General features: G+C 45.4%; 3 protein-coding genes across 3 annotated transcripts; 2 read left to right on the top strand and 1 right to left on the bottom strand.

The window, feature by feature from the left end:
- The first annotated feature begins 271 nt into the window (after positions 1-271).
- VPS53 (VPS53 subunit of GARP complex) lies at positions 272-70,680 on the top strand. Its single transcript, XM_070944956.1, has 22 exons — positions 272-382; positions 5,341-5,421; positions 13,551-13,600; positions 16,722-16,788; positions 19,900-19,986; positions 21,189-21,304; positions 23,257-23,376; positions 27,207-27,285; positions 28,557-28,703; positions 30,533-30,675; positions 34,533-34,674; positions 39,007-39,108; positions 42,394-42,488; positions 43,805-44,047; positions 45,254-45,404; positions 48,789-48,871; positions 50,663-50,741; positions 57,979-58,127; positions 58,480-58,545; positions 63,147-63,288; positions 67,640-67,744; positions 69,938-70,680. The coding sequence occupies exons 1-22, from the start codon at positions 299-301 to the stop codon at positions 70,106-70,108; spliced, it is 2,502 nt and encodes an 833-aa protein (XP_070801057.1). The 5' UTR covers positions 272-298; the 3' UTR covers positions 70,109-70,680.
- A 13,598-nt stretch (positions 70,681-84,278) lies between these two features.
- Positions 84,279-99,812, top strand: RFLNB (refilin B). The gene is made up of 3 exons (XM_070944970.1): positions 84,279-84,452; positions 96,555-96,646; positions 99,276-99,812. The coding sequence occupies exons 1-3, from the start codon at positions 84,279-84,281 to the stop codon at positions 99,595-99,597; spliced, it is 588 nt and encodes a 195-aa protein (XP_070801071.1). The 3' UTR covers positions 99,598-99,812.
- Positions 99,813-107,712: 7,900 nt separating this feature from the next.
- Positions 107,713-113,139, bottom strand: LIAT1 (ligand of ATE1). The gene is made up of 3 exons (XM_070931360.1): positions 112,966-113,139; positions 110,853-111,021; positions 107,713-108,332 (listed from the first exon to the last, which is right to left on the bottom strand). The coding sequence occupies exons 1-3, from the start codon at positions 113,137-113,139 to the stop codon at positions 107,815-107,817; spliced, it is 861 nt and encodes a 286-aa protein (XP_070787461.1). The 3' UTR covers positions 107,713-107,814.
- Positions 113,140-133,745: the final 20,606 nt, after the last annotated feature.

Consider the following 133,745-nt stretch of genomic DNA (forward strand, 5'->3'; position numbering starts at 1 on the left):
TCAGAGGCACTGGGGCCAGAGACTTTAAAAGCTTTAATTAGTTTTTTTTAAAAAAACTCAAAACTCAATAACAAAACCAGAACGCGGCGCCAGCGCCACCTAGCGGCTCCCACTTTCTCCAGACAGGAACCTTGCGCGGCGCTCATTGGCTGCGCTCCGTTCCGCGAGCCGCGCGTGCGCCGTGGGCCGGGTCCTCCAGCATCCCAGAATGCCGCTCTACCCGGAAGCCGCACCTCCTCCTTCTCCTTCTCCGCCGCCGCCGCCGGCCGCCGCCGCTGTGAGGGGAAGGGAAGCCGGGATGGAGGACGAGGAGCTGGATTTGGCCGACGAGTTGGAAGCCGCCTTGCAGCTGGCTCCGGAGGTGCAGCTGGCCATCGAGCAGGTGAAAGGGGGCGAGGGGCGTGGCCGGGAGGGCGAGAGGGGCGTGGCTTGGGTGAGGGCGGAGCCTTAATATGCTAATTTAAACCGTTGGGAGAGGGAAGGGTGGGGGGGTGACTGAGGGGGGTCGGGGGGCTGCTTAGAGGGTCCATATTTAAGGGGGGGGCTTGTTGGGGGGCATTCTCTTTAGGCAAGGGACCCATAATAAGGGGACAGGGACCCCTTGGGATTTGGGGGCTGCTCAGGAGCTTTGAACTCCAGGTCCCAGCAGCCACAACCAGATGGAGTTGGGTTAGGGGGTCCCTTTGGAGGTGGGGTTGTATCAGGAGTCCAGGGGAAGGCTGGGGTATCCATAGGGGTCCTCCAGACGGGATAAAATGGGTGGGTGGGTGGTCTGGATGCCTGTAGGAGGCAAAATGGGGGGGGCAACACCCCAAAAAGTTTAATGGATTAGGTATCATTTTCCATCCCTATTGAGCAAGGTATATATATATATATATATATATATTTGTTTTCTGAGGTTTTCGCGGGTGTTTGTATGTAGGTCTTTGGTTATTCGGGTTTTCTCCCGCGTAAAATTGGAGGTTTCTTGGCAACATTTCGACGAAGTCTCATTCGTCATCTTCAGGCTGGTGTTCTCGCCTTCGTGCTTCTAGGAGCAATGTGTGTGATCGCAGCTGTTTCTGCTCACACACTGTTTCTGCTCACAGATCGCAGCTGTTTCTGATCACACACAAAACTGGCAGTTAAAAGGAAGAAACAGCTGCGATCACACACATTGCTCCTAGAAGCACGAAGGCGAGAACACGAGCCTGAAGATGATGAATGAGACGAATGAGACTTCGTTGAAACGTTGCCAAGACACCTCCAATTTTACGTGGGAGAAAACCCAAATAACCAAAGACCTACATACATACATACATACATACATACATACATACATATATATATATATAGAGAGAGTTTTCTTCTCTTTTCGTAGGTTTTTTTTTTGGTATGTATTTTTCTTCAACCGGGTTTTTCCTACGTTAAACCACGTTTCTCAAATTGCAGCCATAGCTCAGTGAAATCACATCCACTATCCTAGGCTTCTTCAGACAGCAAGCATGCATTTTGCTGCCCATTGGGAGACTAATATAGATCTATTTCGGACTGATTGGTCCTCATCAAAAGAGGAAAGCAAATACTTCGCCTCTACGGGGAGGGAACATACGGTAAGGGTGTGGCTAACTGATGAGGACCAATCAGTCCGAAATATTTTATTTATTTATTTATTGCGTGTATTTATATGCCGCCCTTCTCCAGAAGGACTCAGGGCGGCGAACACAAGTTAAAAACATGGACAACAAAATCCCATTTTTAAACCAAATTAACTAATAAATAATAAATAATAAAACCCAGAATCAGAGTCAGCCTATTTGCTTGAACAGCCAAGTCTTCAGGTCCCGACGGAAGGAAATAGATCTATATTAGTCTCCCAATAGGCAGGAAAATGCATGCTTGCTGTCTGAAGAAGCCTAGGATAGTGGATGTGATTTCACTGAGCTATGGCTGCAATTTGAGAAACGTGGTTTACGTAGGAAAAACCTGGTTGAAGAAAAATACATACATACATACATACATACATACATACATACATATATATATATATATGTAGATATCTCAATCAGAATAGAGCTGGAAGGGACCTTTGAGGTCTTCTAGTCCAGACCTCTGCTCCAGCAGGAGACTCTATCATTTCAGACGAATGGCAATCCAGTCTCTTCTTAAAAACGTCCATGGATGAAGCACCCATGACTTCTGGTGGCAAGCAGTTCCACTGGCTAATTGTTCTCACTGTTAGGAAGTTTCTCCTTAATTCCAGGTTGCTTCTCTCCTTGATTAGTTTCCATCCTTGGTTTCTTGTCCTGCCCTCAGGTGCTTTGGAGAATAGCTTGACTCCCTCTTCTTTGCGGCAGCCCCTGAGATATTGGGACACTGCTATCATGTCTCCCCTAGTCCTTCTTTTCTCTAGGCTGGCCAAATTCAAATCCTGCAACTGTTCTTCATCTGTCTTAGTCTCCAGGCCTTTAATCGTCTTAGTTGCTGCTCTTTGCACTTTTTCCAAAGTCTCAACATCTTTGTGGTAATGTGGTGACCAAAACTGGCTGCAGTACTCCAGGTGTGGCCTTACTGGCTTTATAAAGCGGTGCTAATACTTCAGATGATTTTGATTCTGTGCTTCTGTTTATAGGATTGTATTAGCTGATCGATCGATATAATAATAACAATAATAATAATAACTTTATTGTCATTGTACGTGTATACACAGTATACCCATACAACGAAATTCACTTAACACCCAAAGACCAGGTCCAACACACATAACAATCCCCAAACACACTCCCACCCACAATTCCCCACCCCTAAACCACCCAAACATCCACACAACAGACCAAGTAATGCTGTCCAACAGCTCACTGACAGTGGCCCTTTAGTTCATTGTTCAGTGCAATTATAGCTCTGGGATAAAAACCATTCAGAAAACGTGTGGTCCGAGTTTTAATCATTCCGTATCTTCTGCCAGAAGGCAACTGTTATGGAATGAAAGACTGAAAAACATTCCTGGGTCAGCCAGATACAGTTTATTGCGCAGGTTCAGAGCCAGATTTGTACCTGAAATTCTGAACAAAGGAAGAGTTCTGATACAACTGTTTTTATACATATCCAAGACAAAGGATTCGGTGAGCTCATGCATTTTTCCATATATGATTAACATACACTTGTTATATGATAATTGACACTTCCTAATTACCAAACCATTAGTTTTTAGTTTATAAGATTATCTTTAGCTAAACATCCTTCCTTAGTTCTGTATTTACTAATACGGGAGTTTTATTGCTGTCCTTAGGCAATAAGTAACTCTTTGTAACATATATGTCTTTGTGCCTTTGACAGTGAGGCCCCTCAGATGTTTTCCATATGGCTGTCTTTCCGTGACAGCTAGGCCTCATCAGAAGATATATTACCAATAATGGGATTTAGCTGATTTTTAATATAATCTCCAAACAAGCACATTTCTCCCTTATAATAATGTGAATAGAGAGGGTCCTTTAGTGTTCATGTAGCTGACCCTGTATGATTCCTACTTTATTCACATTACAACAGTCCAAAAAGATTGTAAGGAGGATGGAAAGAGTCTCTGAGAATGTTGTGCAACTTCCTCAAACGGCGAGATGCGAAGATGTCGTCCAGGGCTGGTAGCTGGAGTCCGATGATATTCTGGGCAGTTTTAATGATTCTCTGTAGAGCTTTTTTGTCTGCTACAGAGCTGCTGCCATACCATGCAAGAATGCCGTATGTCAGGACACTCTCAATGGTGCTGTGATAGTAGCGCAGAAGTAGATGCTGAGATAGATTTATCTTCCTGAGCATTCTCAGGAAGTACAGCCTCTTCTGTGCCTTCTTCACAAGCATGTTAGCATTCATCATCCATGAGAGGTCCTTCGAGATATAAATGCCCCGAAATTTAAAACTACCCACCTCCTCACCATTTATTTACAATGGTAAATGTACATCCCTCTTCCTCCTGAAGTCAATTATAAGTTCTTTAGTTTTTGTAGATAGATAGAGATGATAGATAGATGATAGATAGATGATAATGATAACGTTAGTTCAATTCACACCGTTCCATTTTTATGGAAAACAGGTTGCGGGTTCAGGAACTCGAAGGAACTTAGGCAAGGAAACTTTGAAATGTAAAATGTTGATATGTTTGTCAAATATAGCAGTAAACAATTTAAAAAACACAGTGACAACTTAAATTTACTTTTAACCAAGTCACAGAGGAGTTATATAAAGCAAAAAAAAAAAAAAAAAATCCGTATGTGATCTCTTTATCAGTCTTATGTACGTGTTTCTTAACCTTGGCCATTTGAAATCATGTGGACTACAACTCCCAGAATTCCCCAACCAGGCATGCTGTCTCTTTGTATACTAGTAGCTTGCCTTGTCAGCCCCCTCTAGCATTGATGATGTTAGTTAGTTGGGTCATGAAAGGTCTGCAAGAAAACAATGAAACTCAGAGAGCACAAAGCGCCCCCATATCAATGGTGGGTTGTTCCCGGTTCGCAAGAACCGGTAGTAAAAATTTGTAGTAGTTCCAAGAACTGGTAATAACATTGGCTGGCCACGCCTCTGAACCGGTCCCCGGCCCAGTCGCCGCTCGCTTACTCCGCCCACCTCATCAGAGGCTTTTTTTTTCTTTTTTTTAAACTTTTAAAAGCATTTTTTTCTGCAACTTCTTCGGCCGAAAAAATGCTTTTAAAAGTAAAAAAAAAAAAAAAAGCCTCTGATGATCCCGCGGCTCAGCTGGGATCGTCAGAGGCTTTTCAAAGCATTGTTTTCTGCAACCTCTTCAGCCAAAGAGGTGGTAAAAAAAAATGCTTTGAAAAGCCTCTGACGATCCTAGCTGAGTTGCCTGATCGGCAGAGGCTTTTCAAAGCATTTTTTTCTGCAAGCTCTTAAGGTTGTAGAAAAAATGCTTTTAAAAGTAAAAATAAAAGCCTCTGATGATCCCGCAGGTCAGCTGGGATCGTCAGAGGCTTTTCAAAGCATTTTTTTCTGCAACCTCTTAAGGTTGTAGAAAAAATGCTTTTAAAAGTAAAAAAAAAAAAAAGTTGGCCACGCCCACCCAGTCACATTACCCCCCCCCACCAAGCCATGCCCACAAAATAAGCCACGCCCACAGAAGCGGTAGTAAAAAAATTTAGAACCCACCCCTGCCCCATATTTATTAGATTTTAACAAACAATACCAAGTAACTACATTAACATAAATCCAAGATACATGCACGAAAAAATTACAATATTCAAAATGTAATGATGCTAAACGTCTTAAATTGTAGAACCTGTGTGATTTAATGTTTGCAATGGCGGTGCCCGCCATTCATTTAGTAACTTTTCTTCTTTCCTTGATTGTTAGGTATTTCCCAGCCAAGATCCGCTGGACAGGGCTGATTTCAACGCAGTGGAATACATCAATACTCTTTTTCCAACCGAGCAAGTGAGTTGAATCTACGCTGCTGTATGATATTCATGTGATTTTGATTTATTTTCATATTTATTTATTTATTTATTTATTATATTTCTATACCGCCTTTCTCCCGTAGGACTCAAGGCGGTGTACAGTCAAGAAAGATATAGATACACAAACATCATAAAATTGCTAATTAAAATTATTATTATAACATAGTTTGGCCCAATTAAATAGAACCTAAAATTAGATAACATTTTAAAATCATTCACATGTTCATATGTTTAGCCCCGCCTGTTGGAACATCAGGGTCTTGAGGGCACGGCGGAAAGCACGGAGATCAGGGATATTCCGTATCTCCGGGGGCAGTTCATTCCAAAGGGTTGGAGCCCCCACAGAGAAGGCCCTCCCCCTGGGAGTCGCCAGTCGGCATAATTTGACTGACGGTACCCTGAGTAGTCCCTCCCTGTGAGAACGAACTGGTCGGTGGGAGGCTATTGGTGGCAAAAGACGGTCTCGTAGGTACCCAGGTCCTAAGCCATGGAGCGCTTTAAAGGTGATAACTAACACCTTGAATCGCACCCGGAAGACCACCGGGAGCCAGTGCAGCTCACATAGGAGAGGTGTTACATGGGCGCAACGAGCTGCACCCATAATCACCCGCGCGGCTACATTCTGGACCAGTTGGAGCCTCTGGGTGCTTTTCAAGGGGAGCCCCATGTAGAGCCCCATATTCTTTTGTCTATGGAGATTCTCAGTCACCCAGGACATTGTTGTCCCAAAGGTGCTTTTCTCAAGAGGCAACTGGACTTTTTGGTTTTTCTTTGAAGACGTTTCGCTTCTCATCCAAGCAGCTTCTTCAGCTCTGACCGGATGGTGGGGAATGGAAGGATTTATACTCCTTGCAGACAGCTGGTCATTTGCATCCTTTTAGCAAGTCATGAAGGCTAATGTAGGAGAACAAACCCATCAGGACAATATTCAGCACTCCGCTTAAAAGACAAAGGCCACTCTTTTGAAGACAGCAAAGTCCACATTTTGGACAGAGAGTGTTGAGGATATTCTTGGCTCATAACCGATGTTGTGGGTTATTGAGCAGAGTATCCTTTGAGTATACGCATGAAAGCGACTAGGAGTGGTTGTGAACAATCACAGTTAACATACAAACACACTGAGTTGCGGTAGTCTTTTACTTTTAGGAAAAAGTAAAGCAAAGTCCAAAAACAATCCAAGTCATACACAGATAAGACAAGAGTTAAAAGATCAATCCATGGATATTTAAAGTACAAAGTCTTCTTACCAGTTGTAGTCCTACACAATAAAAACAGTTCTTCTTGAGTTTCAAAACAGGAACAAGTTCAATATCAAAACATTCAGTAAATAGTAGAAAGCAACATGTAGCTATGATCAAACAGTGATCATGCAGAGAGATGAGGTAGAGAGTTACAGCAAAAAAGCAGGTAAAATGGTGTAGTGTCCACACAAGCCATGATTCAGACTTCCCTTAAGTACATTGGCTACAGAGCTTAGCCAATCAGAATACAGGATGATGCAATACAGTCTTAAAGCAATATAATACCTTTTGGACTACAAAGATACATTGTTGGTTGGTTTATATATTGCCTGACCAACTAGTTAGACAAATAGCCATTTCCTAACAGAGAGGACTGCTGGTTTGAAAGAGGAGTCAAAGAGGCCATCTATGTCCAAATTGAACAGCCCTCTTTCAACAAAAGGGGAGGGATACCACATCATCTATCTCCAGTCTACAACACAATCCTTTCAGCACTTCCAAGAAGGCTCCACACCTGTTTGCACCACTCAGGTGTCCCTGAAGACACAGACAAACTTCCAAGTGTCCTCAACGACTCTCTAAAAGGATGCAAATGACCAGCTGCCTGCAAGGAGTATAAACCCTTCATTTCCTCTCCAGCCAGTCAGAGCTGAAGAAGCTTCTCGGATGAGAAGCTAAACGTTGTCAAAGAAAAACCAGAAAGTTGGGTTGCCTTCATTAGTGCAATTCGGAGACTGCAAATGACGCCCATCAGAAAGTACAAATAGTCTTTGGCTAATTTAATTTAATTTAATTTAATTTCGAATTTATATACCGCCCTTCTCCCTGAGGACTCAGGGCGGTGTACAGCCAAGATAAGAAACATAGAATACAAATATTAAAACATTTAAAAATATATATAAAATTTGGCCCAAAAAATTAAAAATCGCAGACTAATTAAAAGGATTTAAAAATCTTAAAAATTTCTTCTTAAGCCAACCCGGCTTGCTGAAAAAGATAGGTTTTCAGGGAACGACGGAAGGCATTGAGGTCCTGGATTCTTCTTATCTCCGGGGGCAACTGATTCCAGAGGGTGGGAGCCCCCACAGAGAAAGCCCTCCCCCTGGGGGCCACCAGCCTACATTGTTTAGTGTTTGTTTAGTAGCAATAGCACTTACTTTTATTTTACTTTTACTTTTATTTAATTTGTATACCGCCCTTCTCCCGAAGGACTCAGGGCGGTGAACAGCCAACAATAAAATACATACATACCAAATTTAAAAAACAGAACTAAAATCGAATTAAATAATTTGGCCCAGACAGATTAAAACCACAATCAATTTAACACAGATTTAAACTTTGAAAATTAAAAGATATTGAAAATATTAAAATACTAAAATTGTTTAAAAATTGTTTAAAAAGAGGGAGAAAGTTAGGCCAGGCCCGCCTGGTGAAATAAAAAGGTCTTTAGAGCGCGGCAGAAGGTGCGCAGATCCGGGATCCTCCGTATCTCCAGGGGGAGCTTGTTCCAGATAGTAGGTGCCCCCACAGAGAAGGCCCTCCCCCTGGGGGCTGCCAGTCGACATTGTTTGGCCGATGGCACCCGGAGGAGCCCCTTTCTATGAGAGTGTACCGGCCGGTGGGAGGCTATTGGTGGTAGTAGGCGGTCCTGCAAGTACCCAGGTCCTGAGCCATGGAGCGCTTTAAAGGTGGTAACCAAAACCTTGAAGCACACCCGGAAGACCACCGGGAGCCAGTGCAGGTCGCGCAAGAGGGGTGTTACATGGGAGCGCCATGTCGCTCCCATTACCACCCGTGTGGCTGCACTCTGCGCCAGTTGGAGCCTCCGGATGCTCTTCAAGGGGAGCTCCATGTAGAGAGCAATACAATAGTCCAGGCGGGAGGTGACGAGGGCATGAGTGACCGTGCGTAAGGAGTCCCGATCCAGAAAGGGACGCAACTGGCGAATCAGGCGAACCTGATGAAAAATCCTCCCGGTCACTTAAACTCACATATTGCCCCATAGTGCTTTACAGCACTCACTGAGTAAATTAAAGTATCAGTCTCTTTCCCCCAACAAACTAGGTCCTTATTTTACCGACCTCAGAAGGATGGAAGGCTGAGTGAACCAGTCAGGATCGAACTGCTGGCAGTGGGCAGAGTTAGCCTGCAAAGCTGCATTTCAACCACCAGGGCACCTAAAGGCACAATACTGGAACTGTCTCTTCTTGTAAAAGGAGCGGAGTCAAGAAAGGGATTAGCCTGGAGTTGTTACGTTCCCACAAATGGTCCAAGTTCAACCCCTCTTCAACTCTGTTGACCCAATTTGGTGCTGATCGTTAGTTGACTAGATTCCTGTGTGGAGATAGTCCATGACCTACAACCATTTATTGATCATTCGAACCAGTGGTGGGTTCCTCCCGGTTTGGCCCGGTTCCGCTGAGCCGGTAGCGGTGACGATATGATGTCACCGAACCGGTTCTCTTTGTTTGGGAGCTGGGCCTGCCCCGCCCCCTTATGTTATTCTTACCTTTTATTTGCCCCCCCCCAATCTATTGCTGCCTCCCGAGTCCCAGCTGATCGACTAGAAGGAAAAAAAACTGTTTAAACTCTTGCCGCGGGGCTTCAAAGAGCCGCCGTACAGCTGATCAGTGGTAAAAGGCAGTTTGGTGGTAGACGGGTGCCTGCAAAAACAAATGGGTAGACCGGTACAGCTCTGCAAGCAGTTAAAAGCCTGGTAGACCAGTACCTCTGCTAAATCCTAAAGAATTGTCACATGACCATCAAGTCACACCCACAAAATAAGCCACACCCACAGAACCGGTGGTAAAATAATTTAGAACCCACCCCTGATTCGAACAGCATTTAGACTTATATACCGCTTCACAGTGCTTTTACAGCCCTCTCTAATCAGTTTACAGAGTCAGCCCCTTGCCCCCCCAACAATCTGGCTCCTCATTTTACCCACTTCGGAAGGACGGAAGGCTGAATCAAAACTGAGCCGGTCAGGATCGAACTTCCAGGCTGTGGGCAGAGTTTAGCCTGCAATACTGCATTCTAACCATTGCACCACCACAGCTTCATTCTTTCCTTCTCCTTCCTTCCTTCCTTCCCTCCCTCCCTCCTTCCTTCCTTCCTTCCTTCCTTCCCTCCCTCCCTCCTTCCTTCCTTCCTTCCTTCCCTCCCTCCTTTCTTCCTTCCTTCCTTCTTTCCTTCCTTCCTTCCTTCCCTCCCTCCTTCCTTCCCTCCCTCCTTCCTTCTTTCCTTCCTTCCCTCCCTCCCTCCTTCCTTCCTTCCTTCCCTCCCTCCCTCCTTCCTTCCTTCCTTCCTTCCCTCCCTCCCTTCCTCCTTTCTTCCTTCCTTCCTTCCCTCCCTCCTTCCTTCTTTCCTTCCTTCCTTCCTTCCCTCCCTCCTTTCTTCCCTCCCTCCCTCCTTCCTTCTTTCCTTCCTTCCTTCCCTCCCTCCCTCCCTCCTTCCTTCCCTCCCTCCCTCCTTCCTTCTTTCCTTCCTTCCTTCCTTCCCTCCCTCCCTCCTTTCTTCTTTCCTTCCTTCCTTCCCTCCCTCCCTCCCTCCCTTCCTTCCTTCCCTCCCTCCCTCCCTCCCTCCCGCCTTCCTTCCTTCCCTCCCTCCCACCTTCCTTCCCTCCTTCCTTCCTTCCTTCCTTCCTTCCTTCCTTCCTTCCTTCCTTCCTTTCCCTTCCCTTCCCTTCCCTTCCCTTCCCTTCCAAGCAATAGCACTTATACCTGTAAAGTCAACCGGGAAGCCAGATTCATTGAATAACCCTGTGGCTAACTGCAGTGATTCACTTTACAACTGTGGCAAGAAAGGTTGTAAAATGGGGCAAAATTCACTTGTCTTGCTTAGCAACAGAAATGTTGGGCTAACCGCCAATAAAGAAAGCAAAAGTTATTTTTAAAAGCCCAGCTGGCTTATACAGGCAATCCTTGACTTTGTGACCATTTGAACTTACAACAGCCTTGAAAAAACAACAACTTATGACCGGTTCTCGCACCTATGACCATTGCACATAATCATGTGATCAATGTTCAGACACTTGGCAACTGACTCGTTTTTATGACGGTTGCAGTGTCCCTGGGGTCACGTGATCCTCTTTTGCGACCTTCTGACAAGCCAAGTCAGTGTGGAAATCAGATTCACTTAACAGCCTGGTTACTGACATAGCAATTGCAGTGATTCCCTTAACAACGGTGGCAAGAAGGGTCGTAGAATGGGGCAAAACTTGCTTAGCAACCGAAATTTGAGCCTAAATTGGGGTTGTAAGTCAAGGACTACCTTACTTTTCTGAGAATTTTTTTTTTATTTTAAAACAAAAACAAAACATAAAATCATCATTCCAAACAATTACAGACAGTGAGTCGAACGGTTCATATTCTCTTGTGCATAAATCCATTTCTAAAATAACCAAGTTTATATCTTTTATAGAAAAAAAAAAACATCAGATGTTTTATCTTTACATCAACCCCATAATTTCATACTTCAATTCCATGATTTATTATCTATCCATTGATAAAACAAATCCCATATCAAATAATATGGTTTATCTTCCTGTTCTCTAATTTCAAATGTCAATTTACTCATTTCAGCACATTCCATAATTTTCTTAATAATCTCATCCTCAGTAGGTAACTCCTCTCCTTTCCAATTTTTAGCAAATACGATTCTAGTCGCCGTTAAAATGTTCACAATTAAATATTGCACTTCTCTGTTAAATGTTTCTGGTAAAATCCCCAATAAAAATATCCTACCTTACTTTTCATTGTTTATCTAGTTTTGAACCCAAGAATGGTTTGAGGGAGAGAAGGCTGCTTGGAGTTGGTTAATTGGAGCTGCTTCCAAGCTCTGTAAGAATAGAATAGAATAACAGATTGGAAGGGACCTTGGAGGTCTTCTAGTCCAACCCCCTGCTTAGGCAGGAAACCCTATATCAGATATTATCCAACATCATCTTAAAAACTTCCAGTTTTGGAGCATTTATAACTTCTAGAGGCAAGTAGTTCCACTGATGAATTGTTCTCACTGTCAGGAAATTTCTCCTTAGTTCTAAGTTGCTTCTCTCTTTGATTAGTTTCCACCTGTTGCTTCTTGTCCTGCCCTGTAAAATGTTAGTAAATATTAGTAAATATTTCAGAGTAACAGAATAACAGAGTTGGAAGGGACCTTGGAGGTCTTCTAGTCCAACCCCCTGCTTCGGCAGGAAACCCTACACCACTTCAGACAAATGGCTATCCAATCTCCTCTTAAAAACTTCCAGTGATGGTACACCTACAATTTCTGGTGGCAAGCTGTTCCACTGGTTAATTGTCCTCACTGTCAGGAAATTTCTCCTTAATTCTAGGTTGCTTCTCTTCTTGATCAGTTTCCATCCGTTGCTTCTTGGAAAATAATCAAGGAGAGAAGCAACCTAGAAGTAAGGTGAAATTTTCTGTCAGAACAATTAACAATTTATGATGAATATTTATTTATTTTTATATATTTTATTAGGCTTATATGCCGCCCTATCTCCAACGGACTCAGGGCGGCTCACAACAATAAAAACCACAATAATCCATAATACAAATTAAAATGCCTAATTAAATCAGATACAATTAAAAACCTGTAAAAACCCCATCAGTCCAGACCAGGGGAACTCGAATAACCAAGTTTTTAATTCGCGGTGAAAGGTGCAGAGGTCAGGGGCCAACCGGAGCCCCAAGGGGAGTTGATTCCAGAGGGTGGGCGCGCCCACAGAGAAGGCTCTACCCCTGGGGGCCGCCAGCCGACATTGTCTCGCCGACGGCACCCTGAGCAGGCCCTCCCTATGGGCGCGAACCGGTCGATGGGATGTTGTTGCTGGCTGCAGGTGGTCCGCCAAATATCCTGGGCCTAAGCCATGTAGGGCTTTATAGGTCATCACCAGCACCTTGAATCTCACCCGGAGGGCAACTGGTAACCAATGCAGGTCGCGCAGGAGAGGTGTTACATGGGAGTATCGGGATTCTCCCATCACAACCCGCGCGGCTGCATTTTGCACCAACTGAAGCCTCCGAGTGGTCCTCAAGGGCAGCCCCATGTAGAGAGTGTTACAGTAGTCAATACGGGAGGTGACTAGCGCATGAGTAACTGCGTAGGGCATCTCGGTCCAAGTAGGGGCACAACTGGCGCACCAGACAGATCTGGGCGTATGCCCCCCTGGTCATGGTCGTTATATGGTCTTCCAAACTCAACCGTGAGTCCAGGAGGACACCCAAGTTGCGTGCTCTGTCTACAGGGGGTAAAACTTCACCCCCTATAGCCAGTGCTGGAACCTCTCCTATGGACCGAGATGCTGGTATCCACAGCCACTCGGTCTTGGCAGGGTTGAGTTGAAGTCTGTTCCTTCCCATCCAGACCCGTACCGCTTCCAGGCACCGGGCCATCACGTCGAGGGCATCACTGGGCTGGTTCGGGGTGGATATAAAAAGCTGAGTATCGTCAGCGTATTGGTGGTACCTCACCCCGAAACCACGGATGATTTCTCCCAGCGGTTTCATATAGATGTTGAACAGGAGGGGCGAGAGAACCGACCCCTGGGGCACTCCACAAGTGAGGGGCCTCAAGGTCGATCTCTGCCCCCCTGCCAACACCGCTTGCGTTCGACCCGAGAGGTAGGAGGAGAACCACCATAAAACGGTACCTCCCATTCCCAACCCCCCGAGGCGACGCAGCAAGAGACAGTGGTCGATGGTATCAAAAGCCGCCGAAAGATCTAATAGGACCAGAACAGAGGAATAACCTCTGTCCCGAGCCCTCCAGAGATCATGAATATGCCTGAGGAATGTCGATTGGGGATCTGATTCAGCCGATGGTGCATAATGAAAAGATGACGTCCTGATTTTTCTCTTAACAGTCTTTGGCCAACATTGATGACGTAGTGAACAAAATCAGATTGAAAATAAGGTAAGCGAAGGTGGCTTTGCTTTCTCTTCTAAGAGAGATGACAACAATTTTTTTTATTCCCTTAAAATGGAATATTTGTACAAGGGATTCTCAACCTTGGCAACATGCAGATGTATGGACTTCAATTCCCAGCATTCCCTAGCCAGCTGCTTGCCTAGGGAATTCTGGGATTTGAATTCCAGCCACCTTAAAACATGCTAGCTATGGAATTCTGGTAGTAGAAGTCTACTCATATTTAAAGAATACTGGCTGGGGAATTATGGGTGTTGAAACCTTCAAGCAGGCTGACTGGGGGATTCCGGGATTGGAAATCCTTCGAACCTAAAGCATGCTGACAAGGGAATTCTGGGAATCAGAATTCACCCCTCCGCATGCTGGCTGGGAAATTATGGGCATAGAAGTCCACCCATTTTAATGCAGGCTGGCTGGGGAATTATGGGAGTGGAAGTCCACCCCTCAAAGCATGCTGGATGGGGGATTCTGGGAGTGGAAGTCCACCCCTCAAAGCATGCTGGATGGGGAATTCTGGGAGTGGAAGTCCACCCCTCTTAAAGCATGCTGGCTGGGGGATTCTGGGAGTGGAAGGCCACCCCTCTTAAAGCATGCTGGCTGGGGAATTCTGGGAGTGGAAGTCCTCCCAATCTTTATGCTGGCTGGGGAATTCTGGGAGTGGAAGTCCACCCATCTTAAAGCATGCAGGCTGGGGAATTCAGGGAGTGGAAGTCCACCCATCTTAAAGCATGCAGGCTGGGGAATTCAGGGAGTGGAAGTCCACCCCTCTTAAAGCATGCTGGATGGGGGATTCTGGGAGTGGAAGTCCACCCCTCTTAAAGCATGCTGGATGGGGGATTCTGGGAGTGGAAGTCCTCCCAATCTTTATGCTGGCTGGGGAATTCTGGGAGTGGAAGTCCACCCATCTTAAAGCATGCAGGCTGGGGAATTCAGGGAGTGGAAGTCCACCCCTCTTAAAGCATGCTGGATGGGGGATTCTGGGAGTGGAAGTCCACCCCTCTTAAAGCATGCTGGATGGGGGATTCTGGGAGTGGAAGTCCACCCCTCTTAAAGCATTGCTGGATGGGGGATTCTGGGAGTGGAAGTCCACCCTTCTTAAAGCATGCTGGATGGGGGATTCTGGGAGTGGAAGTCCACCCTTCTTAAAGCATGCTGGATGGGGAATTCTGGGAGTGGAAGTCCTCCCAATCTTTATGCTGGCTGGGGAATTCTGGGAGTGGAAGTCCACCCCTCTTAAAGCATGCAGGCTGGGGAATTCAGGGAGTGGAAGTCCACCCATCTTAAAGCATGCAGGCTGGGGAATTCAGGGAGTGGAAGTCCACCCCTCTTAAAGCATGCTGGATGGGGGATTCTGGGAGTGGAAGTCCACCCCTCTTAAAGCATGCTGGATGGGGGATTCTGGGAGTGGAAGTCCTCCCAATCTTTATGCTGGCTGGGGAATTCTGGGAGTGGAAGTCCACCCATCTTAAAGCATGCAGGCTGGGGAATTCAGGGAGTGGAAGTCCACCCCTCTTAAAGCATGCTGGATGGGGGATTCTGGGAGTGGAAGTCCACCCCTCTTAAAGCATGCTGGATGGGGGATTCTGGGAGTGGAAGTCCACCCCTCTTAAAGCATTGCTGGATGGGGGATTCTGGGAGTGGAAGTCCACCCTTCTTAAAGCATGCTGGCTGGGGAATTCTGGGAGTGGAAGTCCTCCCAATCTTTATGCTGGCTGGGGAATTCTGGGAGTGGAAGTCCACCCATCTTAAAGCATGCAGGCTGGGGAATTCAGGGAGTGGAAGTCCACCCCTCTTAAAGCATGCTGGATGGGGGATTCTGGGAGTGGAAGGCCACCCCTCTTAAAGCATGCTGGCTGGGGAATTCTGGGAGTGGAAGTCCTCCCAATCTTTATGCTGGCTGGGGAATTCTGGGAGTGGAAGTCCACCCATCTTAAAGCATGCAGGCTGGGGAATTCAGGGAGTGGAAGTCCACCCATCTTAAAGCATGCAGGCTGGGGAATTCAGGGAGTGGAAGTCCACCCCTCTTAAAGCATGCTGGATGGGGGATTCTGGGAGTGGAAGTCCACCCCTCTTAAAGCATGCTGGATGGGGGATTCTGGGAGTGGAAGTCCTCCCAATCTTTATGCTGGCTGGGGAATTCTGGGAGTGGAAGTCCACCCATCTTAAAGCATGCAGGCTGGGGAATTCAGGGAGTGGAAGTCCACCCCTCTTAAAGCATGCTGGATGGGGGATTCTGGGAGTGGAAGTCCACCCCTCTTAAAGCATGCTGGATGGGGGATTCTGGGAGTGGAAGTCCACCCCTCTTAAAGCATTGCTGGATGGGGGATTCTGGGAGTGGAAGTCCACCCTTCTTAAAGCATGCTGGATGGGGGATTCTGGGAGTGGAAGTCCACCCTTCTTAAAGCATGCTGGATGGGGAATTCTGGGAGTGGAAGTCCACCCCTCTTAAAGCATGCTGACTGGGGAATTCTGGGAGTGGAAGTCCTCCCAATCTTTATGCTGGCTGGGGAATTCTGGGAGTGGAAGTCCACCCCTCTTAAAGCATGCTGGCTGGGGGATTCTGGGAGTGGAAGTCCACCCCTCTTAAAGCATTGCTGGATGGGGGATTCTGGGAGTGGAAGTCCACCCATCTTAAAGCATGCTGGATGGGGGATTCTGGGAGTGGAAGTCCACCCCTCTTAAAGCATTGCTGGCTGGGGAATTCTGGGAGTGGAAGTCCTCCCAATCTTTATGCTGGCTGGGGAATTCTGGGAGTGGAAGTCCACCCAACTTAAAGCAGGCTGGCTGGGGAATTCTGGGTGTTGGTCCACACATTTTAAAGTTGACAAACACTGGTTTATTGCCTCTGGTGATTTCACCAACGGAGTATGATTACTTGACATCGTCAAGAGATTATTCCAATTTTCCTTTTCTAATTAACTCAGGCTTCTGGAAGTAAACTTCCAATCATAGAAGTGGATTGCCAAGGACAATATTTATCTCAAAGCTTGAAATGTCTCGGCGTCTTTATTAGATTTGAGAATATCTCAGCAATCTCTTTTGCAAAAAAAAAAAATTGATTTGTTTGAATTATTTTTAGTCTTTATATATATATTTTTTCCCCTTCCAGACGATTGGATGATAATATTCGGACAGTGGTGAGAGCCCAGACCAACGTGGGGCAAGATGGCCGTGAGGTACGCTCCCATCTCTGCGTGAAATAAAAGATATAATGATGATTTGTTTCTTTTGATCTACTCTGCCCACAATCCTTAGTCACAGCAAGGTCTTCGGGTATATCTTTCCTGTACATCATCTCTGAACCCTCAAATTGTAGTTGAAGCAGATAAAATATTACTTAATAAGAAAATGTGACAGTGCAATTCAGAGTTCCACCCACCATGTACAGTTAGTCCTCGACTTACGCCCACAACCGAGCCCAAATTCTTTGTTGCCAAGCGAGACAGTTGTTAAGTGAATTTTGCCCCCATTTTACGACCTTTCTTGCCACAGCTGTTAAGTGGACCACCAGGGTTGTTAACAACACAATTGTTATGTGAATCCGGCTTCCCCATTGATTTTGCTTGTCAGAAGGTCGCAAAAGGGGATCACGTGACCCCGGGGCAGTGTCTGCAACCGTCATAAATACGAGTCAGTTGCCAAGCATCTGACTTTTGATCATGTGACCACCGGGGATGCTGCAAAAGGTTTTCAGCGTGAAAAACTTTTTTCCAATACCGTTGAAACTTCAAATTCACTCTTTTCAGTGCTGTTATCATTTAGAACGGTCGCTAAATGAATTGTTATAAGTTGAGGACTACCTGTAAGTCCGAATAGTTTCTCCTTCTTGCTGCTTTCAATATGTTTCTTTTTCCCCCTTTTTTTTTTTTGCATTCGCTATTTTATTCCGGGACGCGGTGGTTCAGCAGCTAAGACGCTAAGCTTGTCGATCGAAAGGTCGGCAGTTCAGCGGTTCGAATCCCTAGTGCCGCATAACGGGGTGAGCTCCCGTTCCTTGTCCCAACTTCTGCCAACCTAGAGGTTCGAAAGCACGGAAAAAAATGCAAGTAGGAAAATAGGGACCACCTTTAGTGGGAAGGGAAGAGCGTTCCGTGCGCCTTTGGCGTTGAGTCATGCCGGCCACATGACCATGGAGACGTCTTCGGACAGCGCTGGCTCTTCGGCTTTGAAACGGAGATGAGCACCGCCCCCTAGAGTCGGGAACGGCTAGCACATATGTGCGAGGGGAACCTTTACCTATTATTTTATTCTGTTTTTGGGGCGTCAGGGCGGACTCTGTCTCAGCTTGCACAAAATTTGCAGACGACACTGGGAGAGGGGGAAAAAAAAAAAAGAGAATTTCCCCAACCTGCGTGTCTCATGGCCCCTTCCCAGCGAGGAGATATTAGCGGAATAGCATTCCAGAACGGGGCGTCATGTCGGCTTTCCTCCGCCGTTCCAGACGGCGGCCGCGTCTGACGCCTTGGCAGGAGCTGGGGAAACGGATCCCCTTACAGCTGCGGTTGGCTGGGCCAGCATTTGTAGCTCGTGCAGCTGAGGGTGTTTCTCCCCCCCTTCAAAAAAACCCTCCCCGGTTAGCATTTCACTTCCATTCAGATGGAAAATTATCCAGAGGGAAAATTATCCCTCCGTGCGTTGTGATGGCATGCTGGCAGCTGGTTCCAAGCCCTGGCCTCTTTATCTCCCACGATACCCTGCAGCTGTGATGGAGTGGAGGAATTCTGGGAAAGGGATCCGGGGTGGGGGTGGGGGGGGCACTCGGATTTATGTTGACAGCGCCTTGAGGGAATTGAGCGAGAAGTACCAGTTTTTTTGCTCGGAATATAGGTTGACTCTCGGTTTCTCGGTGAATTACTTGAATACCGTAATCCGGTGTTTCTCAAAACCTGGGCTGTTTTAAGAGGGTTGGACTTCAACTCCCAGAATTCCCAGGCCAGCATGCTTTAAGCTGGGTGGACTTCCACATTCCTTAAAGCAGGCTGGCTGGGGGATTTTGGGAGTTGGAGTCCACCCATCTTAAAGAATGCTGGCTGGGGAATTCTGGGAGTTGAAGGCCACTTATCTTAAAGCATGTTGGCTGGGGAATTCTGGGAGTTGGAGTCCACCCATCTTAAAGCAGACTGGCTGGGGAATTCTGGGAGTTGAAGGCCACTTAAAGCATGCTGGCTGGGGAATTCTGGGAGTGGACATCCTTCCCTCTTAAAGCATCCTGAATGGGGAATTCTGGGAATTGAAGTCCACTCATGTTTAATGCCTGCTAGCTAGGGAATTCTGGGAGTTGAAGTCCACAAATCATAAAAGGGCCCAGATTTTCCACTCCTGTGATAAAGGAAGAATGCAGAGATGCAAACACGCCCCCCCTCCTAAATTCCCATTCCTTGACTCAGGAAATTCCTTGCATGGCCTATCCTGAGTGACGCACAGTCACTCAAGCCCTCGTCATTTCCCGACTTGACTACTGCAATGCTCTCTACATGGGGCTCCCCTTGAAGTGTACCCGGAAGCTCCAACTGGTCCAGAATGCGGCCGCACGAGTAATTATGGGAGCAACATGGCGCTCACATGTAACACCTCTTCTACGCGAGCTGCACTGGCTTCTGGTGGCCTTCCGAGTGCGCTTCAAGGTGTTGGTTCTTACCTTTAAAGTGCTCAATGGCTTAGTACCTGAGTACTTACGAGACCACCTGCTGCAACTGATAACCTCCCACGCTCTCACAGAGCAGGCCTACTCATAGTACCATCATTAAAACAACGTCACCTATTAGTTCCAAGGGAGAGAGCCTTCTCTGTGGGGGCACCTACTCTTTGGAACAAAATACCCCCTGGAATACGAATAATCCCAGATCTTCACACTTTCCGATGTGCCCTGAAGACCTTTCTGTTTCAACAAGCAGGGCTAGCATAAACATCTAAATTCTATGCCAGGTTCGAATCTCCCCAGGCTCAAGGTTGACTCAGCCTTCCATCCTTTCTAAGGTAGGTGAAATGAGGACCCAGTTTGTGGGGGCAATAAACTGACTTTGTATAAAAGGCTGTTGCTTAACGCATTGTAAGCCACCCTGAGTCTCTGGAGAAGGGCGGCATATAAATCAAAATAATAATAATAATAATAATAATAATAATAATAATAATAATAATAATAATAATAATAATAATCCTGGCCTGAACCACCTTGAATTCTTGGTTACCCATCAAGAGGATGAGATGGTCGTGTGGATTGAATTGGTGGGGTCCTTGGTGTTTCAATATGTTTCTCTCCTCTTCCCCCCCCCCCCATCTTTCTCCAGGCTCTTGAGGAGGCCCAAAAAGCCATCCAGCAGCTCTTTGGCAAGATTAAAGACATTAAGGATAAAGCAGAAAAATCAGAGCAGATGGTGAGTCCTTTATTGTTTCTCCTTGATACTTACAGAGTGAGACTGATAACTCTTGGCTGCTGTATGAACGTTGTTTGTTGCTTAGGAATCTGTGCAAGCAAGTGAGTGAGTGAAGGAAGGAAGGAAAGAGGGAAAGAAGGAAGGAAGGGAAGGAAGGAAATGATAGAAAGAAGGAAGGTAGAATGGTGAAAGGAGGGAAGGATAGAAGGAAAGAGAATGGAGGGAGGAGAGAAGGAAAAGAAAGGAGGAAGGGATAGGAAAAGGAAAAGAGAAAATTGAGAGGCAGGAAGTGAGGGAAGGAGAGGGAGGGAGGGGAAGGAAGGAAGAGGAAGGAAGAAAGGGAAAAAGAAGGGAGGAAGGAAGGAAGGAAGGAGATGAGAAGGGAAGAAGGGAGAATGGTGAAAACAGGAGGGAAAGAGGGAAGGATAGGAGAAGGAAGGAAGGGGTAACAGAATGGAGGGAGGGAAGGAGGAAGGAAGGAAAAAAGAGGAAAGGAGGAAGGGGCAGGAGAAGAAAGGAAGAGAAAATTGAGAGCGGCAAGGAGGGAGCGGAAAGAAGAGAAGAAGAGAAGGGAGGAAGGAAAAGAAGGGAGGAAGGAAAGAAGGAGATGAGAGAAAGGAGGAAGGGAGAATGGTGAAAACAGGAGGGAAGGAGGCAGGGATAGGAGAATGGAGGGAGGGCGGGAGGAAGGAAGGAAGGAACAGAAGGGAAGGATGAAGGGTTAAGAGAAGGAAGGAAAATTGAGAGAAAGGAAGGAAGGAAAAAATGAAGGGAGAGGGAAGGATAGGACAAGGAATGAAGGGAGAGGGAGTTGGGGAAGGGTAGGGAAAGAAAGAGGAAAAAAGGAAGGAAGGAAAGGAGGAAGATGAGATAAAGGAAAAAAGGGATAATGGAGGGGAGGGAGGGAGGGAGGAAAGAAGGAGTAAAGGAATAACAAACCGTAGGCAGTGTTTCATGCTTATATGATTTATTTCACTGAAGCCCAGGGTGAGTTTGATGGCGCTCAAATTTGTCGGAACATCAACACTTCTGAGAAAACAGGATCTAAAAGCCTGCCTCTTCTACTGTACTTCCACCCCAGCATATAACTTGGGGAGGGGGTGGGGGCTAGCTAGATGATCTCTGAAGTCCCCTTCCCTTATTTTGTGGATTGCCAGAGGCTGTTCCTGTCTCTTGAATCCTCTGCTTCCATCTTCTCCTAGGTTAAAGAGATCACCCGGGACATCAAGCAGCTGGACCACGCCAAACGCCACCTGACCACCTCCATCACAACGCTGAATCACCTCCACATGTTAGCCGGGGGAGTGGATTCCCTGGAGTAAGTGGATCTGGGATCCGTCGTAACTTTTTAAGGGTGGCGAAGTGATCCGTCGTAAGTCGAGGACTACCTGTAGAATAGTCTTGCTGCACTTAACCATACACGAAAAAGCAATCGTCCACAAGTCTTTTCTAATAGTCGGTCCATTATCCCAGCAAAGAAAACCCCCCCAGTTTCAATTGAATATTGTACAGCTAGTCCTCGATTTACAACGGTTCATTTAGTGACCGTTCAAAGTTACAACGGCACTGGGGAAAAAGGGAGCCGCGACCATTTTTTTTTCACACTTAACAACCTTTGCAGCATCCCCAAGGTCATGTGATTTACTTACAAATGTTTGACAGCTGATTCATATTTATGACGGTTGGCGTGTCCCGGGATCACGTGATCCCCTTTTTACGACCTTCTGATTAGCAAAGTCCCAATGGGGAAGCCGGATTCACTTAACAACCAGGATACTAACTTAACAACGGCAGTGATTCTCTTAAAAAAAATGTGGCAAAAAAAAAGTCTTAAAATGGGGCAAAACTCACTTAATGTAGCAACATAAATTCTGGGCTCGGTTGTGGTCGTAGGTCGAGGACTACCTGAATTTTAAAATTCTTTATATCCCCATGTATAAAAGTGGTCCTTGACTTACAACCTTTCAAAGATACCACAGCACTGGAAAAAAGTGACTTATGACCATTTTTCACACTTACGACCATTGCAGTATCCCCATGGTCACGGGATCAAAATTCTGACGCTGGGGAACTGACTCATATTTATGACGGATGCTTTGATCCCGGAATCAGATTATTGCTTTTTTGCAACGTCCTGGCAAACAAAGTCAGTGGGAAAGCCAGATTTATTTAACAACGGTGGTAAGCAATGTCACCAAGATAGATATGGGGTAAAGTTCACTTAACAACTGTCTCGCTTAGCAGCAACTTCAGGCTTAGTTGTGGTTATAAGTCGAAGACTACTTGCATTTGAACCCAGATTTTTTAAGGGTTTTTTTTTTACAAAGTCTATCAAGTATGATAAAATGGCCCTCATTTTCCGTATTTCCAAAATAAATTTCAAAATAATTTCACACAGGTATTCTTTGACTTGCAACCATTCATTTAGTGACTGTCGAAAGTTACAATAAAACAATGCTTATGATGGGAGCAAAAATCAGATGTTTGACAACTGGTATGCACAGTAGTTATGACAGTTGCAGTGTCCCGGGATCATTTGATCACCTTTTGTGACTTTCCCAGCTGGCTTCCGACAAGCAAAATCAATGGGGGAAGCCAGATTCGCTTAGTGACCTCAGGGTTCACTTAACGACGGGAGTTGATTTGCTAAACAACTGTGGCCAAAAAAGATCCTTAAAGTAGGGCAAAACTCAAGTCAAAAACCCACTTCTGCCTTGCTTAGCAAGATCATAGAATCCTAGGACAGGAAGGAACCTTGGAGGTCATCTAGTCCAGCCCCCTAACCAAAGCAGGAATCCTTATACCATTGTATAGGAAGAGTTCAAACGGAGTGGTGCGGTGGCCTAGTGGTGGAGCTCTCACCTCACAACGTGGAGGTTCTGAGTTCGATCCTAGGTAGAGGCAGATAATTCTCTCTCTGGGCACAATGACAATATATCTGCTGAACAAAACTCCGCATTGGCAACAGGGAAGGGCATCCGGCCATGAAAACACACTGCCGGCTCCATTCAGTTGCCCAGACTCCACCCTGCAAGGGATTATGGAGTCGTTAAATGAAGATGTTAGGAAGAGTTCAAATAACAAGAAATTTTGAGGAGTATATTTTTTTGAAAGTTTTCTTGGGAGTCATACCGACGGTACAGGACTCCGGAATTTCACGGGGTTAGGTTGTTAGTGATTTTGTCTCTTGCGGGGACCCTGTGCATGATTTGAGCACAGTGAAAGAACGAAGCTCCATGGGAAAATCATCTTCTTTTTCTGCCATCTTAGGGCTATGACCAGGAGAAGGCAGTATGGAGAGCTTGCTAACCTTCTACAAGGTGTTGTCAACGTGCTGGAACATTTCAACAAATATATGGGGATCCCGCAGATCCGTCAGCTTTCCGAAAGGTAAGTACAGTCTCCCAGGTGCAGCCAGGGGAGTAAGGTGGACTCTTGCACAAGTTGAATTTTATGGTGGGCTCCTTGGTGCTCTTGGAGCTTGGTTGTTTTCTTCCTCCTCCTCCTCCTCCTCTTCTTCCTCCTCCTCCTCCTCCCTTTTCATTCCACAAGCTCTACTCCTTTCCAGACGTGATGATGTTACCTAGTTGGGTCACGAAACAACCAAGCTCGGAGAGCACCAAGGACCTCTCAGTCCTTCTCTTTAGATCTAAAGTGTTCTGTCCCCAACCCCACGCACACACACCAACAGACGTTCAGGAGTTAAAGACCAAACCAGCCGGCAGAATCCTTTTCTTTAAGATAACGGAACTTGGCAACAACCTCATGGCTGCCTGCCAAGAGTTTATTATTTACGAAGAGGAGAGATAACTTCTTCCCACTTCTGATACATCCAAAGAAACAGCTCAATAATTACGGAGGTAATCAAGTCCAGGGATAATCCAGCAAAGTATAGCAAAAAGTCCGGCAATGCAGAATGGCGTGGAAGCTTTCAGCTTTGTTCGTCACAAGGTTTGACTGGCCACCACGTTCCCTTTTATACCCTGTGGGGTGTGGTCCAGTGACTCAGCCTAATCTCGGGCACACCTTTTCTTCTGTTGCGCGCGCTTATCTCTGCGACGCTGGCGTGGATCCAGCCAAGACTCATTACCCTCATCACTGTCCATCTGTGGCTGCGTGGACATGCTTGGCTCCAGCCTTATCTCTTGCCCTTTGGCGGACACCGAAGGCATTGCCAAGAGGAGGGTCCTGCAGAGGGAGGCCTTGCCAACTCCTCTCCTTCACTCTTGGAATCCTCTCCTGCCGATGACACAGGCTCAGGTAACGGAGCCACAACATAAAGTTCTACTGCTTGAGCTTTCTTCAATACTTCGTCAAGACCTAGCATTGATATCTATAGTATGGTGACAGGGCATGGTGGTATCTGCTAATGGTTATGGTTTGGAAAGGAAATTGGAAGAAGTTATGGAGGACAGATCTATTAAGGGCTGCGTCTTTGAAGTGTTGGGGTTGTTACCTGGCTCAGGAATAGCAACTGTTAAAAAGGGAGCGGTGCCGGGGTGGGGGAGTAAGTCTGTATCTCAAGCACGGGACCCTCCCAAGAGCATCTGGTGAACCACAAGACAATAGACCAAGATAGACCTTGGCAGGGCTGTCCTGACATGCTTCCATAAAGACAATTATCAAATGCGTGGAGAAAGGCAGGGAGCTACGTCAATGGTATTTAATTAACCGACTTAAATTTCAGTGGAGTTAAATTTAGCGTTTGTCCCAGCTCCAGTAATTGTTTGGTGTTTTTTTTGAGTGCAACGGGACAAAAAACAGCCCTTCTTAGTCTAACAGCCAGTTTCTTTAGTTTTTTATGCATACAGGTAGTCCTCCACTTACAGCCATTCATTGAGAGATCGTTAGAAGTTATGATGGCGCTGAAAAAGGTGACGTCCAATTGGTTCTCACCCTTATGGCGCCGGGGCACTGCAACCGTCGTAAAGGTGAATCAGTTGTCAAGCATCCAAATGTAAATCACGTGACCATGGGGATGCTGCAACGGTCGTAAATGTGAAAAATGGTTATAAGTCACTTTTTTCAGTGCCGTTGTAACTTCAAATGGTCGCTGACTAAACTGTTGTAAGTAGGGGACTACCAGTGTACACCAAACTAAATAGTCAAGTGTTTAGTGCAGGGGTCAGCAACCCGTGGCTCTGGAGCCACATGTGGCTCTTTCATCCCTCTGCTGTGGCTCCCTGTTGCTGGTCGGCTCCACAATTGATAGGGCTTTTGGTTAGGACAGGTAGAGGAAAAAGACGTCGCACTAGGAGGAGACTCTATGGTGGGGGAACCGGATTTCTGGTCGGCTCCAAATTGAATGGGGGCTTCCGGTTAGGACCTTTGTGACTCTTTGAGTGTTTAAGGTTGCCGACCCCTGTTTAGTGGATAGTCAGGTGTTTACCTCAGGATGCTCCTGTTGTCTGGATTTATCTCAGGATGCTCCTGCCTTATTGATTTTAAATAGTCAGGCAAGCATCCTGAGGTAAATCCACACAGCAGGAGCATCCTGAGATAAATCCACACAGCAGGAGCATCCTGATGTAAATCCACACAGCAGGAGCATCCTGATGTAAATCCACACAGCAGGAGCATCCTGAGGTAAAACACACAGCAGGAGCATTCTGAGGTAAATCCACACAGCAGGAGCATCCTGAGGTAAATCCAGACAGCAGGAGCATCCTGAGGTAAATCCACACAGCAGGAGCATCCTGAGGTAAAACACACAGCAGGAGCATCCTGATGTAAATCCACATAGCAGGAGCATCCTGAGGTAAATCCACACAGCAGAAGCATCCTGAGGTAAAACACACAGCAGGAGCATCCTGAGGTAAATCCACACAGCAGGAGCATCCTGATGTAAATCCACACAGCAGGAGCATCCTGATATAAATCCACACAGCAGGAGCATCCTGAGGTAAATCCACATAGCAGGAGCATCCTGAGGTAAATCCACACAGCAGGAGCATCCTGAGGTAAATCACAGAGCAAACAGGTGTCACACAGAAGAAAAAGGTAGGGAGAAGGGAAACGCCCCCTCCACACCCACAGCAACCAATCACAGCACAGATTGCCTCACGCAGGAGCCAGCGCTCTTCAATCAGTCAGCTATAATTGTGTGTTCTGACTCATTGTACAACCCCACTGCTCCAGGTAGTCCTTGACTTACAACAATTCGTTCAGTGACTGTTCAAAATTACAACAGCACAGAAAAAAGTGACTTAACATTTTTCACACGACCGTTGCAATATCCCTATGATCACGTGATAAAAATTCGGGTGCTTGGCAACTGGTTCATATTTATGACTGTTGCTGTGTCCTAAGGTCATGTGATCTCCTTTTGCGACATTCCCACAAGCAAAGTCAATGGGGAATCCAGATTCACTTAACAAACATGTTACTAACATCAATTGCAGTGATTCACTTAACAACTTGGGCAAGAAAGTTCACAAAATGGGGCAAATCTCACTTAACAAATAACTTGCTTAACAGCACAAATTTGGGGCTCAAATGTGGTCGTAAATCGAGGATTAACTGTACTAAATTTAAATATGTTAACAGATGAGAACACCTCCAAGTGGTCTTTCAGCTCTATGATTCTAAGTAATTTTGGGTTTAATGTAAAATATAGCATAAATGGTATTACAGGTAGTCCTCGACTTATAACAGTTCATTTAGTGACCATTCAAAGTAACTACAGCACTGAAAAATGTGACTTATGACCATTCTTCACACTTACGACTGTTGGCACATCCCTGTGATCATGTGATCAAAATTCAGGCGCTTTCCAACTGACTCACATTTATGACAGTTGCAGTGTTTCGGGGGTCGTGTGATCCCCTTTTACACCTTTCTGATAAGCAAAATCAATGGAGAAGCCAGATTCACTGAACAGCCATGCAACTCATTTAACAACTGCAGCGATTCACTTAACAGCCGTGGCAAGAAAGGGTGTAAAAAAATAGGCAATTTAAAGCTCATTTAATCACTGTCTTGCTTAGCAACAGACATTTTGGGCTCCCTTGTGGTCGTAAGTCGAGGACTCTCTGTACTCCCTGTTTGCAAACAGGTCTCTGATATTCTTTTAGCTTTCAGTTATCGCTCTGGATGAAAGGACATCAGATCCGCGCCGTGATTCCTCGCTTGTCAAGCACCATCTTTTGGCTGAAGGCCAGTCCCATATTTTCTTCCGCAGCCCAAGGTTAACAGGAGTTTTCATGTTTTCTCCTTGACAGGGTGAAAGCAGCCCAGAACGAGCTGGGACAACAGATCTTGGCTGATTTTGAAGAGGCCTTTCCTTCCCAAGGCACAAAGGTGTATATTTTTTTTTTTAAAAAATACCTTGATCTTTTCTGTTTGCAAAATTATTGCTAATGGCAGGAAGCTGCTTGCAAGGAAATCTGAGGTGCTGCAAAGGTTTAATGACCAAGGTCTAGACGAGGCATCTCCAAATTGGCAACTTGGCAGTAAGGAGCCTTGGTGGCGCAGCGGACTAAAGTGCTGTTAAGTAGCACTTAGCTGCCAGCTGCCTGCAATTACTGCGAGTTCAAATCTCACCAGGCTCAAGGTTGACTCAGCCTTCCATCCTTCCGAGGTAGGTAAAATGAGGACCGGGATTGTGGGGGCAATAAGCTGACTTTGTATATAAAAAAGAACACCGCTTGGGGGGGGGGGGGGGCGAAAGCCCTACTAAGCAGGTATATACAAAAGTATGAAGGCTATTGCTTAACGCATTGTAAGCCACCCTGAGTCTCTCGAGAAGGGTGGCATATAAATCGAATAAATAAATAAATAAATAAATAAACAAACAAACAAACAAACAAACAAACTTTAAGAATGGTGGACTTGAACTCCCAGAATTCCCCCAGCCAACATGGCTGCCTAGGGAATTCTGGGAATTGAAGTCCACCCATTTTAAAGTTATTGAGGTTAAGAAACAGTGCAGTAGATTCTCCAATGGAAAAGAGGCCTGCAGCTTTTGAGCACTACCCAGGTTTTTATCCCACCCATTTATTTCCTAAATAACTCAAGGCATACCTAATACTCCTTCCTGTAAGGTGGGGTTTGAGAGAGAGTGACTGGCCCAAAGTCTCCCAGGTAACTTTTGTGCCTAAAGAGGGACTAGAACTCACAGTCTCCTGGTGATTGGCCCAAAGACACCCAGCTGGCTTTCCTACCTACCGTGTTTCTCCGAAAATAAGACCCTGTCTTATATTTTTTTTGAACCCTGAAATAAGCGCTTGGCCTTATTGCCATGCACTCAAAAGCCTGATTGGGCTTATTATCAGGGGGTGTCTTATTTTGGGGGAAACAGGGTAAGGCAGGACTAGAATTCACCATCTCCTGGCGATTGGCCCAAAGTCACCCAGCCATTTTCATACCTAAGGCAGGACTAGAACTCACCATATTCTGGTGTTTCGCCCAAAGTGACCCAGCCACCTTCATATCTAAGGACTAGAACTCACCGTCTCCTAGTTTTTTTGCCAAAGTCAGCTGAGCTGGCTTTCATGCTTAAGGCAGAACTAGAACTCCGATGGCAGCAAAAGACCTGGCCAGCTTAACCCGCTGGGTTTCTTCGTTCTCAGCAGAGATCAGCTGGTCCCAGCAACGTTCTCCGTGATGCCTGTTTGGTCGCCAACGTCTTAGATCCCCGGATCAAGCAGGAAATCATCAAGAAGTTTATTAAGCAGCACCTCTCGGAGTATCTGGTGCTTTTTCAGGAAAACCAAGACGTGAGTTGGGCTCTTACAATCCTTCAAGCCTGGACAAACATTTTGAAAAAAATCCTTTGGGTCTTGCAGAAGCCCTGTGTTTTTCCGCTGTCTACGAAATCTCATTTTGATTGATGCCAGTGGTGGCATTTAGCCAGTTCGGATTGGTTCAGGCGAACCGGTAGTGGTGACCTGCGGGTGGGCCCCCCCTTGCCCTGGCGCTATGCCATCCTATTTAGCCATGTTTTCTAAGCCATGTGCACAGGGGTTGGCTTCAAAAATTTTAGCAAAGGCTTCTCTGCACTTTTGCTGGGTGGGTGTGGCCATGGTGGGCGTGGCCATGGTGGGCGTGGCTAGTTGGTCTCCTGCACCATGGTGGTGGGTGGGTGTCTTTATTCTCCCCGGGCTCCAGAGGCTTTACTTGAGCCTCCGGGAGGGCGAAAACGGCCTCCCCAGGCTCCGGAGGCCCTTCCTGAACTTCCAGTAGGCCCGTTTTTCGCCCTCCCCGAACCTCCGCGCACCCCCTGCACTTACCTGCATCCAAACTGGGCCATGTGGGGACTCCGGGGAGGGGAGGGGAGGGGTGGGGGGGGCCAGCCACAAGTGGGATTTGGGACAGGGGTGAAATTCTTCTGGTTCGGTCCAGTTTGCCCGAACTGGCAATAATAAATGTGACTGGTTTGCCGAACCGGTAGTAAAAATGCTTTAAAAAGTTAAAAAAAAAAGTTCCGAAGATGGTGCGGTACAGCTGATCGTCTGAACTTTTTTTTTTTTTTTTTTACTTTTTTAAAACATTTTTTTTGCTACCCATTCGGGCAATAGGTAGTAAAAAAAATGCTTTAAAAAGTAAAAAAAAAAAAAGATTCCAACAATCAGTTGTGCCGCACAATCCTCAGAACTTTTTATTTTACTTTTAAAAGCATTTTTTACTACCTATTGGGGGGTCTGTGTTTGCTCCCAGGAGGCTTCCCTGAGGCCTGCTAGGCCAAAAACGGGGGGCGGGAGGGTGCTGTGAAAGAAAGAAAGAAAGAAAGAAAGAAAGAAAGAAAGAAAGAAAGAAAGAAAGAAAGAAAGAAAGAAAGAAAGAAAGAAAGAAAGAAAGAAAGAAAGAAAGAAATTTAAAACTTGTGGACTTCAGCTCCCAGAATTCCCCAGCCAGCACTTGGCAAATTTAAGACTCGTGGACTTCAACTCCCAGAATTCCCCAGCCGGCTGGCTGGGGAATTCTGGGAGTTGAAGTCCACAAACCTTAAAGATCCCTGCAATTCTGGGAGTTGAAGTCCACAAACCTTAAAGATCCCTGCAATAGAGCTACAGAGGTAGTCCTCAGCTTACAACCACAGTCGGGAGCCAAATTTATATCCTTTTTTTCCTCATGGTTCTTAAGTGAATCATGCAGTTGTTAAATGAATTTGGCTTCCCCCTTTGACTCCTCAGAAACTGGATTGGGATTTTTATATCTATGGAAATGATGTTCCTTCAGTTATGGAGATTTTCAGTCATCCAAGTTATGGTTGTCCCGAAGGTGCTTTTTCAAGAGACAACTGAATTTTCTTTGTTTTTCTTTGAAGACTTTTCGCTTCTCATCCAAGAAGCTTCTTCAGTTCTTCAGTCAGAAGCTTCCTCAGTCAGAACTGAAGAATCTTATTGGATGAGAAGCAAAACGTCTTCAAGAAAAAAAAAGCCCAAGAAAGTCCAGCTGCATTTTGAAAAAGCACCCTTGGGATGTGTTCCTTCAGGGATTTGAGTGATTCACATCCCTTTAATAAACACTTCACGGTGTGCATTGTACATCTTGGTATCAACACGGAGGAGAAAAGATGGCCGGGCTCTCTTGTGTTCTCCCTCAGGTGGCTTGGCTAGACAAGATCGACCGCCGTTACGCCTGGATCAAACGTCAGCTGGTAGACTACGAGGAAAAATACGGCCGGATGTTCCCAGGAGAGTGGTGCATGACGGAACGGATCGCGGTGGATTTCTGTCATATTACAAGGTGGGATTTTAAAACGCTTTGCTTGCTCAATTATAGTAACCGTGAAATGGATCTTGGGAGTCCTAGTGGACAACCATTTAGATATGAGCCAGCTGTGTGCAGCAGCTGCCAAAAAAGCCAACACAATCCTAGACTGCATCAACAGAGGGATGGAATCAAGATCACGTGAAGTGTTAAAACCACTTTATAATGCCTTGGTAAAACCACACTTGGAATCCTGCATCCAGTTTTGGTCGCCACGATGTGAAAAAGATGTTGAGACTCTAGAAAGAGTGCAGAGAAGAGCAACAAAGATAGAGTGGAGTGGAGTAGAGTGAATAGAATAGAATAGAATAGAATAGAATAGAATAGAATAGAATAGAATAGAATAGAATAGAATAGAATTTTTTATTGGCCAAGTGTAATTGGACACACAAGGAATTTGTCTTGGTGCCTATGCTCTCAGTGTACATAAAAGAAAAGATACATTCATCAAGAATCATAAGTACAACACTTAATGATAGTCATAGGGTACAAATAAGCAATCGAAGAATAGAATAGAATAGAATAGAATAGAATAGAATAGAATAGAATAGAATAGAATAGAATAGAATAGAATAGAATAGAATTCTTTATTGGCCAAGTGTGATTGGACACACAAGGAATTTGTCTTTGGTGCCTATGCTCTCAGTGTACATAAAAGAAAAGATACATTCATCAAGAATCATAAGGTACAACACTTAATGATAGTCATAGGGTACAAATAAGCAATCGAAGCATAGAATAGAATAGAATAGAATAGAATAGAATAGAATAGAATAGAATAGAATAGAATAGAATAGAATAGAATAGAATAGAATAGAATAGAATAGAATTTTTTATTGGCCAAGTTTGATTGGACACACAAGGAATTTGTCTTTGGTGCATACGCTCTCAGTGTACATAAAAAGAAAAGATACGTTCGTCAAGAATCATAAGGTACAACACTTAATGATAGTCATAGGGTACAAATAAGCAATCGAAGCATAGAATAGAATAGAATAGAATAGAATAGAATAGAATAGAATAGAATAGAATAGAATAGAATAGAATAGAATAGAATAGAATTTTTTATTGGCCAAGTGTGATTGGACACACAAGGAATTTGTCTTTGGTGCATACGCTCTCAGTGTACATAAAAAGAAAAGATACGTTCGTCAAGAATCATAAGGTACAACACTTAATGATAGTCATAGGGTACAAATAAGCAATCGAAGCATAGAATAGAATAGAATAGAATAGAATAGAATAGAATAGAATAGAATAGAATAGAATAGAATAGAATAGAATAGAATAGAATAGAATTTTTTATTGGCCAAGTGTGATTGGACACACAAAGAATTTGTCTTTGGTGCATACGCTCTCAGTGTACATAAAAAGAAAAGATACGTTCGTCAAGAATCATAAGGTACAACACTTAATGACAGTCATAGGGAACAAATAAGCAATCAAATCATATTAGGAAACAGTCAATATAAATCGTAAGGATACCAGCAACAAGGTTACAGTCATACAGTCATAAGTGGGAGGAGATGGGTGATAGGAATGTGAGAAGATTAATAGTAATAGAAATGCAGACTTAGTAAATAGTTTGACAGTGTTGAGGGAATTATTTGTTTAGCAGAGTGATGGCGTTCGGGAAAAAACTGTCCTTGTGTCTAGTTGTTCTGGTGTGCGGTGCTCTTTAGCGTCGTTTTGAGGGTAGGAGCTGAAACAGTTTATGTCCAGGATGCGAGGGGTCTGTAAATATTTTCATAGCCCTCTTTTTGACTCGTGCAGCAGACAGGTCCTCAATGGAAGGCAGGTTGGTAGTAATTGATTAGTAATTGATGATTAGGGGACTGGAGGTTAAAACATGAATGATTGCAGAAAGTGGGTATGTCTAGTTTAATGAAAAGGAGGACTAGGGGAGACATGATAGCAGTCTTCCAGTATCTCAGGGGTTGCCCCAAAGAAGAGGGAGTCAAGCTCTTCTCCAAAGCACCGGAAGGCAGGAGAAGAAGCAACGGATGGAAACTAATCAAGAAGAGAAGCAACTTAGAACTAAGGAGGAATTTCCTGACAGAACAATTAACCAGATTGTTAACCAGATTCATTTAATGTCTTTGCTTGTCAGACAGTTGCAAATCACTTTATGACCTTTCTTGCCGCAGTTGTTAAATGAATCACAGCAGTTGTTCAGTTAGTTGCATTGTTAATTCGAGGACTACCTATACTCCATCACCCTGCAAAAAAAAAATGACGCTGGGAACCATTTTCTGTGCTTGAATTTCCTGCAGCCATGCCGCGCGACTCCGGCATAAAAACTACTGACGGCTGAAATAATCACGAGAGAAATAAGTTGGCTTTGGGGCATGCCAGCAGATCAGCCACGAAAAAGAGTGGCTCGTGATTGTGCCCGTCGCAGCCAGCGGGGAGAAATTCCTGCCAGCGTTCCTGGGGAAGCAACAATTAACATTTGGCGTCTGGAAGGAACACGCCCCGAAAGTTAAAATTACCCTAAAAGAAATAACATAAATGCCAAAGTGCAGGGCGAGTGGCTGCGAAAATGGGAATAATCTAGGCAGTCCTCGACATATGACCACAATTGAGCCCAACATTTCTGTTGCTAAGTGAGATATTTGTTAAGTGAGTCTCACGGTTGTTAAGCGAATCTGGCTTCCCCGTTGACTTTGCTTATCTGAAGGTCGCAAAAGGGGATCACATGACTCCGGGACATGGCGACCGTCATAAATACAGGTAGTCCTCGATTTACAACGGTTCATTTAGTGACCGTTCAAAGTTACAACGACACTGGAAAAAGTGACTTAACGACCATTTTTCACACTTACAACTGTTGCAGCCTCCCCGTGGTCACACGATCAAACTTCAGACACTTGGCAACTGATTCATATTTATGACGGTTGCAGGATTCCGGGGTCATTCGATCCCCTTTTGTGTCCTTCTGACAAGGAAAGCCAATAGAGAAACCTGATTCCCTTAACAACCATGTGACTCACTTAACAAATGCAATGATTCACTTAACAACTGTGGCAAAAAAAAAGTCGTAAAATGAGGCCAAACTCACTTAACAAATGTTTCATTGAGCAACATACATTTCGGGCTCAATTGTGGTTGTAATTCGAGGACTACCTGTATGAGCCAGTTGCCAAGCATCCAAATTTTGATCACGTGACTGTGGGGATGCTGCAACGGTCGTAAGTGTAAAAAATGATCATACGTCGCTTTTTTCAGTGCCGTCGTAACTTTGAACAGTCACTAAATGAACTGTTGTAAGTTGAGGACTACCTGTAAAACCCAAGCAATGGGATGATTTAAAAAAAGGCTATGGGGTTTTGCATCATTTCGGTTGCAGATGCCACATGTTGGAACGAGTACAGGTAGTCCTCGATTTACAACAGTTCATTTAGTGACCATTCCAAGATACAAAAGCACCGAAAAAAATGACTTTTGACGATTTTCACACTTACGACCATTGCAGCATCCCTGTGTTCATGTGATTTACATTCAGATCCCTGACAACAGACTCACATTTATGACGGTTGCGGCATCGTGGTGTTACGTAATCCCCTTTTGCGACCTTATTCCAAAGCAAAGTCAAGAGGGAAGCCCGATTCACTTAACAACCATGTGACTAATTTAGCAACTGCAATGATTTGTTTAACAGCCATGTGACTAATTTAGCAATTGCAATGATTCGCTTAACAACTGGGGCAAGAAAGGTCGTAAAATGGGACAAAACTCACTTAACAAATTTCTCACTTAGCAACATAAATTGTGGTTGTAATTCGAGGACTACCTGTCCTGATGTGAGAGATTTTGCCTCCTTCTCCTTGCAGGACAGAGCTGGGGAAAATCATGCGCACCCGGGCAAGAGAGATTGAAGTCAAGCTTCTGCTTTTTGCCATCCAGAGGACTACCAACTTCGAAGGACTGCTGGCCAAACGCTTCTCAGGCTCCACGTTGTCAGAGACAGTGACGGTAAAAAAAGGACCCCACGTTTTTATAGGTTCCCCCCTCCTGCGGCTAGAGAGGGAGATCGCTGCGTACCTTGCCCCCCATTTGCCAGTTTGTGCCCTCCAGTCCCGGAGCCAAGCGGGCCTCCGGGAAAAAGGATTTTCTTCTCTCGACCGCTCGTTCTTCACGTCTGATCGACATTAACGCGATCTGCACTGGCTCCCGGTGATCTTCCGGGTGCGCTTCAAGGTTTTGGTTACCACCTTTAAAGCGCTCCATGGCTTAGGACCCGGGTACTTGCGGGACCGCCTACTACCACCAATAGCCTCCCACCGGCCGGTACGCTCCCATAGAGAGGGGCTCCTCCGGGTGCCGTCAGCCAAACAATGCCGACTGGCGGCCCCCAGGGGGAGAGCCTTCTCTGTGGGGGCACCTACTATCTGGAACGAGCTCCCCCCAGAGATACGGAGGATCCCGGATCTGCGCACCTTCCGCCGCGCCTTAAAGACCTTACTATTTCACCAGGCCGGCCTGGCCTAATTTTCCCCCTCTTTTATAAAAGATTTTAAAATTTTAAATATCTTTTAGTATTTATATATTCAATTTTAAATTGGTTTTAAAAGTTTGGGGTTTTAAATTTGTCAGGGCCAAAATTATTTAATTTGATTTTATTCTATTTTTTAAATTTTGTATTGCATGTGTTTTTATTGTTTGGCTGTGCACCGCCCTGAGTCCTTCGGGAGTAGGGCGGTATAGAAATCTAATAAATAAATAAATAAATAAATAAATAAATTAACGATGGAGCCCCCAAAAGTTCAGCGTGCGACAACTCGCCGCAGTACCACGGCAATTTGCCGCGGCCAACTTGACATGGCCACCTTGCGGCGGGACAATTCAGCAATTCAGTTTAAATACCGTGTTTCTCCAAAAATAAGACCCTGTCTTATATTTTTATGAACCCCCAAATAAGCGCTTGGTCTTATTATTTTGGGGCGCATGGAGCGAAACGGGGCTCCTCTTGCCATCTTACCTGATTTCCAGCTCTGTCTCCCTAACCCTAACCAGAGGAAATGGCGGGAACCGGCTGCGCATGAGGTTAAATATTTTCAGGTGAAGGCTTATTTTCAGGGGAGGGCTTCTTTTCGGGGAAACACGGTATTTAAAAATAATTTTAAAATGATTTTAATTTGTGTCATGCACATTTCAGTTTGTCTCTCCTTTGGCATCCTTTCTTTACTAATTCTGCTCCACTATTTCTTCGATATTAGTGTAATTCTTCTTCCGTGGCAAGTTGGCCGTGTCGAGTTGTCATGGATCCCCAAGAGTTACTTATGACCCTGTTTCAAAGTTATGACATATGTCTGCCTGCCCCCACCTGCGATCCGTAGGGCTATTTGCAGCATCTCCTGATCACATGACCACAATTTACATTTCCTCCCCCCCCCCCAAACTAGCATTTACTTCCGGCTTTTGGAAGAAAATGCCGTGTAGGAACGATGGGTTCGCTTAATGACTGTGGGGTCTGCTTAATGACTGCTGTAAAAAAGGTCATAGCATCGACTCTGTCCTGCATTACAATTGTCACAACTTATGACTATAACAGCCTGGCTCTATTGGGGTTTTATTTATTTATTTATTTATTTATTTATTTATTATATTTCTATACCGCCTTTCTCCCGTAGGACTCAAGGCGGTGTACAGTCAAGAAAAATATAGACACACAAACATCATAAAATTGCTACTTAAAATTATTACTTAGTTTGGTCAATCAAATAAAACCCAGAATTAGATAACATTTAAAAAATCATTCACATGTTCGTATGTTTAGCCCCGCCTGTTGGAACATCAGGGTCTTGAGGGCACGGCGGAAAGCACGGAGATCAGGGATATTCCGTATCTCCGGGGGCAGTTCATTCCAAAGGGTTGGAGCCCCCACAGAGAAGGCCCTCCCCCTGGGAGTCTCCAGTCGGCATAATTTGACTGACGGTACCCTGAGTAGTCCCTCCCTGTGAGAACGAACTGGTCGGTGGGAGGCTATTGGTGGCAAAAGACGGTCTCGTAGGTACCCAGGTCCTAAGCCATGGAGCGCTTTAAAGGTGATAACTAACACCTTGAATCGCACCCGGAAGACCACTGGGAGCCAGTGCAGCTCGCGTAGGAGAGGTGTTACATGGGCGTAACGAGCTGCGCCCATAATCACCCGCGCAGCTACGTTCTGGACCAGTTGGAGCCTCCGGGTGCTTTTCAAGGGGAGCCCCATGTAGAGAGCATTACAGTAGTCCATACGGGAGGTAACTAGGTTTTAAAGTCTACTTATAGGTAGTCCTTGACTTACGACCACAGTTGAGCCTCAAGTATCTGTTGCTAAGCAAGGCAGTTCTTAAGTGGGTTTTGCCCCCGTTTTACAACCTTTTTTGCCTCAGTTGTTAAGTGAATCGCTGCAGTTAAGTTGGTAACATGGTTGTTAAGTGAATCTGACTTCCTCGTTGACTTTGCTCGTCGGAAGGTCGCAAAACGGGATCACACGATCACGGGACTCTGCAACCGTCATAAGTACATGCCAGTTGCCAAGCGTCCGAATTTTGATCACATGATCATGGGGGTGCGGCAATGGGGGTAAAAACGGTCATAACTCCCTTTTTTCAGTGCCGTAGTAACTTTGAGCAGTCACTAAACGAATGGTTGTAAGTTGTACGTGGATGCAATAATCCTGGGCTAGTTTATGCACAAATTCGAGTTAAGGACAGACTTTGGGAACTGAACTTGTTCTTAAACTGGGGATTACCTGTGCTTCTTATCCAAGAGGAACCAGAAACAGAATAGACCTGGAGGGAACCTTAGAGGTCTTCTAGTCCAACCCCCTACTCATAGGAGACACTATAAAATTTCAGACAAGTAGTTGTCCAATCTCTTCTTAAAAACCTCCAGGGATGAAGCACCCACAACTTCTGGTGGCAAGCGGTTCCACCAGTGGTGGGTTCCTCCCGGTTCGGCCCGATTCTCCCGAGCCGGTAGCAGTGACGATATGACGTCACCGAACCGGTTCTGCCCCCCCCGCCCCACCCCCCGCGTTATTCTTACCTTTTATTTGGCCCCACCCCCAATCTATTGCTGCCTCCTGAGTCCCAGCTGATGGCTAGAGGGAAAAAAACTGTTTAGACTCTTGCCCAGGGGCTTCAAAGGGCCACCCTACAGATGATCAGTGTTAAAAGAAAACAAATGAGTAGACCAGTGCCTGCAAAAATACATGAGTAGATAGTGCCTGCAAAAATAAATGGGTAGACCAGTGCCTGCAAAAATACATGAGTAGATCAGTGCCTGCAAAAAATAAATGGGTAGATCGGTACAGCTCTGCAAGCAGTTAAAAGCCTGGTAGACCAGTACCTCTGCTAAATCCTAAATAATTGTCACATGACCATCAAGCCATGCCCACAAAAAAGCCACGCCCACAGAACCGGTAGTAAAAAAAATTAGAACCCACCCCTGGGTTCCACTGGTTAACTGTCCTCTGTGAAGTTTCCGAAAGATGCCCTAATTAATTCATGAGCCATGATCCAAACTTCAAAGGAAATATATTCATTTATTAGGAGCAACATTCTGGCAATACTCGGATGCAGTTAGGACTGATCCTACGTAGATTTACGTTCCCCTCTGACCCTGTCTCTCCCCTCCTCCCTGGCCATGTCATAAATCACATTCTCCAATTAACCACTTTGGCTGGCTGTGAAACCCAACACCCTCCGACTGATTGCGGTCAGAAAGCATCTATGGAATGCAGCTTCAGTTAGAGAAATCAATCAGCTCTATCAGTTCTCCCTCCCTCCTGCTCCTGGCGACTTGAAAGCTTTGCAAGTTGACATCCTCACTGTTAGGAAGTTCCACCTTAATTCCAGGTTGCATCTCTCCTTGATTGGTTTCCATCCATTGTTCCTTGTCCTGCCCTCAGGTGCTTTGGAGAGTAGGTTGACCCCCACTTCTTTGTGGCAGCCCCTTAAGTACTGGAATACTGCTATTATGTACCCCCTAGTCCTTCTTTTCTGCAGACTACCCATACCCAGTTCCTGCAACCGTTCTTCATATGTTTTAGTCTCCAGCCCTTTAATCAACTTAGTTGCTCTTCTCTGCACTCTTTCTAGAGTCTCAACATCTTTTTTTGTAATGTGGGGACCGAAACTGGATGCAATCCAGGTGTAGCCTTACTAAGATTTTATAAATTGGGACTAATACTTTGTGTGATTTTGATTCTGTGCCTCTGTTTATACAACCAAGGATTGTATTAGCTTTTTTGGCTGCCGCCGCACCTGGCTGGCTCATGTTTAAGTGATTCCCATAAAACTTCCCATCTTTTTCCGACAGAAAAAGCCGGATCCTCCCCCAGTCTCCACCAACCCTTTTCTCGAGGAAGAATCTGTGACGGATGAGGATGAAAGTCCATCAGAAAAGATTGACATTGACAAGGTAAATGTCTTTGTTTTCGAGATTTCACGTCTCTTCCCCCACAAACAGGTGGGCCTTTTCCCTTCTCTCTTCCTTACATTGATACGCATTTGGACTACAATCCCCATCGTTCCCAGCTGGGCTGGAGACCCTTCGGTGGAGGGTGCTACAACTCTCTCCTTTCCCTTTCCGGCTGTAGTCTTTTTTTTTTTTTATTGCAATTTTCTTAGCTAGTGCAGGATATACCGTATTTTTCAGAGTATAAGACGCACCTTAGTTTTTGGGGAGGAAAACAAGAAAAAGAAAAATTCTGCCTCTGCCTACCAGCATCCATCGGTATTTCATCTGGCTAGCGTCCTTGCAGCAAATAGCAAACAGCCTGGTCAGCTTCAGTACATTATCACAGCCTGATTCAGCACCAGCAGCTGATTGGAATACCCCCAATCAGCTGTTCCAGGCTGCAGGGATTGCCACAGACCATCGACGCCTATGTGCCTCACATTTTTGGCCTCCACACGTCCCATTTTTGGCTTCCACGCGTCATGTTTTTGGGTGGTTCCAGGCGGCAGGGGTCGGCAGCGGCGGGGATCCCCGCTGCCTGGAACCGTCTGAAAACGTGACGTGCGGAGGCCAAAAACGCAGCCTGGAACAGGTCTAAAATGGAGTGTTCGGAGGCCGAAAGCGTGAGGCACGGAGGCGGCAATGTGCTGTGACGATCCCTGCAGCCTGGAACAGGTCTAAAACAGCGTGCAGAGGCCAAAAACGCCACGCGTGGAGGCCGAAAACAGCTGATGGGTGGGGGCTGGCGGGTGGGCAGGGCTACATTAGATGTTTAAGACGCAGCCAAATTTTCACCCTCTTTTGGGGGGGGGAAGTCCATCTTATACTCTGAAAAAGGTGCTTACAAGTAAGGTGCTTACTGTCAGACTGCGGTGCTATCTCAAAATTAAATGAATTTCCAAACTGCCAATCTTTAAGGAAATCTTTCTTTAATTGAGCTCAGCCACCGGATCATGACTCCGCGCGGACAAGACTGACCTTTTGCCTCCCAATCCCTCCCTTTCCGATCCCTAACTCTCTGCTTCTCATTGGCTGTCTTCCAAGTCATTCTTCAGACTTCTCTTCCTCGTCATTTCTCAGGAATGTGCCCCCTCCCCTGATTTCCACGACAACCAAGCTTCAAAGGGATTTTGCAGGCAAAAGTTTCAGAGTTTATCTTTCGCTCTCCTCTGCTCTCTCTATGTCAGCGTTGCAACGCTGACACTTACCTTACTTGTAAGCACCTTCGATGTTTTCTTCAGGTAAGTCCTCAGTTTATAACCGTTTTTTTAAGCGACCAGTTATAAACATCTTGAATATTATCTTCAGTTAGCCCTCGACTTATAACCATTTGTTTAGCGGCTAGTTATAACTACCTTCAGTGCTTATATGGTCCTCGATTTATATCCATTCGTTTAGCGACCGTTCGAAGTTAAAACGGTGCTGAAAAAAGCGACCACCGGTCCTCGCATTTAAGACCCTCACAGCATCTCCATGGTCGTGTGATCATTACACACCCATTAAGACTGCATGTTAATATTGCATGTCTTAACAGCAGCAAGAATTGTATTTGCACGGCACTGGAAAAATGAGGAAATACCTGCAGAAGAGAGTATAATACTAGAATGTGCAGAAATGGATAGGTTGACATTAAGGATAAAGAAGATACAGAATACTTTTTAACATGGGATTTGTTTAATCAATGGTTAGACAATAGAGGTAGAAATTAGAAATTGAAAATTATGCTTATGTACCGTTTCCCCAAAAATAAGACATCCCCTGATAATAAGCCCAATCAGGCTTTTGAGCGCATGTGCTAAAATAAGCCTCCCCCCCAAAAAAAATAAGCCCTCCCCAAAAATATTTAAACACAGAGCTGGAAATCAGGTAAGACAACAAGAGGAGCCCCATCTTGGTCCACGCACCCCAGAATAATAAGACCTCCCCGAAAATAAGGCCAAGCGTTTATTTCGGGGCTCAAAAAAACATAAGACAGGGTCTTATTTTTGGGGAAACACGGTATAAGTAAATGCATCCAGATAATACATTGTTTACTAAGCACTTATGTATATAAAAGAAAAATGGATAAATACTATTATGTGTAAATAAATTGACCCAGAAAAAAGTATAAACTATAAAAAAAAAAAAAAAGAAATGAGAGACTGCAAAAATAACTCATATGTAGGAGAAAATCCGTTAGGAACTGCAAATACAATTTCAAAGCCAAAGCCTAGGAGAGAAAGAAAATAAAATTCCTTTAGAACTATTCAATAGTGTTTAATGCTGGTTTTATTGGGTCGCCCCCCCACAATCAAGCACACACAAAGAACAAAATTCTTTAGTATTTCATTAAAATGCACTGAGTTGCTCAAAAACAGTAGGCACTAACTCTTAGCCAGACCCTAACTCTTTATGAAATTACAGAATAAGTATAGCTAGTTTTATATAAATGATTAGCCCAGGAGGGAACTAATAAAATAAAAAGCAAGATACAGGTAAGCCTCGACTTACGACCACAATGGACCCCAGAATTTATGTTGCTAAGTGAGAAAACTGTTCAGTGAGTTTTGCCTCATTTTATGACCTTTCTGGCCGCAGTTATTAAGTGAATCTGGCTTCCCCCATCGGCTTTGCTTGTCAGAAGGTTGCAAAAGGGGATCCCATGGCCCTGGGAACTCTGCAAACTGTCATAAATATGAACCAGTTGTCAAACATCTGAATTGTGATCATGTGACCATGGGGGAATGCTGTAACGGTCGTAAGTGTGAAAAACGGTCATAACTCCCCTTTTTAGTAACTTCGAATGGTCACTAAATGAGCTGTTGTAAGTCGAGGACTACCTGTAGTGGCATTCTTTTCCTTGGGACTCTGTAAAGGTAAAGGTTTATGTGCTAGTTGTTCCCGACTCTAGGGGGCGGTGCTCATCTCCGTTTCAAAGCCGAAGAGCCAGCACTGTCCGAAGACCCCTCCGTGGTCATGTGGCCGGCATGACTCAACGCCAAAGGCGCATGGAACCCTGTTCCCTTCCCACCAAAGGGGGCCCCTATTTGTCTACTTGCATTTTTTACGTGGTTTCGAACTGCTAGGTTGGCAGAAGCTGGGACAAGTCACGGGAGCTCACCCCGTTACGCGGCACTAGGGATTCGAACCGCTGAACTGCCAACCTTTCGATCGACAAGCTCAGCGTCTTAGCCACTGAGCCACCGCGTCCCGTTTGAGACTCTGTACTGGGTTTTATAATCTCTCTCTCTCTTTTATTTTCCTTAGCCACAAAAGCCCAAAATTCCAAATAATCCGTTCCATGGAATTGTTTCTAAGTGCTTTGAACCCCATCTGTATGTCTACATTGAATCTCAGGACAGGTGAGTGACAAGCAGGGGGGGGACGGACGGACACAGAGAGCGGGATAGGAAAGCATGGCTCACTTACAAAAGAAAAAAATAAATCTAGACCTAGAGTTCAAGAAGTAGTGATAAAATACTTCAGGTAGTCCTCTACTTACAACAGTTCATTTAGGGACCATTCAGCAGCACTGAAAGAAAGTGACTCATGACCATTTTCACACTTAACGACCATTGCAGCATCCATCCCCCTGGTCATGTGATCAAAATTCAGACCCTCGGCAACTGGCTCATAGTTATGACCGTTGCAGTGTCCCAGGGTCATATGATCCCCTTTTGCGACCTTCCGACGAGCCGGATTCACTTTACAACTGTGTTACTAAACGAACAACTGCACTGGTTCGCTTAACAACGGTGACAAGGTAGGTCGTAAAATGGGGCAAAACTCACTTAACAAATGTCTCGCTTAGCGACAGACTTCCCTCCAGAAGGTGTGGGCGTTGTACCACTGGAGTTTTTAAGAAAAGATTGGACAACCGTTTGTCTGAAATGGTACAGGGTCTCCTGCTTGAGCAGGGGGTTGGACTAAATGATCTCTAAGGCCCCTTCCAACTCTGTTATTGTTACTGATTACCTATAACTGAACCATAACATATAATTAGAGTTAAGAATGCAATTGACATAATATTACATATCATTTATCTGTGTCTTATGTATCTATCATCTATTAAATTTATAAGCTGCCCATGTCACTGTCAAGCCACTTTGGGTAGCGTATGACTTTATAGAAGCACAATATAAAACAATCAGAATATTAAAAACATTGGGCAGTCAAACATTAAAAGTTAACAAAAATAACAAGGATAAAAAGAGACTAATAGGTAAATGGGATAGGGGTGGGATTTTTCTCCTAACCATATATTGTGTCGGTTCCGATGGATGCCCTCATTAAATCATGAGCCTCCAGCTGAGCTTCAAAAGAAATCCAGTCATTTATTAGGAGCTTCATGTCCACACGTTCCAAGTGAAGCCAGCTCTTCCCCCATGTAATTTACGACCCAATCTTGATCCTATTTCCCTCCTTCCCCCCCAGGGTGTGTCATCAGTCACATTCGCCAACGGAGCAATTTTGCTGGTTGTAGAGATCACTCCCCTCCGGCTGCTGTGGGTAACCCTGGGAGACAGCCTTGAGAGAGATATGTCTGGAATGTGCTGCTTCGCTGTTTTCCCATTCCCCCTTGCCTATGGCAACTCGAGAGCAGGCCAGGGATGCTTTGCGAATTGACATATTGTATATTTCTTAAACAAATTGTGTTTCTGCTTTCGTGGGTCATCAGAAACCTCGGAGAGCTCATTGACCGCTTCATGGGGGACTTCAAAGCCCAGGGACCTCCCAAGCCGAACATGGATGAGGGCGGGGCCGTTCTGCCCAGCTGTGCCGACCTCTTTGTCTATTACAAGAAGTGCATGGTCCAATGCTCACAGCTCAGCACCGGGGAGCCCATGATCGCCTTAACTACCATATTCCAGAAATATCTGCGGGAATACGCCTTGAAGATCCTCTCCGGAAATTTACCCAAGTGAGTTTTGAATTGAATTGAATTGAATACAAGTAGTCCTTGACTTACAACAGTTCATTTAGTGGCTTTTCGAAGTTACAACAGTACTGAAAAGGGTGACTTAAGACCTATTTTTTATACTTACGACTGTTGTAGCCTCACCATCCCCATCTAATTTACATTCGGATGCTTGACTGGTTCATATTTATGACGGTCACAGTGTCCCAGGGAGGGGGGGTGGTCAGGTGATCCCCTTTTGCGACCCTCTAACAAGCAAAGTCAATGGAGAAGCCAGATTCATTTAAGAGCCGCGTTCTTAACTGAACAACTGCTGTGATTCACTTAACAACCATGGCAAGAAAGGTTGTAAAAGGGGGTAAAATTCATTTCCAAAATTTCTCACTTAGCAACAGAAATGTTGGGCTCAATTGTGGTTGTAAATCGAGGACTACCTGTACTTTATTTGGCCAAATGTAATTAGACACACAAGGAATTTGTTCCCGATGTAGAAGCTCTCAGGGTACACGTAAAGTGACACAATAAAATAATAATAATAATACCAATAAAAGGGGGAATAAAGAAGATAAATAAGAAGGATAAATAATATCACTTCAGCCACACTACCTGGGTAACTACACATAGCCATTAGGCAGCACTGTGAGAAGTAGGTGTTCAACAGAGTGTTAAGCGAATACGACCGTCGTAAGATCGTAATTCGAAGACAATGTTTTTGATGTTGTGACTCCCATCCAGAGTGATCGGGAGTCGTGCGGCTGTCAAGGTTCCAAGTAATACATCCATTGCAAGCAAGACTCCGAGGCAATTGAATTCCTCAAAGGTTACTTTTATTGGAAATATCATATTGGCACATATCTGGTGAAAAAACCGACTCTGAAAACTCCCGCAGTTTTCACCATATTCAAAGTAAAAAAGATTTTCCACTTTCTCAAAACAATCAGTCGCATGATCCAATCACCGTGCTGTCCGTCAACCGGGTGGCATCACTCCGCCTTCTTTCGACCATGTGTGAGAATGTCCTTGGTTCTCAAGAGAAAATATTTTGTTTTGGCTACAAAAATCCTTCTATCTCAAATCCCCCCTCCCTATCCCTCAGCTCCAGTGTGGCAGCACTGAAGCGGACCAAAATGGCTTCGGTCAGGTCAGCTTCAGGGTTGACAGCGGCATGGAAGTTGGATAAATCATTATTCTCGTTTGCGACCACAACAGGACCACGAACACCAGCGGCGGTGGCCTGACTATTACCAGCTTACTAAAAGAGAAGGACGGTTCGGAGGTGGCCAAATTCACCTTAGAGGAGCTTTGCCTGATCTGTAGCATTCTGAGCACGGCCGAATATTGTTTGGCGACCACCCAGCAGGTAAGGGGACCTCAGCCGTCCTCCGAGCAGATCTCTGAGGCTTCGCGACATGCAAATTGGCGGGAAAACGGGGATACCATACCACCTTTGAGGCTGGTATCACAGCTTTGTATAAGAGCTTTGGTGGCGCAGTGGTTAGAGTGCAGTACTGCAGGCTACTTCTGCTGACTGCCGGCTGCCTGCAATTTGGCAGTTCAAATCCCACCAGGCTCAAGGTTGACTCAGCCTTCCATCCTTCCGAGGTGGGTAAAATGAGGACCTAAATTGTTGGGGGCAATAGGCTGACTCTGTAAACTGCTTAGAGAAGGCTGTAAAGCACTGTGAAGCAGTATATACCATATTTTTCGGTGTATAAGATGCATTTCCCCCTCCCCCCCCACTAAAGTGGGTGGAAATGTCTGTGCGTCTTATACAGTGAATGTTGCCGAAGCCCCGCCCACCCGCCAGCCCACAACCTTTGGCCTCTGCCTCCCAGCAATTTACCTCCTTGCAGCAAACAGCAAATGGTCTGGTCAACTTCAGCACAGCCTGATTTAGCACAAGCAGCTGATTGTCAGTTGGATCGGCCTCCCGGAATCAGCTGTTCCGGGCTGCAGGGATTGCTGCTGCCGTCGCTGCCCATCGCTGCTGCCGCCTCCGCGCACCCCATTTTCGGCCTCTGCGCGTCCTGTTTTTGGCCCGTTCCAAGCAGCAAGGATAGGCAGCAGCAGCGATGGGGGTGATGGGCGGTGGCAATCCCCACAGCCTGGAACAGCTGATAGGCAGAATTCTGGGAGGCCGATCCAACCGCCAATCAGCTGCTTGTTCTAAATCAGGCTGTGCTGAAGCTGACCAGGCTGTTTGCTGTTTGCTGCAAGAAGGCAAATTGCTGGGAGGCAGAGGCAGATTTTTTCCCCTTGTTTTCCTCCCCAAAAGCTAGGTGCATCTTATACTTCGGAGCGTCTTATACTCTGAAAAATATGGTAAGTCTCAGTGCTATTGCTATTGTTATCCAGTCTTGTTCCAGGCCTCACTTCCTAAAGTCAAAAAGAGTGCTGAAATACCATCTCATCTGCAAAAGGAAACCATTGAGTTTCAAGCACTTTTTTTTAAAATTGCTTTTAGATAATAACAGAAAACGGAAAGAAACAAAAGAGAAAAATAACTGGAATGGAAATACATACGTTCCTGAAAGAAAAAAATGCATAACGTGCTTAAAAAGTGAAAAAATTATATCATTGATAATTAATAGTTAAAATTCTATATATAAAATAGTAAAAATAATATGAATATTCAAGTAAGTATATGTAAATTAGACAAGGAGACAGTGTTGGGGAAAGTAACAAGGCTACTGCTAAACAGAATATTTTATCATTGATTCCTAATGTTTTACAACATTTCCAACACTGTTTTAAAGTTTTTACTCATTTTTGTACATTTTAATATACATTGTTAACATTTGGCAGAGCATATGACGGCCGTGGCCAGGGGGGCCTTTTATCAGGTTCGCCTGATCCGCCAGTTGCAGCCCTTTCTGGACCGGGATGCCTTGCGCACGGTCACTCATGCCCTTGTCACCTCCCGGCTGGACTATTGTAATGCTCTCTACATGGGGCTCCCCTTGAAGAGCACTCGGAGGTTCCAACTGGTCCAGAATGCGGCCGCGCGGGTGGTTATGGGCGCAACTCGTTGTGCCCGTGTGACGCCCCTCCTGCGCGAGCTGCACTGGCTCCCGGTGGTCTTCCGGGTGTGATTCAAGGTGCTGGTTACCACCTTTAAAGCGCTCCATGGCATAGGACCCGGGTATCTTCGAGACCGTCTTCTGCCACCAGTAGCCTCCCACCGGCCAGTTCGCTCCCACAGAGAGGGTCTCCTCAGGGTGCCATCGGCCAAGTTATGTCAGCTGGCGACACCCAGGGGGAGGGCCTTCTCTGTGGGAGCCCCAGCCCTGTGGAATGAACTGCCCTCGGAAATACGTAAGATCTCCGACCTCTGGGTGTTCCGCTGCGCATTGAAGACCTTGTTGTTCCGCCAGGCAGGGCTATCCATATAATAATTTTAAATTGGGGTATTTTAAATTTCTGGGGTTTTAAATTGAGCCAAATCTATTTAATTATTATTTTAAATTTTAATCATTGTTGTGTCTTGTGTTTTAAATTGGCTGTACACCGCCCTGAGTCCTTCGGGAGAAGGGCGGTATAGAAATAAAATTATTATTATTATTATTATTATTATTATTATTTTATCTTGTTACAGCTAGTGGTCAAAGAAATAAATAAATTGATGGATTGATACATATTAATTTTTAATACACGTATCGTAACATTATTTTTATAATTTATATAAGTTTCTAGCCCTCGTGGCTCTTGAGAAGCCTGACCTTCAGTCAGGATGCTTAACAGCCAAAGGAGGACAGTTGCAAATTTGGGGGAAGGAATTTTAATACGAATTGAGGATCAGGAGGGGGTGGTTATTCCTAGTTTCTTATTTGTCTTTTTGACATAGTTTTATAGTAGTAATCTGCAAGGACACCCATACAGGTAGTCCTCGACATACGACCACAATTGAGCCCACAATTTCTGTTGTTAAGTGAGGTATCTGTTAAGCGCGTTTTGCCTCATTTTATGACCTGTCTTGCCACCGTTGGGAGGTGAATCACTGCAGTTGATAAGTTAGTAACCAAGTTGTTAAATGAATCAGTGGGTCTCCCATTGACTTTGCTTGTCAGAAGGTCGCAAAAGGGGTTCACGGTCGCAAAACCGTCATAAGTACATGCCAGTTGCCAAGCGTCTGAATTTTGATCACATGACCATGGGGAAGCTACAACGGTCGTAACTGTGAAAAATGATCCTAAGTCACTTTTTCCAGCGCCGTTGTAACTTTGAACGGTCACTAAACGAACGGTTGTTAAGTCGAGGACTGTATTTGCCTTTCTGCTATTTTCTGGCTAGCGATACAGGTAGTCCTCAAGTTACGGCCATTCGTTTAACAGCTGTTCAGAATTCCAACAGGGCTGAAAAAAATGACTTATGACCAATCCTCACACTTATTGTAGTGTCTCTGCTGTCACATGATCATGAATCAGGTGATTGGCAGCCAATAGTGGTTGCAGCATCCCAGGGTCATGTGATCGCTTCTTTCGACCTCGCCAGCTGGATTCCGACAAGCCAAAGTCAACGGGGGAAGCCAGATTCACTTAATGACCTTGTGGTTCACCCAACTAGGTAACATCGTCAGTGCTAGAAGAGAGGGGGGTTTGTTGAGAGGAGGAGGAGGAGGACTGTGAAATCCTTGTGGCTCTCTGAGCTTGCCTGTTTTCTTGTAGACGTTTCATAACCCAAATAGGTAACATCATCAGTGTTTAGGGCCTGGGGTTCTGGAATAATTCCTTCTCTGTTCCTCCAGCTTGAAGAAAAGCTCAAGGAGAAAGTGGACGACAGCTTGGTTGAAAGAATCACCCTGATGGGAGAGATGGATACCTTCAGCACGTAAGTCCCCAGCGGCAGGACAATTAATTTAATTTATTTCTTTGCTTTCTATCCCTTATGGTTGTTTATAAAAACCTCAAGGTGCCGAACACACTTTAATACTCCTTCCTCCTCCTGTTTTCCCCACAACAATTTTGTGAGGTGGGTTGAGCTGAGAGAAAGTGACTGACTGGCCCGAAGTCAGCCAGCTGGCTTTCGTGCCTAAAGCTGTACTAGAACTCACTGTCTCCTGGTGATTGGCCCAAAGTCTCCTAGCTGGCTTTCATGCCTCAAGCTGAACTAGAACTCACTGTCTCCTGGTGACTGGCTCAAAGTCACCCAGCTGGCTTTCATGCCTCAAGCTGAACTAGAACTCACTGTCTCCTGGTGATTGGCCCATAGTCTCCCAATTGACTTTCATGCCTGAGGTGGTACTAGAACTCACTATCTCCTGGTGATTGGGCCAAAGTCTCCTAGCTGGCTTTCATGACTAAAGCTGAACTAGAACTCACCGTCTCCTGGTGACTGGCTCAAATTCTCCGAGCTGGCTTTCATGCCTAAAGCTGAACTAGAACTCACCGTCTCCTGGTGATTGGCTCAAATTCTCCCAACTGGCTTTCATGCCTGAAATGGTACTAGAACTCACAGTCTCCTGGTGATTGGCCCAGAATCTCCCAATTGACTTTCATGCCTGAGGTGGTACTAGAACTCACCATCTCCTGGTGATTAGCCCGAAGTCTCCCAGCTGGCTTTCATGACGAAGGCAGGACTAGGACTCACAGTCACCCACAAGGGAGGAAGAAGAGAAAGAGGAGAAGGACTGTAGGCCCTAGGTGTTCTCCGAGCTTCTTCTTCTTTTTTTTTTAATTTGATTTATATGCCGCCCTTCTCCGAAGACTCAGGGCGGCTTACAATGTGCTCAGCAATAGCCTTCATCCTTTTGTATATTTATACAAAGTCAGCTTATTGCCCCCACAATCTGGGTCTTCAATTTACCTACCTTAGAAAGGATGGAAGGCTGAGTCAACCTTGAGCCTTGGCGAGATTCGAACCTGCAGTAATTGCAGGCAGCTGGTCTTAATAACCAGCTTAATAACAGGGTGCCTTAAACCCCTGTACTACCAAGGTTCTTTGTTTTCTTATAGACATTTCATGACCCAAGTAGGTAACATCATCAGTGCTAGACGGGTGCAGGATTTCCTCTCTGTTCATATACTTCTGTAGTGGCTTGTCCTGTCATTGTTTGTGGGTGCGTGTTTTCCTCCTTGATAATTTCTTTTTTTTTTTTAATTTTAAAAAACAAACTTTATTGAATTTAAAAATATTAACAAGAAAAAAAAGAGAAAATATTCAGATTTTCTCACTCAAAATTTACATTTTCAATCCACAGTTACACTAACATACTAAATACATGTGATTATATAAACACATATATACAAATATACAAACAGTGACTTATTTACCTATTCTATCTATCTGACAGTGCTTTTTTTTTTTATTACTTGCATTTCCCCTAATTCTTATCTTTACCCTTTTTTCCTTTGGTTTATCCACTTATACCATCTATTCCATACTATAAAATATTTTGAGTCTTCCTTGTCTTTTAATTTCAGAGTTAATTTATCCATTTCTGCGCATGTGTAGATTCTTTGAATTACTTCCTGATCTGTTGGCATACATAATTTCTTGATTAGGTTGTTGTCTGATTGTTCGTCTGAATTTGTGGTACCTTAACAAAGGTATCGTTTATCAGGTCATTGTTGCTCTGGACCTAAAACCTAAAATCGATGCCTTTTTCTTCGTCTCTTGCAGAGTGATTTCCAGCAGCATCCAGCTTCTGGTACAGGATTTGGACGGCGCTTGTGATCCAGCCCTCACCGCCATGAGCAAAGTAAAATCTTTAAGGAATTTCAGAAGGATTTGGGGGGGTCTTTATAGCCAGCCCCCTCCATGCTCCGTGCAGAAATTTAACCAATTCTGCACAGTGGTGAAATCTAAAATTTGTTACTACCGGTTCTGTGGGCGTGGCTTGGTGGGAGGTGAGTAATGTGACAGGGTAGGCGTGGCCAACTTTGGTTTTTTTTTTTACTTTTAAAACAATTTTTTCTTCGGCGAAAAGGTTGTAAAAAAATGCTTTCAAAAGGCTCTGACGATCCCAGCTGAGTTGCCTGATCGTCAGAGGCTTTTTTTCTTTTAAATGCCTCTGACGATCAGGCAACTCAGCTGGGATCGTCAGAGGCATTTAAAAAAAGGGGGGGGTTTCTTTTAAAAGCCTCTGCCGATCAGGCAACTCAGCTGGGATCGTCAGAGGCATTTAAAAAAAAAAAACCCTTTTTTTCTTTTAAAAGCCTTTGACGATCCCAGCTGAGCCGCGCGATCATCAGAGGCTTTTTTTTTTTTTTTTTACTTTTAAAAGCATTTTTTCCGCGGAAGAGGTTGTAGAAAAAATGCTTTTAAAAGTAAAAAAAAAAGCCTCTGATGATTGTGCGGCTCAGCTGGGCATGGGATTTTTGCTACCGGTTCTCCGAACCACCCGCCTCCATCGCTTACCGGATCAGGCGATCCGGTCCAAACCGGGAGCATTTAACCCCTGATTCTGCACCTCCTTGGCTTAGAGAACGTATTTATTATTTTGGAAGTATTTTCTTCTCCCTTATCTTTTAGGGACTATTTTTATGTTTAAAAAGGGCCCCGTCTTATTGAGGGTGCGGGAGAAATGCTCAATTCCTTTCTTGTTTCAAACCCTTCCCTTTTCGGCTCCTGGGAGGCTGTCGCAGTTGCTGAGAAAACCTGAAACTTGAGAATTGGGGTTTGGAGCTGCGGGAATGATTGTCACGTTCAAACCAACAAAAGGCAATTTAAAAAGGGTGTAACATTTGCTAGATTGAAACTCACCCCCAAGGGAATTTTATCTGCCTGAAAGTTTTTTTTTTTAAAAAAAAAATTGTGTTGTGGGTGGTGCGAACACGGGTTTGTCTGCCAAAAGGAAGGGAGAGAAATACGGAAGGTTTCGAGTGAATTTAGCCTGGGTTTGTAAAGCTTAAGTTTTCTCTTTTTTTAAACTATTATTATTATTATTATTATTATTATTATTATTATTATTATTAATTTAATTTGTATACCGCCCTTCTCCCAGAAAGGACTCAGGGCGGTGAACAGCCAAAATTAAAAAACATACAAATGCAAAAGTTAAGATAATTAAAAGAATTAAATCATTGGCTACCCAAATTTAAAACCCCAAATCCCTAAAATTTAAAATCCCAATTTAAAAACCATTTAGGCTAGGCCGGCTTGATGAAATAAAAACGTCTTCAGGGCTTTACGGAAGGTCCGGAGGTCCGGGATCAATCGTATTCCAGGAGGCAGCTCATTCCACAGGGCGGGTGCCCCCACAGAGAAGGCTCGCCCCCTGGGGGCCGCCAGCCGACATTGCCTGACCGACGGCACCCTGAGGAGGCCCTCTCTGTGAGAGCGTATTGGCCGGTGGGAGGTTATCGGTAGCAGCAGGCGGTCTCGCAAATACCCTGGCCCTAAGCCATGGAGCGCTTTAAAGATGAGAACCAACACCTTAAAGCGCACCCGGAAGACCACCGGGAGCCAATGCAGCTCGCGCAGGAGAGGTGTTACGTGGGAGCGCCATGTCGCTCCCATAATCACCCGCGCGGCCGCTTTCTGCACCAGCTGGAGCCTCCGGGTGCTCCTCAGGGGGAGCCCCATGTAGAGAGCGTTACAGTAGTCCAGGCATGACGTAACCAAGGCATGAGTGACTGTGCACAAGGAGTCCCGATCCAGAAAGGGGCGCAACTGGCGTATCAGGCGAACCTGATAAAAAGCCCCCCTGGCCACGGCCGTCATATGCTCTTCTAAAGACAGCCGTGTATCCAGGAGGACGCCCAAGTTGCGAGCCCCCTCTGTGGGGGTCAGTGACTCGCCCCCAATAGCCAGCGATGGCACCAGCTGGCTATACCGGGACGCCGGCATCCACAGCCACTCGGTCTTGGAATGGTTAAGCCGAAGCCTGTTCCTCCCCATCCAGACCCGCACGGCCTCCAGACACTGGGACATCACTTCGAGGGCATCATTGGGGTGGTCTGGGGTGGAAATGTACAGCTGAGTATCATCAGCGTACAGATGGCATCGCACCCCAAAACCACGGATGATCTCACCCAGCGGCTTCACATAAATGTTGAACAGGAGCGGCGAGAGGACCGACCCTTGCGGCACCCCGCAAGCAAGGCGCCTCGAGGTCGACCTCTGCCCCCCTGCCAACACAGACTGCGACCGGTCAGAGAGATAGGAGGAGAACCACCGCAACACGGTGCCTCCCACCCCCAGTCCCTCCAGCCAGCGCAGCATGATACCATGGTCGATGGTATCAAAAGCCGCTGAGAGGTCTAACAGGACCAGAACAGAGGAACAACCCCTGTCCCGAGCCCTCCAGAGATCATCCACTTGATCATCTATTGTATTCAAGTTGATCATAGGAATAGAAACAAAAATAGGGAAATACGAATAGGAGCAAAAATAGAGAAAGTTAAAGAAGAAAGTTAAAAAAAGAAGGAAAAAACTGCAGAAAGAGGAAAAATCGGTAAATGAGATGGGCAGCACATAAACCTAATAAATAAAAATACAATAATGTTATATTAATATAATATAATATAATATAATATAATATAATATAATATAATATAATATAATATAATATAATATAATATAATAATATAATATAATATAATATAATATAATATAATATAATTAATATAATATAATATAATAATATAATAATATAATAATGTAATGTAATGTAATGTAATATAGTATAATATGGTGGTGGCGCAGCTGGCTAATAGCCTGTTATTAACATTCAGCTGCCTGCAATTACTGCAAGTTCGAATCTCTCCAAGGCTCAAGGTTGACTCAGCCTTCCATCCTTTTCGAAGGTAGGTAAAATGAGGACCCAGATTATGGGGACAATAAACTGACTTTGTATAAATATACAAAAGTATGAAGGCTATTGCTTAACGCATTGTAAGCCGCCCTGAGTCTCCGGAGAAGGGCGGCATATAAATCAAATAAAAAAAATATATTATAATATAATATAATATAATATAATATAATATAATATAATATAATATAATATAATATAATATAATATAATATAATATAATATAATAATAGACTTCCAACTTTTTTTCATGCAATAAAATAAGTTACAGCCTCAACCTTTGGCTTTATATTGCTAAAGATTTCAAGCCGTTTCTATAACAACAAAATTTTGGGCCTAGTAGGCCTCCCTGCACTTACAACCCATAATGCAATGCGCATGCATCTCCCCATGCAAAATCAGCTGGCCAGCGGGAGGCGCACGCACATACACGGTGGAACTGAGCCGGGGCAACCGCTCACATGCCCGCAGAGAGGGCTCTGCATGCCACCTTTGGCACGCGTGTGCCATAGGTTCGCCATCACGGAACTAGATATTTCCTTCTCTTTAATTGGAACAATCAGTTTTCCCATCTCAGCAGGGGCGAAACGCACAACCCCATGCTGGCAAGGGAATTCTGGGAGTTGAAGTCCGCCTGTCTTTCGAGTTCTCAAGGTTGAGAAACAATGGAAGAGACTTAATATATTTCTAGCTGTGCCCTTTTTTTTTTTTTCTTTTTTTTTTTAACTTTTGTTCTTTCATCGCCTCTGGTTGTCCTGGCTCGGTGAGTGCGCCCGAACCCGCACGTAGTTGGGTGAAAACCTGATTCACGCCGAATACATATTTTAAAGATAAGATTTGGTTTTTATTTACTTTTCCCAGCCCGTCGCCCTTGGGCTCTTTCACCTGCTTTTTTTTTTTTGTCGACACGCAGAGGTGAATATCGCACGCTTCAATAAGTTTAGCAGGGCAGTTTGATTTCGAAGAGGAATCAAGGAGTTTTTGGATGTGGGAATTCCCACGCAGCCCGGTTGAAACCCCTTACGCTAAGCGGGTATCTCGTCACTGTGGGAAAACTTTTTCTCCGCTGCTGCGCAGAGGTTAAATTAGATAGTACAGGGCAGTGATGGCTAACATTTTTGCCATCGCGTGCCAAAAGCAAGGGGAAGCTCAGGGGGGGTTGCGCGCACATGTGCCCACACCCATAATTCTACGCATCCCACCCCCACGCATGTGTGCGTGACCCCCTACCCCCCGCGCTTCCCTCGCTTTTGGCATGTGATGGCACGGCGGGCCCGGTAGGCCTATTTTTCGCCCTCCCCAGGCTCCAGAGCCTTTCTAGGAGCCTGGGGAGGACAAAAATGGCCTTCCCCACTTCCCTGGAGGCCCTCGAGAGGCCAGAAATGGCCTGTTTACCGACTTCCAGTGGGCCCAGGAGGCCCGAAAATCAGTTGGCAAGTGTGCCAGAGCTGAGCTCACGTGCCAACCGATATGGCTATGTGTGCCACCTGTGGCCCGCGTGCCATAGGTTCGCCATCCCGGGTATAGGGAGTCCTCGGCTTACGACCACAATGGAGCCCAAAATTTCTGTCGCTAAGTGAAGACATTTGTTAAGTGAGTTTTGCCCCATTTTACGACCTTTTTTGGCACAGCTGTGAAGTGCAGTTGTGAAGTGCAGAAACAACTGCAGTTGTTAAGTTAGCTGCAAGGTCGTTAAGGGAATCTGGCTTCCCCATTGACTTGGCTTGTCAGAAAGTCTCCAAAGGGGATCCAGTCACCCTGCAGCCGTCACAAATACGAATCCATTTCCAAGCATTTGAATTTTGATCATGTGATCTTGGGGGGGGTACGGTCGTAAGCGTGAAAAGCGGTCCTAGGTCACTTTTTTCAGCGTCGTAACTTCAAACGGTCACAAAGTGAACTGTTGTAAGTCGAGGACTGCCTGTAAGGAGGTTAGGATGCACGTTTAAATTTAGGATTAAAAAAGTTTAGGCTCCGGCCGACCTCACCTCGATTTCCTCACAAGGTTGCTGTGAATATGCTTCACGTGGAAAAGCAAGGGACTTGTATGCGTCTCCACAGCTCCTTGCAAAGAAGAGAAGGATTTTTAAAAATAACAATAATCGGTGTAATTGATTGATGCGGCAATACCAGGGATTGTAGAATAGAAGACAATGAATTGAAGAAGATCAAAAAGCATCAAGGTCTGAAAATCATAGTTGGAAGATTATGGCATAAACTGGCTGTGGAGGTCCCAAGGGGTTATTCGCATACTGGGTGCCATACGAAAAAAATATTGGATGGTACCTGGAAAGTTTGGGCATTGACTAAATTTTCATCAGTCAATTGCAAATGGCCACACTGCCTGGATCTGCACATTCGTACTAGTTTGGAGCCAGTTAGGTGTAGTAATTAAGGTACTACTGTAGTTTAGAAACCAGGAGACTGAGTTCTAGTCCTGCCTTATGAGCGAAAACAGGAAATGGTGAGTTCTAGTCCTGCCATAGGCATGAAAGTCGATTGGGTGATTTTGGGCCAATCACCAGGAGACGATGAGTTCTAGTCCTGCCTTAGGCATGAAAGCCAATTGGGTGACTTTGGGCCAATCACCAGGAGACGGTGAGTTCTAGTCCTGCCATAGGCATGAAAGCCGATTGGGTGACTTTGGGCCAATCATCAGGAGACGGTGAGTTCTAGTCCCGGTTTAGGCATGAAAGCTGATTGAATGACTTTGGGCCAATCACCAGGAGACGGTGAGTTCTAGTCCCGGTTTAGGCATGAAAGCCGATTGGGTGACTTTCGGCCAATCACCAGGAGACAATGAGTTCTAGTCCCGCCTTAGGCATGAAAGCCGATTGAGTGATTTTGGGCCAATCACCAGGAGACGGTGAGTTCTAGTCCTGCCATAGGCATGAAAGCCGATTGGGTGACTTTGGGCCAATCACCAGGAGACGGTGAGTTCTAGTCCTGCCTTAGGCATGAAACCAGATTGGGTGACTTTGGGCCAATCAACCAGGAGACGATGAGTTCTAGTCCTGCCATAGGCAGGAAAGCCATCTGGGTGACTCTCATCAGTCATTCTCTCTCACCCCAACCAACCTCACAGGGATTTTGTGGGAAAAATAGGAGGAGGAAGGCATATTAGATATGTTTTCTGCCTTGAGTTACTTGCAAATAAAAGCAGGATAAAAATCAAATAAATAAATAATTCTATAAAGCTAAATTATGACATCTTAGCTTTTAAGGAAGACCTCGATGTGAAGGGAGGCCAGTGCCAGCCGAAGGACGGGCAGCTGTGGCGCTACATGGCTGTGAACAGAGAATTATAATAGCGTTAATACGTATAATAATAGTTTATCCCCTAAATGCGGCAGCCTGGGGATCCCTGCAGTTATTCTCTTAACTGTCCCAGCTTGGGTCAAGCTGTCTCCTTCTTACTTTTCTTATAATTGTTTGACAGTCAAACATTTTTTATTGAATTATAAAGTACTAGCTGGATAGCCGTGCTTCGCTACGAAACTATGTGATGGGGCTTGATAAATCGACACTTACAGCTTGAAAATTAATGAATAGTTATGATTGGCCTGTCCTCTCCCCTTCTCTCCCTCAGCCTTGCCCCATGGAAGCCTCCCCTATCCTATCCCCTTCTCTCCCTCAGGCTTGCCCCATGGAAGCCTCCCCTATCCTGTCCCCTTCTCTCCCTCAGACGTGGCCCACAGAAGCCTCTCCTCTCCTATGCCCTTCTCTCCCTCAGCCTTGCCCCACAGAAGCCTCCCCTATCCTCTCCCCTTCTCTCCCTCAGGCTTGCCCCACGGAAGCCTCCCCTATCCTGTCCCCTTCTCTCCCTCAGACGTGGCCCACAGAAGCCTCTCTTCTCCTATGCCCTTCTCTCCCTCAGCCTTGCCCCACAGAAGCCTCCCCTATCCTATCCCCTTTTCTCCCTCAGCCTTCCCTCACGAAGCCTCCCCTATCATCTCCCCTTCTCTCCCTCAGCCTTGCCTCACGGAAGCCTCTCCTATCCTATCCCCTGGTTGCTGCTTTGAAAGTAAAACTGAAACTGAAACTCCTCTCCTCTGCTTGTGTTTTGCATTTGGAACAGATTTCTTTTCAGGTGGGGAGGGGAAGCAGAACTCCTTAGCATCAGAGCGTGGAGCAGATTACAAAATACAAAATACAATCTTAGAATTGTTACGGTCTTCGACAGATGCAGTGGCAAAACGTGGAGCACGTGGGAGATCAGAGCCCTTACGTGACGTCGGTCATCTTGCACATTAAGCAGAACGTCCCCATCATCCGGGACAACCTGGCCTCCACCCGGAAGTATTTCACCCAGTTCTGCATCAAGTTTGCCAAGTGAGTCCCTCGCTCGGGTTTTCAGCCTAAGGCAGGGGGTCCCCAACCTGTGAGCCGCAACTCACCGGTGGGCTGTGAGGGATTTGCAACGGGGGCCGCAGAAACAGTTTGCAAACCATGTCCAGCGATCACGTGCGCGCACCCTCGCTTGCTCCATTTAAGTGAATGGCAGTCGCGCATGTCAGTCATTCGCGCTGAACCAACCCCTTTGGGGAATTCTGGCTGGGGAATTCTGGGAATTGAAGTCCACCCAGTGGCCAAGACTGAGAAATACTGGATGAGAAAAATCTGTTTTTCCTTTTAAGCTTCACGGGAAATGTATCCTCTTCGTTTCTTCTCTTCTTTCTTGCAGCTGTTTCATCCCCAAGTTCATTAACCACCTTTTCAAGTGCAAGCCGATCAGCATGGTGGGGGGCCGAACAGGTGAGAATCCAAGTTTAAATCTGAGGAAGGGGTCGTTGGGAAACAGCCGGTGTGTTCTGTCCCCCTTCCCCACACAGGCAAACACACAACCACGCACGCCTGCCAAGGTTTTATTATGCAATCAGACTAAAATCCCTTGCAGATAAGAGTTTTGGCATTAAACTGCGAAATGCCCGCCAAGTCAGTTTTCACTCACAGTAAGCGAGAGAGAGTTTATCCTCAGTCTGGTCCAGTAGCAAAAAAGTAATCCACGAAGCAAGAGTTTAGCCAAGGTCCAATCCAAATATGCACAAGCCAGATTTCAAGTAACGCGATGTGACTCTCAGGTTTTTAACTTTGACCGTCACAAAGCCTGAAGAGCAATCCCACCCACTGTCAGGTTTCGAGGTCATCTCAAATAAATTGCGTTTCAAACAAAGTCTTTGAAGAAAAACTCCCCTTTCCGTTCCCCACTCCCCTGCACTCATTGGTCATCTTCCAAGTCATTCTACCCCTTATCTACTGCTCCAGCTCAAGGAATTTCCCCCCTCCCATCCCATCTCCTAGGGGATATTATCTCCAGGGAAAATAAGTAGGTGAAAAGTCAAACGTCCCTTTCCAGACGCCTCCGCTTCTCCTTCTTATGTCAGCACTAAAGTAAATGCAGCTTGAAGTGCTGACGCCCACTTTTATTCCTTGTGGGGTGTGGCTCAGTGACTCAGCTCAACCTCGGGCCTTCCCACGCCTCTTTCGTTGCTGCGCACGCTTCTCGCTCCGACGCTGCCTGGGATCAAGCCAGGATTCATCATCCTTGCTCCCTATCTGATATGCTTTCCTCCTGGCATATCCCAGGCTGTTCCTCTTGGCCTTCGGATGGAACCTGAGGCATTGCCAGAGAGGAGGAGGCCTTATCAGTTCCTCCCCATCACCTTCTGAGTCCTCTTCCTCTGTTAGGACAGGCTCGGGAGTCGGGGTCACAACACAGCGGGAGGTGGCTCGATCCTTCTCAAAATGTTTTTCAGCCGTCTTGAGTTTGTTGAACACGCTGAAAATCACAGCAAGACTTGTGTTTTCTATCTGAGGGGTCCTTCGTGTTCTCTGAGCTTGGGGGTTTCCTTGTAGACATTTCATGACCCCACTAGGTAACGTCATCAGTGCTAGAAGGGAGCGGGGTTTGCTCCCTGTTGATATCCTTGCCGCGTCAGTGTTGGTGGGAGTGTCCTTGGGGATTGGGGGATTGTTTACTGTCGGATTGTTGGATCAGCGCCCAGATATGCAGAGATAAACCCCAGGATTAATACCAGGCCAACCATCAAGCACTGATGATGTTACCTAGTTGGGTCACGAAACGTCTGCAAGAAAATGAGCAAGCTCCGAGAGCACCAAGGAGCCCCACAGTCGCCCTCCTCCTCCTCTCTACAAATCCCATTCCCTTCCAGCACTGATGATGTTACCTATTTGGGTCATAAAACGTCTGCAAGAAAATCACCAAGCTCAGAGAGCACCAAGGAGCCCCACAATGTTTGTTTGTTTTATGTTTTATTAGATTTATATACCGCCCTACTCCCGAAGGACTCAGGGCGGTGAACAGGCACAAAATAAAATACATAGATACAAAAGTTAAAAGACATAATTAAAACCAGATTAAATAATTTAGCCCGAGACAATTAAAAATCCCAATCATTTAAAACAGATTAAAATTTCGATTTAAAAGAATTTTAAAACAGGGGAGAAAATTAGGCCAGGCTGGCTTGCTGGAATAGGAGAGTCTTAAGAGCATGGCGGAAAGTGCACAGATCCGGGATCCTCCGTATCTCTGGGGGGAGCTCGTTCCAGATAGTAGGTGCCCCCACAGAGAAGACCCTCCCCCTGGGGGCCGCCAGTTGACATTGTTTAGCTGACGGCATCCGGAGGAGCCCCTCTCTATGGGAGCGTACCGGTCGGTGGGAGGCTGCTTGTAGTAGTAGGCGGTCCCGTAAATAACCAGGTCCTGAGCCATGGAGCGCTCTAAAGGTGGTGACCAAAACCTGGAAGCGCACCCGGAAGACCACCGAGAGCCAGTGCAGCTCGCGCAGGAGAGGTGTCACACGGGAGCGCCATGTTGCTCCCATCACCACCCGCGCGGCCGCACTCTGCGCCAGTTGGAGCCTCCGGGTGCTCCTCAAGGGGAGCCCCATGTAGAGAGCGTTGCAGTAGTCCAGGCGGGAAGTGACGAGGGCATGTAAGGAGCCCGATCCAGAAAGGGACGCAACTGGCGAATCAGGCGGACCTGATGGAAAATCCTCCCGGTCACAGCCATCAAGTGCTCTTCTAAAGACAATGCTCCTCCTTTTCTTCCTCCTCCTCCTCCTCCTCCCCCCTTCTAGCACTGATGATATTACCTACATGGGTCCCGAAACATCTGCAGGAAAGCCACCAAGTTCAGAGAGCACCAAGGACCCCCTCAGTTCAACTCTGGGATACAGACATTCTCCTCTATCGGTTTGTTTGTATTTGATTAGAGAGATTTCAGGTGAAACAGGAGAAAACTCTTAAGGAATGAATTAAATCAGCCTGGCACCTCTACCCAGGTTGGTAACTGGGGCAACTTCATGACTAAAGTCTTTGGGTGGCCCATCCAAAATTTGTTGAAAATTCTGGGTGTTGAAGTCCACCCAACTTAAAAGTTGCCACGACTGAGAAACACTGTGAAAAAGTTATAATACAGGTAGTCCTCGACTTACAACCATTCGCTCAGTGACCGTTCGAAGTTACAGCGGCATTGCAAAAAGTGACTTATGACTGTTTTTTTTTTACACTTAACGACTGTGGCAGCATCCCCACGGATGTCGCGGGATCAAAATTCGCACGCTTGGCACAACTGACTCATATTTATGACCGTCGCAGAGTGTTCCCGGGGGGGGTGTCACGTGATCCTCTTCCGTGACCTTCCGACAAGCGAAGTCAATGGGGGAAGCCCGATTCGCTTTAACGACCGTGTTGCTCAGTTAACAACCGCGGTGATTCACTTAACAGCGGTAACCAGAAAGATCGTAAAAATGGGGCGAAACTCACTTTGCAACTGTCTCACTTAGCAACAGAAGTTTTGGGCTGGGTTGCGGTCATAAATCGAGTGTCAACTTGCAAAGCTTTCAAGTTGCCATGAGCAGGAGGGCAGGAGAACTGATGGAGCTGATTGATTTCCCTAACTGAAGCTGCATTCCATACATTCTTCCTGACCGCAATCAGAAGGAGGGTGTTGGATTTCACAGCCAGCCAAAGTGGTGAATTGGAGAATGTGATTTATGACATGGCCAGGGAGGAGGGGAGAGACAGGGTCATAGGGGAACGTAAATCTATGTAGGATCAGTCCTAACTGCATCCGAATATTGCCGAAATGGTGCTCCTAATAAATGACTCTATTTCTTTTGAAGTTTGGCTCATAGCTCATGAATTAATTAGAGCATCTTTCGGAAACTTCACATCGAGGACTACCTATATCAAATTCATCTCGAAGTCCTACACACACCCAGACAAGATAAATGCCAGACGTACGTTAGGATTTAAACCCACACTACCTAAATTTGACTCCCTGTAGAAAGAGAGCGTGTCACCTCACATCCAGCTACTCCTTGTTTTATTTCACTTAAAAGTTAATGAAAACCAGTTTCAGTTTCCCAACAGGTAGCTATTTATAGTCTCTTTAATTGTTTTACAATCCACATTGATCTGTGCACGTACACACACCCAGGCTGTGGCTTACAAGTGCAGGAGGACAAAGAATATATATATTTTTTTCTTATTGCATTCCAACATTTAATTCACAGTCATTCCGGGCATGGGTATCTTAACAGTATTTATTTGATAGCCTGTAGTGCTTTCATTTATTTATTTTTATGTAGGGACAGGGTGGCTCTGTGGCTAAGATGCTGAGCTTGTCGATCGAAAGGTCGGCAGTTCAGCGGTTCGAATCCCTAGTGCTGCTTAATGGGGTGAGCTCCCGTGACTTGTCCCAGCTTCTGCCAACCTAGCAGTTCGAAAGCACGTTAAAAAATGCAAGTAGAAAAACAGGGACCACCTTCGGTGGGAAGGAAACAGCGTTCCGTGCGCCTTTGGCGTTGAGTCATGCCGGCCACATGACCACGGAGACGTCTTCTTCAGACAGCGCTGGCTCTTCGGCTTTGAAACGGAGATGAGCACCGCCCTCTGGAGTCGGGAACGACTAGCACATTTAGTGCTTTTATAAAACGATGATCTCTTCATCCGTGAATGAAGGAAGAAAGTGAGGAAGGAAGAGAGAGATGGATGGATGGATGGATGGATGGATGGATGTGGGATCCATGGTGCTCTCTGAGCTTGTTTGTTTTCTTGCAGACATTTTATGACCCAGCTAGGTAACATCATCAGTGCTAATAGGGAGTGAAGTTTGCTTTCACTTTATTTACTGGGGCAGTGTTTCTCAACCTTGGTAGCTTGAAGATGGGTGGACTTCAACTCCCAGAATCCCCCAGCCAGCGCTGCTGGCTGGGGGATTCTGGGAGTTGAAGTCCACCCATCTTCAAGCTACCAAGGTTGAGAAACACTGTACTAGGGGCTAGTATATAAAATATCACTTCATCATCATTCCTATTATCTGCTTCAGCTGCTGCTGGACACTCACTCCCTGAAAATGATCCTGCTCGACCTGCCGTCCATCGGCTCGCAGGTGGTGAGGAAGGCGCCCGCCAGCTACACGAAGATCGTGGTCAAGGGCATGACGCGGGCCGAGATGATCCTCAAGGTAGACTTTTTCTTGCTTCCAGACCATCTTGCCCTCCGAAGAATTCCTGAGGAAGGAAGCGACCGGCTACCTGCCTGAAGCCACCTTATAGGACAGAGTTTGTTTGTTTGTTTGTTTCCCTTATTGTTTTTAACAAATAACTCAAGGCAGCGAACGTATCTAATACTTCTTCCTGCTCCTATTTTCCCCAGAACAACAACTCTGTGAGCTTTCATACCTAAGATGGAACTAGAACTCACCGTCTCCTGATAATTGGCCCAAAGTCATCCAGCTGGCTTTCGTGCTTAAATCAGGACTAGAATTCACCATCCCCTGGTGATTGGCCCAAAGTCACCCAGCCTGTTTTCATGCTTAAGGCGGGACTAGAACTCACCATCCCCTGGTGATTGGCCGAAAGTCACCCAGTCTGTTTTCGTGCTTAAGGCGAGACTAGAACTCACCGTCTCCTGGTGATTGGCCGAAAGTTACCCAGTGTTTTCATGCTTAAGGCGAGACTAGAACTCACCGTCTCCTGGTGATTGGCCCAAAGTCACCCAGCCTGTTTTCATGCTTAAGGCGGGACTAGAACTCACCATCCCCTGGTGATTGGCCGAAAGTCACCAAGTCTGCTTTCATGCTTAAGGCGGGACTAGAATTCACCGTCTCCTGGTGATTGGCCCAAAGTCACCCAACCTAAGGCAGGATTAGAACTCACCACATCCTGCTAATTGGCCCAAACTCACCCAGTCGGCTTTCATGCCTAAAATGGGACTACAACTCATTGTCTCCTGGTGAGTGGCCCAAAGTCACCACCCTGTTTTCATGCTTAAGGCGGGACTAGAATTCACAATCTCCTGGTGATTGCCCCAAAGTCACCCAGCAGCCTTTCATGCTTAAGGTGGGACTAGAACTCACCATCTCCTGGTGATTGGGCCAAAGTCACCCAGCCTGTTTTCATGCTTAAGGCGGGACTAGAATTCACCGTCTCCTGGTGATTGGCCCAAAGTCACCCAACCTAAGGCAGGATTAGAACTCACCACATCCTGCTAATTGGCCCAAACTCACCCAGTCGGCTTTCATGCCTAAAGTGGGACTACAACTCCCCGTCTCCTGGTGATTGGCCCAAAGTCACCACCCTGCTTTCATGCCTAAAGCAGGACTAGAACTCGCCATCTCCCAGCTTCTAGCTTGTTGCCTTAACCACTAGACCGAACTGGCTCTCTCTCCCCTTCCTCTCCATTCTAATTGCGGGGCGTCTCAAGCTGTCGCTCACTTTTAAAGGCAACCGAGCGCAGAGTCCTTCCCCAAATTCCTTTCCCCGTTCCGGAGTTGAGGGCTTTTCGGCTTTTCCCAGGATGGGTTTTCCTTCGGCATTTCCAATTAGATCCTAGGCAAGGCTGGTGACAGCTGCTTCATGCCTGCCTGGGTGGGGACAGGGAGGGGTTGCAGGAAATCGACCCTTGCATTTCCCACCCCTCACCCCCCTTCTAGAGCGGCTTCTCAAATTCGGGGTTTGGCCTCCGGGATGCCAAAAGACAGAAGCTTTTCTTGGAAAATCAGAAAGAGGCTGGAACCGGATGGGGGAAACACGGCCCGAGCTTCCAAAATTGCTTTTCTCAAGAGGCAAGGGGACTTTTCTGTTTTTTTCCTTGAAGATGTTTCGCTTCTCATCCAAGGAGCTGCTTCTGCTCTGACCGAATGGTGCGGAAGGGAAGGATTGATTATAAATGACCAGCTGCCTGCAAGGAATATAATTCCTTCCCTTCCCCCCACCATCCTCCAGCCAGAGCGGAAGAAGCTTCTTGGATGAGAAGCAAAATGTCTTCAGAGAAAAAACCAGAAACTCCAGTTGCCTCTTGAAAAAAAGCCCCTGTGGGACAACCGTGATCTGGATGACGGAGAACCTCCATAAACATATTGTTTGGACTTCATCACCATCCATCCATCCATCCATCCATCTATCTATCTATCCATCCATCCATCCACATATCTATCCATCTATCTTATCATTTATCCATCCATCCATCTATCATTTATCCATCCATCCATCTATCTATCATCTATCCATCCATCCACATATCTATATATCATTTATCCATCCATCCATCATTTATCCGTCTATCATTTATCCATCCATCCATCCATCCATTTATCTATCCATCCATCCACATATCTATCTATCATCTATCTATCATTTATCCATCTATCATTCATCCATTCATCCATCTATCCATCCATCCATCCATCCATCCATCTATCTATCTATCATCTATCCATCCATCCACATATCTATCTATCATCTATCTATCATTTATCCATCCATCCATCATTTATCCATCTATCATTCATCCATCCATCCATCTATCCATCCATCCATCCATCCATCCATCCATCCATCTATCTATCATCTATCCATCCATCCACATATCTATCTATCCATCTATCATTTATCCATCCATTTATCCATCCATCCATCTATCATTTATCCATCTATCATTTATCCATCCATCCATCCATTTATCTATCCATCTATCCATCCATCCATCCATCATCTATCCATCCATCCACATATCTATCTATCATCTATCATTCATCCATCCATCCATCCATCTATCTATCATCTATCATTTATCCATCCATTTATCCATCCATCCATCCATCCATCCATCCATCCATCATCTATCCATCCATTCATCCATCTATCATTTATCTATCTATCTATCTATCTATCTATCTATCTATCTATCTATCTATCTATGTATCTATCTATCATCTATCCATCCATTTATCCATCCATCCACCCATCTACCTACCTATCATGAATCTATGGTCACTATGGATGACTTTATCTATCCATCCATTCATCCATCCATCCATCCTCCATCCATCCATCCACATATCTATCTGTCTGTCTGTCTGTCTGTAATTCTCACATAGTTAGAATTAAGCCCCTTAAAAGCCATACAGGGAGTCCTCGACTTACAACAGTTTGCTTAGTGACCATTTGAAGTTACAACAGCACTGAAAAAAGTGACTCACACTTACGACCGTTTCAGCATCCCCCACGGTCACGTAATCAGAATTCAGACGCTTGGCAACTGGCTCATATTTATGACGGTCGCAGCATCCCGGGGTCATGTGATCACTTTTTGCAAACTTCTGACATGCAACGTCAGTGGGGAAGCCGGATTCACTCAACAGCCGTCTTCCTAAGTTAACAACTGTACTGAATCCCCTTAGCAACTCTTTGCGAGAAAGGTGGCAAAAAGGGGGCAAAGCTCACTTAACAAATTTCTCACTTAGCAACTTAAATTTTGGGCTCAGTCGTGGTCATAAGTTGAGGACCACTTGTATTTTTAATTTTACTTTGCTGGCTGGCACAGGGACAAAAGTGCAGCCAAGGCAGAAAAAAACCAGATTGGATGTTATTTTAGAGAGGAAATCTTTTTTTTTTTTTAATGGTTTTGTTTAGAGCAGGGGTCTTCAAACTTGGCTTGAAGACTTGTGGACTTCAACTCCCAGAATTCTCCAGCCAGTTTTACAGCTCTCTCTAAGAGGTTTACAGCATATTTTCCCCCAACAATCTGGCTCCTCATTTTACCCACGTCAGAAGGATGGAAGGCTGAGTCAATCTTGAACCGATCAGGATCGAACTCCTGGCAGAGGGCAGTGTTTGCCTGCAATCCTGCATTCTAACCTGTTCTGTCCCCAACCACACGCACACACACCAACAGACATTCAAGGGTTAAAGACCAAACCAGCCGGCAAAATCCTTTTCCTTATGATAACGGAACTTGGCAACAACCTAGTGACTGCCTGCCAAGAGTTTATTATTTACAAAGAGGAGAGATAACTTCTCCCCACTTCTGATACTTCAAAAAAAACAGCTCAATAATTACGGAGTCAATCAAGTCCAGAGATAATCCAGCAAAGTCTATAGCAAGAAGTCCGGCAATGCAGAATGGCGTGGAAGCTTTCAGCTTTGTTCGTTACAAGGTTTGACTGGCCACCACGCTCCCTTTTATATCCTGTGGGGTGTGGTCCAGTGACTCAGCCTAATCTCGGGCACGCCCTTCTGTTGCGCGCATTTATCTCTGCGACGCTGGCGTGGATCCAGCCAAGACTCATTACCCTCATCACTGTCCATCTGTGGCTGCGTGGACGTGCTTGGCCCCAGCCCTATCTCTTGCCCTTCGGCGGACACCGAAGGCATTGCCAGAGAGGAGGGTCCTGGAGAGGGAGGCCTTGCCAACTCCTCTCCTTCACTCTCGGAGTCCTCTCCTGCCGATGACACAGGCTCAGGTAACGGAGCCACAACATAACCACTGTGCCATCGCGGCTCTTCTGATCGGCTGCTCTTCTGTCCCTGCAGGTCGTGATGGCGCCTCATGAGCCCGCTGTGGTCTTTGTGGACAACTACATCAAACTCCTCTCCGACTGCACCACTGACACGTTCCAGAAGATTCTGGAGATGAAGGTGAGTTGGGCGCCAGGGCAAGCGGGCAGCAAGAAAGGCTGTTCTATTTCTCTGGAGCATAGCATGGGAAAGATGAGTGTTGAAGGACCTAAATCAGTGATGGCTAACCTTTTTCCCATCGTATGCCGGGGGGGGGTGGGGTGGCACACGCTCCTGGCACTCGATGACCCGGTAGGCCTGTTTTTCTATCTCACCAGCCTCCAGAGCCTTTCTAGGAGTCTGGGGAGGGTGAAAACGGCCTTCCCCCCCACCCCGGAGGCTGGAAATGGCTGCTTTGCCAACTTCCGGTGGGACCAAAAGGCCCATTTTTTGCTGTCCTTGAGCTCCAGAGCCTCTCTAGGGGTCTGGGGAGGGTGAAAACGGCCTCCCCCCTCCCCCGAGGCCCTCCGTAAGCTGAAGAGGTTGTAGGAAAAAAAATGCCTTTAAAAGCCTCTGGCGATCCCCGCTGAGTTGCCTGATCGTCAGAGGCTTCTAAAAGCATTTTTTTTTTGCAACCTCTTAAGGTTGTAGAAAAAATGCTTTTAAAAGTAAAAAAAAAAAAAAAAAAAAGTTGGCCACGCCCACCCAGTCACATTACTCCCGTCACCAAGCCACGCCCACAAAATAAGCCATGCCCACAGAACCCGTAGTAAAAAATTTTAGAACCCACCCAATGTCAGCGTTCCAGCGCTGACATATGAAAAGAGAGGAGAAGCTTGAACTTTTGCCTACTTAATTCCTTTGAAGATTCTGTTTCCTCGGAGATGGGAGGAGGGGGAGACATTCCTGTGATCTGACGGAGATGGGATGAGGAGAGTGGCTTGGAAGATAGCCAATGAGACGCAGAGAATTGGGGATCGGAAAGGGAGGGCTTGGGGGGGCAAAGGTCAGTGCTGACCATGAAAGAGCCAGGGACAGATCACTATCCTCAATAAAGAGAAAATTTCCTCAAAGATCGGCAGTTTGGAAATTCATTTATTTTGAGATAGCATCGAAACCTGACACCCCTGTTCTGGGACATGTCTTCCAGATGCCTCCAGATATTCTGCCAGGACGCAACCTGTCCTTTATCATCCCCTTATCCTCTTTCTTTCTGTATGGCCTTCTCCATCAGTCCATCACGAAACAATAAACCACAGCCTTGGTAGTACAGGGGTTTAAGGCACCCTGTTATTAAGCTGGTTATTAAGACCAGCTGCCTGCAATTACTGCAGGGTTCGAATCTCGCCAAGGCTCAAGGTTGACTCAGCCTTCCATCCTTTCTAAGGTGGGTAAAATGAGGACCCAGTTTGTGGGGGCAATAAGCTGACTTTGTATAAATATACAAAAAGGCTATTGCTGAGCACATTGTAAGCCGCCCTGAGTCTTCGGAGAAGGGCGGCATATAAATCAAATTTAAAAAAAAAAAAAAAAACAACAACTGCAAAGCCCATGTTAGCTCAAGCTCTGAAGCCAAATGTGGCTCCTGAGTTTTGCCTGTAGCCGTGATGGCGAACCTATGGCACGTGTGCCACAGGTGGCACGCAGGCCCTCTTCTGTGGACACGCAAGCCATCACCCCAGTTTAGCTCTGCTGCGCGTGCGTGTTTGTCTCCCGCTGGCCAGCTGGACATCGGGTCTCTGCCACGCATGCGTGGGAGGTGGGGCGCATACAGGGGCCCTGCGTGCGCATGTGGGGGCCATTTATTTATTTATTTATTTATTTATTTATTTATTTATTTATTTATCAAATTTCTATACCGCCCTACTCCCGGAGGACTCAGGGCGGTGAACAGCCAAGATAAAATACAGATAATTAACAAACATTAAAAGTCCCTTAAAATTATTAAATATTTTGGCCGAAACACAGATTAAAACACCCAATTTATAAAACAAATCAAACGATTTAAAAAATTTAAAAGGGGAGAGTTAGGCCAGGCCAGCCTGCTGAAATAAAAAAGTTTTGCGAGCACGACGAAACGTGCGCAGATCCGGGATCCTCCGTATCTCTGGGGGGAGCTCGTTCCAGATGGTAGTGCCCCCACATGCATGGGGCGGGGCACGTACGGGGGTACGTGTGCACACACGTGCATGCATGGGGGTGGGGCGCAGGCACGGGGGCCATGCATGCATTGCATTTTGGGGGCTCGGGCACGCATGCACACGCTTTGGGCACTCGGTCCGGAAAAGGTTAGCCATCATCCGTCTCTCCCCCCCACCCTCCGTGTCTCCACAGGGTCTCAAGCGAAGCGAGCAAAGTAGCATGTTGGACTTATTCCGTCAGAGGCTCCCGGCACTTCCCTCGGGCGCCGAAACCGGCGGCTGCGTCTCCCTGGCGGCCCCCACGCCCGAGCAGGAATCTTCCCGTATCCGCAAACTGGAAAAACTGATCAAGAAGAGACTCTAGCTGCAACCTAGCCCATCTTCTTCTTCTCCAGCTGCTGAAGGCATCGCGGTCCAAATTTAAATTGTTCGTTGCAGGTTGTACCCCTACCCCATCGAGGGCCTTCCGGATAGCAGAAATCAGCCACCAGCTGTCTCCGGCATCCCGGCTTCCCCCGTAGTCTGTCTGTCTGGTCTCCCCGATGAATTGAAGTACGCCCCAAATCACAGGATGGTCCTAATCTTTGGCAGGAAGTTGATAATTTTCCAAGGTCTTATCTCAAGATATGAGATCCCTGATATTTTTGCAAGGGTTAATTTTATATTTTAAGAGGTAACCTTGTAGGATGGTTGATCTGTGTCTCTGGGCGTGTTGGAATCTCCTTTTTGCAATGTTCCGAATGCAAAAAAAAAAAATTCCCCCAGGAACAGGGGGTTCTCCTTCTTCGTAGACCCCCTCGCTCCTTCCTCTTTCCGTGGGTGTTTTTTTTTCTCCGAGCTGTTTTCCGGCGTAACTCTGTGACGGTTTTTTTTCTGCTTCGTTACCTAAAAGCATTGTTTCCCAACCTCAGCAACTTTCAACTAGGTGGACTTCCAACTCCCAGAATTCTGAGAGTTGGAAGTCCACACCGTTTAAAATTGTCAAGATTGTGGGGTGGGGGGAAAGGAGCTAGACAGTCTTTACGTAGCTCAGAACAAAACTCATTGGGACTCAGTCTGTTTCAGAAAGTGTCAATTCCAGAAGAAATTTCAGTCAATTTCAAAATCAATTCCGGGAAATTTCATAGTCAATTTCAGGAAAAAAAAAAAAAAAAGCTGCAAAATTCAATTTACATTTCATTCATCAGCCCCCCACTTGATAAACCCACTTGACAAATTAATAATTCCTTATTGGGTTCCTTCTACCCCTATCTCCCCACCATTGGTGGGGCAATCCTTAAAACACCCCACCACCCCCGCAATCTCCCATTTTTCTGCAATTCGGAGAGCAGAAACTAAACTTCTTGTCTCTTTTTCCACCGGCTCACTTGACCCGAGCCAAAATCTCTGCCGAGATTCATCCGGCTCTCACCTACCTTGGATCCGGTCCAAACAATAAAAACCTCCCTTCCTCCAGCCACATTTTATTAGCTACCTGGTTTTTGCCAGGATGAAAACATTCCGGATTTGCACCCAGCCTTTGGATCTTTCCGTGCTCTTTGCGTGTGTGTCTCTCTGTGTGCTTTTCAAAACTGCCTGCTGTTATGTATGTGTGTGTGTTTTTTTTTTCTTTTTAATTTTTGCTTCCTCTGCCCTTCATTTGTCCCGAGCGGAACAAAGTTGTTGTTTTTTGTGTTTTGTTTGTTTGTTTTGTTCCTGAATTCCTGGATCTTTTTTTTTTTTTTTTTTAAAGATAACTTTTTTTTTTCCTTCCTGAGAATTTCTGGGATCTGGAACCACCCCAGATTTCTCATTTTTCCTTTCCTGCTTTCCAGAGACAAAAGCTTCGGGAAGCATTCGAGACCTTGCACTCCAAATTTTTAGCCAGGGTATCATCACTCCATGCTAGGGAAACACCCCCCCACACTCTCCCCCCTCCCCCCCACAAATTTCACTCCCTACAAAATCGGGGCATTCATTAAAAACAGGAAACCTCCCAAGAGGGGGTGGGGGGCGCGGAGAGAGAGGTTCATATTCCTTCCCCAAAATTCTTGCAGCTGCTGGAGTTTGCGTGTGTGTGTTTTTTTTTTTGAAAAAGGCGAGGGATTTTCTTCCTTCAGGGGCCTTTGGAGGTGGATCCCGTTTGCAAGTTCTGGGGGTTTGAGGGAGGCCTGCAGACAGCCAGTTGCTGACCTCCCTTCTCCCCCCCCCCCATGCATGCACCCTCAAAGCAAAAGGCCCTTCACGTCCCCAGGAAGTGGGGCAGGGTGCCGTGCCCTTGGCGCTTTGGGTTGGGTTGCCATCCAGGGTGAGCAATGTTTGCCCAGGGTTGGCTTGCAAAAGGGAAAAAAATCTAATCGAGGAAGGTGTAACCAGGTCCTGCCTGGTTTTTATGGAGAGCAGGGCAAGAGGGGCCTCCCAAGAGATCATCCGGCCTGCTGGCATCTTGGCCTTCCCCTCCCTCCCTCCCCCCCCCTCCTCTCGTTGTGCCATCCGATTGCAGGAGGGTTGAACAAACAGGAAGGAGGGGCGGCTCTCTTGAGAAACCTCCTGCCTTGTAAATAGTAATGTCTTCTCCTTTCCTTCCCTCCCTTTCTTTCTTTCTCTTTCTTTCTTTCTTTCTTTCTTTCTTTCTTTCTTTCTTTCTTTCTTTCTTTCTTTCTTTCTTTCTTTCTTCTTTCTTTCTCTTCTCCCTTCCTTTCCTTCCCTCTTTTTCTTCTTTCTTCCTCCTTTCCTTCACTCACTCTTTATTTCTTTGTTCCTTTCTCCCTATTTTTCCACCATTCTTCCATCCCTCCCCTTTTTTTCTTCCTTCCTTCCTTTCTTTTTCTCTCCCTATTTTTCAATCCATCCTTCCATCCCCCTCCTTTCTTCCTTTCTTCCTTCCTTCTTTCTTTCTTTCTTTCTTTCTTTCTTTCTCTCTCCCCATTTTTCCATCCCTCCCTCCTCCTTCTTTTCTTCCTTTCTTTTTTTTTTCTTTCTGTCTTTCTTTGTCTTCCTTCCTTTCTTTTTCTCTCCCTATTTTTCCATACATCCTTCCATCCCTCTGCTTTCTTCCTTCCTTCCTTTCTTTTTTCTTTTTCTCTTTCTTTTTCTCTCCCTATTTTTCCATCCCTCCCTCCCCCTTTTCTTCCTTTTTTCTATCTTTCTGTCTGTCTTTCTTCCTTCCTTCCTTCCTTCTCTATTGTTCCCTTTCCTTCCTTCCCTCCCTCCCTCCCTTCCTTCCTTCCTTCCTTCCATCATCTATCTGTCTGTCTATCTATCTATCTCTCCCGCCCTCTCTTCCTTCCTTCCTTCCCATTGATTTTAAACGGTTGCCTAATTTATCTCACCCTTTCTGGCTAATAATTAAGACTCCTCAAGTTGTACATTTCCTGTTAATAAAGTGGATTCTCCGGTCTCTTGATGAGTTTGGCTTCCATTTGTTGGGGTTTTTTTCCGTTCAAGGTAAAAGGATAGGGAACACCGGGTTAAGACTGAGCTCGGCGGCCATTTTGTTCTTATTCTCCTCTTTTGTCATTTCTTCCTCTCCTCTTTTGTTCTCTTCCTTTTTATTCTTGTCCTGGTCTCTTCCAGGCGAGACGGGCGGCTGTATCAATCCACATGACCAATGAAAATAAAGAAATAAAGATGGTGACAGGTAGCCCTCAACTTATGACCATCATTAAGATGGGAATTACGGTCGTAAGTCATTCTGGTCATAAGCCGAGGCGTTATATGAGAGACGTGACTGAAACCAACTTTTTGACATTTTTTGCGACGGGTGTTAAGCCGTTACAGGAAGGAAACACCAGAAACCACCCAAAAAAACCCTCATTGAAAATTGTGGTCACGTGACCGCCGACGCTACAAATGGCCACACAGGTGAGCCCATTGCCAAGTCCCCCAAATATGATCACGGGACACTGTGTCTGTGTGTGTGTGTGTGTTTCAGCGTTACAAGTAATGCACCCATCGACCGCAGAACTCCGAGGCAGGTAGATTCCTCAAAGAACAAATTTGTTGGATAGATCATATTGGCACAACTGGTGAAAACCGACTCTGAAAGTTCCCGTGGTTTTTAAAAGAGGATTAAAAGAGGAAATCTTCCCCCTTTTCCCTCAGTTATCAGTCACATGGTCCAATCGAGGTGCTGGCCAGTTGCTTGGTTACTTTGCTCCTCCTCTCCCAGCCACCTGTTAGAATGACCTTGGTTCCCACAGGAAAACTTTTTGCTTTGACTACAAATCCCCCCACTCCCTGTCTCTTCTGCCTTGTGACAACCCTGAAGCCTCAAAGATGGCTTCAACCAGGTTTGCTTCAGGGTTGACTGTGTGTGTGTGTGTGTGTGTGTGTGTATGTGTTAAGCGACTGGTTGCCACTTGCCACAAATAACGTGAAGCTGAGCCTGCGGGTCGATTTCCTCCAAGTGGTTTCTGCAAACTCCAAATGCTGCAACAGGTGCTCTGGGTTCGAATGGCAGGCTAAGCCAGAGCTGGCCATGATGGGGGGGACAGGGTGGCCCAGAAGCAGGTGTGGCTTAGATGTCTTGCGAACCCAGCCAGGGAGTGATCTCAGCTGAGCAGGAGAAACACTCCCAATTTAGAGGGTCAGCAGTTACAACAGTTCCTTTTAGTGAGTATTCAAAGTTACAACGGCACTGAAAATAGTGACTTCCCCCCTCCCCACAGTGAAAATGCTCCCCGTTGCAGCATTCCTGTGGCCACATGATCAACATTCAGACGCTTGGCAACTGACTCGTATTTATGACGGTTGTAATTCTGAACGGTCGCTAAATGTATTATTTGTTCGATAATAAATGCATTATTGTAAAGTACTCTACGACAACCTGTAATGGCTGAATAAAAGGATCAGATACTGTACAGGTAGTCCTTGACTTACAACCGTTCATTTAGTGACCGTTCAAAGTTACAACGGCCGTGGAAAAAGTGACGTAGGACCGTCATGTGATTTACATTCAGACGCTTGGCAACTGACTCAGATTTATGACGGTTGCAGTGTCACGTGATCCTCTTTTGCGACCTTCTGACAAGCCAAGTCCACGGGGAAGCCGGATTCACTTAACAACCGTGTGACCCACTTAATAACTGCAGTGATTCACTTAACAACAAGAAAGGTCGTAAGATGACGTCAAATTCAATTCACGTCTCACTTGGCGACAGAAATTTCGGGCTCCGTTGTGGCCGCAAGTTGAGAACTTGAAAAAGGGAGAAACGAAAAGAGAATGTAAAACCGAAGTAAGAGAGAATTGAACGATAAAAGAAACAATGGAAAAGATCACGCGATTTGAGACTCTGCCCCGAAAAAGGACTACAAGGTCGTAAAAAGGGAGCTTTGATTTGATTTGAGAAAATTTGAAAAAAAGCCATTCCCCCTTTTATTTATTTTATTTTATTTATTTATTTAATTTATATACCGCCCTACTCCCGAAGGACTCAGGGCGGTGAACAGCCAAACAGTAAAAATACATAGATACAAAATTTAAAAACAAAGTAAAATCGAATTAAACAAATTTGGCCCAAACAGATTAAAACCCCCAATCATTTAAAAAACCGATTAAAATTTGCATAATTAAAAAGAGGGAAAAGATTAGGCCAGGCCCGCCTGGTGGAATAAAAAGGTCTTGAGAGCATGGCGGAAAGTGCGCAGATCCGGGATCCTCCGTATCTCCGGGGGGAGCTTATTCCAGATGGTAGGTGCCCCCACAGAGAAGGCTCTCCCCCTAGGGGCCGCCAGTCGACATTGGCTGACGGAGGAGCCCCTCTCTATGAGAGCGTACTGGCCGGTGGTACTGGTGGTAGCAGGCGGTCCCGTAGATAGAGGACCCTCTCAACTTTATTAGAATAGAGCTGGAAGGGGCCTTAGAGGTCTTCTAGTCCAGCCCCCTGCTGAAGCAGGAGACCCTATACCAGTGATGGCTAACCTTTTTGCCATCGTGTGCCAGGAGCGGGGGGGGGGTGTTAAGCGCACGCGTGCCCACACCTATAATTCTATGGGCCCCGTGCATGCAAGCACGACCCCCCTTTCCCCCCCCCGCTCCTGGCACATGATGGCATGGTGGGCCCAGTAGACCCGTTTTTCTCTCTCCCCAGGCAAATGGGCCATTTCTGGCCACCGGAGGGCCTCCGGGGGGGAGGCTGTTTTTGCCCTCCCCAGGCTCCTAGAAAGGCTCTGGAGGCTGGGGAGATAATAAAATGGGCCTTCCGAGGCCCTCGGAAGGCAGGAAACAGCCTGTTTCCCTACTTCCAGTGGGCCCAGAAGGCCCGAAAATCAGCTGGCCGGCGCGCACATACACGCTGGAGCTGAGCTCCCGTGCCCACCGATATGGCTAGGCGTGCCACCTGTGGCACACGTGCCATAGGTTCGCCATCCCGGCCCTATACCATTTCAGACAAGGGACTGTCGAGTCTCTTCTTAAAGACCTCTGGTGATGGAGCACCCACAACTTCTGGTGGCAGGCTGTTCCACTGGTTAATTGTCCTCACCATTAGGAAGTTTCTTCTTAAATTCCAGGTTGCTTCTCTCTTTGATTAGTTTCCATCCATTGTTTCTTGTCCTGCCTTCGGGGGCTTTGAAGAATAAATTGACTCCCTCTTCTTTGTGGCAGCCCCTCAAATACTGAAAGACTGCTATCATGTCCCCCCTAAATCCTTCTTTTCTCTAGATTAGCCAAACCGAAATCCTGCAACCGTTCTTCATACGTTTTAATCTCTTGGCCTTTGGCCCTCCTGCTTGCACCTGTCTTGTTCTTTGATGGAAACACCCAGCGAATAAATCCCATTAAATAACTCAAATGCTAAAATCGGCTTTCATCTCAAGCTGGGGTCATTCAAGGACAGCTGATTTTTCCGGGCCGCAGAATGTGGCATTCCTACTGGTGGCGGCAACCGGCCCGTCGGTGGAGGATCCCCGCCCGGGATCCCAGACACCGAGGCTCTTGCTCGGCCCCTTTTCCACTCCCAGAGGAACAGAATGCGAATCTGGCGGGCTGGCTCAGACACCAGGTGCCAGCTTGCCTTAGTTTGGCATGACCCTTCAAAGGGTGACCTCGTGCATAGAGGACTTCCTTAAAAGTGGGTGCCCCCTGCATCTGGGGGGGGGGGAGGAGTTGGCCAGGTAAGCCAAGGATTACCTATATCCTTTCCATTTCTGCTAACCAACATCTCTTGGAGAATTACCTGGTTTTTAGTTGAATAGTTTGGGATCCTAGGGGACAACCATTTAGATATGAGCCAGCCGTGTGCTGCAGCGGCTAAAAAAGCCAACACAGTTCTAGGCTGCATCAACAGAGGGATAGAATCAAGATCACGTGAAGTGTTAATACATAATAATATAATATAATATAATATAATATAATATAATATAATATAATATAATATAATATAATATAATATAATATAAAATATAATATAATATAATATAATATAATATAATATAATATAATATAATATAATATAATATAATATAATATAATTAATATAATTAATATAATGTAATAATAATATAAGGCCTTGGGAAGGCCACACTTGGAATACTGCATCCAGTTTTGGTCGCCACGATGTAAAAAAGATGTGGAGACTCTAGAAAGAGTGCAGAGAAGAGCAACAAAGAGGATTAGGGGACTGGAGGCTAAAACATATGAAGAACGGTTGCAGGAACTGGGTATGTCTAGTTTAATGAAAAGAAGGACTAGGGGAGATTTTTTATTATTATTATTATTATTTGATTTATATGCCGCCCTTCTCCGGAGACTCAGGGCGGCTTACAATGCGCTAAGCAATAGCCTTCATCCTTTTGTATATTTATACAAAGTCAGCTTATTGCCCCCACAAACTGGGTCCTCATTTCACCTACCTTAGAAAAGATGGAAGGCTGAGTCAACCTTGAGCCTTGGAGAGATTCGAACCAGCAGAAATTGCAGGCAGCTGTGTTAATGACAGGGTGCACTAAGCCACTGTACTATCAAGGCTTTTAATAGTTTGGGATCCTAGTGGACAACCATTTAGATATGAGCCAGCCGTGTGCAGCAGCGGTCAAAAAAGCCAACACAGTTCTAGGCTGCATCAACAGAGGGATAGAATCAAGATCACGTGAAGTGTTGATACCACTTTATAAGGCCTTGGGAAGGCCACACTTGGAATAATGCATCCAGTTTTGGTCGCCACGATATAAAAAAGATGTGGAGACTTTAGAAAGAATGCAGAGAAGAGCAAGAAAGAGGATTAGGGGACGAGGCTAAAACATACGAAGAACGGTTGCAGGAACTGGGACTGTCTAGTTTAATGAAAAAAAGGACTAGGGGAGATTTTTTATTATTATTATTATTATTTGATTTATATGCCGCCCTTCTCCGGAGACTCAGGGCGGCTTACAATGCGCTAAGCAATAGCCTTCATACTTTTGTATATTTATACAAAGTCAGCTTATTGCCCCCACAAACGAGTCCTCAATTTACCTACCTTAGAAAGGATGGAAGGCTGAGTCAACCTTGAGCCTTGGAGAGATTCGAACCTGCAGTAATTGTAGGCAGCTGGTCTTAATAACAGGGTGCTTTAGACCACTGTACTACCAAGGCTCTTGATATGATAGCAATGTTACAATATCTCAGGGGCTGCCCCAAAGAAGATTTGGGGGTCAAACTATTCTCCAAAGCACCTGAAGGCAGAACAAGAAGCTACAGACGGAAACTAATCAGGGAGAGAAACAACTTAGAACTAAGGAGAAATTTCCTGACAATGAGAACAATTAACCAGTGGAACAACTTGCCTCTGGAAGTTGTGAGTGCTCCACCATTGGAAACGTTTAAGAGATTAGACAACCATTAATTTGGAAATGTATAGGGCAGTGATGGCTAACCTTTTTGCCATCGTGTGCCAGGAGCGGGGGGGGGGGTTGCACACACGCGTGCCCACACCTATAATTCTATGGGCCCTGTGCATGCAAGCATGACCCCCCTTTCCCCCCCCCGCTCCTGGCACACGATGGCATAGTGGGCCCAGTAGGCCCGTTTTTCTCTCTCCCAAGGTAAATGGGCCATTTCTGGCCACCGGAGGGCCTCCGGGGGGGGGGAGGCTGTTTTCGCCCTCCCCAGGCATCTAGAAAGGCTCTGGAGGCTGGGGAGATAACAAAATGGGCCTTCCGAGGCCCTTGGAAGGCAGGAAACAGCCTGTTTCCCTACTTCCAGTGGGCCCAGAAGGCCCGAAAATCAGCTGGCTGGCGCGCACATACACGCTGGAGCTGAGCTCCCGTGCCCACCGATATGGCTAGGCGTGCCACCTGTGGCACACGTGCCATAGGTTCGCCATCACGGGTATAGGGTCTCCTGCCTGAGCAGGGGGTTAGACTAGATGACCTCCAAGATCCCTTCCGACTCTGATGATGATGAGCCACATCTGCCTATCTCAGATCTTTAGGAAGGTCCCGCTAGGTGGACAAAAATGCCAAATGCAGTCTGAACTGAATCTGGCTGATTGTGTGTTGAACCACAATACCAATAAAAGAGGGAGTAAATATGATAATAAGGATAAATAATAATACTACAGTCACACAAGGTGCGTTAATATACATAGACATTAGACAGCATTGAGAGAATCGGGTTCAGCAGAGTGATGGCCTGAGGGGAAAAAACTATCCCTGTGTCTAGTTGTCTTGGCCTGCAAGGCCTTAAAGCAGGAGTCTTAAATTTAGCAACTTTTAAGACTTGTGGACTTCAACTCCCAGAATTCCCCAGCCATCACTTGGCAACTTTAAGATCTGTGGACTTCAACTCCCAGAATTCCCCAGCCATCACTTGGCAACTTTAAGATCTGTGGACTTCAACTCCCAGAATTCCCCAGCCAACACCTGGCAACTTTAAAACCTGTGGACTTCAACTCCCAGAATTCCCCAGCCAGCACTTGGCAACTTTAAGACCTGTGGACTTCAACTCCCAGAATTCCCCAGCCAACAATGCTTGGAGTTTGGAGACCCCTGCCCTATAGTGCCATCCTGAAGGGAGTGGTTGAAACAGTCCAGGATGTGAGGGGTCTGTAGTTATTTTCTCAGCCCTCCTTTTGACCTGTGTAATATGGGAGGCAGACTGGTTGCAATTATATTTTTTATATTTTTGGAAAAGGATTCAACTCTTTGTATGAACCTAGCCAGGTTCCCTGTGGGTACCGAGTTCCAATCCCACGACGGGAACCTTTGTGGCCTCGAGAGCATTACCATGTTGGAAAATGAGCTCAGAGAGATGCTCAGCTCCGGGGAGGCCCCTTCTTCGTCTCTGATTGGAAACCATCAAGATGAAACGCAGAAGAGCTGGCTTGCCTGGGTAACGGGGAACATGGGAAAGGCACCTGCTTGTTCAGAGATGGAGGGTAGAGTTTTTGTCCCACTCAAGTCTTCATTTGCGCTGGACACAAAGGGATTGCAAGAAATGGAATGGGAAATTCTCTAACTCCATCAAAAATCCCACACACAAGGCAGAGGAAATGGAAAAACAGCAAAGTAAAAAGGATAAAGTTATTATACATACATACATAGGTATATCTATCCATAGATGGATAGATGATGATAGATAGATGATAGATAGATAGATAGATAGATAGATAGATAGATAGATAGATAGATGAATAGATGAATAGATGGATGGATGGATGGATAGATGATAGATAGATGAATAGATAGATGGGTGGATAGATAGATGAATGGATGGATAGATAGATAGAAAAGATAGATGGATGGATGGATGGATGGATAGATAGATAGATGAATAAATGGATGGATAGATGATAGAGATAGATAGATGATGGATGGATGGATGGATGGATGGATGGATGGATGGATAGATGAATAGATAGATGGATGGATAGATAGATGAATAGATGAATGGATGGATAGATAGATGGATGGATAAATGAATAGATAGATGGATGGAGAGATGATAGATAGACTAGATAGATGGATGGATGGATGGATGGATGGATGGATGGATAGATAGATGAATAGATGGATGGATAGATGATAGATAGAGATAGATGATGGATGGATGGATGGATAGATGAATAGATAGATGGATGGAGAGATGATAGATAGATAGACTAGATAGACAGATGGATGGATAAATGAATAGATAGATGGATGGATGGATGGATGGATAGATAGATGAATAAATAGATGGATGGAGAGATGATGGATGGATGGATGGATGGATGAATAGATGGATGGATGGATGGATGGATGGATAGATAGATAGATAGATAGACAGACAGACAGACAGACAGACAGACAGACAGACAGACATGTTGCAGTGTCCTGGGGTCCCATGATCCCCTTTTGTGACCTTCTGACAAGCAAAGTCAATGGGGAGGCCAGATTCACTTAACAACCAGGTTACTAACTTATCAACTGCAGTGATTCACTTAACAGCTGTGGCATGAGGCTAAGCTCCCTTAACAAATGTCTGACTTAGCAACATAAATTTTGGGCTCAATTGTCATAAGTTGAGGACTACCTCTATACAATAAATATAGCTTTTGCATATATGTGTGTGTGTCTTTGCAAATATATAGTATATCTTTGCATCTCTCTCTCTCTTTGTATGTGTATGTTTGTGTGTGGGTGTGTATATATATATATATATATATATATGTCTATGTAAGTTTTCACGGGTATATATGTGTGTACAGTTAGTATCTTGGGTTTCTTCCCGTGTAATTGTAAACATATCCTTAAAAGGGGGTAAAATCCTTAACCCTTTTAAGGATATGTTTACAATTACACGGGAAGAAACCCGAGATACTAACTGTACACACACACACACACACACACACACACATATATATTTATTTTGTTCTTTTAAATATATAGATATAGATATAGATATAGATATAGATATAGATATAGATATAGATATAGATATAGATATAGATATGTATATATATATATATATATACACACACACACACACATACAAATATATATATATATATTTGCAAAGTGCGTAACAAGTACAAATTAATAATGAAAATTAAAAGCAGAAAAGAAAAAAAAGACAGAAATGCAGAAAGACTAAAAAGAAATGAAGAGAACTAGAAAAAAAGAAGATTCTGAAATCCTTCGCAGTTTTCTTGCCTAAAGCGGGACTCGAACTCTCAGTCTCCTGGTGATTGGCCCAAAGTCATCCAATCAGCTTTCATACGTAAGGCTGCAGCAGGACTAGAACTCATGGTCTCCGATTTTCTAGCCTGGTGCCTTAACCACTTAGCCTTCATAATGGACTGCCATCCGTCAGAAATGGTGTAGGGTCTCCTGCTTGGCCACGGGGGTTGGACTAGATGACCTCCAAGGTCCCTTCCGATTCTGTTATTCTGTCTTTTAAAAGCTCAGCAAAACAGCTTAGAGAAGATAGTTGGACCTTAAAATACTGAACGCACGGCACCTTCACTGAAGTGACTCCATCTATTTATTTTTTTTCTATTAAATAGTAATAAAGTGCTTTTGACCTTTCAAAAAAAAAAAACACACGCCTTTTCCATGATGAGGGATGGTTGCGTGTGATTCACTGAAAAGTGCAAATTCCACACCGCTCCCAGCTGGCTGGTTGGAGGAGGCCTGTTTTCAATTTGAATTATTTTATGCTTGCAGATGGCTGCCCTTTGCGCCAATGTCCCTCCCGGAGACATCCTTTCTCCTTTTTTTTTTTTTTTTGAAAAAAAAAATAAAATCATAATTTTATTGATTTTTAAAAAATGGAAAGATAAGTCAAAAAAAAAAAAAGAGAAAATGGAAAGAATGAAGTGATGAGGAACAACTTCTGTCTTTCCTTGGTAAAGAGATAAGTAAAACAAAAAAAAATTACCTCAAACTTTTATTCTATATCGAGGGTGTCAAATTCGATTTCATTTATTTATTTATTTGTTTGTTTGTTTGTTTCCATTTCTATACCGCCCTTCTCCAAATAGGACTCAGGGCGGTGAACAGCCAAAGTAAAAAACAGAACATACAAAATTTAAAAACAGTTTAAAATAATTAAATATTTTGGCCGTAAATTAAAACAACCCAATTTAAAATCAATTTAAAATTTTTTTGAGGGCCGCATCAGGGTCGTGTTTGACCTCGGGGTGTGTGTGACACGGGTTTCATGTCGGGGGCACCTGTGGTGCAGAGGTGGGATCCACTTACCTTCCCTACTGGTTCGCAAATGTGTGCGCCCGCACGCACACGCACGATTCGCTCGCATGCGCCACCTTCCACGCGTGCTCGGCCTCCTGCGCATGCTCTTTGTTTGCGCGTGTGCCTCCCGCGCATGCGTGTGGCCTCCAAAACTTGGCTAAATAAGACGGCATTACATCCGGGCGGGTGGGTGGGGCCTATCACATTCGGCGCTACCAGTTCGCTCAAACTGGACAGAACCGGCTGAATCCCACCACGGCTGTGGTGGCCGAGGGCTAAGGCAGGAACTAAAGCAAAACGACCAGCCCCTTCGCTTGGCCATTGCTTCCCCTGCTCCCCAAAACCTGGGGGGACCCCCCCTTCCAAACTGGGCTGTATGAGTGGGGGGGGGGCTCATCTGCCGGGGATGGGGGTTGTCCCTGGCTCCCCCCCACCAGCTGTTGGTGATGCGACCCTCCCCTTCCCTGAGCTTGCGTGGACCACTCCTCACTTCAAGGTAGGGCGGGGGTGTTGTCGAATCAGGGGTCTCCAACTTTGAGCACTTTAAGCCTGGCGGACTTCAACTCCCAGAATTCCCCAGCCAACACTTGGCAACTTTAAGATCTGTGGACTTCAACCAGCTGGCTGGGGAATTCTGGGGGTTGAAGTCCGCCAGGCTTAAAGTGCCCAAGGTTGGAGACCCCTGATTGTAGATGACTCCCCCCCCTCCTCTCCAGCTCTGGGATTCCCTCCCCACTCCCTCTTGGCAAGGGGCGTGGCTTAGGGAGGCTCCACCCCATTCCCAGGACCAGCCTGGCATTGCATTGCATTGCATTGCATTGCCAGGTTTAAAGTGCCCAAGGTTGGAGACCCCTGATTGTAGATGACTCCCCCTCCCTCCTCTCCAGCTCTGGGATTCCCTCCCCCCTCCCTCTTGGCAAGGGGCGTGGCTTAGGGAGGCTCCACCCCATTCCCAGGACCAGCCTGGCATTGCATTGCATTGCATTGCCAGGTTTAAAGTGCCCAAGGTTGGACACCCCTGATTGTAGATGACTCCCCCTCCCTCCTCTCCAGCTCTGGGATTCCCTCCCCACTCCCTCTTGGCAAGGGGCGTGGCTTAGGGAGGCTCCACCCCATTCCCAGGACCAGCCTGGCATTGCATTGCATTGCATTACATTGCATTGCCAGGCTTAAAGTGCCCAAGGTTGGAGACCCCTAATTGTAGATGACTCCCCCTCCCTCCTCTCCAGCTCCGGGATTCCCTCCCCCCTCCCTCTCGGCAAGGGGCGTGGCTTAGGCAGGCTCCACCCCATTCCCAGGACCAGCCTGGCATTGCATCGCATTGCAATTGCATTTGCATTGCATTGCAAGCGGGCGGCCAGGCAGGCAGCAGCAGCAGCGAAGCCGGGCAGGGCGCAGCGATGGTGGGGCGGCTGAGCCTGCCGGAGGAGGCGCCGGAGCTGCCGGATTCCAAGCGTCGAACCGAGCGGGCGTTGGATAGTCCCGACTCCGGCTTACCTCCCAGTCCCAGCCCGGCCAGCTGGCTCGCTCAGGGGCTGCCCGAGCCGGAGAGCACCACCAAACCACCGGCCAAGGTGAGCCGATCCCTCTCCCCCCATGGGAAAAAGTTGCGCCAGGTTTGCGCGCGATCCAACAGGGCGGGTGGGGAGGGGGGGGACTTTTTGCAACCCCAGAAGTCGATGGACCCCCCCACCTCCACGCAAAAAGCCGATGGGAAAGAGTTGCGCCAGTTTTGCGCGCGATCCAGCTGGGAGGGGGGGAGTTGTTGCAACCCCAGAAGAAGCCGATCGACTCGCCACCCCCTTAGCAAAAAGGGAGCCTGGCTGAGCTTGGCAAGCGGGTGGATCCCGCAGCGGATCGGATCTAGTGGGGATCGAGCCAGGATCGCAGAGCCTCTCCCCTCCCCTCCCCAGCAAAGGGAGCGAGGACAGCTGGACGGGTTGGAAGAGGAATTGAGGAGGGGAGAAGATGCCAAGGGAGGATCATTGAACCCTCCCAACTCTCCCGTACTCGGGTGGGGAAGGGGTGAATTTCCCCCACAATCTTAATCCGATATAAGCGTGGGAAACAGTAACGGAGTTGGAAGGGATCCGTGAGGTCATCTAGTCCAACCCCGACTTACAGGAGACCTTCACTAGGGATTCGAACTGCCAACCTTTCTGATCGACAAGCTAAAGGGTCTTGTCCACTGAGCCAAACCTAGGATTGGGGGGGAAACTTGCATTCCGGATCTTGCGGGGAGCTGTATTGGGGCACCCACGACTTCTGGTGGCAAGCAGTTCCACTGGTTAATTGTTCTCACTTTGAGGAAATTCCTCCTTAGTTCTAAATTGCTTCTCTCCTTGATTAGTTTCCGTCCGTTGCTTCTTGTCCTGCCTTCAGGGGCTTTTTGGAGAATAGCTTGGCCCCCAAATCTTTTTTTGGGGGCAGCCCCTGAGATATTGGAACGCTGCTATCACGTCACCCCTAGTCCTTCTTTTCTCTAGATTAGCCAAATCCAAATTTCCACTTTGAAATTGGGTCTGGGAAGAACCTTCCTATCCACCTGGTTGTAGTCTGATTTTTCACTTATTTAATCTTCCTTCGTTTTCATACTTAACCTGTTTTTAATGTTTTGTACTTTGGCTTTGACGGTGTTGTGAGCTGCCTGGAGTCACGCGACTGTGAAATTGGGGTACACGTTTTGTCCTCGACTTGCTGCAGTTTGTTTAGTGACCGTTCAAAGTTTTTTTTTTTTTTTAAATTTGATTTATATGCCGCCCTTCTCCGGAGACTCAGGGCGGCTTACAATGCGTTAAGCAATAGCCTTCATCCTTTTGTATATTCATACAAAGTCAGCTTATTGCCCCCACAAACTGGGTCCTCAATTTACCTACCTTAGAAAGGATGGAAGGCTGAGTCGACCTTGAGCCTGGCGAGATTCGAACCTGCAGTAATTGCAGGCAGCTGGTCTTAATAACCAGCTTAATAACAGGGTGCCTTAGACCCCTGTACTACCAAGGCTCTTTGTACTACCAAGTTGCAACGGCACTGGAAAAAAAAAGTGACTTACGACCGTCTTTCACATTGATGACCGTCGCGGCGTTCTCTCCTGGCCATGCGATCAAAATTCAGATGCTTGGCCGCTGACTCATATTTATGACGGTTGCAGGGTGATTACCTTTCAAAAGCAAAGGAAAAAGTTTCTGACAGGCGAACTCAACGGGGCAGCCAGATTGATTTAACAACCCGTGTTACTAATTTAACAAGTGCAAATGATTCACTTAACAACTGTGGCATGGAAGGTCGTAAACTGGGATTCCCTTAACAAATCCTGTTAAGTGATTTGTTAAGAGTCCTTCGGGAGTAGGGCGGTATAGAAATTCAATAAATAAATAAATAAATAAATAAATAAATGTCTCCGCCGCAGAAACGTTGGGCTCCATTGTGGTCATAAATCAAGGACTACCTCTGTAAATTCTCCCTGTCTCTTGCCATCTGTCTCTCTATCTTTCTATCTCTGTCATCACTATTTATCCCTATCTCTCCGTCTGTTTGTCTATCAAGCTATCTACATCTATCTATCGCTCTCCAGCAATCACTCCATCTCTCTCTGTAACTCTGTAGCTCTCTCTCTTTCTCTCTCTTTCTCTCTCTTATTGATTGATTGATTGATTGATTGATTGAAGACCCTTGGTAGTACAGTGGTCTAAGGCACCCTGTTATTAAGCTGGTTATTAAGACCAGCTGCCTGCAATTACTGCAGGTTCGAATCTCGCCAAGGCTCAAGGTTGACTCAGCCTTCCATCCTTTCTAAGGTAGGTAAATTGAGGACCCAGTTTGTGGGGGCAGTAAGCTGACTTTGTATAAATATACAAAAGTATGAAGGCTATTGCTTAACACATTGTAAGCCGCCCTGAGTCTCCGGAGAAGGGCGGCATATAAATCAAAATAAAAAAAAAATTGATTGATTGATTGGTTCGATTTATATGCCGCCCTTCTCCAGAGACTCAGGGCGGCTTACAATGTGTTAAGCAATAGCCTTCATACTTTTGTATATACCTGCTTAGTAGGGCTTTTGGCCCCCCCTAAGCGGTGTTCTTTTTTAAACAAAGTCAGCTTATTGCCCCCACAATCCGGGTCCTCATTTTACCTACCTCGGAAGGATGGAAGGCTGAGTCAACCTTGAGCCTGGTGAGATTCGAACTCGCAGTAATTGCAGGCAGCTGGCAGCTAAGTGCTATTTAACAGCACTTTAGTCCGCTGCGCCACCAAGGCTCTTTTCTTCTTTTCTATCTCTATCTATTTATCTGGCTATGTGTCATCTGTCTATCAAATCTATCATCTATCTCTAATCTACAGTAATGGCCAAAATTGTGGAAACCTTTTGGGGAAAGTGTATTTTCTAAAACTAGCTAATAACACCACTTTTTTTTTTGGAGTAGTACCATAGAATTATATATCAGTGGAAAGATAATTGAATCCAGAACGTAATGCAATAGCTTTTAGGAAGGATTTGCTCTTAGAATAGCAGTTACACTATGAAGAAGAAAAGTGACACACGTAGGAAAAATGAGATATACAAAAATTATTCCCATGTCAGTTAATCCTTAGTTGGGTCACCTTTAGCATAAATTACGGCCTTACAACGTCTTCCCATGGAGTGAACCAAGTCTTTGAGTTCTGCAGCTGTTCCCATGTGAAACCAAGATGGAATGATGGCTTCTATTAACTGGGTTTTATTGCTGGGTCGCTTCTGACTAACAAGGTTCTTTAGTCGGCTCCCTAGATTTTCCATTGGGTGAAGGTCTGGGCTATTCCCAGGCCATTCCAGCAGTGGAATAGGATTATCTTGAAACTCCAAAAAAAAAGTGGTGTTATTAGCCATCAAGCCTCAAATATACAACTTTTCCTAAAAAGTTTCCACAATTTTGGCCACGACTGTATCATCTATCCATCCATCTATCGCTATCCCTCTACTATCACTCTCTCTCTTGCTCTCTCTCTCTCTAGCTCGATAGCTCTGTGTGTGTCTCTCTGTTTCTGTCTTTCTATCTATCTATCTATCTATCTATCTATCTATCTATCTATCTATCTATCTATCTATCTATCTATCTTCTATCCATATCTATCTATCTATCTATCTATCTATCTATCTATCTATCTATCTATCTAATCTATCTTCTATCCATATCTATCTATCTATCTTATCATCTATCTATCTATCTATCTATCTATCTATCTAATCTATCTTCTATCCATATCTATATATCTATCTTATCATCTATCTATCTATCTATCTATCCATCCATCCATCTATCGCTATCCCTCTACTATCACTCTCTCTCTTGCTCTCTCTCTCTAGCTCGATAGCTCTGTGTGTGTCTCTCTGTTTCTGTCTTTCTATCTATCTATCTATCTATCTATCTATCTATCTATCTATCTATCCCTATCTATCTATCTATCTATCTATCTATCTATCTATCTATCTATCTATCTATCTAATCTATCTTCTATCCATATCTATCTATCTATCTTATCATCTATCTATCTATCTATCTATCTATCTATCTATCTATCTAATCTATCTTCTATCCATATCTATATATCTATCTTATCATCTATCTATCTATCTATCCATCCATCCATCTATCGCTATCCCTCTACTATCACTCTCTCTCTTGCTCTCTCTCTCTAGCTTGATATCTCTGTGTCTCTGTCTTTCTATCTATCTATCTATCTATCTATCTATCTATCTAATCTATCTTCTATCCATATCTATCTATCTATCTATCTATCTATCTATCTATCTATCTATCTATCTCTATAGGACACGTTCGGAGGACATTCCTCCAGCTTGATTGACATAATTCAAGAAATTAGCACGATGTCTTTGTAAATGCAAGGGAGCATTTTATCAAAAGAAGGACCTGCCTACTGACTCGGTCACTGAAATGAGCCCTGATCCAGGGATCTTCCCAATGCATTGGCCTTTAAACTAGCCATAAAGGGGACAAGGGGGTTGTGTGAATCCCAGCCACTGGGATTTTAATGGCTTGCCTTAAAAGAGGTGTTGGAAGTGCATCAGATTAAGATTAGATTAACAGAGTAGGAAGGGACCTTGTAGGTCATCTAGTCCAACCCCCCACCCAAGCAGGAAACCGTACATCATTTCTGACAGATGCCTGTCCAGTCTCTTCTCGAAAGCCTCCAGGGATGAAGCTCCCACAACTTCTGGTGGCAAGCTGTTCCATGGGTTGATTGCTCTCACTGTCAGGAAATTTCTCCTTATTTCCAGGTTGAATCTCTCCTTGTTCAGTTTCCATCCATTATTCCTTGTCTGGCCTTCCGGTGCTTTGGAGAATAGCTTGACCCCCTTCCTCCTGTCTGGGGCAGCCCCTCAAATATTGGAAGATGCTCTCCTGTCTCCCTTGGTCCTTCTCTTCACTAGACTAGCCAGGCCCAGTTCCTGCAACCGTTCATCGCATGTTTTAACCTCCAGTCCCCTAAAATCATCTATCATGTGAATCTACTTGGGTTCAGGGAGAGGAAGAAAGCAGGAAGGATCCCCCCCAAATATAAGAGGGGTTCATATTGTGACCCCCATCCCACCCAGGACTGTAGCCAGGAGACTACACCAGCTGCCTAGCTTATAGAGGTAGTCCTTGACTTACGACAGTTTGTTTAGTGACCATTCAAAGTTACAGTGGCACTGACAAAAGTGACTTACGACCACTTTTTTCATACTTATGAGTGCTGCAGCAATCGTAAGCATTAACAAAGTCCCAGCGGATGGGCTTTGTAATACTTGAAACATGGTTTTTGTGTAATGAACCTGGGTTTTCTTGCATTTTAAATCGAAAAGCCAATTTAAAATACAAGAAAACGCCCGTTGATTAGCCAGTTACAACCGTACTACCCAAAAACCATGTTTCAAGTATTACAAAGCCCATCCTCTGTGGCTCTCAGTGCTCTCCGGATCAGAATTCAGGTGCTCGGCCACTGACTCGTATTTATGACGGTGGCAGTGTCCCAGGGTCATGTGATTGCGACCTTCTGACAAGCAACACTTCAATTGGGGAAGCCGGATTCACTAAACAGCCGTGTTAACTGACTGCAGGCGATTCACTTAACAACGGTGGCAAGCAAGGTCGTAAAATGGGGCAAAGCTCACTTAACAAATGTCTCGTTTAAGCAGCAGAAATTGTGGGCTCCGTCGTGGCCGGGAAATTGACGACTCCTTGTACCCAGTGGGGAAATCCAATTTTTCTTTTACTACCGGTTCTGTGGGTGTGGCTTGGTGGGCGTGGCAGAGGAAGGATACTGCAAAATCCCCATTCCCACCCCACTCCTGGGGGAAGGATATTGCAAAATCTCCATTCCCACCCCACTCTGGGGCCAGCCAGAGGTGGCATTTGCCGGTTCTCCGAACTACACAAAATTTGCACTACTGATTCTCCGAACTGCTCAAAATTTCCGCTACCAGTTCGCCAGAACCTATTGAATTTTACCCCTGCCTGTACCCCAATGGGCATTTTTTAATAAGAATCCAAAACTTTTTTTTTAGTGCAAAAAATCAAGTCAGTGCAGCCTTCCCAAACTCTCTTCTGGGAATTTTTAGGAGGGGGGCCCTGCAGTCTCAAGCCCCGAGCTTTGTCTTTTAAGCCTCTTGCCCCCCCTTTCTCTCTCTCTCCCCTCCCCGCAACCCCCCACCCATGAGATCCCCTTTCCCTGGCCAGGAAAGACATGCCTGTGCAATCTATCGGTCGCCTTCACAGCTGCAAGCAACATTTGTTCGGCAACTGCTGTGTCGCCAACATCCGTAACCGGATTTCGGTTTGGGGGGGGTAGGTTGTTGCAGGAGGTTGGGGGGGGTGTTGCAACCACAACTGTAGATCAGCTGGGGGTGGGGGGGTGGGAGGAAACCTAGACGAAATTCAGTTGTACCGTAGCCACTTCCTCTCCCCTTCCCGGTTTAATACTTTTGGATTACAACAACAAAGTCAAGAGGAAAAGCGACATGACTTCTCTACGAGTTTCCGATTTCACGGCGGAGGGGGGGGCTTGCGAAGGCACCCACGAGCAGAGGGAAGCCATGGATTGTGGCTAAATGATCCTACGGGTGAAGCGACGGCTTAAGGGGAGAGGTCGGGTAGTGGGGGAAGGCACCAGGCTAGAAACTGGGAGTCCGTGATGTCTAGTCCTGCCGTAGGTATGAAAGCAGACCAATCACCAGGAGACTGCGAGTTCTAGTTCCGCTTTAGGCATGAAAACTACCTGGGGGGACTTTAGACTCATCACCCGGAGATGGTGAGTTCTAGTCTCACATTAGGGATGAAAGTCAGCTGGACCAATCACTAGGAGATGGTGAGTTCTAGTTCCGCCTTAGGCATGAAAGCTAACTGAGGGACTTTAGATTAATCACCAGGAGATAGTGAGTTCTAGTCTCACATTAGGGATGAAAGTCAGCTTGGCCAATCACCAGGAGACTGTGAGTTCTAGTTCTGCCTTAGGCATGAAAGTCATCTAAGGGACACTGGGCCAATCACCAAGGAGATGATGAATTCTAATTTCACATTAAGGATGAAAGAGGTGACCTTGAGCCAATTACCAGGAGATGGTGAGTTCTAGTCTCACATTAGGGATGAAAGTCAGCTGGACCAATCACCAGGAGATGGTGAGTTCTAGTTCCGCCTTAGGCATGAAAGCTAGTTGAGGGACTTTAGACTAATTACCAGGAGATGGTGAGTTCTAGTTCTGCCTTAGGCATGAAAGCTAGCTAAGGGACTTTAGACTAATTACCAGGAGATGGTGAGTTCTAGTCTCACATTAGGGATGAAAGTCAGCTTGGCCAATCACCAGGAGACTGTGAGTTCTAGTTCCACCTTAGGCATGAATGGCATCTAGGGGACACTGGGCCAATCACCAAGGAGATGGTGAGTTCTAATTTTACATTAAAGATGAAAGGTAGCTGGGTGACCTTGAGCCAATCACCAGGAGATGGTGAGTTCTAGTCCTGCCTTAGGCAAAGAAGCCAGCTGGATGCCTTTGGGCCAGTCTCTCTTTCCTTCAGCCCGGCCCACCTCATAGGATTGTTGTTGTCGGGAAAATAGGAGGAGAAAGTTATGTTTGCTGCTTTCGGTTGTTTATAAAGTAATAAAGGTGGAATAAAAATCTAATATAAATGTATGTATATATTTTCTCAAAATGGTGCTCTCAAACTCCTGATTTCTGACTCTTATAGGCAGACATAGGCTCCCTCCTACAGTGCAACAGCTATAAACAGAAAAGTTTGGGGTTCACCTAGCAAATCGGGCCCCATCACTTTCTGCACCCAGCCTGCTGCTGCAAAATCCTTTCGGAGCTGTCCCGGTCAGCGCTGCCCATTCCGAGTTGGAGAATCGTCCCTAACTTTGCTCTCCGTTGAACGGAATATTGGGAGCTTAAGGTTGAACTGTGAGGTCTTTTGTGTACTCTGAACATGGATAGCACTGATGATGTAACCTAGTTGGGTAATGAAAGGTCTGTAAGAAGGCAACCGAGGTCAGAGAGCACCAAGGACCCCACAGTCTTCCTCCTCCTCCTCCTCCTCTCCTCCTCCTCCCCCTCCAACTCTAACTCCCTTCTAGCACTGATTGTTAAGGATATTGTTGTGTTACCAACCAGCAGAGTAAGTGCACAGAGAAACGGTACTGAGAGCAATGAATACAATACATACAAACTGGTTTAACAAAGCTTTTACTTTGTAGTGAAAAAACAATTGCATAGTCTTTTAATCAATCCAAGTCTTTAGCCATTCAAATCAGTCCGAAGTTACAGATATCCTCTTACCAGACAAACAGCAGTAATTCACGCTGGTAACAAATCACGATGGTAGCATATCCATCCACGCCTTCACACACGACAGTAACAGTTCCAATCAACAGTTCCAGTCAAGCAGCAAGTCAAGTAATGATGAGAGCAGGTCCAACAATGACTATAGCTCGGCTCTCTCCTTATATACAATTTACACTAGTAATTATCCACTTAAGATAAGTGAAGTTAGCAGTGCAATGACTCAATAGTACAATTAGGATAATTGCAGTCAGCATTCAGTCAGCAGTCATTAGTCATTACAATGACTCAGCATTACATTTAAAGTTACAGAATACATTTAAAGTGATAGAACACATATATTGCCCGTTAGACTTATACCATATCCTAACAGTGATGATGTTACGTAGTTGGGTAATGAAACGTCTGTAAGAAAGCAACCGAAGTCAGAGAGCACCAAGGACCCCACAGTCTTCCTCCTCCTCCTCCCCCTCCTCCCCTTCCAACCCTAACTCCCTTCTAGCACTGATGATGTAACCTAGGTGGGTAATGAAATGTCTGTAAGAAGGCAACCGAGCTCAGAGAACACCAAGGACCCCACAGTCTTCCTCCTCCTCCCCCTCCTCCTCCTCCTCCCCCTCCAACCCTAATTCCCTTCTAGCACTGATGATGTAACCTACTTGGGTAATGAAACGTCTGTAAGAAAGCAGCTGAGCTCAGAGAGCATCAAGGACCCCAACAATTCTCCTCTCCCCACTCTCCTCCTCCTCCTTTCTGCAAACCTCCCTCCCTCCCAGCACTGATGTTGTTTGCTAGTTGGGTCATGAAACGTCTCCAAGAAAACCACCCAGCTGAAGAGAGCACCAAGGGATCGCACGCTTTGCTTCGCTCCCTAACCTTAACGCTGTCGTTCAGCCTCTCTCCTTTTTTTTTTTTAGCCGAATTGCTAAAAGCCAAACGGCAGATAAACTGGATTTTTAATCCTCTCATCGGTGCCCTCTTTCAAACACCACTCCCCACTCCCAACCCCGTGGCATCGGTTTCTCCTGAAATGGCAGTTTTTTCCCTAACTGGAGAAAGAAGGAACGGTTTGGCACGGGTGGGAATGCGGCTCTGCTTTGGCCCCAGCTCAGACAGGAACTCAAAATGGTTTCTACGCAGCTTGAAGACTGGATCGAATTAAGGGCTGGGAGTGGTTAGCAACCGGTTCCAGCCGTTTCTTCCCCGTGCCAAGACAGTAGCCCTTTCTGTTCCCAGTTGGAGACAGCCAGGTCAGTCCAACATTGCCGGAGTTCATAATTCACTCGTGGCTTTGATGACGGGACCTTAGAGAGGCTACGACGGTCATCAGGCTAAGGAGTGGTTGAAAGTCAGGGTTTGTTTGTTTTTTTCCTATGCCCTTGTAACTTTGGACGCTTTGTAAACAAATGGCTCTAAATCGAGGATTATCTTTAAAGCATGCAGACTGGAGAATTCTGGGAGTGGAAGTTCATCCCTCTTAAAGCATGCATGCTGGGGAATTCTGGGAGTGGAAGTCCACCCCTCTTAAAGCATGCTGGCTGGGGGATTCTGGGAATGAAAGTCTACCCCTCTTAAAGCATGATGGCTGAGGGATTCTGGGAATTTAGTCCACTCCTCTTAAAGCATGCTGGCTGGGGAATTCTGGGAGTGGAAGTCCATCCCTCTTAAAGCATGCTGGCTGGGGGATTCTGGGAATGAAAGTCTACCCCTCTTAAAGCATGATGGCTGAGGGATTCTGGGAATTTAGTCCACTCCTCTTAAAGCATGCTGGCTGGGGAATTCTGGGAGTGGAAGTCCAACCTTCTTAAAGGATGCTGGCTGGGGGATTCTGGGAGTTGAGTCCACCCCTCTTAAAGCATGCTGGCTGGGGGATTCTGGGAATGAAAGTCTACCCCTCTTAAAGCATGATGGCTGAGGGATTCTGGGAATTGAGTCCACTCCTCTTAAAGCATGCTGGCTGGGGGATTCTGGGAGGGAAGTCCACCCCTCTTAAAGCAAGCTGGCTGGGGAATTCTGGGAGATGAAGTCCACCCCTCTTAAAGCATGCTGGCTGGGGAATTCTGGGAATGAAAGTCTACCCCTCTTAAAGCATGCTGGCTGGGGGATTCTGGGAGTGGAAGTCCACCCCTCTGAAAGCATGCAGACTGGGGAATTCTGGGAGTGGAAGTCCACCCATCTTAAAGCATGCAGACTGGGGAATTCTGGGAGTGGAAGTCCACCTATCTCAAAGTTGCCAACTTTGAGAAACCCTGGTTTAGCTGCTGCAAACAACCTGGGACAAAAATGAGCCAGCCCCACAGGAAATCTACAAAGCTGCACATCAAAAGCAAGACAGCATCTCCGGCTGGGGTTTCCCCGCTGGAATGTACATTATGCGTGCTGGGAAATAACAAACTGCCAGAGATGCTGCAAAGTGATTTTATTTCTTCTTCCAGAAAGTGGATTAGAGGCAGCTGTTGAGTTGCATGTGGAGTATTGCTGGTATGTCATGACCGATGAGCTGCAAGGAAATACGCTGGCAATGCAGAAGACATCAAATAGCTCATCTCCCATCTCACTCTCACCTTTTTCCTACGTGGGTTGGGACTCTCCCCTGCAATGCTTCAACCATTTTGCAGATACTGGTTTAGAAGGTTCAGAGGGCAGATGGTCTAACTAAACCCCACAACTTTAAGACGGGTGGACTCCAACTCCCAGAATTCCTCAGCCAGCATGCTTTAAGATGGATGAACTTCCATTCCCAGAATCCCCCAGCCTGCATGCTTTAAGAGGGATGGACTTCCATTCCCAGAATTCCCCAGCATGCATGCTTTAAGAGGGATGGACTTCCACTCCCAGAATTCCCCAGCCAGCATGATTTAAGAGGAGTTGGACTTCCACTCCCAGAATCCTCCAGCCAGCCTGCTTTAAGAGGGGTGGACTCAACTCCCAGAATCCCCTAGCCATCATGTTTTAAGAGAGGTGGACTTCCACTCGCAGAATTCCCCAGCCTGCATGCTTTAAGAGGGGTGGACTTCCACTCCCAGAATCCTCCAGGCAGCCTGCTTTAAGAGGGGTGGACTTCCACTCCCAGAATCCCCCAGGCAGCCTGCTTTAAGAGGGGTGGACTTCCACTCCCAGAATCCCCCAGCCAGCATGCTTTAAGAGGGGTGGACTTCCACTCCCAGAATTCCCCAATCAGAATGTTTTAAGATGGATAGACTTCAACTCCCAGAATTCCCCAGCCAGGATACAATCATCTAAAAGTTTCCTGAGTCTGGTAAACACTGATCTGTATTCCAAGAACAGCAGTTCGGTTTAATGCTTTGTAATATAGATAGTCCTTGACTTACGACAATTGAGCACCAACCTTTCTGTTGCTAAGCCAGACAGTTGTTAAGTGGGTTTTGCCCCATTTTACGACCTTTCTTGCCACAGTTGTTAAGTGAATCACTGCAGTAGTTAAATTAGTAACCTAGTTGTTCAGTGAATCCTGCTCCTCCGTTGACTTTTCTTGGGAGAAGGTCGCAAAAGGGGATCACGAGACCCCAGGACACTGCAAGCATCATAAATAGGAGTCAAGCAACTGAATTTTGATCACCTGACTGTGGAAGATGCTGCAAAAGTTGTAAGTGTGGGAAAAAAGGTCATAGGTCACTTTTTCCAATGCCGTTGTAACTTTGGAGGGTCACTAAATGAACTGTTGCAAATCTAGATTACCTTTAATTGCTGAATAAAAGGATTAAGTATTTGTATTATTTGTATTGTATTTGGCTGGGTTTTGCTTGCTCTTGGGTCAGACGTGACTTTGTTCTTCTGAGTCTGTTTTTTCACATGTATTTTTTTGTCCCTCAAAAAAATTTCTTGTATTGATTGTTTTGTAGGACATTTCGTCTCCTCCTAACCCCCTGCGGCTCTGCCCACTCTCTTTTGGCGAAGGAGTGGCATTTGACCCGTTGCCACCCAAGGATGTAAGGTAGCTTATTTGTCTTTATATTGCCTTTTTTTTGGAAAGAGAAGAAGAAGCAGCGAGGTTGAAAAGGAAATGGCTGAATGTATCCAAAGTTTAAGACCTATGGACTTCAATTCCCAGAATTCCCCAGCCAGCTATGCTGGCTGGGGAATTCTGGGAGTTGAAGTCCACAAGTCTCTTAAGTTGCCAAGGTTGGACAGCTTTGTAGTAAGCCATCAAGTTTGGGATTATTTTAATGCTAATGGGATTAGCATGATGTGCCAAGCCATTCGAGTTCCCTCAACATATCATGGTTAGAATCCATTGAGTTGGGATTGGGGTTAATAAGCTTTGAATTGAGCTGTTTTGTGGCCCTGTCTCCTATTTCGGTCATGTTTTTCTCTAGTAGCCACTGACTGAACTATCTTCAGTTCATGGTTGGGTGGACGTCAGCTCCCAGAATTCCCCAGCCAGCATGCTTTAAGATGGATGGACTTCCACTCCCAGAATTCCCCAGTGAACATACTTTAAGATGGCTGGACTTCAACTCCCAGAATTCCCCAGCCAGCATGCTTTCAGATGGATGGACTTCCACTCCCAGAATTCCCCAGTGAACATACTTTAAGATGGCTGGACTCCAACTCCCAGAATTCCCCAGCCAGCATGCTTTCAGATGGATGGACTTCAACTCCCAGAATTCCCCAGCTACTTGCTTTAAGAGGGGTGAAGTTCAACTCCAGAATTCCCCAGCCAGCATGCTTTAAGATGGGTGGACTTCCACTCCCAGAATTCCCCAGCCAGCATGTTTTAAGATGGATGGACTTCCACTCCCAGAATTCCCCAGCTATTTGCTTTAAGATGGGTGAAGTTCAACTCCCAGAATTCCCCAGCCGGCATGCTTTAAGATAGGTGGGCTTCCACTCCCAGAATTCCCCAGCCAGCATGCTTTAAGATGGGTGAATTTCAACTCCCAGAATTCCCCAGCCAGCATGCTTTAAAATGAGTAAACTTCCACTTCCAGAATTCCCCAGAGAACATACTTTAAGATAACTGGACTCCAACTCCCAGAATTCCCTAGCCAGCATGCTTTAAAATGGGTGGACTTCCACTCCCAGAATCCTTCAGTCAACCGGCTTTTAAGATCAGTGGACTTCAATACCCAGAATTCCTCAGTCAGCATGCTTTAAATCATGGGACTTCCAAGTCCCACTGAGTCAACTCAGCATCTTTCCTGAGGAATGCTGGGAATTGAAGTCCACTGTTCTTAAAGTCGCCAAATTTGAAAAACATTAAGCAGCGCAGTGAAATGGGAATGGGTCTCAAGTTACAGCTTCAAATAGATCATAAAAACAGATTTCTTCGCTAAAAGAAACAGAACAGCTGTGCGAGTCAAACTTCTCCCTTGAAATCGTAAGCCTTTTGGAGATGGGAATCGTTTCAAAGTCTCTCTGCCTGGAATCCCACATAAAAAAAAACCTCCCATAATAGTCAGCTAAAATAACACTAAACGTGATTAAAAAAGACACAATAGAAATCTTCAAGGTTTAAGTCCTCGACTTACGACCCCAATTGAGCCCAAGATTTCTGTGGCTAAGCGAGACAGCTGTGAAGTGAGTTTTGCCTCATTCTACAACCTTTCTTGTCGCCGTTGTTAAGTGAATCACTGCCGTCAGTAAGACTGTTATTAAGTGAATTGGGCTCCCCCATTGACTTTGCTTGTCAGAAGGTCGCAAAAGGGGATCACGTGACTCTGGGACACTGCTTGACGTCATAAATGCGAGTCAGTGGCCAAGCATTTGAATTTTGATCACTGGACTATGGAGGTGCTGCAAAAGTTGTAGCTGCGAAAAAAGGTCATAAATCACATTTTTAGTACTGTTGTAACTTCGAAGGGCCATTAAATGAACTGTTGTTAAGTCAAGGACTACCTTACTTCTAACTACAGATAGTCCTTGATTTACAACAGTTCGTTTAGTGACCATTACAAAATTACAGTGGCACTGAAAAAAGTGCCACTTATGACCAGTTTTTTACACCTCCGTCACAGCATCTCCATAGTCACATGATTAAAATTCAGATGCTTGGCAACAGATTCATATTTATGACGGTTGCAGTTTTCCTGGAGTCATGCCATCCCCTTTTGCGACCTTCTGACCAGCAAAGCCAATGGGAAAGCCGGATTCACTTAACAACCGTGTTACTAACTTAACAACTGCAGGGATTCACTTAACAACCGTGGCAAGATAGCTCGTCAAATGGGGCAAAACTGACTTCACAAATGTCTCATTTAGCAACAGAAATTTTGGGTTCAATTGTGGTTGTAAGGGAATGGCGTGGTGGCCCAGAGGTGGAAGCGCTCGCCTCACAATCAGGAGGCTGTGAGTTCGATCCTAGGTAGAGACAGATATTTCTCTCTCTGGGCACGCTGAAAATATATCTGCTGAACAAAACTCCTCATTGGCGACAGGAAGGGCATCCGGCCAGTAAACGCTCTCCTAGCTCCATTCAGTTGCCCAGACTCCATCCCGCAAGGGATTATGGTGTTGTTAAAAGAAGATGATAGTGATGAATTGTGTTTGTTAGTCGAGGAGTTCCTGTATTTTTTCCTCCCAAGAAAATGATGTTAATCTGTATTTATTTTTTTCTTGCCCAGATACACCTCCTCGGTTAAGTACGACTCCGAAAAACACTTCATTAATAATGTTTACATGCCAGTCCGGCTTGGCGTGTCATCTTGCAGCCAAACCATCATCTGTGTTCCCGACAGCACATGGCGCAGTTACAAAGCGGAGGTGCAATTCCATCTTTGCAACCGACCTGGGAATTTCACAAGCACCACCATTGTGTATCCAAAGCACACCAAAACTGTGTACACCACTACCCTGGATTACAACTGCAAAAAATTCAACCGGAAATTCTTATCTAGCGTGGAATTGGAATCGTCTGGAAATGAGAACCACTCCGAAAGCTGCTGACTTCCAATTCTCTCTTGCTGAAACTCAGGTGGCTTCTACACTGCCATCTTTTTCATGCTCAGAACTAAAAAAAAAAAAAAATAGCATCAGAGTGACCTGTTGGACATCTGTACCACTATGGATTCAACAGGCAACAGGAACGAGGAAGGGAGAGCATCCGTCAACGGTTACTTTGCTTCCTCCTATTTGTTACAGGCCATGGAGTTAAAAAAAATTAAGCCTTTAACCGCTGATTGCTCCAAAACATTTTTTTTTTTTAAATCAAATTTCCCTCCCTTCATCCATGTTCTTACTTCTCGTCTTGTTGAGTTCAATGGGGGGAAAAAAAATCTGAACGGTTGATTGGAAGTGGTTGCAAAGTCGTCAAGCCACCATTCCTATGAAAGGACCTGTAAAGTTAGCTGAAGCCCAAGGCAGGGGGAAGAATGTTTCCATGAATGGGAAAATGGGAGAAGAGAGAGAGAGAGAGATGGCATTTCAGAGTCTTTGGAAGAGAAAGCACTGCTTTTATAGAGACTTTCAAATAAATCTCGAATAACACCAGGAATAAATCAGCTTTCACCCGCCACTGATGTGGTGGAATTGAAAAAAAATAAAAAAATCAAGAGCTACTTTAAACCAGCATGGAATCCTTGTGTAAAGAATCTCACGTTTCACCCACAGTCACATTAAAAGTTGGTTCCCTTCTAAAATGCCCCTTTTTGCTTAAAAGTTCCCGTACTTCATTTTTGCTTTTATGTATAAAAATAGCAATTTCCCCACCCTCTTTTCTTTCTTTTTTTTTTTTTGCTTTCCCTTAAAAAAAAATGATTTCATTGGTGACTCTGATATTTTTTATACAGGGGTGAAAATCAGGATGTTTTTTCAGAGGGAACTTCTCTTAAGTAACTTAATTTTCCTCTTACTTAAAGTAAGAACTTTTAAGGGATTGTGGGAACTGTATGGTTTTCCTGATTTGGAGAGTTTTAAAAAACAAACCTTTTTAAAAAAAATCTCATCTTTTAAAGCCATTGTGATTTTAAGGCTAAATTCAGCACTTCCTTTGTTAACTTAAAGCAATATTTTTTTTCAAACATGGCCACTTTAAAAGGGGGTGGGCTTCAATTCCCAGAATTCCCCAGCCAGCATGGCTGGCTGGGGAATTCTGGGAGTTGAAGTCCACCCATCTTAACGTTCCCAACTTTGAAAAACACAAGAGCTAAAAAGTATAATATATAGATTTTGCTGGAGTAGTTCCTAATTTTAGATGGATGTAGAATTTTTAAAAAAAATTAACTGTTCTTTTATTCAGGAGATTGGAAGAATTCAGAATGCCTCCAGGCAAGTTGTCTGAAATGATTTTACATTTAAAGAAAAAGACCAATGAGAGATAGATGTACTTTAACCAATATATCTTATTTGCTCAGAGGTAGTATTCAGCCGGTTTGGGAGAGCGGGTGAGCCCACCCACCTGCCCCGGCGCTATGCCGCCCTATTTAGCCATGTTTTCTAAGCCGCGTGCACAGTGGTGAAATCCAAATATTTTTATTACTGGTTCTGTGGGCGTGGTTTGGTGGGCATGGCAGGGGAAGGATATTGCAAAATCTCCATTCCCACCCTACTCTGGGGCCAGCCAGAGGTGGTATTTGCCGGTTCTCCGAACTACTCAAAATTTCCGCTAGCGGTTCTGCAGAACCTGTCAGAACCTGTTGGATTTCACCCCTGCGCGTGCATGCGTGCAAGCCGCCCACGTGAGCAAAGCGATGTGTGGAAGGCTACACAGAAGGCGTGCGCGCGTTCATATTTTCGGCGCACGGCGTACTGATGGTAAAATAATATGAAACCCACCTCTGTATTTGCTCTAAAATTAGCTGTCCGTTCTTTCCCCGTGACTTTTGCTAGTTCTGTTTATTATAACGATCGAACAAAAGCATTTTTGATTCAGACAGGCCTTTTAATCATTAATTCCAAAACAATGAGACAATTAAATGCTACAGCTTCACTTTTGATTAAAAAAATTTACTTATCGGGATAATTTATACAGACAAGGCAGAAGAGAGGAAAAATAGGTAATTTCGTGCACTTGTGGGAATTAGCCATTCATTTTTGAGAAAGGGACAGCTGCAAAATTGTTTCCCAGGGTAAAGTTTTTACATCTGAAGCTCTTTTTTTTTTTTTTTTACATTCTTGAGTGCGGATTAAATGCGATGTGTGTTTTATTGTCTTCCAGCTGTTTTTTTCTGTGTGAAACAAGTTGTGGTTTTAGGATCAATACAAAATGTGAGGGAAAAAAATCAGCAAAGGTTAAGAAACAAATATTTTTTTACTTTTGTGCGTTCAGGATCAATAACCCCTAATCACAAAATGAGAGAAAAATTAAGCAAAGGTTGAGAAACAAATATTTACTTTTGTGCGTTCAGGATCAATAACCCCTGATCACAAAATGAGAGAAAAATTAAGCAAAGGTTGAGAAACAAATATTTACTTTTGTGTTTTCAGGATAAATAACCCCTAATCACAAAATGAGAGAAAAATTAAGCAAAGGTTGAGAAACAAATATTTACTTTTGTGTTTTCAGGATAAATAACCCCTAATCACAAAATGAGAGAAAAATTAAGCAAAGGTTGAGAAACAAATATTTACTTTTGTGTTTTCAGGATCAATAATCCCTGATCACAAAAAGTGAGAAAAATTCAGACTAGGTTCAGAAACAAATATTTCCTTTTGCATAGGCAGTCACGTAACTAAGTTAAGGTTGGGTTTATCATGGTTTGTAAGAGAAGCCACAGTGGACTGTAAGCCATGGTTTAGGCATCTTTGGTGAATCCAGAAAATATTCATAAAAGTGGTAGAAAAAACATTCGAAAAAATGTGTGGTTTTTTAAAAAAAAAAACAGCCCACCTCAAACAGATTTAATGGATGGAATATAAATAATCTAAAATGTTGAGTGAAACTCAGTGCTTTAGCTTTAATTGAGAAAGTTTTTTTGAAAGTGATAATAAGAAGGGAGAAGTATTTTGTGATATTTGTGTTAGGTCTGATTCGTGGGGAGGATTTTGTTGGAGCGAAGCTGTGTTAATTTATGTTTTCCAATTTTGGCAAACCTTAAAATGGGTGGACTTCAACTCCCAGAATTCCCCAGCCGACTAGGCGGAATTCTGGGAGTTGAAGTCCTTAGTCCTTCGTTAAAATTGCCAAGTTGGGGGGGCAAAAAAATCAGGAATTAGTAGGACCTGTTTTGCCCCAAAAATTTTATTAAAACTTTGCGAGTCTTTTTAACAAAATTACACTATTTAACAAAACTTGGAAAATCTCTATACCTTTAAGTCAAATGTGTTAGGATTCTTGATTTTCACTCACGGGGAGGATTTAGAGCAAGTTGCTTGTTAGAACCGATTTTTTTTTATTTTATTTTTTTTGCTGGATAGGAAACCTGAGAAGTAAAGAAAAAAGCGCATTTTAGGGAGAGCAGTACATTCCTTTATGCAAACATTGGATTTCTCCAGGCAGCTTCTCTAAAATAGCCTCTGGCTGAAAGACGAATCCAGTTTTGGAAGTCCTGAACTCAGGACAGGGTGCAAATAAATTATGAGATCTCAGCTATCACGTGCAGTTTTAACCTTGCCAAAGCGGGGAATAATAGAGTTATTCTTTAAAAAATAAATGTTCCTGAAAGGAGCATGTTAAGGGAAACTGCCGTGGGCTGTTGTAACCCAGCCAAAAACTTAAAAGTTGCTCCGAATTGCTGACACCAGCGATATTTCAAGCCAACTGCCTTGATTTTTTCCTCCCCTTCTGGCAGCAGAAAGGAATTCCTTAAATTTGTGAAAGGACCTGTTTGAGACCTGCCAACTATTGTCTCTCTTGCGGCCTCGGGTTTAAAAAATGAGGAATATTTTAGTAGGGCACGGTGTTCCTTGTAAAGGAACATAACTCAAGTCATCGGCGGTGCATTCCAGCAACGAGGTTTTTTTTTTTTTAATTTAAAAAAAAAAAATCTAAAAACGATGTAAAACGATCCGAGGATGGAAAAAAAATTAAAAATAACAAGTTTGTTATGCTACTGCAAGTTTTACGGGAGAGCTCTGGTTATTTTCACTGTGCAAAAAAAAAAGCAGCTTTCGGCTTTCTTTTTAAAATTGAGACTAGAATAGAGCTGGAAGGGACCTTGGAGGTCTTCTAGTCCAGCCCAGAGTTGAAATCCAGCAGGTTCTGGAGAACCGGTAGCGGAAATTTTGAGTAGTTCAGAGAACCGGCAAATATCACCTCTGGCTGGCCCCAGAGTAGGGTGGGAATGGAGATTTTGCAGTATCCGTCTCCTGCCACACCCACCAAGCCACACCACGCCCACCAAGCCCCGCCCACAGAACCAGCAGAGCCCCCTGCTCTAGCAAGAGACCCCTATGCCATTTCAGATAAGTGGCTGTCTAGATTCTTCTTAAAAACCTCCAGTGATGGAGCACCCACAACTTCTTGTGGCAAGCTGTTCCACTGGTTAATTGTCCTCTTTGTTAGGAAGTTTGATTAGTTTCCATCCGTTGCTTCTTCTCCTGCCTTCTGGTGCTTTGGAGAATAGGTTGACCCCCTCTTCTTTGGGGCAGCCCCTCAAATACTGCACTATAAGCCTTGGTGGCGCAGAGGACAGTAGCACTTAGCTGCCAGCTGCCTGCAATTACTGCAAGTTCGAATCTCACCAGGCTCAAGGTTGACTCAGCCTTCCATCCTTCCGAGGTAGGTAAAATGAGGACCCGGATTGTGGGGGCAATAAGCTGACTTTGTATAAAAAAGAACACCTCTTAGGGGGGGCCAAAAGCCCTACTAAGCAGGTATATACAAAAGTATGAAGGCTGTTGCTTAATGCATTGTAAGCCGCCCTGAGTCTCCGGAGAAGGGCGGCATATAAATCGAACTAATAAATAAATAATAAAGAAATATTGCTATAATGTGCCCCTTAGTCCTTCTTTTCTCTAGACTAGCCAGACCCAAATCCTGCAACCGTTCTTCATATATTTTAGTCTCCAGGCCTTTGATCAATTTAGTTGCTCTTCTCTGAATTTTTGGTAATCCTCGACTTACGAACATTGTTTACCGACTGTTTAAAGTTGCCACGACCCTGAAAAAAGTTTTTTTAGCTTTTTAAATTGTCAATGGGTTTTAGTTTGAATGTTTTAAATTTTGGGCCAAAGTCATGTAATTCTTTTAAAAAAAATTTTAAATTTTGTATTGGTATGTGTTTTAGTTCTGGCTGTGCACTGCCCTGAGTCCACTAGAAGAAGGGCGGTATACAAATTGAATGAAATTAAATAAATAAATAAATAAAAAGTGGCCAATTCTCACACTTAAAAGATGGTTGTGATATTCTTAAGATACCATGATCAAACTTGTCCATGGATTTATGTTTACGACGGTTGTAGCATCTCAACGCTTACGTGATCAATATTTGTGATTTTTCCAGCCAGCTTAAAACAAGCAAAGTCAATGGGGTAAGATGGAAGCCGCCTGATTCACTTTAACAACTGCAGTGATTTCCTTAACACCCGTGGCAAAAAAAAGGTCATAAAATGGGGCACGGTTTACTCAACCACCAGTAAGCAATGGAAATTCTTCGTAAATCGAGGACTGCATGCATATCCAAATGAAAACCGTCGTAAGTCAAGTTTAAGGAATTGTGCTTTTGCATTTTATCGGGCTGTTTCCCCATCTTAAAATTCTTTGCCATGATATTTTGTCCTGCAAAATTACTTAAAAAAAAATAAGTAAAAATAAGACTTTGGAGGGTTTACCTGCCCAGCCAAACTTGCAAGCCAGGGATCATAAATTATCTGAAAGGGCCCTTAGATTCTGCAAGATAGATAGATAGATAGATAGATAGATAGATAGATAGATAGATAGATAGATAGATAGATAGATAGATAGATAGATTCCTCCATGTTCATTTGACATGTTGTAACAACAGTTTTCTGTGGCCTCCTGGTGTGCATTTTGCACACACAAAGGCACACCTGGTGAGATTTTTCACCATCTGGCATTTTGCCAGCGTGAATTTCCCTAAAGACAGCATCAGTTTTCATAGGATATACAGAATAGATTTTTTTAAAAAATACATCTGTTTTGCAAATATTACTCTCGAATAGGTGTGCTCCGGGCTCTTTTAAGTTGCATTGCTCAAGAGTTCATTTATAAAAGCTTTGCATAAAACCTTGGTTTTTTTTTTTAAAGAAAAAAGTCTCTCTTTTGTGTCATTTTTAAAGGAGGTTTCAAATGTGCGATTTAAAGTTTGTCAGGCCAAAGATAATTGGCTATTGAAATCCCTCTTTTTCATGTCGTAATAAATTATCCAAAGAAAATAGCCTGAGCTGTGTTGTTGTATGATGGTGGTGGGTTAAATGTCTTAGCAACTTTCTCAACTTTTAAGATGCGTGGACTTCAACTCCCAGAATTCCCCTGGCAGCCGTGGTTTATAACTCTGATGGTGAACCTGTGGCACATGTGATGGAAGTGGCGCACAGAGCCATCTCTCCAGGCACGCGAGCCATCGCCTAAAAGCTTCCAGGTTCCGGCGTGCTGGCCAGCTGGTCTTCACGCACACGGGAGCGCTGGAAACTGGAAGAGCAGCTGCTCGGTGCGCATGATATTCCGGTTTCCAGTGCGTGCATCCGCACCGGCCACCTGGTCTTCTGGTTTCTGGTGCGCATGTGTGCGCGAAACCAGCTGGTCAGTGAGCATGCAAATGCTGGAAACCAGAAGATTATCTTCCCGGCACCGGCCAGCTGGCCTTCACACATGCATGTCCGCCAGAAACCGGAAGACCAGGTGGCTGGCGCGCATCCGTGCACTGCAAACTGGAAGATCATCCTCCCAGTGCGCACATGCGCACCGGGTGGCTGCTCTTCTGGTTTCCAGCACACACACATGCACACGCGCTCCCATTTCAGCACTTGGTGCCGAAAATATTCGCCAACACTGGTTTATAGATAGTCCTTGACTTACAGCCATTTGTTTAGTGACCGTTCAAAGTTACAACGGCACTGAAAAAAATGACGCATGACCGATTTTCACACTTATGGCTGTTGCAGCATCGCCTCGGTCACATGATCAAAATTCTTGGCAACTTGGTTCATATTTGGGACGGCTGCAGTGTCCGGGGGTCACGTGATCCCCTTTTGTGACCTACTGACAGGCCAAGTCAATGGGAAAGCCGGCTTCTCTTAACCACTGTGTTACTAACTTAATAACTGCAGTGATTCATTTAACATCTGGCAAGAAGTGTCGTAAAATGGGGGAAAACTCACCCAACGATGGTCTTGCTTATCAACGGAAATTTTCGATTCAATTGTGGTCGTAGGTCGAGGACTACCTGGGTAAGGAACATTTCCTAACAGAGGGAAAGAGAGTTTGAGAGAAACCTGTCCTTAGATGTGTTTTATTCTTTCCCTTCCCAGGACTACAGGTAATCCTCGACTTACAACAATTCATTTAGTGACCATTCAAAGTTACGTTACTGAAAAAAGTGACATATGACCGTTTTTCACACTTACGGCTGTTGCAGCATCAACGTTCTCATGTGATTAAAATTCAGACGTCGGCAACTGACTCCTATTTATGACAGTTGCAGTGTCCTGAGGTCATGTGATCCGCTTTTGCGACCTTCTGACAAGCAAAGTCAATGGGAAAGCCGGCTTCTCTTAACCACCGTGTTACTAACTTAACAACTGCAGGGATTCACTTAACAACCGTGGCAAGATAGCTCGTAAAATGGGGGAAAGCTCAACAGCTGTCTTGCTTAGCAACAGAAATTTTGGGCTCAGTTGTGGTCAAAAGTCGAGGATTACTGTATTATCATTCCAAGAAGTACCCTATTTGCGTTTTTGAAAAAAAAAAAATGCACCCGAGCCCTTGGATCTTATCTCTTGCTCTATTTATGCAAATAAATTTCTGTTCGTTCAGGTCCTGCCAACCTGTTTGCCATCCTGAACACACCTGTGAAGAATATCCCTTTTGTATGAATTTCACACGCTCCCCCTTCCTCCCCTCGCGCACAATTTATGCAAACACAGGGCAGGTGCGACTGTCAAACACAGCGTTTTATTCTCCAACACACAATTTGCAAAAACTGAAAAATACACCTGGATCATTGTGATACCCCCCACAGGCAAAAAAAATATATTATTAATAAGAATTCTGATCTCGTGCTTTGGCCGTAAAAATACAAAAATCGTGCTCAAATTCGGAGCGTTTCACAGAACTCCCTGAGATTTACTGGATGGCAACGTTGTCGGCTGCTTCTTTGGGGTTTTGCTACCTTGCTTCGAATTTGGACGCCTTTTGTTTTTGGTGGCCATGAGGGAGGATGATTTACTCTTGTGTAAGGAACGCTCTTTCTCTGCCTCGGGGACTTTATCCAGATCGGGCAGCTGCTGGCATGGAAAAGGCGAGTCCAACAGGGGGTTTTGCTGCAAGAATTCGCCGTAGCGTTTTCTTCGGCTTAACCGATAGTTGCACAGCCTTTCCTCTTCGGCTTCGGGGTCGTCCAAAACGCCGTCCCAGCGAAGGCTCTCGTTGGGCAGGACGGCGTCTCCTGGGGTTGAGATCGAAGTGGACGACGAGCAGGCCGAAAGCGAGTTCCTGGTGGCTTTGCCTGATCCTCGCCTGCTGTGACCTTCCTGCGGGGTCCCGTCGCACTTCCAGCGCTGCAGCAGATCCAGTGGAAATATGGCAAAAATGGATTTTTTCTTGACTTGGCTGGAATGTTTGTCTGTTTTTTTAAAAAAAATCAAAATCAAAAGTGAGCAATTTTGAATTTTTACAGGACAGGGGGTCCTTGACTTACGACCACAAGTGGGACCAAAATTTACACTGCTAAGTAAGATGGATGTTAAGTCAATTCTGCCCAATTTTACCATTTTTGGCATGGCTTTTAAGCAAATCACTGTGGTACTTTTATTTTGTTTTATTCGCTCAGAGTTGAATGTTACACCCTAATATACAAACATGTCAGGGAATTTCGCAGCCGGTATCCAAATGGAGTCAGAGGTGCTGACATGTACTTGTATTTTTATGTAAATAAATATATTTTACAACTGCATACACAGCAAACTAGGAGCATCCTTAAGACAGAGCAGGAGCATCCTGAGGAAAATCAATAAGGCAGGAGCATCCTGAGGTAAATCCAAACAGCAGGAGCATCATGGGATAAATCTACACAGCAGGAGCATCATGAGGTAAATCAATACAGAAGGAGCATCCTGAGGTAAATCTAAACAGCAGGAGCATCATGGGGTAAATCTACACAGCAGGAGCATCATGAGGTAAATCAATACAGAAGGAGCATCCTGAGGTAAATCCACACAGCAGGAGCATCCTGACATAAATCAACACAGCAGCAACATCCTGATGTAAATCAACACAGCAGGAGCATCATGGGGTAAATCTACACAGCATCATGAGGTAAATCAAGGCAGGAGCATCCTGAAGTAAATCCACACAGCAGGAGCATCCTGACAAATCAACACAGCAGGAACATCCTGATGTAAATCTACACAGCAGGAGCATCATGAGGTAAATCAAGGCAGGAGCATCCTGAGGTAAATCCACACAGCAGGAGCATCCTGAGGTAAATCACAGAGCACAAAAGGGCACACAGAAGAAAAAGGCGGGAAAAAAGGGAAACTCCCCCTTTACATCTACAGCAACCAATCGCAGCGCAGGTTGCCTCACGCAAGAGCCAGCACTCTCCAACTAATCAACCACAGTTGTGTGTTCTGGCTCACTGCACAACCCCCCTGTTCCAGCTACTAAATTTAAACATCTTAACAAACTGTCTTGCTTAGCATTATAAATTTTGGGTTCAATTGTGGTCATAAGTGGAGGAGTACCTGTATTTCGATGGTATCCGTTTCTCTTATCACCCAGGCCAACCATCAGTTTCCAGAGCCCGTAGGAATCCCTCCGGACCATCCTTGTCATGCCAAAGGGATGGATCTGTGACAGGGGTGAAATCTAAAATTTGTTACTACCGGTTCTGTGGGCGTGGCTTGGTGGTGGTGGGGGTAATGTGACTGGGTGGGCATGGCCAACTTTTTTTTTTTTTACTTTTAAAAGCTGAAGAGGTTGCAGAAAAAAATGCTTTTAGAAGCCTCTGACAATCCCAGCTGAGCAGCACAATCGTCAGAGGCCTTTTTTTTTTACTTTTAAAAGCATTTTTTCGGCCGAAGAGGTTGTAGAAAAAATATTTTTAAAAGTAAAAAAAAAAAACAGCCTCTGATGATCGCGTGGCTCAGCTGGGCATGGGGGGGGGGAGCACAGGGATTTTTGCTACCAGTTCTCTGAACCACCCGCCATCGCTACCCGGATCGGGCGATCCGGTCCAAACCGGGAGCATTTCACCCCTGATCTGTGAGCTTCCATGATAAATTTCCCTCAGTCCCCAATTATTGAATTACAGGTAGTTCTTGACTTACTACCATTCGTTTAGTGACCGTTTGAAGTTACTGAAAAAAATGGCTTATGACCATTTTTCACAATTACGACCATTGCAGCATCCCCATGATCATGTGATCAAAATTCAGATGCTTGGCTGACTCATATTTATGATGGTTGCAGTGTCCCGGGATGGTCGTGATCCCCTTTTTGCAACCTTCTGACAAGCAAAGTCAATGGGCAAGCCAGATTCACTCAATAACCATATTGCTCACTTAACAACTACAGGGATTCATTTAACAGATCTGGCAAGAAAGGTCGTAAAATGGAGCAAAACTAACTTCAAAACGGTCTTGCTTAGCAATGGAAATTTTGGGCTCCACAGTGGTCCTAAGTCGAGGCCTACCTTTTCCTGCCATGCAGTTAGTACAGCCACCGACTCTGTGAGAATCCTAGAGGTTGCTGAGCTAAAAAATGGGATTGCTAATGGCCCCTTCAGAATAACAGGACTAGAAGGGACCTTGGAGGTCTTCTAGTCCAACCCCCTGCATAAACAGGAAACACTATAGCATTTCAGACCGGTGGCTGTCCAATTTCTTCTTAAAAGCCTCCAGTGTTGGAGCACCTACAATTTCTGGTGGCAAGCTGTTCCACTGGTTAATTTTTCTCACTGTTAGGAAATTTCTCCTTAATTCCAGGTTGTCTCTCCTTGATTAGCTTCCATCCATTATTCCTTGTCTGGCCTTCAAGTGCTTTGGAAAATAGGTGAACCCCCTCTTCTTTGGGGCAGCCCCTCAAATATCGGAAGACTGCTATAACGACTGAAACATCACTTAGGTTCTATGTAGCTACCCACCAGGGCCTGGAACAGTTTTCTTTTTCTTCTTTTTCTTGCTGACTTTCTTCTTGCTGGGCGAAGGGGGCAATTTTGCTGCCAGCTTGCCGCCTTTCGCTCCCTCCCCATCAGACATGGCATCCTGCCGGCTCGTCTCCATCCTTCCGGGAAACCGTTGTCGCCCGCTGACCTGTACCCAAGAAAAACACAAAGACATATGTGTGGTTATTTTCCTTTCTCACAATTCTGGCGCTGCAGCCCCACGCTTTAAAGGAATGGGGTGTCAAATCCCATTAAGTTAAAAAAATCGCACAAGAACGGACTAACTATGCAGAGTGGGTTGGCAAAGCACCCCCAAACCACCAACTAGCTGACTTTCTCCCTGTTGCTATTATAAAGTAGTCCTTGACTTACAGCAGTCCACTTAGCGACCGTTCAAAGTTACGTCGGCACTGAAAAAAGTGACTTATGACCGTTTTTCACACTTATGACCTTTGTAGCATCCCCATAACCACCAAAATTCAGATGCTTGGTGACTGGTCTGTATAGCCAGCGGTTATGCACAGCAGCTCTCTGGGGCTGAGGACGGGATGGATGGGCGTTCCGCCCCAAAGAGGCCTGCCTGGTCCCCAACATTAGCACCCTTTCGTTGCCGGCTGAAGGCTTTTCAATTCCCCCATGCTTTCTTTTTTAAAATGGCATTTTAATTCATATTTAAGTTTTTAAAGTTTTAGCTTTTAGGTGCCAGCCTTGAAGTGGCTAGATTTGCCTAGTGTCTTTATTTATTTTTTTAATTTGGTTTTACTGGGTAGTAAAACCCAGTAAACTCAAATGGATTTCTTTAATTTTTCATTTTTTTCTATTTTTGTTCATTTTTTTCTTTTCTTCCTCCCTTCCCTCCCTTTCTATTTATCCCCCTCCATGCTTCCCATTTTCCTGGCTGCCTTAATCTCTTTTCCCCCTTCTTTTCCTTCCTTTCCTTCCTTCCTCTCCTTGCTTCCTTCTTCCCTTTTTTCCTTCCTTCCCTTTCCTCTTCTCTCCCTCTCCCTCTTTTCCCTTTCTTCCTTCCTCCTTCCCTTTTTTTTCCTTCCTTCCCTTTCATTCTTCTCTCCCTCCCTTCCTTTTCCTTCCTTCCTGCTTCCCTTTTTCTTTTTTCCTTCCTTCCCTGTCATTCTTCTCTCCCTCCCTTCCTTTTCCTTCCTTCCTGCTTCCCTTTTTCTTTTTTCCTTCCTTCCCTTTCATTCTTCTCTCCCTCCCTTCCTTTTCCTTCCTTCCTTCCTCTCCTTGCTTCCTCCTTCCCTTTTTCTTTTTTCCTTCCTTCCCCTTTTCCCTCCCTCTCTATTCCTTCCTTCCTTCCTTCCCTTCCCTTCCTTTTCTTCCTTCCACTGTAAACTGCCCAGAGAGCTTGACTATTGTTTAGTTTTAAAATGTATAACCAAATTATACATTATGATAAAATAGCAATAGCCCTTAAGACTTATATACTGCTTCACAGCCCCTCTCTAAGCCATTTGCAGTGTTAGCGCCTTGCTCCCCAACAATCTGGGTCCTCATATTCTATGAGCCCATTTAGTATTCATTTTAAATGTTAACATAGTATTAATTAAAAAATATTATCGCTAATAATAGCTTGTTTTTACTTCTTACATTTTAAATTTATTAAACACTCATCCCTTTATTACTTAGCAAAAGTAGTAAAGAGATGAATGTTTAATACATTTAAAACTTAACAAATAAAAACAAGCTATGATTATAGTATTATTAATTTTTATTAATTAATACTATGTAACATTTAAAATGAATACTGAATGGGCTCATAGAAGATGCTATCAAAATCTGTATTTTATTGATTGCTTTCATGAAACCTTCATTATTTGTTTGTTACTTTTATTCATTGGTCAGCTTTTTAATTACATTTTATTGATTACCTTATTGATTAAAAAGCACAATGGCTCCCTCCCCCCCACCCTAAGAGGGGAGGGGGCGCCTCTCCTCCCCCCTCCCCCCTTGAAGATTTTGGGAACCACCCCTCCCCCTCCTCTGTCCCCCCCCCTTCCTTCCCCTCCCCCCTCAGGGTCTCCCCAGGATCCCCCTCCCTCTCCCCCTCCCCCCCACCCGCGGGAATTACACGCACGCGCGGGGAGGGGGACGTCCGCCCCCCTCTCTCCCCCTCCTCTCGGCTTCTTCTTCCTCCACCGGCGCAGCGCTCTTTCGCCGCCTGTCGGTGGGTCGGCGCGTCTCCACGGCGACGCGTCTCCACGGCAACGGTGCTGCGTCTCGCTTGGAAACCGCCCTCCAGAGGGTCCATCCGCGCGGTGGGAACTGACGGAAAAATAGTCCCAGCAGAGAGAAGCCACGAAGCCCGGGGATTTGCACGAGGAAGGACACGCGTGCAATCGCGTGCAATGCGTATACTTTTTTTAAAAAAATAAATTTTATTGAGTATTTTACATTTTAAAACCAAACACACAATAGCAAAAGAAATCAAGAGACAAAAACAAAAACACATGTACACCAGACCTTAAAATACAATACTAACAACAGATATATACAATTTTACAACTTTCTCCATCGACTTTTGTCTTTACTCTTAGCTTTTATCCTCTCGCTCCTTCTCTTTATTTTTAAATATTCATAATTAACTGTTTTGTCAGCAGGATCATTATTTACATTTATATCCAGTATGTTAATATCTAATTTCACTTTATATTCTTATTTCTTAATTTGATTTCTGTTTTCCAACCATGTATAAAACCTATTCCACACTTTATAATAATCTGAGTCTTCTCTTTCTTTGATCTCCATCGTTAATTTATCCATTTTGGCGCATTCGAGGATTTTCTTTATTATTGTTTCTTCCGATGGTGTATTGGTCGACTTCCATATTTGCCCTAGAGTAATTCTGGCCGCCGTTAGAATATGCAATATAATATAAGAGAGACTTTTTTCCATTTTTTCTATCAATCATTCCTAGGAGGAACATCTCTGGTTTAAAATCTATCTTTTGGAGTGTAATCTCTTCCAACCACCCTTTAATTTTATACCAAAATTTCCTCACCTTATGGCACATCCACCACATGTGGTAGTATGTCCCTAGTTTGTGATCACATCTCCAACATTGGGGTGATAATTTGGGGTACATTTTTGCCAGTCTCGCTGGTGCTAAATGCCACCTATAAAACTTTTTATAGCTGTTTTCTTTGTATGATACTGCCATGGTCAATTTTTAATTTTTCTCCCACAATTTTTCCCATTTATCCAATTCTATGTTATGTCCAAAATTCCTAGCCCAACCTATCATTGTTTCCTTTACTATTTCTTCTTCCAATTTGTATCCTAATAAGTAATTATAGATATTTGTAATCATTTTTTTCCCGATCCTAATATTAATTTATCTAATTCCAATTGTTTCCTGTTTATGCCAAATTGTTCCTTATCTTTTTTAAATCTAGTTTTGATTTGTAAATATGGCCACCATTCCAAATTTATTCCTTGTTTTTTCAAATCTTGTATTGATTTTAATTCTCCTTTTGTGTCTAATAAATCTGCGAATCTTACCCTTTTATCTAGGTCTGTGGTATTTGGATGTGCAATGCGTACACTTATTATTTATTATTAAACTCAGAAGGCCTGGAAAGGCTAAACAAAGCAGGGCGGGAGCTGATTGGTCTGGCGTTGAGAGGCTAACCGATATTAAGCCAGCATTTCTCAACTTTCTTTGGACAGGTTTCTGATGGTGGACTCCCAACTCCCAGAATTCCCCAGCCGGCAATCTGAGCCTTGAGCTCCACCTTACAAGCAGTCCTCAGCTTATAACCATTCGTTCAAAGTTAGAGCGGCGCTGAAAATAGTAACTTATGACCATTTTTCATTCTTATGACCATTACATCATCCCATGGTCCTGCGATCGAAATTCGGATGCTTAAGCAACCGGTTCATATTTATGACGGTTACAGTGTCCCCGCGGTTATGTGATCCCTTTTTTGTGGCCTTCTGACAAGCAAAGTCAATGGGGAAGGCCAGATTCATTTAACGACCATGTCACTAACTTAACAACTGCAGTGATTCACTTAACAACCGCACAAGAAAGATCGTAAAACGAGGCAAAATTCACTTCACAACTGTCTTGCTTAGCAATGGGAATTTTGGTCCACGAATTACACATTCCTCTGTTGGGCCCAGGGTTAGACTAAGTGAGCTCTAGGATCCTTTCAATCCTCGTGTTTTTCATCATATAAAATCAATCTTGCCACCAATATTTTAGCTCAGCTGCTGCGCAGTCAGGCTCTGGGATGGATTTATGCTGAAGGGTAACAACGGGACACTCAAACCTGCATTTGAATAAACCAGGATTAACATAGTGCTCAAAGCAAAATCCGGCCCGATTCCAAGCCAGGAAGAAAGGTGCTAGAAATAAAATGGAGGCTGCATGGAAGGAAGGTTTATTGATGAGCAGTGCCAACCACAGCATGTAGTTCTGGGACAGCTAACAAATTGGTTTGATGAGTACATGGTATGTTATAGGGTTCTGAGATGCTCCAGGGGGGTTGGGCAATGTAGTGAGCCTTGTGCCTTTTGCTATTCTAATGGTGGTGGGTTAATCCTATTATTTCCTAGAAATCATGTCCTGTTCTTTGAATTTGAGGGGGGGGCTGTAAATTTTAATCCCATCAGCTGGAGCTGAAGGTGTTTTGTTTGTGAATAGATTGGCCCAGTCTTTCTTAATAGGCACAAAATATCCATCTCTAGACTTCAGGCATCTGCTGGAGGCTGTTGGGGCTGCCTTCTGCCTTTAAGAACACGTTTCTCCCTTTCTCCTTTGGGGAAATATAATATTCGGCCTCTTTTAATATTCCCCAAAACATTTCATTCGTGTGTGTGTGTGTGTGTGTGTGTGTGTCCTACAATAGCATGGGAATGTAACCACTCATGAAATTGAATAAGCTGATTTGTAACCACAAACGTGTTGCAAGTAGCTAGCAAGCTCATGTCCAAAGTCTTTAATGCAGAACAGGCAAGAAATCCATGCCTGTGTGTGTACACACAAACAAACCACATTTGCCCAGGAGTTTCTTGTAACCTTCTACTGAGGCATACTGCTTCCCATCGTTGCACACCCAGTTATTCAATTTACCGCCTTGCCTCCATTTGCACAAATCACGAACTAGCCAACCCTATGCTAGCCTAGCAGATTGTGTGTGAACGCAGCTTCCAAGCTTGCACCTTGCACGCCTAACGAGTCGTGTGAACGCAGCTTCCAAGCCTAACGAGTCGCCTGAACACAGCTTCCAAGCTTGCAACTCGCAAGGCAGAGGAATGTGGACCACGGATCGCTAGAACCTGTGTTCTCTCCTGTAGGAAGAAATCTCCTTCTGGGTTCAGCTCCAAGTGGGGAAAAAGACACTGGAAACATGGAGACTGCTTGGAAAGATGGTTTAATGGTGGACAGGATCCCATGGCTTGAGTTCCTGAACAGAAAAGGGGACGAGACTCAGTGAGTCCCCGGGTTTTATGCCCTCTCTGGCTTTGAACTTCCTGGGGCCCCGAAAGAGTATCCTGATTGGTTGTCAGACTCCCAGGGGGTGGGGGTCTTAGCTAGCCTTGCTGGCTGATGTAATCTTCCTCAGGTGCCATGTGGTGAGTTTCTGTTGCTAGATGGGTCCTATTGTGTTGCAGATGATGATCCATTGACAAAGATTGAGTTTCTGCCTCTGGCCCATTGACAAAGGGTGGGGGCAGGAAGATGGGAGCTGCTTCGTCTTTAAAACATGCTTCTCCATTTCTCATCCAGGGAAACATAATATTTCTGCCTTTTTAATATTTCCCAAAATATTTCATTCCTCTAGGAAAGGGGTGGGTGCTAACTTCCTACACTCCAATTCCAGAAGAGGGGCTAATGGCCGGGATCCGTGGGGTAGATTTTCTCCTCCGCCGGTTTTCCGAATTCGAGCGAGGCGCATTCTAGCTCTGCTTCGAAAATTGCAACTGCCGCTAGAGGGCAGTAGAGCCGCGCAGGAGAGGCTGGGACCTTAGCAATGCGAAGAGACTGAGGGGAAAAGATCATAGCTTGAGAATTTAGGACACGTCTGAAGGGTTGCAACTTGGGAGCTGGGCAAGAACCCGAGTGGGCAGGCGAGGTTACCAGATTTAGTTTGCAAAGGTCAACTGGGTGCTGCTGAGTGAGAGCTTTCTGTTGTATCCTGCTGCCATCATCTGCATCTGTGTGGTTCAGATGAGGAGCTCAGCGAGGGAGGGAGGGAGGGAGGAAGGGAGGAAGGAAGGAAGGAAAAGTGAAGAGGAAAAGAGAGGGAGAAATAGAGGGAGGGAGAACGGAGAAAAGAGGAAGGAAGGAAAAGTGAAGAGGAAAAGAGTGAGAAACAGAGGGAGGGGAAGGAAGGAAGGAAGGAAGGAAGGAAGGAAGGAAGGAAGGAAGGAAGGAAGGAAGGAAGGAAGGAAGGAAGGAAAAGTGAAGAGGAAAAGAGAGGGAGAAATGGAGGGGGAACGGAGAAAACAGGAAGGAAGGAAAAGTGAAGAAGAAAAGTGAGAAACAGAGAGAGGGGAAGGAAGGAAGGAAAAGTGAAGTGGAAAAGAGAGGGAGAAATAGAGGGAGGGAGAACGGAGAAAAGAGGAAGGAAGGAAATGTGAAGAGGAAAATAGTGAGAAACAGAGAGAGGGAAAGGAAGGAAGGGAGGAAGGAAGGAAGGAAGGAAAAGTGAAGAGGAAAAGAGAGGGAGAAATGGAGGGGGAATGGAGAAAACAGGAAGGAAGGAAAAGTGAAGAAGAAAAGTGAGAAACAAAGGGAGGGGAAGGAAGGAAGGAAAAGTGAAGAGGAAAAGAGGGAGAAATAGAGGGAGGGAGAACAGAGAAAAGAGGAAGGAAGGAAAAGTGAAGAAGAAAAGAGTGAGAAACAAAGGGAGGGGAAGGAAGGGAGGAAGGAAGGAAGGAAGGAAGGAAGGAAGGAAGGAAGGAAAAATGAAGAGGAAAAGAGAGGGAGAAATGGAGGGGGAACGGAAAAAAGAGGAAGGAAGGAAAAGTGAAGAAGAAAAGAGTGAGAAACAGAGGGAGGGAGAAAAGAGGAAGGAAGGAAAAGTGAAGAGGAAAAGTGAGAAAAAGAGGGAGGGAAACGGAGAAAAGAGGAAGGAAGCAAAGAAGGAAACTAAGGAAGGAAAAGTGAAGAGAAAAAGAGAGGGATAAACAGGGAGGGAGAACAGAGAAAAGAGGAAGGAAGGAAGGAAGGAAGGAAGGAAAAAGAGAGTGGGAAGAAGGTGGAAGGAAGGGAAGGATATGAAGGAAGAAGAAAGAAAGAAAGGGAGGAAGGAAGAAAGGAAGGAAGAAGGAAAGGAAGAGAGGGAGGTGAGAAAGGAAGAAGGGCAAATATAGAGAAAAGAAGGAACGAGGAAGAAAACTAAGATAATACCAACTTTAATCCATCTATGACAAACTCCCGATCTGATTGCAGAGATAGGTAGCGTCTCCTGCTGCGTTTCCTCATTCTCCTGCTCCCAGAATGGATGGGGTGCTGCTGGAGATCATCTAGTCCAACCCCATCCCGAGGCATACTGCAGCACCTCCAACAGATGCTTCCCTCCCGGCCCCCAGTTCTGTTTAAACCCCCTAGCCAAGGAGAATTCCCCCAACAGCCCCTGAGAAAAATGTGTGGCACTTCCATTGCGCTATCCCAGGCGCCATCTTGACTTTTTTGACCTCCTTGTGCCCTAATATCGCATTTCACTTGGGGGGGCAGTTGCAAGCAAGAGCAGCTGGTGAAGGAAGGAAGGTCAGGAAAGAGAAGACCCAAACTCTACCTATGCTGCCTTTATTCACCTGCCCACCAGAGGGCAGCAGAGATGTACAAATGTGTTTTCAATGTGAGCCATTTTAAGAATTGACTTCAACTCCCAGAATTGTGTGTTGTTGTATCCCAGAATGGATGGGGTGTATGTCACCGAAAAAGGTGGTGCTGACTTAGGACCACAATTGAGCCCAAAATTTCGAACGCTAAGGAAGTCGGTTGTTAAGTGAGTTTTGCCCCATTTGATGACCTTTCTTGCCACAGTTGTTAAGTGAATCACTGCAGTTCTTAAGTTAGTCACATGGCTGTTAACTTTGCTTGTCAGAAGTTTGCAAAAGATGATCACATGACCCCAGAACTCTCATAAATACAGGTCGTCCTCAACTTACGACCACAATTGAGCCGAGGGCTCAGGGAAGGGGCGGTGGGGTGGGCGGTTGTTATAAAGGAAGATCTTAGTCCGAGGGAGGCCACTGTACCTCAGGTAGCTGGATTTGAGTCCCTCCTTGTGAAGTGGGGCCGTGGGGTTCAGATGGGCCTGCTGATGGCGTACCTGGCTCCCTGCCGCGTAGCAGCAGCCCTGCCCGAGCTGCTCGATGTGATAGCTGGGGTGGCGGTTGATACGCTCAGACTTATGGTTATGGGGGGATTTCAACCTGCCAACTGTCGGTGAAACGTCGGAAGCGGCTCGGGAGTTCATGGCTTCCATGACGGCTATGGACCTGACCCAGTTAGTTCATGGCCCTACTCACACGGGGGGACACACTCTGGACTTGATTTTTGCCTCAGGTCAGTGGCTGAATGATCTAGAAGTAGGGGACTTAGTCATTGAGCCCTTGTCATGGTCAGATCATTCACTCCTTCGACTGGACTTCCGTACCGCTACCCCCCGCCGCAGGGAGGCGGAACCGGTTAGGTGGTTCCGCCCCAGGCGCCTGATGGATCCGGATGGATTCCAGATGGAGCTTGGGCCATTCCCTGAGGCTCTGGCACACGACTCGGCTGAAGACCTGGTGGCCGCCTGGGATAGGGCGGCCGCTGGAGCTTTGGATCGTGTTGTGCCTTTGCGGCCTCTGACCCGGTGCCGATCCCGTGTGGCTCCCTGGTTTTCCGAGGAGCTGAGGGAAATGAAGCACCGGAAAAGACACCTAGAGAGCAGTTGGAGGGCCAGCTGTTCCGAATCCGACCGAACACTGGTGAGGTCTCATATTAAGACCTACCTAGTGGCGATAAGAGCGGCAAAATTTGACTATTTTTCCGCTCTTATCACATCTGCAGATAACCGCCCAGCCACCCTGTTTAGGGTGACCCGCTCCCTGCTCCATCTAGGAGTGAGGGAAGACCCCTTACAGGGTAGGGCTGAGGATTTTGTGCAATATCTGCATGACAAAATCGCTCAGATTCGGGAAGGCTTGGACTCTGACTGGGTAGGTTCAGACAGGGTGATGGAGGTGGGTCTTGAGAATGTTATCTGGGAGGAGTTTGACCCGGTGACTCCCAAGGACGTGGACAGGATTTTGGGCAGGCCACATGTTGTTGTTGTTTTTTTTTAAATTTGATTTATATGCCGCCCTTCTCCGGAGACTCAGGGCGGCTTACAATGTTTATTGGACCCGTGTCCCTCCTGGTTGGTGTTGGCCTCCCGGGAGATTACACGATGCTTGCGCCAGAGGATTATCAACGCTTCTTTGAGCGAGGGTTTCCTTCCCTCTGCCTTGAAAGATGCGGTGGTGAGGCCCCTCCTCAAGAAGCCTGCCCTGGACCCGGCTGTATTAGCAAATTATCGTCCAGTCTCCAACCTCCGCTTTATTGAGAAGGTTGTTGAGAGTGTGGTGGCGCGACAGCTTCCCCGGTACCTGGATGAAGCTGTCTATCTAGATCCATTCCAGTCGGGTTTCAGGCCTGGGTACAACACGGAAACGGCATTGGTCACATTGGTTGATGATCTCTGGAGGGCTCGGGATAGGGGTTGTTCCTCTATCCTGGTCCTATTAGATCTCTCAGCGGCTTTTGATACCATTGACCATGGTATCATGCTGCGCCGGTTGGAGGGGTTGGGGGTAGGGGGCACCATGTTGCAGTGGTTCTCCTCCTTCCTCTCTGACCGGTCGCAGTCTGTGTTGGCAGGGGGGGCAGTGGTCAACCCCGAGGCGCCTTGTTTGTGGGGTGCCGCAAGGGTCGGTCCTCTCGCCCCTTCTGTTCAACATTTATGTGAAGCCGCTGGGTGAGATCATCCGTGGTTTCGGGGTGAAGCTCCATCAGTACGCTGATGACACTCAGCTGTACATCTCCACCCTGGACCACCCCAATGATGCCCTTGACGTGATGTCCCGGTGCCTGGAGGCCGTGCAGATCTGGGTGGGGAGGAACAGGCTCAGACTCAACCCTTCCAAGACTGAGTGGCTTTGGCTCCCGGCGTCCCGGTATAGCCAGCTGATGCCATCGCTGACTATTGGGGGAGAGTCATTGGCCTCCACGGAGAGGGCTCGCAACTTGGGTGTCCTCCTGGACGCACGGCTGTCGTTAGGAGAGCATGTGACGGCTGTGGCCAGGGGGGCCTTCTATCAGGTTCACCTGATTCGCCAGTTGCATCCCTTTCTGGACCGGGACTCCTTGCACACGGTCACTCATGCCCTCGTCACTTCCCGCCTGGACTACTGTAATGCTCTCTACATGGGGCTCCCCTTGAAGAGCACCCGGAGGCTCCAACTGGTCCAGAATGCGGCCGCATGGGTGATTGTGGGAGCGACATGGCGCTCCCATGTAACACTTCTCCTGCGCAAGCTGCACTGGCTTCCGGTGGTCTTCTGAGTGCGATTCAAGGTGCTGGTTACCATCTTCAGAGTGCTCCATGGCTTAGGACCTGGGTACTTACAAGACTGCCTGCTGCTACCAATAGCCTCCCACTGGCCAGTACGCTCCCACAGAGAGGGGTTCCTCTGGGTGCCGTTGGTCAAACAATGTTGCCTGGCGACCCCAAGGGGGAGAGCCTTCTCTGTGGGGGCACCTGCCCTCTGGAACGAACTGCCCCCCGGGATACGGAGGATTCCCGACTTGTGCACCTTTCGCCGTACCCTCAAAACATTTTTATTACAACAAGCCGGGCTGGCCTAATCTTATAACTTTTTTAATTTAATTTTTTAAAATTTTAAAACGGGTGTTTTATTTGAATAGCTGGGCCAAATTATTTAATATGCTTTTAAATCGTTTTTAAATTTTATTATTTGTGTGCTTTTACTTTTGGCTGTACACCGCCCTGAGTCCTTTGGGAGAAGGGCGGTATATAAATTGGAATAATAAATAAATAAATAAATAAAATAATAAATAAATGTTGCTAACTGAGAAATGTGTGTTAAGTGAGTTTTGCCCCATTTTATGACTTTTCTTGCCACACTTGTTAAGTGAATCCCTGCGGTTGTTAAATTAGTCACCCGGTTGTAAAGTGAATCTTGCTCCCCCATTGACTTTGCTAGTCAGAAGGTCGCAAAAGGGAATCCCGTAATTCCGGGACACTCCAGCCATCATAAATGTGAGTCATTTGTCAAGCATCCGAATGTAAATCAGGTGACTGTTTGGATGCTGCAACGATCATAAGTGTGAAAAAGGGTCATAAATCACCTTTTCCTGTGCGTTGTAACTTCAAATGGTCACTAAGCGAATGGTTGTAAGTCAAGGACTACCTGTAATAGAGTGGTGAAGAGGTTAGACCCAGATTCAAGTCCATCTCAGCATGCAAACTCCTTGGACGACTTGGGGCCAGTCATTCTTCCTCAACTAGCCTACCTCACAGGGTTGTTGTAGAGCAGAGGTCTTCAAACTTGGCAGCTTTAAGACTTGTGGACTTCAACTCCCAGAATTCTCCAGCCAGCACAAGTCTTAAAGCTGCCAAGTTTGAAGAGCTCTGTTGTAGAGGATCCAACAAAGGGAAATTATAATCCAGATCGACCTACAACCCTAGGATCTCTTCGTGGTCTCCCATCTAAGCAGAAAATCAGCTTTTTAAGCTCAGCTGCAGATAAAATATCGTAATTTGCAGTGATGAACAATTGTGAGATTAAAATGAAGAGAACCCCCCCCCAAAACCTCAAAAGTAAAGCAATGATCAGATTTTATTAGCAGAAGACACCAAATTCTCGTTCACGCTTCGCAAATACACCAGAAATATACTGCTCAAAAAAATAAAGGGAACACAAGCAGAAGACATCCGAGATCTGAATGAATGAAATAGCCTTATTAAATACTTTGTTCTTTACATGCAGTAGTTTATACACTGCTCAGACAACTAAAGGGACCACAAAACTACTGTATGTAACAAAGTATTTAATAAGGCTATTTCATTCATTCAGATCTCGGATGTCTTCTGCTTGTGTTCTCTTTATTTTTTTGAGCAGTGTAATTCGGTGGAGAAAAATAAATTGGTTGCAAAAGGGGACAAAAAAAGGTCCCCACCCCCACCCCCAGGTATTTGAAGAGGTTATCTGAGGAGGATGAGCATCCTCGTCCATCACTCTGGCTGGGAACCGAAGGGGACCACTTGAGAGATGAAGGTTGCCATGGCAACTGGCAGGGTTAGGCCTGGTTGAACGTGGCAGGCCGGAAGCCTCGACCTTGGCTTGGTGATGGAATAACTCTAGTTTAGAAGCATGAACCAGTTTTACAGAGAGGATATTTAGTCTCAAAACGTTCAAAAGGAAAGAGGGCATTTATATTATTTTTCGTTAAGTCCTCCCCTCTACTCAGCGCAGAAATATTATTATTATTTTCTCTTTTATTCATTAAATATGAAACTTAAATCAACTGAACATTTAAAAATGCATCACAAATACCACTGACTGGTGCTAATGGTTGATATGGGTTGCTGCCAGCGTCCTAGGTTATCAACCAAATATCTTCTTAAAATATACGATGTTCCGAGTAGCGCAGTTTTTTGCAGTTCCGCTGGTGTTATTGCAGGAAGCTGCAATTTCTTGATGTATTTTTGCAAAATTCTTGGACATGGTACCAAGCGCCCCAATGACGATGGGTATCACTGTTACATGTTTCATCCATAATTGTGTAGTTTCGATGGCCAGGTATTATTTTTATTATTATGATCTCTTTTATTCATTAAACACGAAACTCAAGTCAACTGAACATTTAAAAATGCATCACAAATACCACTGACTGGTGCTAATGGTTGATACGGGTTGCTGCCAGCCTCCTAGGTTATCAACCAAATATCTTCTTAAAATATACGATGTTCCGAGTAGCGCAGTTTTTTGCAGTTCCGCTGGTGTTATTGCAGGAAGCTGCAATTTCTTGATGTGTTTTATTATTATTATTATTATTATTATTATTATTATTATTATTATTATATACACAACAATGTGAAATCACAGCTGTCAGTTCTACAGCTGGTGTTGGATTTCATATGCATCGTATTATTGTTACTATTACCCGTAGACCTTGATTTCGGCCACAACTGAGCCCAAAATTTCCGTGGAGAATAAAAACCGTTGTTATGTGAGTTTTGCCCCCATTTTAGGACCTTTCTTGCCACGGTTGTTAAGCGAATCATCGCAGTTGTTAAGTTAGTGATGCAGTTGGTTAAGTCCATCTGGCTTCCCCATTGAATTTTCTAAAAGAAGGTCGCAAAAGATAGCACTGTTTACAATTGCGATGCACAGGTGCCGTTACGGTTGTAAGTCGAGGACTAGCCGCATTCAAAAAGGAGAGCGCCAACAATGTTCGGGAAAAGCCCTTAGGTTCAGCATTCAGTAAGAAAACATCCAGTGTGAAACCGAACAATGGAATGCAGCAATTAAAGGTACAGGTAGTCCTCGACTTACGACAGTTCGCTTAGTGACCATTCAAAGTTACAACATCACTGACAGACGTGACTTATGACCATTTTTCACACTTACAAACGTTGCAGCATTCCCACGGCCACGGGATTTACATTCGGATGCTTGACCAGTGACTCACATTTATGACGGTTGCAGTGTCCAGGGAATCACGTGATCCCCTTTTGCGACCGTCCGACAGGCCAAATAAATGGGAAGCCAGATCCATTTAACAGCGTGTTACTAACTTAACAGCTGCAGTAACTCACTTAACAACAATGGAAAGAAAGTCATAAAGTGAGGCCAAACCCACTTAACAAGTGTTTCCCTTAGCAACAGAAACATTGGGCTCCGTTGCGGTCGTAAGTCGAGGACTACCTGTATAAGTAGCTTTTTTGGGACATGTCGTAACTTGTTTGTCGTTAAGCAACCCGTCATAGGTAAGCAGAGATGGGTTTCACATAATTTTATCACCGGTTCACCGTGCACCAAAAATGTGAGCATGCTGCGTACCTTTTGCGCATGTGAGGGGCCTTCTGCGCAGGAGCTTTGCTCGTGCGCGCAACTTGCACACATGCGTGTGGCTTAGAAAATGTGGCTAAATAGGATGGGATAGCGCCAGGGCGGATGGGTGGAGGCAGGCCCATCCGCAGGTCACCACTACCGATTCGCCCGAACCAGCTGAATAACATCACTGGTCATAAGTCAAGGACTACTTTTCCAAGGATGTATTTTCCCAATATAACCACAGTTCGGAGAACGATCTCTGATGAGACATAATCTCTGTGTGCACATCGGTACACAATCACTCCTAGTCGGTGGGGGGGGGGGTTTTCAGCAGGTTCTGACCAATTCTGGAGAACCGGTAGCGGAAATTTTGAGTCGTTCGGAGAACCGGTAGTAAAAATTCTGACTGGCCCCGCCCCTATCTATTCTCTGCCTCCCGAGTCCCAGCTGATCGTGAGGAAACGGGGATTTTGCAGTAACCTTCCCCTGGATTGGGGAGGGAATGGAGATTTTACAGTATCCATCTCCTGGAGTGGGGAGGGAATGAAGATTTTACAGTATCCATTCCCTGGAGTGGGGAAGGAATGGAGATTTTACAGTATCCTTCCCCTGGATTGGGGAGGGAATGGAGATTTTACAGTATCCATCTCCTGGAGTGGGGAGGGAATGGAGATTTTACAGTATCCTTCCCCTGGATTGGGGAGGGAATGGAGATTTTACAGTATCCTTCCCCTGGAGTGGGGAGGGAATGGAGATTTTACAGCATCCATTCCCTGGAATGGGGAGGGAATGGAGATTTTACAGTATCCTTCCCCTGGATTGGGGAGGGAATGGAGATTTTACAGTATCCTTCCCCTGGATTGTGGAGGGAATGCAGATTTTACAGTATCCTTCTCCTGCCACGCCCACCAAGCCACGCCACGCCACGCCCACCAAGCCACACCCACAGAACCATGGTAAATTTTTTTGAAACCCACTACTGACTCCTAGTGGACAATCCTTTAAACAGGAGCAAGCGTGTGTGCCAGCAGCCAAAAGAGCTAATACGATCCTTGGTTGTATAAACAGAGGCATAGAATCAAAAACACGTGAAGTATTAGTACCACTTTATGAAGCCGTAGTACTTCATAGTCACACCTGGAGTAGCCACATCTGGAGTACTGCAGGCAGTTTTGGTCACCACATTACAAAAAAAGATGTTCAGACTTTGGAAAAAAAATCAGGTAAGAGCAACTAAGATGATCAAAGACCTGGAGACTAAAACATACAAAGAACGGTTGCAGGATTAGGGTGTGGCTAGTCTAGATTAAAGAAGAACTGGAGACGGACGGACATGATAGCAGTATTCTGGTATTTGAGGGGCTGCCCCAAAGAAGAGGGAGTCAAGCTATTCTCCAGAACAGATGAAGGCAGGACAAGAAGCAATGGGTGGAAACTAATCAAGGAGAGAAGCAACCTGGAATTAAAGAGAAACTTCCTAATAGTGAGGACAATTCACCAGTGGAACAGCCTGCCACCAGAAGTTGTGGGTCCTTTATCACTGGAGGTTTTTAAAGAAGACACTGGACAGTCACTTGTCTGAAATGGTATATAGGATCTCCAGCTTAAGCAGGGGGCTGGACTAGAAGACCTCCAAGGTCCCTTCCAGGTCTATTCTGATTGATTCATTGATGCTCAGGGAAAGTGCCATGTGTTTAATGAACTGGATTTTGAGCTATGCGGATCTATAGCCCAATTAACAAGTCAAATCTTTTAAAACTTGATAACAGATGCTTTTCCCTTGGAGCTCCGTGGAGTGCAAGTCCTTGCATTTTGAATTTTCCCCAGGGGTCTTTTTGCAATTGGAACTGGCATTTGGGAGACATTTATAAAACGTCTGGCTGTCAGGAACATTGGAATTCAGAAAGCGAATATTTTTTTTTTTGCTTTAATTTGTATGCCGCTCTTCTCCGGAGACTCAGGGCGGCTTACAATGCGTTAAGCAATAACCTTCATACTTTTGTATATTCATACAAAGTCAGCTTATTGCCCCCACAACCGGGTCCTCATTTTACCTACCTTAGAAAGGATGGAAGGCTGAGTCAACCTTGAGCCTGGGGAGAATTGAACTTGCAGTAATTGCAAGCAGCAGATGTTAATAACAGTGCTTTAGTCCACTGTACTACAGGCTCTTTGCAACCACACAATGCTGACATTTGCTGCATAGGGCAGCTGTCTCCACAAGACTCACGATGTGGACAAAAATGAACCCAATCTGGCTTTTGTGTTGCTGCCCCAACATGAATAGAATAACAGAGTTGGAAGGGATCTTGGAGGTCTTCTAGTCCAACCCCCTGCTTAGGCAGGAAACCCTACACCACTTCAGACAAATGGTTATCCAACATCTTCTTAAAAACTTCCAGTGTTGGAGTATTCACAACTTCTGGTGGCAAGTTGTTCCACTGATTAATTGTTCTCACTGTCAGGAAATTTCTCCTTAGTTCCAAGTTGCTTCTCTCCTTGATTAATTTCCACCTGTTGCTTCTTGTCCTATCCTCAGGTACTTTGGAGAATAGCTTGACTCCCTCTTCTTTGGGGCAGCCCGAGATATCGGAACATTGCTATCATGTCTTCCCTACTCCTTCTCTTTATTAAACTAGACCTACCCAATTCCTGCAACCGTTCTTCCTATGTTTTAGCCTCCAGTCTCCTAATTATCTTCGTTGTTCTTCTCCGCACTCTTTCTAGAGTCTCCACATCATTTTTTACATCGTGGCGACCAAAACTGAATGCAATATTCCAAGTGTGGCCTTACCAAGGCTTTATAAAGCGGTATCAACACTTCACGTGATCTTGATTCTATCATGAGTGTGGGTTAAAATCAGTGGTGGGATTCAAGTAATTTAACAACCGGTTCTCTGCCCTAATGATTTCTTCCAACAACCAGTTTGCCAAACTGCTCAGAAAGTTAACTCTCCCGAAGTGGTGCAAACCTTGGTAGTACAGGGGTTTAAGGCACCCTGTTATTAAGCTGGTTATTAAGACCAGCTGCCTGCAATTACTGCAGGGTTCGAATCTCGCCAAGGCTCAAGGTTGACTCAGCCTTCCATCCTTTCTAAGGTAGGTAAATTGAGGACCCAGTTTGTGGGGGCAATAAGCTGACTTTGTATAAAATATACAAAAGGATGAAGGCTATTGCTGAGCACATTGTAAGCCGCCCTGAGTCTTTGGAGAAGGGCGGCATATAAATCAAATTAAAAAAAAAAAAAAACTGGCTGAATCCCACCACTGGTTAAAATGCATCACAAGTCAGCTAAGTGCCCAGAAACTTTTATTAAACTTTGATATACAGGAGGTAGTCCCCAATTTACCGTAGTTCGTTTAGTGACTGCTCCAAAATTACGAAGGCACTGAAAAATGTGACTTGGGACCGTTTTTTTTTCAAAGTTACGACCGTCGCAGAATTCCTCACGGTCGTGTGATCCAAATGCAGACGCTTGCCAACTGGCTCGTCTTTACAACAGTTGTAGCCTCCTGGCTGGGGTCACATGATCCCCATTTGCAACCTTCTGACAATCAAAGTCAATGGGGAAGCCAGATTCACTTAACAACCATCTGACTCCCTGATCAACTGCAGTGATTCGCTTAAGAACAGAGGCAAGAAAAAAGGTTATAAAGTGGGTTTAAAAACTCACTGAACAATTGTTAAGAGAAAAGGCTACACTGTGGTCGTAAATCGAGGACTCCCTGTGAAATATGATATTTATTTCCTTCCATTGCAAGGGAAGGATTTTAGCACCTCCATAAACTTATTTACAACAGGGGGAAAAAAGAAAATAGGAATCCACCCTTTTGAGTCACATTTCCTTCTTTCCGCCCAGCCGGATTCTGGCCTCTTCCTTTGGCCCCTTTGCACAGCTGTCACACCCTTGCAACAACACAGTCTTTTTAGCTTTTTAAATTGTCAAATGGGTTTTAGTTTTCAATGTTTTAAATTTTTGGGCCACAGTTATTTAATTCTTTTAATAATTTTAAATTTTGTATTGATATGTGTTTTAGTTCTGGCTGTGCACCGCCCTGAGTCCACTTGGAGAAGGGCGGGATATAAATTGAATAAATAAATAAATTGAATAAATAAATAAACACAACTGGAGCCACTGCTGGGTAAGTCGACCTATCTCACCTGGCCTTTCCTGACAGCTGCAATCCGTTCCGGGAATCCAGGCCGGAGTTTGCCTCCCGCCCAACCACTGTCCGCCTTTGGACGGTTGGCCCCTGTATTTATTTAATGGTTGATTAGCAGCCTTGGTTATTCTTATTTTTTTTCTCTCTCCAAACCTTTGCAGTTCGTCAGGGGGTCTTGCACGCGCCTGGCGCTTCTGGACAACCCCACCCCCACCCCCTCACTTCTCTCCAGCCTTCAGGTGAGTGTGCAATGCGTTGAGTGTGTCAAGGGCCGTGCAAAATTGGGACTTTTTTTTTTTTGCAAAAGGTACTTTGCACGTGGCGGGCGGATCGCCCCCTCCTCTAAATGCCCGGGGAGGGGTGCTGCACCCTTTGCAAAGCACCCCTTTTCTCTCCAGCCTTCAGGTGAGTGTGCAATGCGTGCAAAATTCCGACTTTTTCCCTCCCTGTCCTTTTTTTGCAAAAGGCACTTTTCTCTCCCCCCCACCCCCAAAGAATAGAGGACGCCCCTTCCTCTAAATCCCTGGGGTTTTTTTGTGATTTTTTTTTTTTGTTTGCACCCTTTGCAAAGCCCCAAAATCCTCTTCCCGCCTCTTGCTTTTCTCTCTCTCTATTTTTTTTTTTTAAAAAAACTTTATTTTAAAAAGCAAGAGAAAGTAAAAAAAAAAGCTTTGCTTCCTTTCGGGACACTCCCTCTTAATAAAGGCCGGAATAAAACTCGGGTTTTTATTTGCTCGGTTTTGTTTTTCCCAAAGTCAAATTTCCTTGTTGGGAAGCGAAGCTTTTGCAAACCTGTTGCTACTGCTTGGCAGAGCCGAAAACAGCGACGAGGCGCCCGGCGGGGAGCTTACAAGAGGCGATCAAACTTCAAATCTTGCAAAAAGATTACGCAGCTGATGGGGACGGGAGTCCTCGATTTGCGACCAGGAGGGAGTCCCAAGGTATCCGTTGCTAAGCGAGGCGTTTGTAGAAGCGAGCTTTGCCCCCTTTGATGGCATTTCTTGTCACGGTTGTTAAGTGAATCACTGCAGTTAGTCGCGAGGTTGTTAAGTGAATCACTGCAATTAGTCACGAGGTTGTTAAGTGAATCACTGCAATTAGTCACGAGGTTGTTAAGTGAATCACTGCAATTAGTCGCAAGGTTGTTAAGCGAATCACTGCAATTAGTCACAAGGTTGTTAAGCAAATCACTGCAATTAGTCTCAAAATTGTTAAACGAATCATTGCAATTAGTCGTGAGGTTAAGTGAATAACTGCAATTAGTCACGAGGTTAAGTGAATAACTGCAATTAGTCATGAGGTTGTTAAGCGAATCACTGCAGTTAGTCGTGAGGTTGTTAAGTGAATCACTGCAATTAGTCGCGAGGTTAAGCGAATCACTGCAATTAGTCGCGAGGTTGTTAAGCGAATCACTGCAATTAGTCGCGAGGTTGTTAAGCGAATCACTGCAATTAGTCACGAGGTTGTTAAGTGAATCACTGTAATTAGTCGTGAGATTGTTAAGTGAATCGGGCTTCCCCCATGGACTTGGCTTGTTGGAAGGTCGCAAAAAGGGGATCACCCAACCCCCGCGGACATTGCAATGGTCATAAATACAGGTCAGTTGTGTCCAAATTTTGATCACGTGACGATGAGGGTGCTGAATTTTGTTCCATTTGTCGATTTTTCTTTCCACGGTTATTAATCTCAGTGGTCATTAAGTTAGTCCTATAGTTGTTAAGCGAATCGGGCTTCCCCACCCCATGGACTTTGCTAAGGAAGACGCTAAGTGAGTCGTTGTGCCCCATTTTACGACCTTTCTTGTCACAGTGGCAATTCACAGTTGTTAAGCCAATCATGGTTGCTAAGTGTGTTGTGCCCCATTTTGCGACCTTTCTGGCCGCAAAAGCGAATCACTGCCGTTGTTAAGTTAGTCGCACGGTTATTAAGCGAATCGGGCTTCCCCATTGACTTTGCTTGCCAGAACACTGCAACCGTCATAAGTACATGCCAGGTGCCAAGCCTCTAAATTTTGGTTATGTGGCCACACGCTAAGTCAGTGCCGTTGTAAACTTCGGTCACTAAATGAATGGTTGTAAGGCGAGGACCACCTGTAGCTAAGGGGGGCGAGGTTGTTGTCATGGAAAGCCAATGGAGAGACGGAATAAAAATGGCGGTGCCGGGTCTTGTCCCAGTGGTCATGTTTTCTTTCCATCTTTTGGGACTGCAACTCCCAGAATCCCTAGCTTTCCATCCCATGGGAATTCTGGGAATCGCAGTCCAAAACACCTGGAGGTGCCATTTTATGTGGGCGGGTGGGTGGATGGAAGAAATGTCTGGTCCTTCACCCTAATCTCCTGGCTGCTTGTTGCTGTGGCCTCTTCCTAGCAACCAGGGCTTGTTTGTCCAGGTTGCCATGGTTGCTTCCTGGCATAATCATAGTTACCCAGGTATTGGCAAGGAAGCTGGGGGGGGTGGGTAGGTGCAAAACCAGGCCCAGACTTTGCTCTGGATGGATTTAAGTTTTCCATTTGGTATTACCTTACCTGTCTTCCTGTCCTTGCCTCCCTCCCTCCTTTCTCCATATTTACTCTTCCTTCTTTCTGACCTCCCTCTCTTCTTTTCCTTCTTTCCTCCTCCCTTCCTCCCTTAACCATTCCTTCTTTCTATTTTTGTTTCTTTTCTTCCTTACATTCTTGTTTTTCCTTTCCTCCTCTTCCTTCCTTTTCTTTTTTCTTCTTTCCTTCTTCCTTCCTTCCTTCCTTCCTTCCTTCCTTCCTTTCCTTCTTTCTCTTCCTTTCTTTCTTTCCTTCCTTCTTTCTTTCCTCCTTTCCTTTCTTTCCTTCCTTCCTTCCCTTCTTTCTTTGTTTCTTCCATCCTACCATCCTTCCTTTCCTCCTTTCCACCTTTCCTTTTCTTTTTCTTTCCCCTTTCCTTTCCTCATTCCTTTCCTTTCCTCTTTTCTTTCCTTCCTCCTTCCTTCCTTCTTTCTTTCTTTCTTTCCTTCCTTTCCTTCTTTCTTTGTTTCTTCCATCCTACCATTCTTCTTTCTTTCCTCCTTTCCTTTTTCTTTTCTTTTTCTTTCCCCTTTTCTTTCCCCTTTTCTTTCCTCTTTCCTTCTTTCCTTTCTTCTTTCTTTTCTTTCTTTTTTATATTTCTACCTCTCCTTCCTTTCTTCCTCTCTTTTCCTTTTCCCTCCCTCCCCTCCCTTTTGTCACCTCCTGCAAAAAGCAAAAGATATTCCAATAATGAGAATTATAAGGTCTCCCCAGTCAAAGATGGGACGTCTAATATCACAAAACTTAATACATTCTACACCCATGCAGGATAGAAACGAACCATGCCAAATTAATCTGATGGTGCCCTTTCTCCGCTGCGCGACTAAACCTTCTTGATTTTCTGGCTAGTGTGTCTCCTTTGCAAGCCCTCTTTGCTTTTATTCCAAAAATATTCTGAGCTTTATTCTGACCTCACTTTCTACTAACTTCCCCTTGAGTTGAAAAGCCAAAGGAAGCTGGCTTGCTAAATTCCATCCTTCGGCATCCTGTTTATTTCCAAGAATGCCTCGTAGGCATCCTTTGGGAATAAAAGAGCAATTCCCTTCTGTCTGCCCCCTAAAAATAAATAATGGCAGGGTGAGGAGGCTGCGAAAGGCACCCAAAAGAGGCCATTTTGAGGAGTGGTCCTGTTTAGGAGGAGGGATATTTGTTGAGAAAGGGGGGCCCCATGGGACGAAGCAGGTCGCAACATTTATTTATTTCTTAAATTTATATGCCACCCATCTCAACCACAAGGGGACACTGGGCAGCTTGCAGTGTTAAAATTGGTGGTAAAATGACAAAAGGAATAAGAAGCTGAGGAGAATTCTGCCAGTTTCTCCCTCAAGATGAAACCATCTAAGCCCTGCGCCCTCTAAAGCCTGCACTGCACTCTCATGAGGACTACAGCCTTGTGCAGTTTTATTTTCCATGGGCAGAGGGCTTTTTAAGGAAATAAACCGGGCACCCAGTTAGAAAGGGAAGGCTTCCCCTCCATTGTCCCTTGTTAGGACAGCTAAAATGGGTTGGGAAGTTAGTCTGTCCTTCTCTTGCAGGTTTTGACCAGTGTTTCCTAATCTATGCTGGCTGGGGAATTCTGGGAGATGGAGTCCACCCCTCGTAAAGCATGCTGGCTGGGGAATTCTGGGAGTGGAAGTCCACCCCTCTTAAAGCATGCTGGTTGGGGAATTCTGGGAGTGGAAGTCCACCCCTCTTAAAGCATGGCTGGTTGGGGAATTCTGGGAGTGGAAGTCCACCCCTCGTAAAGCATGCTGGCTGGGGAATTCTGGGAGTGGAAGTCCACCCCTCTTAAAGCATGCTGGCTGGGGAATTCTGGGAGTGGAAGGCAACCCCTCTTAAAGCATGCTGGCTGGGGAATTCTGGGAGTGGAAGTCCACCCCCCTTAAAGCAGGCTGCCTGGGGAATTCTGGGAGTAGAAGTCCACCCATCTTAAAGCAGGCTGCCTGGGGAATTCTGGGAGTGGAAGTCCACCCTTCTTAAAGCAGGCTGCCTGGGGAATTCTGGGAGTGGAAGTCCACCCCCCTTAAAGCAGGCTGCCTGGGGAATTCTGGGAGTAGAAGTCCACCCATCTTAAAGCAGGCTGCCTGGGGAA

This window comes from Pituophis catenifer, unplaced genomic scaffold, assembly GCF_029215685.1.
Source record: "Pituophis catenifer annectens isolate HBS135680 unplaced genomic scaffold, rPitCat1.0.hap2 SCAF_1, whole genome shotgun sequence".
In the NCBI taxonomy this organism is placed as follows: domain Eukaryota; kingdom Metazoa; phylum Chordata; class Lepidosauria; order Squamata; family Colubridae; genus Pituophis; species Pituophis catenifer.

What these genes read in the sequence shown, in the direction of transcription:
- VPS53 (XM_070944956.1), top strand. Translation starts at nt 299, where the DNA reads ATGGAGGACGAGGAGCTGGATTTGGCCGACGAGTTGGAAGCCGCCTTG. An exon ending in AAAATCAGATTGAAAATAAG is followed by an intron (nt 13,601 to 16,721) that starts GTAAGCGAAGGT and finishes TTCCCCTTCCAG; the next exon opens with ACGATTGGATGATAATATTC. An exon ending in ATCAGCATGGTGGGGGGCCG is followed by an intron (nt 58,546 to 63,146) that starts AACAGGTGAGAA and finishes CTATTATCTGCT; the next exon opens with TCAGCTGCTGCTGGACACTC.
- RFLNB (XM_070944970.1), top strand. Translation starts at nt 84,279, where the DNA reads ATGGTGGGGCGGCTGAGCCTGCCGGAGGAGGCGCCGGAGCTGCCGGAT. An exon ending in CCACCAAACCACCGGCCAAG is followed by an intron (nt 84,453 to 96,554) that starts GTGAGCCGATCC and finishes ATTGTTTTGTAG; the next exon opens with GACATTTCGTCTCCTCCTAA. An exon ending in TTGCCACCCAAGGATGTAAG is followed by an intron (nt 96,647 to 99,275) that starts GTAGCTTATTTG and finishes TTTCTTGCCCAG; the next exon opens with ATACACCTCCTCGGTTAAGT.
- LIAT1 (XM_070931360.1), bottom strand. Translation starts at nt 113,139, where the DNA reads ATGGACCCTCTGGAGGGCGGTTTCCAAGCGAGACGCAGCACCGTTGCC. An exon ending in GGACGTCCCCCTCCCCGCGC is followed by an intron (nt 111,022 to 112,965) that starts GTGCGTGTAATT and finishes TCTTGGGTACAG; the next exon opens with GTCAGCGGGCGACAACGGTT. An exon ending in GAAAACTGTTCCAGGCCCTG is followed by an intron (nt 108,333 to 110,852) that starts GTGGGTAGCTAC and finishes TTAAAAAAACAG; the next exon opens with ACAAACATTCCAGCCAAGTC.